The 144,179-nt window shown below is 31.5% G+C and overlaps 2 protein-coding genes across 5 annotated transcripts; both read left to right on the top strand.

Moving 5' to 3' along the window:
• Positions 1-26,841: 26,841 nt before the first annotated feature.
• On the top strand, positions 26,842-115,896 carry LOC139511810 (GTPase-activating Rap/Ran-GAP domain-like protein 3). Of its 4 annotated transcripts, none has more exons than XM_071298895.1 (28): positions 26,842-27,524; positions 69,468-69,537; positions 77,190-77,267; positions 81,998-82,082; positions 83,350-83,468; positions 84,438-84,502; positions 84,801-84,891; positions 85,391-85,466; positions 86,556-86,654; positions 87,470-87,573; positions 91,317-91,428; positions 93,960-94,005; positions 96,968-97,074; positions 97,579-97,694; positions 99,577-99,678; positions 101,496-101,570; positions 102,645-102,708; positions 104,259-104,306; positions 105,575-105,673; positions 106,772-106,885; positions 107,596-107,759; positions 108,360-108,512; positions 108,996-109,062; positions 110,504-110,584; positions 111,404-111,522; positions 112,241-112,337; positions 112,476-112,684; positions 113,604-115,896. In XM_071298895.1, the coding sequence occupies exons 1-28, from the start codon at positions 27,292-27,294 to the stop codon at positions 113,742-113,744; spliced, it is 2,934 nt and encodes a 977-aa protein (XP_071154996.1). In that variant the 5' UTR covers positions 26,842-27,291; the 3' UTR covers positions 113,745-115,896. The 4 variants fall into 4 exon arrangements, with proteins under 4 accessions (XP_071154996.1, XP_071154998.1, XP_071154999.1 ...); XM_071298897.1 differs by lacking the exon at positions 26,842-27,524 and adding an exon at positions 57,713-58,630; XM_071298898.1 differs by lacking the exon at positions 26,842-27,524 and adding an exon at positions 58,161-58,248.
• A 12,299-nt stretch (positions 115,897-128,195) lies between these two features.
• On the top strand, positions 128,196-142,785 carry LOC139510774 (uncharacterized). The gene is made up of 8 exons (XM_071297304.1): positions 128,196-128,547; positions 130,623-131,144; positions 132,529-132,972; positions 135,127-135,299; positions 139,230-139,563; positions 140,520-141,035; positions 141,455-141,895; positions 142,472-142,785. Exons 1-8 carry the CDS (start codon positions 128,211-128,213, stop codon positions 142,648-142,650), a joined length of 2,946 nt encoding a protein of 981 aa, XP_071153405.1. The 5' UTR covers positions 128,196-128,210; the 3' UTR covers positions 142,651-142,785.
• The last annotated feature ends 1,394 nt before the right edge of the window (positions 142,786-144,179 follow it).

Raw genomic sequence — 144,179 nt, 5'->3', positions numbered from 1 at the left:
AATACCGATATAAACTTTTATAAACGACAGTGGCTGTTACAATTATTATAGCCGTAGAGCCGATTTATTCAAACAATTATCCTTTAAAGCTAGGTTCAAATAAAGTGGTAAAGTACACAATATAACAACTTCATAGAAAATACTGCACTTTGAAGATGATTGTGTCACAAATCATCAGGGTTGATTACGAATCATCACATAAAAATGATATTGGATGTAATAAAATCGTGTAGGGATGGTTCTTTATTAAATTAAGCATGAATTTTAAAAACATGCATAAGTAATTTTTATTTAAGTGAGAAAAAAATGGATCGCTATCTTTGTCACATAAGTCATACAAGGACACCATTTCAAATTATAAAGTACATCAGATCTTTTATCAACGTGTATTGATTGGATAAATGAATCTGTTCGGAAGTTAATGCTACTGATCAAAACCAGAAGCTGTAGCAAATAAGTGATACAATAGTCGAGATGTCAGGTTGTCTCTGACAGACAAAAGCATTTATCCTGAATGATTGAATCAGTATATGTAAGAGAATGTTAATCCCTTTCTTCATGATTAAGTACGAGTGTTAGCGAGTAAGGGATTATCATTCTCTTACAAACTTAGAATATTGTAAAGTGCTCAATGATCGAATGATTCCTTGATTGGTTTTATTCAAGAATTAGTTTCATTGAGCATGATCAATGTAAATTAAATGTTTATTATTGATGCATGACTTCATTTCTTAGCATTTCATTTATGAGTTAGTTTAAGTGATGTAATGACTGTTTTTTTTAATTTTGAAAATATTAAAATATGCGTGATAGACATAAGGTGGTACAAGAGTACAAAGAAAAGGTGGGGATTGTAGTTGTTTCCTGATTGTGAGTATGAATGTTAATCATGTAATATTTTAGTGAGGAATTATTCGTTTTCTATTTACAGTTTAAATTTTTTTAAATACATTTGAGTTGCAACTTACTTTGTTTCACATTCCGGCTGTTTAAATCAAATACTATTTCATTAAGTAAAGGAAATGTCTTTCAAAATTTCAATATTCAAATTCCTTTTTTTCTTATTATTTTATCGTAATATTGGAAATTACTCATTCTTCCCAATCATTCAGTAATCAGAGTTTTGAAAACAACCGATTTTAGTGATTTTGTATTTTTTAAACTTTTTTTAAGATTTTCTGGCATTGCTTTGATATTGTCTATTTCATTTAGTAATTTTAAAGTTAATGATACATACATGTATATTAATAAAAACATTCGAGGTGCAAATTTCACTGCACCAGTAAACTTCAACTTATTAAGATTTATTGGTTTGTTTTACAATACAACTTTTAGTCAGGTTCAATCACTGAGAGTAATCCTTTCAATCTGATAAATGTGCTTGGGGCAGTTGTATAAAAACTCTTTGTTTGAAACTGTAAATAGACCCAACTTAGACTGAAGATTCAAATAATTCTAAACATATTGTATATTGAGAAGGCAATTTTGTTCTGCACTCCATTGGAAAATTCCTCAACAGGAAAATGTATTGTCCTGTAAAACAAATTCTAGCGCAAATGTATGTACTGTCCAGTAAATATAGCACTATTCTCATTTCTTCAGGAAGTTCATTATTATTATTTTCTAAAGTAAGTAACAATGTTTCAATTCTCTTAAAATTTTTGAATACATATTTATTGACTGCACATAAAGTACACATGTGTATCAACGCCTTCTAATCATAATGTTATTTTACATTTCTCTGCATATGTGTTATATATGTTTTACCAGCATTATTATTTTTACTCTATAAGTCTTTGTTAAATTTTGACATATTTGACACGAGTGAAAGTGTATTCTGTTCAGTACCAGTTTATGTAAAGTGCAGATCATAAAATATCATTTTCACTGTATATGCTATAAATTTCTGATGTAGGATGATGAATAAACAGACGATTTTTTGGGGGATTTTTGAAGAAAATGAAGAAAATGAGTAAAAATGTATATATTTAGAAATAAATAATATTATTAAGACAACATAAGAGATGCGAACGGGCTTTTATCGCGCCTAAAGCCATCCAGCTGTGAAATATATACCGAAATAGGTGAATATTTAGGACATTTCACGAACAGGTCGTGCAGGTGATTTTAAACTAGCAGGGAAGATGTTGTTGCAGAAAAATATTTATTTGAACACAATTATTAAAGTTGTATAACGTAGAATAGGTTTTGTCATTCAGTTTCTTCATATTGAACTCAATTCCACTATGATGCTTTCTTTATGCGAGTCATGTTTACTGTGGAATAATAATACTATATATATATATATATACCTTCATTTTCACTGTAGAGCGATTCATTAGTATTGTATATGCGGTGAATTTTCACTATGAATTATATGATTTTTTTTTATATCTATTAAAGCCTTAATTAAGCTGACTTGCTCAAACAATAGATAAAGTAAGAGAAGGATTTGATAAAGTTTAGCTTGAGGAGGAAAGTTTGATTTAACACTCAATAAATTCAATAGAAATAACATTTATTTCAAATGTATTCCATTTAATTTCTTATAAATTGTAGGGATCTTTATCCTTGGTTTTATTTATCCATTTCCATGACACTTCATCACTAATTACGTACATCTTGATATAGGTTAAACCGTTGGTTTTCCCGTTTGAGAGATTTTACAATGGGGCCCTTTATAACTTGCTGTTCGGTGTTGTCCAAGACTCCATGTTGAAGACCGTATTTTGACCTATAATGTTTCTACTTTTATAAATTGTGACTCGGATGGAGAGTTGTCTCATCGTCACATATGACATCTTCTTATATCTCAGTATCTATATTTGGCTCAAACCGAAACTGAACGGGATAAAAAAAACACTACTTTTCCAATATATATTTATAATGGGCTTAATATAAGTGTTGTCAAATCGTACAATTTTGCCTAACCGGTTACTCGGATAGTCGTTCGACCGATTATCCGGTTAACCCGTAGTTTTAGTTCATTTTTGAGAGCCTTACCTATAGTACACTACAAATGTTCGTTTCATAATACGATGAATTTAAAAAAAATAGAGAATGGAAATGGGGAATATGTCAAAGAGACAACAACTCAACCAAAGAGCAGATAACAGCCACCCATGAGTCTTCCATGACGTTTGTCCTTTACACATCATACATGTTATAAGGATTGTTTGTGAGGAATACTGGCGAAGTTTGACTTTTGATAATCCAATACCACCGTATATGCTATTGCGTTTGTAATATCATGTCTCAGAAAATAATGTGGGGTGTTTCAATTTCAAATTATTAAGCCAGTTGCATCAAGTATACATAAATTACATTCACCTTGATTTTAGTACATTTTTTTAGTTGACATTTCGTATATAGTATGACAAAACCTTGCACATTCAGATGTAGGTCTACGCAATATTAGACCAAAAATAAAATAATGAAGTAAATCATAAAAAAGTGCACTTAAACTCCGCCATATCAATCTTTAACTGCAAAATTTTTTTTTAAAAAGATGTCTTTTTAATTTTTGTTAAAATCAAGGAAAAACGTAATTTTAAGAATATGATATGACATTTTGAGAAACGTTTTTGTTACAAGTTTGTTTAGCTATATATTTGATGAAGAAAGAATGAGGAGTTTGTATTTCAATTTAAAAATATCTTAAATACTAAAGTCATCAACTAAGTTTTTTTATTTGTTGCAATTCCATTTTTACATAAATCTACAATAAAAATTCCTCGCATCTTCGAATATTCTACATCAGAAATGATTGCACTAATAGTGATAATTCAACGCATCTATAGTTAAAATGGATCGCTTTTAATAATTGATATGCTATAGTATGTTGCTTTTATAACACTTATTTGAACTTTAATGCTATGTCTGTACATTAAAAGACATATCACAATGAAAATATGTTGAAACTTAACTTCAAATCAATTATTTTGGTATTTTCGAAACGTAAACAAATACAGTTTTCCCATGAACCTTTATTCTACAATAGACATACTCGCATATGATAATGAAAAAGAACTAGCTGGATTCGCAATTTATATACACTGATTACTACAGACAAAATTTCGCATATTCACATATAAAATATTCACAGACAATGGAGATTTAACATTCAAAATTTCACCATTTCCTTCCTTGGTCTGTTTATTAGTTTTAGTAATCATGTAATCTCAATTTTTCAACTTATTTATCATATAACAAAACAAAAAAGAGTGGTGCTTTAAAACACCCAAAATATATGTTCATTATTCACCAAATGTTTTACTGCAATAAAATGTAGGATTAATTTCTTACAACTGTCAAATCTAATAATAGAATGTTAATATGCTATTGTGACTTCCTTTTTTCTCCTTTTTTTATAAGAATCATGCTGTGTTTCTATACCCAAAAACGAACTTTGCCTAAGCTTTTTAGGGCAAGCATTCATTGTGTAACTCCTCATAAACCCCGTATTACAATTTATTGACATTTTATTACGTCTTTAACCATAATTCTATTAGGCATCTAAATCGTTTTAACAGAATTTTGGTTCAAATTGTATTTTTATTTATCAACGGTTATATCAGTATCTATTCACCAAAGCAAATCATTGAGTTGTAAATAATCGATTGTGAAATTATAAAAAAATTATAAATTAAAATCGAACTCATTCTTCGGAAAATTTAAGGCGGAAGTCATTTATCAAAGGCAAATTCAAATGCTCAAACACATAAAAAAAAACATACTCTTTAGTACACTATATATGGTTTATAATGATTAAATGTATCTACATGTGTAAAAGGTTATAGTACTCTACAGACGAAAACCCTAAAATCAATCATCATCTTAGATTTGTTTCGAATTTTATCTTTGGAAACTGATAAAACATTACACCTTAATTAGTCAAATAAACTGGCTGTAGTTCGAAATCCTGAAAGATTATAAGGCAACGGAAACCCATTAATCTAACATTGATAAGTCCCGAGACGTGATACATAATTATGTCTCTCTATTTTTATTGGTGTTTTTCTTAGAAGAGATTGACTATTTTGTGCCAAGGATCTGTTTAATGTATCGTATTATGTAATATTGTAGGTACATGAAATAAACGGAAGGCGGACAATTTCAAGCAACGTGCTTTTGAGTTAAGTTTGAAACATTAATCTAAATTGATTTTATATTCATTGACTCTAGATCGGTCGCAGTCTTTGTTTCATAAAAAAAAAAGACACTGCAGATTCTTATATAGTGTTTAAAAAAGTAAAAAATCATTTTTAATCAAAAACCTTTGCTCATTGATTCAAATAAACTCATCATAGATACCAGGACTAAATTGTGTACATACGCCAGACGCGCGTTTCGTCTACAAAAGACTCGTCAGTGACGCTCGAATCCAAAAAAGTTAAAAAGGCCAAATAAATAACGAAGTTGAAAAGCATTGAGGACCACAATTCCTAAAAGTTTTGCCAAATCCAGCTAAGGTATTCTGACTCAAAAATCGCCACATTGCTTAATTTTTATATTGACAACCTTTTTTATGTGCAGGATCTTCGAACTCCTCGGGAGGGCTTTGGACATATCCCTCTTTGATCGGGATCCGAGTGATCAGTTATTAGTTTCGATGTTATGTTTTATAGACTTATATGTATTTGTTATGTCTTGTCAGTATCTCTTGGCTGAAATTATGAGTTTTTAACGTCACCTTGATATCTTCAACACTTTGAGTAATAACGTATTTTCAACAGCATTTTGGTATTTCCATTAGAAGCAACTGGTGTAATCTTCCTCGTCATCTATTCATGAGCTTCTCGGAAAGAATGAAAAGATATTATCCTTTAGTTTTATTGACGATGTCGATTACATCTATCCTATTCAACTTGAAATAGGAAACAGAGATAAGTATGCTACCTATATTGACTTACATAAAGACAGTCAAGATATGACAAAGTTGTATTTTTGTATATGTCTTTATTCGATTATAATACTTTATATTCTCTGAAAAATATTAAATTATGATTAAGTTTCATATTTTACTTCATGTGATTTTTTTATGCTATGTCATTTCTTTGAAGGTATAATAAGTTCTGATATATTGATTTCTCCTTAATTAGTTTGATGATATGTTGTCATAATTAAACGGGTAACAACATTAAAATTATTTGCTTAATAAATCACATCCATCATTACATGCGACTCTTTCTCTATTCATTTGAAAAAGGAGCATTTTTTAAATTGTTATCAATGAAACCATGAAGGTATTTTAAAATGCATAACTATTCCTTTATGGTTATTATATGCATAATCGATGATGACCAAAAGACAGTTATGATGATACTAGCTCGAGTATCTGTCAATGAATCTCATATTTGTGCTGCAAATTAAAAATAAGCGATGGAATACAAGTCGGCTACTACGAACAAATTTGCATAAGCTGTTAAGCTTTGAATGTGACAGGACCATCAATTTTCTTTGAGATGAAGTGTCCTTATAAACTTGTATTAAGGTCATGTCCTGTAATGAGATTGTTGTTTGTTGCATTAATTTATTTTCGTTATATTGTTCATACTTACAGAAAATCGTACGGGGTGTACAAAGGACAAAAGAAAACACAAAACCACAAACAATAGTTCACAAAGCACAACATAGAAAACTCAGGATCGAGCAAGTCCACCCGCCAGACTCAAAATTTCAATACCAGACGCGGATTTTGTTTAAACGAGACTCATTGGAGAAATAAAACAAATCGTCACCAAAACTTTAGATGGAGGCACGTTAAAAATTACATTGGAAACCGAAAGCATATTTTATAATAAAACCCAGGTTGGGGATAATAGACAGCTACTTGTATTCGTCTACGGTTTTGTGACACACTCACCTGATCAAACCGATTTCAAACCAAATCATTATGTCGATCTATTGTACTGATATTATCTTTTAAGACTGAAAATAACCTTAACGAAACTAAGATCTGATGATTGATAATTACTTTACAAGGAAGATACTGTAGCTCATAAATTTTCTTGTGTCAGCAAAATATGTTTTTTTTGTTTTCAATCATTAATTTCGCTAAGATTAAAGATAAAGTCTATTAACAAATACATTACATGAATACATATTTATTGATCAAATAGAAACATATTTTCTGCTTCAAAGAAAGACAAATCATGTTAAAACTGCAATTGTATAATGAGTTAGTATGAGTTAATCGACTTTGGTTAATTCCAATACTTTTATTGCTCCTAACTTTGGTACTTTCTCCTCGCTTCCTTTTGTATATTTGACGCAATGTTCGTTACAAACTGCTTGTTGCCAAGGAAAATTGTTAAGTTCACATCTATTTCCTTTTTCATTAATGTTGCAACGATTGTTATTAGTTTCTCGACTTCTTCTAATTTCAAGTGTAAACTACGCTTTCCAGTTTGACCAAACAAATAATCTGACAACGTCTTATGTTAATTCTGGAATTACTGCTGCACAATTACAAGTTAATATTGTTTTTACTCTCGCTCTCATATATTTAAAATATAAACTTATTATAGATACCAGGCCACACGTTGTCTTATAATAATAATGAAAATAATCATATAATTAAAACCAAAATTAAATCAGTAATTATAGGACAAATTTTGTCAGAAATGTTTTAGCGAAAGTAGTTGACCTATGTTCAAAACTAGTAAAATCGGTAAGTAATAGTGAAATCAAGGTGACATATAAAATCGAGGGAATCTCACAGACTCCAAATTGTTCAAGACCCGTCAAGCAAAGTTACCCTAAACCAAAAAGTACAATCGGTCAAACAATAGATATTAGAGAGTTAAGTGTCAATGCACAAATAAAGACAACTCTAAAATCATGGTGGTAATACTCTGCAGGTTCATTTTCTACACGGAGCTTGTGTTCGATGACAGCAATAGTGATCAATAGTTCATGCATCTTTGATTTTTTCATTAACATACATACCATTTGTATAGGATAAAAAGATAATCACAAATATACTGAACATTTAGATATATTGAAAAACGAAAGTATGAATATACTTCCGGTAAAAATCTTTTAGCGATCACCATTGAAATAATTATTGATTATTGACTACGATAATTTGATTCAAGCGGATAAGTTGTATCTGGACAAAACACGTGTCTATAGTGTCTTTGTGATAGCACTTTTCAAATGAAGTAATAAGAGGAAAAATGATTTAAGGCTTGTCATGAAGTTCACCTGCATGACAACCCTATAAAGTTTTGATTTAACATAAACCGCAGGTTGAGGCTAAATTACCACGTACAATGAATAGTAATTCCCAGCAATCAACTTCACCAGATCATGCAAATATCGAAATACAAATCACTGATAGCTTGACCTTTTATCTATCTACAATGTTTGTCCATTATTAGCTTATTTAATTCAATGGACATGACATAAGGCTACATACGTTAACATATGGTAATAGCCGACCTTTCCTTGTTGTAAATTCTCAATTTAGCATAGATTGCTCAGCAAAGTAGTATATTGTAGTGAACAACATTTTTGCGAGCAATTATTAATTATTAATTATTAATTCAGTGTGTATTCATCTTATGCAGTCATGTAGTCATTGCAAAGATCTGTTTTATCCGATATTTCAGACAAATACCGATATAAACTTTTATAAACAACAGTGGCTGTTACAATTATTGTAGCCGTAAAGCCGATTAATTTAAACATTTATCCTTTAAAGCTTGGTTCAAATAAAGTGGTAAAGTACACAATATAACAACTTCATAGAAAATACTGCGCTTTAAAGATGATTGTGTCACAAATCATCAAGGTTGATTACGAATCATCACATAAAAATGATAGTGGATGTAATAAATCGTGTAGGGATGGTACTTTATTAATTAAATTAAGCATGAATTTTAAAAACATGCATAAGTAATTTTCATTTAAGTAAAAAAAATGGATCGCTATCTTAGACACATAAGTCATACAAGGACACCATTTCTAATTATAAAGTACATCAGATCTTTTATCAACGTATATTGATTGGATAAATAAATCTGTTCGGAAGTTAATGTTGCTTATCAAAACCAGAAGCTGTAGCAAATAAGTGATACAATAGTCGAGATGTCAGGTTGTCTCTGACAGACAAAAACACTTATCCTGAATGATTGAATCAGTATATGTAAGAGAAAGATAATCCCTTTTTTCATGATTAAGTACGAGTGTTAGCGAGTACTTATCATGCAGTAAGGGATTATCATTCTCACTTACAAACTTAGAATATTGTAAAGTGCTCAATGCTCGAATGATTCCTTGATTGGTTTTATTCAAGAATTAGTTTCATTGAGCATGGTCAATGTAAATTAAATGTTTATTATTGATGCATGACTTCTTTTCTTAGCATTTCATTTATGAGTTAGTTTAAGTGATGTAATGACTGGGTTTTTTTTTTTTTTTGAAAATATTAAAATATGCGTTATAGACATAAGGTGGTACAAGAGTACAAAGAAAAGGTGGGGATTGTAGTTGTTTCCTGATTGTGAGTATGAATGTTAATCATGTAATATTTTAGTGAGGAATTATTCGTTTTCTATTTACAGTTTAAATTTTTTTTTAAATACATTTGAGTTGCAACTTACTTTGTGTCACATTCCGGCTGTTTAAATCAAATACTATTTCATTAAGTAAAGGAAATGTCTTTCAAAATTTCAATATTCAAATTCCTTTTTTTCTTATTATTTTATCGTAATATTGGAAATTAACTATTCTTCCCAACCATTCAGTAATCAGAGTTTTGAAAACAACCCATTTTAGTGATTTTGTATTTTTTTGACTTTTTTTAAGATTTTCTGTCATTGCTTTGATATTGTCTATTTCTTTTAGTAATTTTAAAGTTAATGATACATACATGTATATTAATAATAACATTCGAGGTACAAATTTTACTGCACCAGTAAACTTCAACTTATTAAGATTTATTAGTTTGTTTTACAATACAACTTTTAGTCAGGTTCAATCACTGAGATTATTCATTTCAATCTGATAAATGTGCTTGGGGCAGTTGTAACTCATTTATAAAAACTCTTTGTTTGGAACTGTAAATAGACCCAACTAATAGGATAATACCTTACTAAGAACATGATTTACATTCATTCTTCACAATTAAGAGACACCAAATCCTACAATTGCATTAGTCGAGAGCACTTTGCTATATTCTAAGTCAAAATAAATGTTTAATATAACACAAGTGTTCAATAGAACAGGTTTCGTTTTATTTGATTAAGTCGACATTACTATTCAGTTTTTATTGTGTAATAATTTTTTGAGGTAAGATGATATGATTCACTTCTCAAAAAATGATGAGACAGCAGAAAGTCTTAAAAATATACATAACTTTCTAGAATCACTCAAAACTGAAATGATAAAGTAACTTGGTAAATTGAGACAGGTCTGGTCATATAATCAGCAATGAGACTGTGGAGAATAATGCTACAATCTTGGTTTATATAATGGCATACAATTTCTTATAAAATTCTTTGGTATACTCGAGAAAAGCACATATTCATAAAGAATTTTGTAAAAACAAAAACATAAATAGATGCTTCAAATTTCACCATTTCCTTCCATGGTCTGTTTATTAGCTTTAGCAATCATGTAATCTCAATTTTCCAACTTATTTATCATATAACAAAACAAAAAAGAGTGGTGCTTTAAAACACCCAAAATATATGTTCATAATTCACCAAATGTTTTACTGCAATGAAATGTAGGATTAATTTCTTACAACTGTCAAATCTAATAATAGTATGTTAATATGCTATTGTAACTTCCTTTTTTCTCCTTTTTTATAAGAATCGTGCTGTGTTTCTATACCCAAAAACGAACTTTGCCTATTCTTTTTAGGGCGAGCATTCATTGTGTAACTCCTCATAAACCCCGTATTACAATTTATTGACATTTTATCACGTTTTTAACCATAATTCTATTGGGCATCTAAATCGTTTAAACATAATTTTGGTTCAAATTGTATTTTTTATTTATCAACGGTTATATCAGTATCTGTTCACCAAAGCATATCATTGAGTTGTAAATAATCGATTGTGAAATTACAAAAAAATTAAAAAATTAAAATCGAACTCATTCTTCTGAAAATTCAAAGCAGAAGTCATTTATCAAATGACAAATTCAAATGCTCAAACACATAACAAAACATACTCTTTAGTACACTATATATGGTTTATAATGATTAAACGTATCTATAAAAGGTTATAGTACTCTACAGACGAAAACCCTAAAATCAATAATCATCTTAGATTTGTTTCGACTTTTATCTTTGGAAACTGATAAAACATTACACCTTAATTAGTCAAATAAACTGGCTGTAGTTCGAAATCCTGAAAGATTATAAGGCAACGGAAACCCATTAATCTAAAATTGATAAGTCCCGAGACGCGATACATAATTATGTCTTTCTATTTTAATTGGTGTTTTTCTTCTCAGAGATCGACTATTTTGTGCCACGGATCTGGTTAATGTATCTTATTATGTAATATTGTAGGTACATGAAATAAACGGAAGGCGGACAATTTCAAGCGACATGCTTTTGACTTAAGTTTGAAACATTAATCTAAATTGATTTTATATTCATTGACTCTAGATCGGTCGCAGTATTTGTTTCATAAAAAAAGACACTGCAGATTCTTATATAGTGTTTAAGAAAGTAAAAAATCATTTTTAATCAAAACCCTTTGCTCATTGATTCAAACAAAGAGCAATTTGACTCAAAAATCGTCACATTGCTTAATTTTTATATTGACAACCTTTTCTATGTTAAGATGTGCAGGATCTTCGATCTCTTCAGTAGGGCTTTGGACATATCCCTCTTTGGTCAGGGTCCATAGTGATCAGTTATTAGTTTTTGATATTTTGTTTTATAGACTTATATGTATTTGTTATGTCTTGTCAGTATCTCTTGGCTGAAATTATGAGTTTTTAACGTCACCTTGATATCTTCAACACTTTGAGTAATAACGTATTTTCAACAGCATTTTGGTATTTTCATTGAAAGCAACTGGTGTAATCTTCCTGGTCATCTATTCATGAGCTTCTCGGAAAGAATGAAAAGATATTATCCTTTAGTTTTATTGTCGATGTCGATTACATCTATCCTATTCAACTTAAAATAGGAGACAGAGATAAGAAAAATGTATGCTACCTATATTGACTTATATAAAGACAGTCAAGATATGACAAAGTTATATTTTTGTATATGTCTTTATACGATTATAGTATTTTATATTCTCTGAAAAATATTTAATTATGATTAAGTTTCATATTTTACTTCATGTGATTTTTTTATGCTATGTCATTTCTTTGAAGGTATAATAAGTTCTGATATATTGATTACTCCTTAATTAGTTTGATGATATGTTGTCATAATTAAGCGGGTACCAACATTACAATTATTTGCTAAATAAATCACATCTATCATTACATGCGACTCCTTCTCTATTCATTTGAAAAAGGAGCATTTTTTAAATTGTTATCAAGGAAACCATGAAGGTATTTTAAAATGCATAACTATTCCTTTATGGTTATTATATTCATAATCGATGATGTCCAAAAGACAGTTATGGTGATACTAGCTCGAGTATCTGTCAATGAATCTCATATTTTGTGCTGCAAATAAAAAATAGGCGATGGAATATGAGTCGGCTACTACGAACAAATTTGCATAAGCTATTTAAAAGCTTTGATGTGACAGGACAATCAATTTTCGTTGTGATGAAGTGTCCTTATGAACTTGTATTTAGGTCATGTCCTGTAATGAGATTGTTGTTTGTTGCATTATTTACGTTCTGTTGTTCATACTTACGGAAAATCGTACGGGGTGTAAAAAAGGACAAAAGACAACACAAAACCACAAACAATAGTTCACTAAGCACACCATAGAAAACTCAGGATTGAGCAAGTCCACCCGCCAGACTCAAAATTTTAATACCAGACGCGGGTTCCGTTTAAGCGAGACTCATTGGAGAAATAAAACAAATCGTCAGCAAAACTTTAGATGGAGGCACGTTAAAAATTACATTGGAAACCGAAAGCGTATTTTATAATAAAACTCCGGTTGGGGATAATAGACAGCTACTTGTATTCGTCTACGGTTTTGTGACACACTCACCTGATCAAATCGATTTCAAACCAAATCATGATGTCGATCTATTGTACTGATATTATCTTTTAGGACTGAAAATAACCTTAACGGAACTTAGGTCTGATGATTGATAATTACTTTACAAGGAAGATACTGTAGCTGATAAATTTTCTTGTGTCAGCAAAATATATATTTTTTGTTTTCAATCATTAATTTCGGTAAGATTAAAGATAAAGTCTATTAACAAATACATTACATGAATACTTATTTATTGAACATGTTGAACAAATAGAAACATATTTTCTGCTTCAAAGAAAGACAAATCCTGTTAAAACTGCAATTGTATAATGAGTTGGTATGAGTTAATCGACTTTGGTTAACTCCAATACTTTTATTGCTCTTAACTTTAGTACTTATTCCTCGCTTCCTTTTGTAGATTTGATGCAATGTTAGTTACAAACTGCTTGTTGCCAAGGAAAATTGTTAAGTTCACATCTATTTCCTTTTTCATTAATGTCGCAACGATTGTATTAGTTTCTCGACTCCTTCTAATTTCAATTGTAAACTACGCTTTCCAGTTTGACCAAACAAATAATCTGACAACGTCTTATGTTAATTCTGGAAATACTGCTGCACAATTACAAGTTAATATTGTGTTTACTCTCGCTCTCTTATATTTGAAATATAAACTTATTATAGATACCAGGCCACACATTGTCATATAATAATAATGAAAATATTCATATTATTGAAACTAAATCATTAATTTTAGGACATATTTTGTCAGAAATATTTTAGCGAAAGTAGTTGACCTATGTTCAAAACTGGTAAAATCGGTAAGGAATAGTGAAATCAAGGTAACATATAAAATCGAGGGAATCTCACAGACTCCAAATTGTTCAAGACCCGTCAAGCAAAGTTACCCTAAACCAAAAAGTACAATCGGCAAAATTACATATCAAGACACTATACTGATATATAACGATCAATGTCTCTAGTCAGTTGAGATACCGAAAAATCTAATCCAAAATGAGAAAAACTGTAACAACTTTTTCTTGAAAATTAAAAATAAATTTAAAAAATCAAGCTTTTATAATCTCCTTTTACATAATTTTGTAGGTTTCATATAGCGACATTAACAAACATTTGTATAGCAAGTTTGCTGGACAAATAATATAAATATAAATGGAGAGTTTTAGGTGTAATACCACCAAATCATGGTACGTCACATCCGGTTGTATACGAAGGAAGGTCTAAAAAAAATATTCCCTTGAATTTGACAGTTGTAGGTAATTAATCCTACATTTTATTGCAGTAAAAACATTTCTGTGTCATAAACATATGTCTTGGGTATTTCAAAACACCATTATTCTTTATTTGGGATTTCTATAGAAAATTTTGTAATCTTGAGGTTACATGGAGACTAAACCTTGTACACAGATAAAATAAGGGGAGACATTTGATTGGTTAACTTCCGATGATGGTTATTTTCTTATATGCAATGAAATGTTATGTGAATTTTTTTTCTATAGTACTGGACAGGATAAAACTTTACTCATGCCAAGTATTTCTTTATTTGAAACAAAGATAAATTCTGCACATTTTTTTGAAAAGTGCAAATTTAACAAAGACTAATAGGGGAGAATCAATGGTGGTATTACACCTTTAACTATATAGTGTCAAAGCACAAAGAAAGACAACTCTAACTGTATTGCGTGAATACTCTCAACCTGAAGCTTGTGTTAGATCACAGCAACAGTACGTGCATCTTTGATTTTTTCATTAATATACATACCATTTGTAAAAAATAAAAAGATAATCACAAATGTACTGAGCATTGAAGTATTATTGAAAACTAAAGTATGAATATGCTTCCGGAAAAAATCTCTGAGCGATCACCATTGAAATAATTATTGATTATTGACTACCAAAAATTGATTCAAACTGATAAGTTGTATGTGGACAAAACCTATGTCTAGTTTCTTTTGGCTAGAACTTTTAAAATGAAAAAATGGGTTGTTCAATGATTTAAGGCTTATGTTCACTTGCATGACAACCCTTTAAAGTTTTGATTTAACAATGCATCTTAGAAAAATGCAATGACACAGAACGTTATGATCTTTAACTAAAATAAAAAACTTTAAAAGAAACATCCCCTTACATGTAACTAACAAAAACAGAGAAGTGAGGAGGCTAAAAACATGTTAGTTTATCTACATTAACTTTTTTATGATGATTGTTTTAAAAAAACAAATACAAATTAAAAATAAAAGTTACCAAATTGAGTTACCATTGTACTTACTTTTGGGGTTTTTGTTTTTAATAGTGACGTGATGAGTTTATATGGTACCTGTACAGTACGTTCGGAAAACAAAACCCGGATAGAAAAATTCTCACTACAGATTATAGTATGTGTCTATGAAAAAAAACGTAGATGGACGTTTTTATTCAGTGTGAGAAAAACATGTATTCCTGTATCGCCGAGCAGTGCTGACTTCAAGTCTACGATTTACAACATGTGATTGAATACTGTTCTGTTAGCCGAGTTGTAAATAATTAGCAATATATAATCTTCAATATCAGTAATGGCTAATTGATTGTAACACCCATATTCAACATGTCTATATATAGAAGCGCAGACTATCAAAACATTGATAAGGGATTGGAATGATGTATGGAATGCCAAGTTAACAATAAGTTAAGTAAGAATTATTGAACACGCTATGTTTTTTGTCACATGGGGCTTGTCAATCTAAATAAGTTGTGCACAATCCGTAAATTTAGCATAGATATATTTCATTCACTGTCGTACTAGTAGCAGACAAATTACGTTATCAGCACTTACAAAATTTAAAAGTTGGCTTGAATTAGGTGCCAACAACCAAAGATATTCTGATAAATGTGTTATGATCGTTTGGTCTTCCAATATATATATAGAGAGATTTTACAGAATAGAGAATAGTCGATGAAAAAAGGGAAACCAAGATAAAGAATAGTGAAAACTATATGTTAAAAATTAATATAGAATATATAGAAATTGTCAACAACAACAACAAAAATGAGGAAATCATGGACCCCACATCCAGCCTTTGCATTTGACTTTGGAAAAAAATGTAAAATAATATACAGAATGTGATCTCTATTGAATACTATAATATTCAAGTCCCAAAAGTGTCTGAGCAGAAAATTGATGAATCAGGGTTGATATGTCAACTTATCGTCCTTCCCTACGCGTATATCTCCCTGCTCTGTCGCTCAGTAATTCTCGTATCAAGACTTCAAAACGAGACCATGCAGGCATTATCAGCGACGTCACAATGTGAGAGGAGAAGTTATCAGCGACGTCACAATGCGAGAGGAGACGTTATCAAGCTTGCTTTCGTCAAGCGTAAAACTGTCTTAGGGAGAGGAAAAAATACCATTAATAGAACGATAAACAGAATATTGGGGTTTCTACGTATAGATATCGTAAAATATCAGCCGTTCAACACAATGTGAAACTTTTAGCTCGTTCGCTACGCTCACTCGCCAAAAAGGTTCACATTGTGGCTCGCGGCTGATATTTAATGATATCAATGTGCAGAAAACCCGATAATCTATACGAACGTCTTGTCCTTTTCTAAAACGGTTGATCGGAAGATACCAAAACCTTATAGAAAAATATACCGTATCAACTTCACAAATAATTCATTATTGTCTTCAAGTATACATGTAGATGCGAGGTACTGACGTTGATATAGTGTTCTTCTATTATACTGTTTATTCAAATTTTGGTAATATCTTTTTGACGTGTCTCTGTACTCTTACATCCCGACATTGTGCCATTGTGCTACATGTATGGTATTTTTTTTTATTTTTTTATTTCCATTTTTGCAAAAAATTAAAGGATATATTTGTACTTTTCTACTTATTAATGTCAATGATAAAGGGAAATTTTTTATTGGTGGTTATTTATATTAGATAGTATGCAACGGTTGATGCCGTTAAAGGCTGTATAGTTATATAGAAATAATGATATCCTTTATGATTGCAAATGAGACCTTTTTATATTCAATAAAGGAAAAAGATTCAAACTTGGCAGAACTAGACTTCAGTGACGTTCTTCCAAATCTTAGAATGAGTGATATATTTTGTAAATACCTCTAACGTTTAATTACAATCAGACTGCTATTCTAAAATGGTCTGAAGGTGTTTTTTTTTTTATATAGACGTCCTCAGTACGTATGCAGACTTTATGCATTGGATCAATACGTAATTAATATATATATATAATCAATAAAGTGTAGTAAAACTTGTACTTAATTCTGAATAATCTAACTGTAATAGCAGTGAAGGATAAATGTGTCTCATATATAAAACGCGCATCTGGCGTACCTAATTATACGCCTGGTATCCTTGATAAGTCTTATATACAGCCACTGGGTCGATGCCTCTGCTAGTGGACGTCTCGTTCCTGATGGTATCGACAACCAAGTAATCAGCACTGTTGTACTGACGTGAAATATTACCAGTTCGTAGATTTTCTGTAAATTTACTGTTTATGTGATGTTGAATTACTAGGATTCGGAACATGCAAGGATGTTCTTCCCAGGCAAACATTGCCTTGACAATATTTCTCATTTTTAAGGGATTTTCATTTTCTAATACTTTTTAAGGGATTTTCATTTTCTAATACTTTTTAAGGGATTTTCATTTTCTAATACTTTTCATCTTCCTATTGGTTTGGCCTCAAACAATTTTGTTTCGAACGTGACTGGTGAGTTTTATATAGACCAAGTGCGCGTACCAAATTATAAGACTAGTATCTTTGATGACTTTTGTACAATCAATGGATCGATGTTCCTGCTGGCGGGACGTACCACCCCTAGAATATTACCTACCCAGTAACCACCATTTTTAGGTTGACATAATTAATCATTGATACCTTTACGGTAAACACAATTATGTATTATTCGAAACACAAAGGCTTATCTACCCCCATATAGACATTGTTTTAACCGTATTTGGCATAATTGTCCCCAAATTCCCATAGCACTGTAATTTTAAAGCTGCGGTAGTGGAATACTTAGTTAAGGGCATACGAAACAGTTTTGATCCCGTATTTACAGTTTGGTGAAAATTTCCATATAGGCTTTTTTTTGCCTGATCAAACAAATATGTAATAAAAATATACCTTCGTGTGCTACTTTTTGAGTTAAATGAGGTCGAAATTTTGTATATATATTTCCTCAAAATTCGGATTTGTGGCCGTATTTTTATTTTCGAAAGAAAAACAACTTTTTTGTTTTGAAAGATAAACACAAATTGTTTTTTGTTAAATAATTTGTAATTTCTGTATTTTATAAGTATCCTAAAAATTTATGCTATTTTTATTCAGAAATAACTCATATATTTATCAAATGGTCATGAATTGAGAAAAAAAAACGTTATTTTTTGCTGTATATTTATCAAAATTAAAAAAAAAATTGACTATTTACAGTTTTATAAAATTTGGTCCACATAATATCCCTGCAAAATGAAACAAAATGTCGTTTTAAAAAATAGGGGTCCATGCACTCGTTTTTAAATTAAATCAGTTTGAATGATAAAAAACAGTTGAAAAATGCATCTTTTCCCGATATGTCACAGTTTGACGTCGCGAAAATAACATTTTACGTTACCAACGTCATTACCTTCCCTGTAACTGTATCGTATGCCCTTGTTCGGACCCCCACTGGAACAGGGGTAAATTTTGGAAGGCAAAATAAACTGTAAATAATTAATTCCCAGGCATTACAAAATTTTAACATTGATAGGCTTTTGTTCGTAAATATCTTTATACACTGGGATATTTAAGATTTGTTTTCAAAGCGAAAGTAGAACCTCGTAAACGAATTTATCCTGCAAATCATCAAATTATTGTAGAGAATATATACATGTACACAAAGGATCTTTTAGCTTTATTTGTGCATCTATAGATATGTCAGTCTTATGTTACTCTCCTTCCACTTTGAGCGAACGGTAATGAGTTAATTTCTCATTGCGTTACAGGTCATTTTGGGGTCCGCGTTTTAGATTATGTCGAAAATTTAAAGACAACTATTTGAATATAATCAATAATTAAATTGAGAATGGAAATGGGGAATGTGCCAAAGAGACAACAACCCGACCATAGAAAAAAACAACAGCAGAAGGTCACGAACAGGTCTTCAATGTAGCGAGAAATTCCCGCACCCGGAGGCGTCCTTCAACTGGCCTCTAAACAAATATATACTAGTTCAGTGATAATGAACGCCATAATAATTTCAGAATTGTACACAAGAAACTAAAATTAAAATAATACAAGACTAACAAAGGCCAGAGGCTCCTGACTTGGGACAGGCGCAAAAATGCGGCGGGGTTAAACATGTTTGTGAGATCTCAACCCTCCCCCAATAAACATGTTAAGGTGCCGGTTGTAGATAACAGTATCAAACCAATACATGTACGTTGTCGGAAATTAAACAAAAAGATGTGTACTCTCTACGAAACAGGAGGAAAGTTCGGTCAGCCTCATTTTTCGTCCTGTTTCTAACGCTTGTACTTCAAATGAATTTGATATTTGCTGACAATGAACATATATTGTATATTTAAATATATGTTTCTGCAGCAGACATTAAGCTCAGCATTGACATTTGTGACGTACTTAGATTCAGAGAAATGACTGAATATCAATATTGCTGTTTAATTAAAGCTCTATATGAGGGCTCTTCATCCTTAAATCCTTGAAATGCGTAGCTAAAACAGTGATTAATTAATAAATCATTTATCAATTGCAGAATCTGCAGAAATACAATTTCTTAATATGGTCGTATCATATTGATTTTAAATAATATTTAAGGAATGAATGTAATAATTAACTCTATTTATGGAGAAATAACATAACAACTAGGGTGCAAACTGAATAATAGCGCGTAATCTAACAGTGTTTCTCTGTTTATTACACGATTTACAATGTATCCTTTTCCTGAAATGTTGAATATCTTTATTTAATTAACGTGTGGTTTGTTTAATCTCAGTTCTCCAATGGTTAACATTTGATTATGACGCCGAATGTTCTTGCTTTCCTCTGAATTTCCTATTTTGACGGCATGAAAAAAAGGCGACCATGCCTGATGACGTCACAAAGAAAGAACACATCTTTTTTGCAGATAATTTAAAAAGAAGAAATAAGATTGCCTTGTTTATACATCATTGGAGAAACAGATTCCACTACCAAATATCTTCTAATACGATATCTATCCACTCTCGATAGTTGAATTTTAAATATGTAAAACGCTCGGTAATCCTCGAGTCCAGACATGGCTGAATATTCATATAATGATGTTTTTGACATATTTTTGGTTTGTTGTTTACTTTAATTATACATAGTAGTGTAAACTGTAAAACAGTAAAAAAATAGATCACTCTTTCTGTATACTCCTACAGATCATACCTTTTGCAAATTTAGTATCTTGAAAACTGTAAAAAAAATATATTAAGCGGTACATGGTCAGTAGAAAATGATCTACAAATAAGTCACCAAAATAGACATTCCATTCCTTATATATACATAGCAGTTATTGTTACAAAATGCTGAGTTTTATCAACTTCCTTATTTTATGCTATAATATAATAATCTGAAAAACTATTATAATAATAGATTAAAAGAATGAATCAAAAACTATATCGCCAGCTGTTCGGCACGAAGAAATAACAGTTTTCTATTAAGCCTTATAGTTAATAATACATAGTATATAAATAATTACCTATTTTGTGTAATTGAAAATACTGAAATTCAGATACAAACTGTGAAAGTATTACGGTTACACATGTCTAGGTTTATACTGTTATTTCTAATTATCACGTGCACGAATTTGTATTGTTTAATTACGCATTGGTATAGTACATGGATATATCACCGATAAATATTTGAATAGCATTTACCCGAATATTCCAGTCGTTATACATGTAGGGGTTATAATAATTGCCTTGCAATGATTGATTTTCATTTTTTTTTCTCGTTTTGGCTTAAGTAGGCAAAACTCGAATAGATTGATGCATTAATATCGAAAATAAAATCAGAAATCCAAGATATATAAATGATAATCAAAGGTAAAAGTCGATATCTTTAATTCAACTCTAAGGCTTTCAGAAATTATTTCCATTCCATGACGATTTTTATCTATTTTTATTTTTATCTATTTTTATATCTTTTTATCAGACATATATACATATATATGTCTCTGTTTTTATTTATTTTATTTTTTTTGGAGGAGAGGGGGCGGTGCTTATAATGGCAACTTTAGGAAACTATATCGCCAGCTGCTAGACACGAAGAAAAAGCTGTTAGGCATGTGTTGATAATGCATATATATTACATAATGTATTTAATTGTTAGAACAAAACTATGAAACACAATTAATTGAGTAAACAAACTGTGAAAGTATAATACATTTGTTTGTAGTTACAAATTTCTTCTATTTTATTGTTATTTGTAATAAAGACGTGCAGCTATAATTTGTTTTAATTTTTTATTAATCTACCAGAATACTCCAGTCGTCATAGGGGTTGTAGTCATGCAACGATAATATTAATCAGTTTTCTCGGTTTTGGCTATAATCTAGAAAAGTATTATAATAATTGATGAAGTGAAAATTTATGCTTTATCATTATCAGAAAGATCAGATATAGCAATAATACTCAAATCTTTATAGCTAAAATCATCAAATCAACTCCTTTTAGAAATTATTTTCACTCCATGACGATTTTTATCCATTAGTATTTTTACCGCAGTGGAGGGGGCATTAAGTGTAACACTTGTGAGTACTAACATTCCAAAAATAATTTCCGTTATCTTACTTCTGTTTGTCTCACTCAAATGTAATGAAACTTATACACAATGCTTATTACCACAAAACACAGATCAAGTTTGAATTTGGGTGGTGTCACTTTTACTGTTCTCGAGTTATGCCCCTTAATTAATTTTAAAAATGATGAATTTTTCGTTTTCGTTCTCTAACTTTAGTTTGCCCAACCAAATGTAATGAAACTTAATATACTCAATGTGTATTACAATTAAATTATGAGCTGTTTTACTTCTGGTTTGAACATAAACATGATAGATCTCGTTGAAACATTACCGATAAATTATCGAATAATATCTATATTACCCGTATAATCAAGTCGATAGATTCCGTGCACTATATCATAGCTATCGATCATTTCACTTACCGAAAGTCTGTTGGCCGCTGAAGGGCGCAGACTTCTTTGATCTATATCAAATCGTGCGAATCATTTTGCTTTAATCTATCATTTTTTCCTGAAGAAAAAAAAGTATATTGATTTGTGATAACATTTAAGAATAACAAGAAAATTGCATTGTATTTAATCAGTTATCTGCGATTTCTTCAAATCCTTATTTGACTGCTTAATTAAATTTTCATGCCGTTCTTTGTAATTTAATCTTTCTTCGTGAAAAGCATTTAATATTTCATTTAAGAAATCATCTAAGGTACCAGGCTTATATAAATTCATGTGTTATTAGTTTCAAACAATGTTCAAATGAATTAATTAATATTTAACACCCTGCTACCAATATAAAATGCATTTTCACCATTCATGTGATGTGGAAGAGAGTTCTGTTTTGTACTCGACTGAAATTTAAAGCTGTATGTTTTATATGCTAATCCATAAGTAACATTTTTCATGAGGTCATGTCCTCCTTCCCATACATTATACAGCATTCGGGCATTTCAGTCTAGTACAAATTCAAAGCAGGGCTCTGTGCCATTTAGTTCGAGATTACTCTGACGTCCAACGAGTGTTTGACCGTTATGGGCCCCTGCTTGTCTGGAAAACAGCCGTTGGACGTCAGAGTAATCTCGGAAGGACAAGGTGTCGTATGGTCATTGTATCAGGTATTAACAGTACTCTTATTCAGTTAATGGTGCGTGCTAACTGAAAAATCACCAAACATTAATTTCAATATATTTGACAAGAGCCGGACATGCATGGACCAAACCCGCGATCTCCCACACTCTATTGGAACAAAAATACTAACATGGTGATTCTACAATCAGAACTTGCTTATCAATCAATCAATCAATTATTCAAAATCTTTTTTTATTTTCTCGAAAACTATATTTTAAACACTTTTAACGATGCTATAACTTTAGAAACGTAACACTAAAATGCAAAAATAGAAACTGGAACTGAAAATCAGATAAACAAAACTTAACAAACAATATTTAGTCTAAAGTTATATATATAAAAATTATATGAATGTATTAATATCTTTAATTTTCGTGTCGTGATCGACCAAAACACCCTCTACAAAGGATAAATATAGTTTGTATATAAAAGTATATCAAGAAACATACACCACGACACGATATATTATTATTATATGAAAGTTATTTAAACCAGCCCACCAAAATATTATAAACAGAAATGTCTGAATATCAATCAAAACTACACGTATAAGTCAACGTCATCGGTAGGCGATCATATCAGATGAAACTCTAAATATGTATGATGTATAATAATACACCCACAATTTTTCTTGTGGTAAAAGTAATACTATTGAGATTTAAAAATGTTTGGTTGGCGTGGAAACAATTAGAATTTATTTTAGTTTGAACAATATATTTTTTCAGATAAAGCATAACATAACAATACAACGCATTTGAAAGAAATGTGTAGGATTCAGAAACAAAAAAAGTTTTGTAGAAGTCTATCTCCTAAATCTATTTTGATATTTGCGACTTTGCAAATCAATGATAGACGGCGGTAAGTATACAAAAACTCTCGCTTAATCCTAGCCACATAAACGGAGTTTATTTCTATGTAGGATTCTTTTCTGTTTTGATTTCAGAGTTATATTAGGTCTTCAAACAGACACATAAGTACGTCTATTTGTAATCAAGCGGTTTATGCCGATGTAAACAGATGTCCACCCCTCGAGGTCCAGCCTCACAGCAAAAACTACCATAGTTTTGAATATTACTGATTGTTGTACTCATAAGATGTTTGGATGAGTTAAAACCTGCATAAAAACTAGAAGAGGGTCCGGAAAAAAATAAAGGCGTAAATAAATCCTTGCGGTAACCGGGTGATGTCGAACTGACTAGGGAATGGTCAAAAACATTGCTTGAGAGTATAAATATTAAAATAAGAAGATGTTGTATGATGACTGCCAAAAAGACAACTATGTGACACCATATGGTCTTTATTAATGAGCGAAACCCATACAACAAATTAAACTTTAAAACATGATTTCAGTCCTCACGGTGAGGAGAAGTCACACCATCATTAAGAATTCAAACAATAAATGGAAAAAAGTAAAACCACAAACCTACTGAATTCCGAGGAAAATTCAAAACGGAAAGTCCCTAATCAGGGAAACCAGGCTAAAAGATATGAAAAATTTAAAAAAAATAAAATAATACGTAATCAATAGTGAAATTTGTCTTTTAAACTACAATAAATCATCAATATCTTTCTAGAATATCATCGTCCCCAAAGACAAATGGGTAATTCACTGTGGAATGTTTTATTTGATGTGACAGGATTAGTCAACTGAATGTGTCAGAACGAATTGTCCTGTTAATTGTTTTCTTGTTCATTTACGTAAAGATGATCTTGTTAGCTTTCTTAAAGTTCTTTTTCTTGTAATGAAGATATGAGGAGATGTTGCATATTGTCCAATGAAATAACTATCCACTAGTGACTGATTGATTGATTGATTGATTGATTGATTGATTGATTGATTTCCTGGTGTTGAACGCCAATTTTAGCATTGCTGTTCTATTTCACAGAGGCCATTTTTGTTGGTGAAGTAAGTCGAAATGCCCGGAAAGAACCACTAATCTTCAGTAAGAAAACTGACAATGCTAGCCATTGAAGATTGGAATCAAGCGTACCTGTCACGTGTGGGATTCGAACTCACAACCTCAGTGTTGACATGCTAGTGATACTGTAGTCCGACTACTTAAACTACTCGGCCACTGAGGACTATATTATTATTAAAATGAACCGGCATGACAAAATGTGAAACAACTGATTCTTCCCAAAATCATGTATTTCAGTGTATTTAATGTGAGTCGATTCTTAAACAATATGCAAGTCAATAAATTACATACCAAATTCCGCTTTTAGACCCAATTTAAAGTTCTACAATTGCCATAAATATTCAAATCGTCTTATTAGTTTTCTTACATATGGTATAGAATCATTATCTTGGAAAGATAATAGATCGCCTCCGAATGCATTCGTGTTGCTGTTGGTTTAAATTTTTTTTTGTGTTGTTACATGTTTCTGGGTTCTTTGTATTTTGTTTTAGTAATTGTAATAGTTATTAGCTCACCTGGACGGTCGTTCGTAAACTTTTAAAAATATATCCTCCTATGAAATTGCTTGGTAAAAAATTGAGCAAGTTATGACTTAATCATTATTTATGTATCGATCAAGTTAAATAATAAGTCATCTAACCCCACCTGCCGCCAACTATCATGGCGGACGGAGCTAAAGAAAAAAGCATATGGATAAAATGCCAGTTTTGTATATTATCTTGAAATTTAAAACAGCTAAATATAGAGAAAATCTGACAACAGCAACCATTTTCAGAATGTTGGGATCTACGTTCTGTCCATTTATACTCTAACGACTTTTACTGCCCTTAAATATGTTTTCCATTTTGACTTTTACGTGAAAACTAAAATAGATAGATAGATACTTTTAAAAGAAAGAAAAATATTAGCAAGACAAGATTTATAAATAAGTCAAGCATGTTCGAATTCGTCAGTCGACTCGAGCTCCTTATTGGAATAATCACCCTTCATTGGCGAGTTTTAGCAACAATCATGTTTTGCCTATTATGTTGAAAAATATAAATTGGCAAGACAAGATCTACAAATAGGTCGGATTGGTGAATTGCCAGTTGGCTCCTTATACAATGTATGAGTTATTGTATTTGAATGACGATGTTTGTAAAAATATTTTGAGTCATTGCCTGAAATTTTGAAAGAGAAACTTTAAAATACATTATCGATAAATGTATAATAGTTAAGTAATGTATTATAATCATTCTTTTCTTTAATACAGCGTTTTAGAGTGTCCATTGTTGAGATGCGCATAGACTCGGGTCATCGACACAAGACATTCAATGATGTTTGTCATTGTTAAAAGTCTTACGGTGGCCATAATTGCTTATATCCAATTTATTTGATATAATTATTATCATTATTATTTGGTAGATGAGTTAAAATGGCAATAATCTGTGTGCGGAAAGAATAAGTTTCGAGATAAAACGTGACGTCTAAAGAATCATAAATATCACAAAAGATATAATTTAAGTAAATTATTATGCTATTTAATATGAATCGTATACATGTATATTAAGTTGATTTATAAACTATGAAATTGTTTTATTTCTAAGATATAATAAAATATCATGTTCCAATCGATATGTTATGAAGCAACCTCGTCAACGTAAGACTTATAGGTGCCGCTTCAAAATTAAATAACACACTAATATTCACGTCAATAAAACAGATGAATTCTTTCAATCAGCTAGCGATAAGACTTGTACAAATTCTGTAGTCGTAAAGAACAAATTTGCTATTAGAAATCCCACGAATTTACTGTAAATTATGACACTTGTTGAAAGACCCCTAGCAGGTCAAAATGATTTAAATGTCGCGTATTGATTTAAGTAAGTCAGTTTATTTCATGTTTACAACAAATCAAGTTTATTCGCAATAGGTGTCAAGTGTATTCGGCATAATCTACTGAAAAGGCAATCAAAATGTTTTCAGATTATTAGTACTGTTTCCGATTTTGACTGATGTGCGTGCTTTATTGAATTTTCATTGACAGACAAAGTTTTATCTTTTGTTTCTTTCAATTTCTTGATCATTTTTCATGGATTATATAATTACGAATGAATTAGTGACCGATTTTCAATTATACGCTACGTGGATACGCCAATTTGGAAAGTCGTTATTATCTTTGGTTCTTACTTTTGAGGAATAAGTCGGAAATGCTGTTTTTTTCACATCACAAGATCAAACATAAAGTGTAATGGAATATGTTTATGTTTTCAAGTCAGATAAAAATCTGTTGTGATTTATGACTTTAGTGAGTTAAAGAGAGTTTATTTAAAGTTGGAAATGAATTCAAATTTTAAAATCTATTCCAAGACTAAATTGTCAACGTCCATGCAGAATCTAGATGTCTTCGAAGAAGACGAAGAAATAACATTTAAGGATAAATTAAAAAGGACATTTTCTTCAATCAAACGTCGCACAAGAACTCGGAAACAAATTGAACATAAACCGATACCGTCACGTGCGCATAAACCCCTTAGAGCAGTCCAATCTGTACCATGCACGTCAATTTCAAGGTAAGTTTATGTATACTTTTATAAAGTGGCTAAAAATCTTTAATCTGAAAGTTCGCGTTTAACCCGGATATACATTGTCTTGTCTGTAACTGTATAATTATTTTAACAAAAAGATGACTCGGAAGCTTTTAGTAAGTTTAAGTTCTATTTAAAATCCTTACGCTGTAAGACCACCCAATTATATAACTATCAGTATTTGTAGTAGGACTGAAATAACCATGAAGACTAGGAGAACAGGAATTGCTGTTCGGATTTTTTTATCACCTTACCATACCGGCCTGATTTATACTCAAAGGAAAAAAATATGAAAAACAAATATCTTGACATACCGCCACCAACGAAAACAACTGAATTAAAAAATTCTGGTTAGGAACAGACATGCACATATATTATTTGACACCACTGTCTCATGTTAGGGGAGATTGGTCGCTATAAATGTAATGCCACGATGTTCGAACAATATGTTACAATCATTTGAAAATCGCTTGACTCATCAGATTGTCACGAAGTACAAAAAATTATTAGCTTCAAAGAAAAAAAGACAAAAAGCTCCGATCTACGAGTACTCGTAGTCATCAATCACTATCTCTGATAGTTTCAAAGCCTACAATTAATGAATAATCATGTTCTCTAAGACTAAAATATCGTTAATGATGTCAGGGAGAAATAGGTATATATGTCATGTATACGAAATATTTCGTTGATACAAAATTTGTTTCTATTTCATACGAAATATTTTATGTTTATAAAATCAAATAGTTACTACATGTAATATATCCATTATCTTGTCTTTACTAGATATAATATTATACTTCCAAAAATTAAAGTAACAAGTAATACCTATGTTATAAGTTCACAAGAATGACTGTATCATAATATTTAAAAAATGAATTCGAAATCACTGCTTCTTAATGGGACCTGTGTGCATCAGACAAAGAATTCGCAAAACATAAGGTAAAAAATTGTAACTATACAATGTAGGTGGAGGGTTGAGATCTCAAAAAACATGTTTAACCCCGCCGCATTTTTGCGCCTGTCCCAAGTCAGGAGCCTCTGGCCTTTTTTTAGTTTTGTATAATTCTTAACTTTAGTTTCTTGTGTATAATTCGGAGTTTAGTAAGACGTCCATTATCACTGAACTAGTAATATATTTGTTTAGGGGCCAGCTGAAGGACTCCTCCGGGTGCGGGAGTTTCTCGCTGCAATGAAGACCCATTGGTGGCCTTCGGCTCTATGGTCAGGTTGTTGTCTTTGACACATTCCCCATTTCCATTCTCAATTTTATTTTAAACTACAAATATGTAAGAATTTGAAAAACACAGATACTGACCACAAAATATATTCTAAACATTTCTTCAAATTGAGATAACCGACTGTGTTGACATTGGTAAAGACCGACTTTTGTAAATTGTACGGTCAATTCCGATTGAGAGAGTTGTGAATTGTACCAGGTTATCCATTATAAAGCCTGTGACTTATATGGGATTGACATTAGTTTCCTTTATGTAATTAAAAAAGTTCTTTTCAAAATTTACATCGAACAAGGAAAGCAGTGAAAAAAAAACATTTTACGTTACAATAAAATTATTAACAACATGTGAAATAGACAAATATGTCTCCAATAAAGTTTTGAAAATAGAAAGATATTTTATAAAGAGCAATGTGGCGGATCCAGAAGGTTGATTCCAGGGGTTGCACCCCCTTTTTTTTACGATCAATAAAAAAAAGTTGTAGTCGTCTCGACTTGACTCGGATATGAGAAAACAAAATCTTATTCATGCGTATGGCACGCCGTTTTTATATTTATTCAAATTTGAAGATATCTTATTTATTTAACAAGATATCTTATTAAGTATTAAGATATCTTTAATTTTTATAAGATATCTTATTTAATTTGAAAGTAAATAAGATATCTCTATTAGTTTATAAGATATCTCTATTAGTTTATAAGATATCTCTATAAGTTAATAAGATAGCTCTATTAAATCAGATATCTCAATTAATATATAAGATATCTCATTTTGTTATTAAGATATCTCAATTAGTTTATAAGATATCTCGAAATTGAATAAATATAATAACGGCGTGCCATACATGCGAGGATAGTTTACGCTTAACAACAAACATGTGACGAGAGCAAGAGTGATATCGAATGAAAATAACAAGTAAAATATAGAGAATCGAAAGATGACTAATAAAAGGTGATAACATCCACTAAAAGTAATAAATGAGAGTATGGATAGGGGTCTTCAATAATCAGTTCTCACATTTTTTTCTCTGTTCTTGTTTTATTTTGCAAATTTTGTCTATTCATAAAGTTTTGTTTTGCTTAATTGTTTTGTTCTCAACTTTTTTTTGTCCATTATTCTGTACCTTCTGTCCATTATTCTATATTTGTTGCTATGCTTATTTTGTTCTATTCTTTTTTTGTTTTGCACTTTAATCTGTTACTTTTGTCCGTTATTCTATATTCTGTAATTTTGTTGTGCTTATTTTAAACACCCCTTAATTTTCTATTTAATCTGTCCTTTATTCTGTTTTTATTTGTCCTTTATTCTGTTTTTATTTGTCCTTTATTCTGTTTTTATTTGTCCTTTATTCTGTTTTTATTTGTCCATTATTCTCGTTTTTTCAAAAAATCCTTTAAGAACCCCAGACCATTACTGACTATCAACAACAAAACAATTTCCTACAAAATCAAGGAATATTCCTATAATTAAAATAACAAGCTATAAACATTATGCCATAACTTTTGCTTTTATATCGGTAGTGAACATGAGTAAAAAACACGTACAATATTCTAAAAAAAAAAGGTCAAGATACGCAAGCTGTATTTAAAGATATGAAATAAAAATATTAATATGTCTCAATATTATGTAATGAAATGCTTTTTCAACGAAATATCTTTTAGTCTTAGATTAGTAAGTGTTGTATCATTAAACTCTGACTATAACAGATTGTACGTGTTTAACATGCATAGACTGGACTGAAGCAGTCGTAGTCTGAGTAACCCGAATAATTCAGTACCTCACCGTGATAGACCCACTTCTTGCGAAATATAACGGGAAATCAGTCTTACAACCGAATGTTCCAAGGGGATGATAGGGAGGACTCACATTCATACTCCAAATCATGTAAAAAGAAAGTTTTTTATCAATTTTTTTTTATTTACTTCCCTCCTTTTCCCCACTAGAAAAAAAAATGAACACTGAATAACGGTAAGTTTTAGAAAATTAACGAAATTAAGAAAAAAATATATAAGGAAAAAAAATATTCCTGGTAACAGGTGTTCATATTTTCCCATTTTCAATAACGAACCGAGTCGGCGTTTAACCATAACGGTAGCTACCACTCGTTACTACTTTATCATTGTTTTCAATATTATAAAATCTATTTTTCCTGTTCCCGACTATCCCTTACATGCAAATTTTAGTGTAGTCGAGTCAGTGACGTAAAACTATAATCCAATATTCATTAAAGTGGTTATGATGTTCATATTGCATCTGCTCCTCGATCTTTGCATTGTTTATTGAGCTGTGTAAATATTCAAATTACATTTTATATCCGAGAACACAATGGTATTCCAAGATTGTACACGAAACATGGCGCCATGTTGATTTCTCACGTCGTCACGAAGTTAGACATTTATTCATAGACTCAAATTTTATTTTTATTTAATTTATATCATTATTATAATTAATACTATTAATTTGTTGAGCATCTGCATGTTATAATGTGTTACTAGTTTTGGGAATTACTAATTTAGATTAGAATAAAGACTAAAGAGAGATGAAGCAACGAAGGAGCTACCCAAGTTTATAGAATTCACAAATGCTTAGCTCAGATTTTTATCATTATCTAATGCAATGCATCCATCTCAATGTGGGAGAAGGGTGCTGGTTGACAAAGTGGTCTAACTACTACACCACTAGCTGTCCAAAACTAAGTTTGTTAGTTCGCACCCTACACGAGATAGTTGCATTCGACTTCAATCTTTATTAACTAGGAATGATACTGCAATTTTTTCTGCCGAACATAGGTGGTCCTCTCTCGGCACTCCGGCTCCCTCCACAAATGAAAACTAAAATAACTAATAGTGCTTAAAGTGACGTTGAAAAATAAAAAACAATCAATCAATCTAACCCGTGGTTGGCTTGCGATGCATTTGATCATATCAGCTACTAGTAGGTATAATGATAAAATTGCAGAAATATCAACCATGCACTCTTATAAGAGTTGACCTGACAGTTTTCAAAATGTTTACAAATTTCAAATTGTCAATTGTAGACGAAAAACTTAGGATAGGCAATGTCAACTTTGCATGAATGTTGTACATGTCTTAGGATATTTCTAAGGGACCCTAAATATACTTGAAATATTTGTCACTGGACGTTATGCAAATTACAATACTCCTTATTTCCAAGAACACATTAACGTTACGCAAACCTCTCAGATTAATGCAACACTGAAAGTTGAAGTTATCTTGATTTTCTTCTTCTGATTAAATGAGGACTAAAGGTTAGGTTTATTTTTAAATTAGCTTGTATAACCTGGAGGAGATTCAAAAATATTTTAAATATTATTAAGTCTAAATAGTATAGTGAAATGCAAGATCTTTTGTTACAAGGATGTAGTTCCAAGCTTAGATAATAATGACTGTTAGAATAGAGTAAATTCTTCTGCGATTTTCTAAAGACAGTTTTAGTCTTACTTTATACATTCAAAAGGACCAAGCCTATTATACAAATTGCTTTCAATATTCTTCTGACATTAGATTTTCAGTGCCTTCAGATAGCTATTAGTTAGCGAACACACAGTTAGATCTATGACTCCAAGCAGATGAAATAATTACTCTATCGTGCTTTTACTGGTGTAAATATCATATCCGATCTCCATTAAACTCTAGTACTAATTTGATACAAATCTGTGTTTTTGTAGAAAATGGTACTAATTAATGTTACTTTTTGAAAGCTGCGTAGATGTGAAATCTGTGTCTGTCTTACATTTCATTTTACATTGAACCTATTAATTTTCTATGCTTGCACGTGTATGGGAACCACTTTAATTACTTAATCTTAAATTCTCTCAGATAAACTATGATTTTCTCATGTAATCTCGAAATTAAACACATTTATTAGTAATTTTACTTTTTATAGTTCGAAAATTTACACATATAAAATGTTATCGTAATTATTCTTATATTGTCAACTAATTTATTCATACAGTGACATAGGTTGTGGGTATGTATCTTAACGTGGGAATTACTACGAAAAGTACAACACTCCCTAAAGGCCATGATAATCAGATGATACACGTTCAATGGTATTTTTAGACCTAGTGTTGTTTCGAATAACACTCTAAACTCAGAAGTAACTCTAACTTGTAATTAAGAGGGTATCAGAAAACACCAACTGTATCAATATCAAACGTACAATCATATGTATGTTACTTGTATATAGTAATAACCAAAATGAGATTCATTCATTCATTGTCTTTTTATCCCCACTTGAGCAGATAATGGCTTTTTAGATATCGAATTGATATGTCGATGTTTTTATAAAACAATCCTGTCTACGAACGATTTTGTCAACCTTTGCTACACATATACATCCTACAATATCGCATATATGAGTATTCTAAACTGGACAATATAAAAAGAAGATGTGGTACGATTGCCAATGAGACAACTGTTTACAATGACACAGAAATTAAAAACTATAGGTCACCGTACGGCCTTCAACACCGAGAAAAGCCCATACCGCATAGTCAGCTATAAAAGGTCCCTAAATGACAATATAAAACAATTCAAACGAGAAAATTAACGGCCTTATTTATATAAAAACAAATGAACGAAAAACAAATATGTAACACATAAACAAACGACAACCACTGAATTACAGGCTCCTGACTTTCTAACTAAGTTTTTCATCTTTAATCATTTAACTCACTAGAGGTTCGGTATCTTGAAATATGGTACCTATTTTCACTTGTATACCAGAACCTTCGTTTGCTCCTACCCAAAACATATTTTCCCAGTTGTATTCTAAATTCCTTGCCCTACGACCAAATTAAATCATTTCGTAAGAAACTCATCTTCTATTTTTTTTTTAAATAAACAGAAATCAATCCGTAGAGCTCGATTTCTAGCCACTCGACAGATCAGTTTGATATCTAGGGACTCGATAGATCAACTCGATATCTAGTGACCAAAATGACAATGCAGGTCAAATTTAAGTGTCTAGATCTATCTCGATTCCTAGTCATTCGATAGATCAGTTCAATTCTGGTACCTCGATTTCTTGTTTCTTGATTCTTCGTCTCGATTTCTACAGACTCAATAGATAAGGTATGTTTCTAATGTCTCGATAGATCAGCTCGATTTTTAGCGAATCGTAAGATCAGATCGATAAGTATTGACCCGAATAATCAGGTCAATTTGCAAGGTCTCGATAGATCAGATCGATTTCTGGTGACTCGATAGATCATATGTCGTCAACCAAACCAATAGAAACTTGCTTTAAAAGTTTGTACATATTTTATTTGCGACTATTAAGGAAAAAGTATAGGACACAAGTTAATCGACCATATAATTCTCCTTGTATACAGTATGTATTAGATGTAGTTTACATGTTATTTGCATAGAAGTAATATCTTATATTTCCATTATTGTAAAAAGAGCTATTTGTTTTGATAGTAACAGTAATAGTATTTACCAATAGCAGTTATCATTTTCAGAAGATGATTTATATTGATAGATTTCCGGATGAAAGCTTAATTGCTACCATATTTCTGTCATCAAAATTGATGCCTTATGACTGCTTATGTCATATGAATCCTGATTCTGTCTTATCTTTTTCTGGTTTAATTGCTAAAAACCTGGAGTCTCAAATTTCACAAATATACTTACGACTAAGATTTGTCAGTTGAATTGTTCAAGACTACGATCAAGTTTATTTTAGAAACCGACTCCTGAACCTTTTGCTGGTAAATAAAAGCATTTCTATACAAGTAATAGATGCAGGCTTTTGGTATCTGAGGGGCATTAGGCCCGAAAGATATGGCACGTAGAAACATCTGATTAACATAGAAGTAAGACATACTTATAATAAATTGTCTCTTGTTCTTGAAACAGCAATTGTGTTTTTTCAAACAGAATCAGTGTCCTCTAAATGTCCAGATGCAGTAGATGATCAGAAGATGTTTAAGCATGCAAGGTTTCGGAATGAAATCATTATCGTGTTGATATTTCATAGGCAAGGTTCCGGAATAAAATCATTATCGTGTTGATATTTCATAGGCAAGGTTCCGAAATGAAATCATTATCGTGTTGATATTTCATGGGCAAGGTTCCGAAATGAAATCATTATCGTGTTGATATTTCATAGGCAAGGTTTCGGAATGAAATCATTATCATGTGTATTGCTTCAAAGGCAAGGTTTCGGAATGAAATCATTATCATCTTATTGCTTCATAGGCAAGGCTTCGGAATAAAATCATTATTATGTATCTGTTTAATAGGTATAAAATCATTATCATGTTTATTGCTTCCATTTCTCTGTCATCGAATTGATAGTTTATCACTGATTTTGTGGGCAATTTGAATCGCTGGATGTTCTTGTCTTCTGATGGCTTAATTGCCAAAATTTGAATCTGTTAGAATCTAAATTATAATACCTCTTTGTGAATAACTAAATATTTCGAAGCATGCACATACTAACAGTTTATATGGTATCTAATACTAGTTTAAAGCCTTCTAAATTATGGGTTATAAATGAATATGAAAAAGGGAATGTAAAAAAAGGATGAGAAATTGCATGTGTGCTTGTGTTTTGAAAACCATTTTGTATTTCTCATTTGCAGATCAATGCTATCATATAAGACACCTCAAATAATATTTGTACTATGTTCGAAACAGGTTAGATATGTTCTGTGAAACCTCCCACTCAACCAGCTTCTTTACTTTGTACTAGCTATATATATAGTAAACTTAATATTTTGAAATGATGTATAGTTATTTTTTATTTTTTTTATTTTGCAATCAGGTTTCTGTATCAAATCTTCAAGATAAGAATACGTGTCACATTTGTCCATGTTTACATTAAACAAAAAATGAGATCATAAAGAAACAAGTACTAGATTATATAAACTTGAACATTAATTTATAATGTTTACACATCTGTTTAATTCACACTGGAATGTTGTTATATTCACTGTTTTTATGATTTATAATCCACTGTAATACATTTGAATACACATGCATTATTGTATTATACAAGGGCATTTGGATATTTGATATGAATTGAAAGTAGATTTAGGAGTTTATACTACTAAAATAGAAGTCTAGCTATAAAAGATCTGAATGAAATATACTTGAAACAAAATCTTGATTCATCTTTCAAATTTGTGATTTCTTAGACTTCAATCATTTGAATATTCGGAATTGCTACATTATGCAGGTTGGCTAAATTTCAGACAGCTAAAGTGTGCACTGCACTATTTGATTATGAATGGTAGGAGTCAAAATTGAATGTCACAATTTAAACAGTTTGTTTGCACATAATAGTCTAGTTAAAAAAATATACAAAGAACACTTTAGACAAAGTTATGAATTTAATGGCAAAATATTTTACATATGAACTGAAACTAACGATTGATTTGCAACGAAAAATAGAAAACGAATTGAGAGGATCACTTTATTTATCCCACAATTTTCGTCATATTGTTTTAGTTTTCATCTTTCCTAACTCTAAACATACCTTACAACAGGAATGCTGTAAATTACAGATGTTGTTCTCTTCGTTTTAAGCATTGTCTACTAAGATATGAGCCCTTTAAGTTTGACCACCATTAATCTCAATTGAAGTGATGTAAAACTGTCTTTAATTAGTATATATTAAGTTTATAATATGTATGTCTTTATCTTAAAAAAACAACCGTCAGAAATATGATGTGAATGTTATTTTTATGATGAAATCTTATATGTTTGATAACCGAGGGAAGTGAATTCATCATCAATCAATCAATCGTATAAATTTCCTGATGTTTGTATATAATCCAATATTTTACAAGTAAAAACTTGGATAACTTTGTTCTTCAAAACAATGAATGTAATGTGTTTTAAAAACTTTTAAATGTAAACATTTAATCGAGGGAGGGATCAATAAAATATGTACATAGGTTTACAAGAAGATGTATGAGATCTATGAGCGTCAGTGAGACACCTCTTCGTCCCTAAGCTTCATCCGAGTCACAATTTGTAAAAGTAAACCATTATAAGTCAAAGTACGGTCTTCCACACGGATCCTTGGTTCACATTATAAAGGGCTCTCCATATAGAAATAAATGAACATGGATGTGTGATGCTATGTACTACGGGTTTTACCCATTGTTGAAGGCCATACGGGGACCTATAGTTGATAACCTTCTACGTTATTTGGTATCTTGTTGGAGAGTTATCTTATTGGCAATATCCTACCACATCTTCTCATGTTCATACTTTCTTTTTTGTCCAAGCATATTTAACATTTTGTATGAGATGTTCAATGACTGCCAATGAAATAACCTTCAACCAAAGACCAGCGGCCATGAACGTAAACAAACATTTCGAAGCGTTGGTGATTATTTCACGCTGTATAACTTCGCTTTCATATAGAACGTGTCACTATAAGTACTCACACTGAGACGTTTAACGATTTTTCGATGTAGAAAAAAAGTATTGTAGGAATATAAACAAAATGCACGTTTCCCGGATGATCGTACATCAAGGAGATATTTTTGTAAACCCATTAAGTTTAAAGGGTTTGCCCAGGCGTTAAAACTCATGGTTCAAGACATATATATTAATACACTAGACGATTGTTTAGTCTACAGAGTACTCATCAGTGACGCTCGAATAAAAACAGGAGGCCAAAATCAATTAGGAAATCGAAAAATAAATCCTGAAAGTGTTGCTTAATTTGGCTAGGTTAACTCTGTCTGGTGTAAAACAGTTCTTAAGTGTTTTGAGTAATTTGAACCGTTTAATTAACAGTAAATTTACAAGAAATTATTGTATCGAAGAAATGTCAGTCATATCGACACAGGAGCTCTGACTGCAAAATGAAAATGTTTGTAGTTCTGTTGCCAAAACCTGCAATAATATTTTATTACGACGAAACGGTATCTTATACTGTTAAAAACAAACTGTTTCAGTTATTTTTATTATATGTACATGTATCAGGTTTTATCCTTGGATGTGCATGGTGATATTGCACTTTTATGTTTTGTATAAATAACAAAACTTATGTTTTAATTCTGTTGTTTTATAATTGTATATAACAGTCTCTCATAGTTCTTTTAAGAATGGCACATGCATTCTAAATTTTATATTGTGTACTTGATATTATATTGTGTTTATACTTGTATGTATGTGGTGAGACTTTAATAAACTATTGAATCTGCATTGCACACTTTTATAATAATGATGCCAGAACGGCATATGTTTAATCAATGTACTAGTAATATGCTCATGACATTTCCTAATAATCATACTTTTGTCCCAATATTCCACATGTTAACATTTCGTTTAAAAACCGTGTACTATATGTGTATTTAAAAGAATTAACTTTCCTGACATGCATTTTTAACGTCAAAGCACTTGTCTATAAGACTATACAGTTTTAATGGAATATGTTACAATATAAAGTAATGTTATCTAGAGCTAGCCATCAAACTTCCGCAATATCCTGATTTGCTTTCAATAAGCATATATTAAAAGATATAATCACACATTTTAATAGTATCCGATTTTTGCACATATTTACGATCTTGTAAACTAACCGGATGGTTAAGATTGTCACTAAAACACGTAAAATTCTGTGATATTATTGAATTTTCTTACTTTTATTTAAAAAATGACAGTGATCTTTTCCACAATGTACAGTCAATGAATACTAATATCAAAAGTGCAAAAACTATAAATAGAATAATTATTGTAATAATTTCCTTATACTTTAGTGAATACGATTCTTTAGCATCTTTGTAATATGAAGTGACACTGTATGGTAATAGTTATAATTCATTTTGAAATTTTATCGGAAATTTATTCCACTTTCAAATTGAAATGTTGTGTGATAACAAACCATTTGAGATTAATGACGTAAGAAAAGAATACATTTCCTAAATAGGTGTTATATAGTATTCCCAATGTGTATAGTATTTTTATTTGATATTTATTGATAAAAAGAGACGTGAATACGTCTTTGGGACAGCTACCGAACCGCACATTTAATTCGACTGGATTGTCCTGGTCTAATTAGGCTGGCTGAAGGTTGGCGGCTGTTGAAACGTTTAACCCCGCTGCATTGGTTTGCACCTGTCCTAATTCAGGAACTTAGTGGTTGTCTTTTGTTGATGTGGTTCATAACTGCTTTTCTTTTCTCGATTTTATCTATATTAGATCGTTGGGTTTCCTGTTTGAATTGTTTTACACTTGTCATTTTGGGTCGCTTTATAGCTTGCTGTTGGATGTGAGCCAAGGCTCCGTGTTGAAGGCCATGTACTTTAATTCATCTTTGATTGTTTACTTTTTACACATTGTGACTTGGATGAAGACTTGTTGTTACTGGTACCACATCTTCTTATTTCTATGAACTATATGGGTGTTTTATTGTTATTGTTCTAACTAATGTTTGATAAGTCATTATCCTAGAGCGTAACATTTAAAAAGAATAACACCTTTTGTGCTGTGAATGTTAATATGTAAATACCCTCGTTCTAACCAATACTACAAAAATAATTGTAGTAAAACAATTGAGTTATAACTAATAATCAATCCATGTCTAATTGATATACAAATATCAAGATGAAATAAATAAAATAGGTTTCTTGATTTAGTCAGTAGTGCATACATTATAATTTGTTGGTCCAACGGATTGTATATATATATTAGGTAATAATGAGACAACCAAAATGACTATATGATATTAAAAAAGAAAACAGAATTGATGTCAAAAACTATCTTGAAAAATGCTGGCACGTAGGTGGCGCTTTTGCTTTATAAGACTGTAGCATTTTATTACTCAGATAAGATATTTTAAAAACTGTCGTTATATGGTTGCGTGATGCTAACAGTGTTTAATGTTATAAGAATATACAAAAAAAACCATTGTCTTCTGTGGTTGCATTCCTTTTTTTCCCTTCTCAATCTTACATGTAGGCTTCAAAAGTTGCAGCAGAAGATTTAAATTATAAGCAAATAGAATAAAATAAAATAACAATCTTACAAACCATCGATTAGATTGGATAAACCGCTCTTGAGTTGATTTTGTCTCATTTTATTTGCAAAACAAAGATCCTCGTCTGCAATAAATGATTCTAAGAGAGACAACTTAATTTACAATCAATTCCATATGTTGTTTTAATACTAAGTCTTGTTCGATGGTAAAGAAACGGAATTGAATTCGGGCTTTTTTTAAACCACAAAAATAAATCAATAATGTCAATGCTGAAGAAACTTCTGAGTAAAATGTTCAATCATAATTGAATTTATCATCTTGACAATCGTTGAAACTTGTATATTCAAAATAGAAATAAAGAGAAACATAGCTTAATCGAGAAATAAATGCTAGTAATCATTCAACATTAAACTGGTTTTTGTTTCCTTCATATTAACTGATATACAGCAACAAAGTCATGGAATATCACTAAAATTTGCAAAGCCGATCATCTTTAAAAGGTCCATCATCTTTAAAAGGTCCATCATCTTTAAAAGGTTAATCATGACTTACTTACCCAACATGTTAGTAAATATTGTCCCTCGTGAAATAACAACGGTTACCGTAAAAAAAACTATACTATTACATTGCTGATAGTTAGACCTTTTCAACTGAAGTTTCATACTTAAAAGTTTGTTTTATTTTATGCTGTTGGTATTGTGCCTGGTTTATTGAGGAGAGGGTTGATCTGACAAACATGTTTAACCCCGCCCCTTTCTGTTGTGTCTAGCAAAGTCAGGATCAAGATTTCAGTATTTATCTTTGTATACAGTAACTCCTTAACATTTTTGGGGATTTTGATAAAAAAAAAAAAATAAAAAAATAAGGCCGTTGCTTTTGTTTTTTGTTTATGTTTTTTTTTCTCTCTAATTTGAATGGTTTTATATTTTGTCATACCAAATCTTAAATAACTCACTTTACTAGTTTGAATTTTATTCATTATTGAAGGTCATACGATGGCATTTATCTGAAAACGTTCTCGTCCTTTGGTTCCTGGTAAATAGCCTCCTCGTTACCAATTGCATTCATACCGAATTACCTTATCTTGTTTTATCTCAGCATAAAGAGTTGACTCTTCATCTCAAACATTCTTGATTTCAGTCAATTTAAATCCGTATAAGTTGGTACAGGTAATGTGGGCTGCCAAATTGTCGATTTGGGATTTCTATTGATTGTTGGTAGTTTTATAGTTCAAACAACGTGAAACGGTCGTTCCAGTCACCATAGATCTCTCACTTTTTATATAAAAGTGTTTTACTATCAAATCTGTAACTATTCAGTTTATGAAATGTGCAAGCACTCATACTTAAACAAGGTTGTAATTTCCTTTTGCAAAATTGACTTTATAAAGTTATGTATTGCAGTCCTGTTTCAATCCTTTTCGTTAGATGCTTTGAAACATTTTTCAGTATTTTTCTTATGTAATTGGTCAATACAAACCTGTGTTCTTTGATAGATATCATTTTTTTATTTATCGCCTACAGTAAACTATTCAACATCCACATACATGTATTTTCATCCTGATATGGATGTATGGAAAATCATTGATATCAATCTTAGTGACTTTCGTGGTCATTTTTAAGATGTTTGTAGTTATTGAGTTATGCCGCTTTATGCATGAGATTATCGTAACCTTGTATTTCTCAGATGATTATTATATCATTATGAATTAGGATATTATGATGTCCGCTTTGGTTGTTAATCGTTAATGAATCAAGAATGTTTTAAAACATAACATTGTTTCTTGTGTTCATATTGATTACGAATAGTCCAAAAACGCAGAAAATTGCGAAAAGTCTGTTCCATTCTGCACCGTGTAATAGGTACATACCGATTATATATCTACACGTTATAAAATATCCTTCCGTTCCTTCGTACATTTTGTACCTCCATCTACGCCTTTGTCCGTCTGTCCTTCTGTTCATCTATATGTCATACTTTTGTATCAACAACTTGCTAAATAAGACGAAATATTTGTCCTCTATGTATTAATTAAAAATAGTATAATTCATAAAATGATGATTTAGATTGAATATTTATTTAACTTTAAATCGGTGGTGATTTGCTACAATATAGTCTGTGCATCTCTTTAATTGTAGTCTATGTTTCATTAAATTAATTGAATTTTTAGTGCGAAATATACGTGCGTTTCATTAATTATTATGTTACAGATGAAATTTCTGTTATCGGTTTGCTAAAATATTTGACAAAAGTATTTTTGAGTTATGCCGCTTTGTTCTAATATAACACTACTGTAACAGTAACAATTCAGTGTATCAATGGTTTTATACGAAGCTAACATTTAATCTTTTGTAATGCAAAAAATGCTTTACAAATTTTGTGTCGGTAATCCCTATATCACATAAAGAGAAGAAATACACATATATTAATATGCTCATGTTCGGTTTTTTCTTCATGCGAAAATCACAGCGTGTGATTCCGTTTATTTTTAGAATCTATTAACCACATTTTCAAAGAGTTCATCGAAAATTTGACAATTGTGTGTTTGACATTAAATCGTTGTGACAACAGTATTATTTTTGTTTTTTTTTTATCAAAAAAAGTTTAATATCTTTATCAGCATAAATATGTACTGGGGAAATTCAGTTTTTCGGAAATCTGATTTTTTTCTACAATGTAGTTCAAAGAGCTTATGAGACATGACATCGAAATACAAGTGACCGGAGATGTTTATACCGTTGTAGTCTCATTATTGGTCAACAATCAAACTTACAAGAGAGAGTGTCCTTAATACCATTCTTAAGTACATTGCAACCAAAGAAGATTATAAGACTTTATCATGAACTTAACAACAGGTAGAGAATACCAAACAAAATCTTTTAAACATGTAGGAATCGAAAAATAATATTAATTGAACGCAACGAAAATAAAATGCAACGAAAAAAAGAAACAAAAATTGAAGAAAAGCGTTGTCAGCATGTAAAATACATTGTGTTTGAACTGACGAACCTAAATATAAACAAAATGACACAGTACACTATAGAAAGATAAGCGTATCAAATATTTAGCATGCAATACCGGCCATCGGTATTTTCCAGTAACAAAAGTTTAAAATACATGTATAATTGTTCTCTTTAAGCGTGTAAAAGAGTGAGATTATCACGAAAAAATACCTGAAGCATCATAATTAGAATTAAAGGAAACAACAAAATTAAAGATTGAACATTCCTTACAGCAAAAAAAATCCAGGGAGGTAAACTCGAGCGCACAAGAACAGTCAGCAGTTTCTGCTACACTAGCAACACCTGCAGAAAAAAAGATTTCTCTATAATGTTGGAAAAAAGAATGTGAATTGCCGTGGGTAATACGTCTGCTCTTAATTTGTCATGCAATCATTTGATAAAACTAACCATTCATTACTTATTACTTGAATATTAATTGATTTTTTTAATTTTTAGAATATGTATAAACTTGATTACTAGTACCCCAAACACTCTAAACATTTGAATCATTCAACATATTACAAAATAATATTTAAGGGGTGTCATGTTGCTCCAATCATCTTTACGAAACAATTTAGAATACCGTACAAATTTCATTGATAAAACTTTATCAATGACAAATGAACACCAACAACATGAACGTGATGAAGAAAGCAAACACAAATTGCTTAGCCTAGTTTATTTTGTTGTTGTATAGGATGCACTTTGACGTAACTTTCCGCTTGCGTCGTTTGTGGTGAACTATGATAGGTCGCCTACAAGTATTCTTTGAAGGAAGTACGGAAGGAAATAAAACAGCAGTTAAAACTCATTCAAGTACTTTCTATTCACTTTACTTTTCACTTTTCTTTTCAGTTTTCTTGAAACTTAAAACAATAACTCTAAAATTTAAAATAACGTGCTTCAGTTATTAACGATATGAGATGAAACAGTTTGCATCCAGCATTCCCGAATAATCAAAATTGCTTACATACTATATGTATATAATTTAACGACGTTTTTTCTCTCATTTGAAATGTATTTTTATAGTTTATTATAGTGGTATTGGTTTGCTCGTCGTTGAAGGCCGTACATGGACCTGTAATTGATACATATCTTTTTTTTTTGTTGTTGCTCTTTATCTATAGGTGTCATAGTGTAGAACATAGACATTTATATACTTCTTATATAAAAAGTTTGTCTTAGGCAATTCATAATTTTTTTACGAGTATGTGTATGAATTCCCTAAGTAAAGATTTGTTTTAAAATACTATGCTAGTCTTATAAAATCATAAAAATGTTATAAACCCGTTTTGGAAACTATATTTTCTAATTCTCTTATTTAAAAATTATATTTAATGCACTGTGTTGTTGACTGTTGTAGTCACTTCATCCTTTAGAAATTATGGTAAAAACTTAGCACTGGGTACAATATTTGCATATTCGGTTGAAGGTCTTGCAATGACGTGACACGGTTATATAAATTCATCATGAATCTTATCCCATATCCTGATTCAAAGGAATTTGGAAGCAAATACATGTAGATTAGTCAGAAATACTCGGAAATCCTGAGAAATCGTTTAACCATCTATTAATAAAAGAAATAACAGCTGAGTAGGTTTTTTTTCTTTTTTTTCTATAATTTAGCACTTCAAGGTCGTCAGTGAAAACTGTAGGAGACGCCCCTTTTTTTTCTTTCTTTTTTTTGGAATGATAAGCGGGAAAAACTTTATCATATATATATATATATATATAATGTAGTAACATGTAATCTCTTTAGAATCTATCGTCAATAAAAGTACAAAAGAAGAGCATATCATCTACACATAACCCTTCAGTTGAGTTTAATGTAATTGGTTGGAAGTCCAAATCAATTATTAATTTTTTTTAAAATTAACTCTGCGAATAAAAATCCCTTAGTGTTCCGAATTTTAACGTTTCATTATCAGCGAATATGTAGCATACGACTGCATTTATGATATATCATGTCAGACTAAGTTCTAAAATCGTCTAGTAAAATCCTCCTACAGGAATGAAAAAATAAATAAACATACGAAAAATGTATATTACCGTGACCGTCGTTTACAATTACACAAGAACAGGTGAAGTGGCTAATATTTTTCTTCTTTCAAATTCTGAAAAATAAATCCTTCAAGTTTGCATGTTTTCTTTAATAGAAATGTGAAAACATGATTCTGTTTATAGGAATTTCAATATACATAATTGAAAAGTACACACTATGCGTATACATGTACCATAATTATCCAAACAACATGTAATAAAATTGAGAATGGAAATGGGGAATGTGTCAAAGAGACAACAACCCGACCAAATAAAAAACAACAGCAGAAGGTCACCAACAGGTCTTCAATGTAGCGAGAAATTCCCGCACCCGGAGGCGTCCTTCAGCTGGCCCCTAAACAAATATATACTAGTTCAGTGATAATGAACGCCATACTAATTTCCAAATTGTACACAAGAAACTAAAATTAAAATAATACAAGACTAACAAAGGCCAGAAGCTCCTGACTTGGGACAGGCGCAAAAATGCGGCGGGGTTAAACATGTTTGTGAGATCTCAACCCTCCCCCTATACCTCTAACCAATGTAGAAAAGTAAACGCATAACAATACGCACATTAAAATTCAGTTCAAGAGAAGTCCGAGTCTGATGTCAGAAGATGTAACCAAAGAAAATAAACAAAATGACAATAATACATAAATAACAACAGACTACTAGCAGTTTGACAATAATACATAAATAACAACAGACTACTAGCAGTTAACTGACATGCCAGCTCCAGACTTCAATTAAACTGACCTTGGTTTTGCTGCTATATGTACAATGTATTTGGTGATACAGTAATTTCAGTGTACTTTAGATGTTTCTAATTATCCTGAAAATAATAATCGGTCAATAATATTTTTTTGCGTTACCGAAACAGAATTATAATTAAACACTTTTTGAGACAAATAATTAACGTCAGTTGGCTAATCACAACTATTTGCGTGACCAAGAGTGGTAAAACCTAAACGGGTATTCTTATACTTAAGCAGATTGATTTTGCCAAGGGTTTGTTACGCTTTATTTAGTGTTTGTTTCTTCGAATTATTTTTACAAGATTGGAATTCAGTATATGTCTTCATTTTGTATATCATTTTAGAGTCTTGCGTACAAAATCATAAGCCTGGTATCTTTGATTAGGTTTTTCGAAACAAATTCTAAATAGTAAAAAAAAGAACAGGACATTTACTCCCGGCTATTTAAATATTCTTTAAAAAATCAGAGAAAACGCACTTAAGATTATCGAAAACCCACTAAAGATTATCGAAAACCCACTTAAGATTATCGAAAACCCACAAGTTCAAAAAAGAAGAAAACACCATGGTTAATTACTTTTTCCGATAGTATTATATTTCGCCCGTGGAATAAGGTATTGTCACTAAAATGTTATTTAAAGAAAAATACATTAAATTATTGCTGATTTTTTCGATTCAATATTTCTAATTGTACCCTTTGTATTGGTTGCTTTGTGATTTGTTTGAGACTATTTCAAATCAATAACATATACCTAAAAGCATAATTTTCTATTTTATTCTCACATTTGTCTAATATTAATGTTGTGAATTAAACATGTCGTGGTTGACATTTACTACGTTATTTTTCCTCATTTAAAGTGCATTAAATGCAAGAAACTATTGCAGATAATTCCCCGCAGATGTATTTCGATTTCTTAAATAATTTTGTAATTTTGCGTTTCTAATAATTTTAATGGAATATCAATTAAGATGTTCAATAAATTCAAATGTTATTCAATCACTATACATTGCTAGAGATATTAAACTTCCAAATGTTATATGGTTTTGGATTATTCTAGTTTTGTGTTGAAATGATATTTTTTCTGTGTTTTTCTGTAATATTAGGAAATGTGTATTCCGAATACCATAACATCATGTTGAACCAAAGCTTCAAATGACAAACCACTTCTTTACCTTTCATCACAGAACTTTTGGTTTGGAATGTCCTCGTTTAAAGGGGTTTCTGTTGTTGCTTTCGATTTTGTGGTTTGTTTTTCATAACTTTTTTATAGGCCTTTTTAAATTACATAAACGGTCCAATGTAACTACACAAGATGCTCATTTAGACAATGTATGTCTCTTCAGTGATGCTCGATCCCAAATAATTGACAATTGAAAACTTAAACCAAACGTTGAATCTAGACTCTTATGAGATAGGAGAAAGCCATGTTATAGGCCAAATACAAATCAATGTAGAGGGTGAACATTGGAAAATAATGACATATCAGTCATGGCACTAGAGTGAAAAATGTCAACAAGAACTTTGAGAAAATGCAATAAGACAAGCAGAACGAATATGCAAATTAAGTTTTATCTACCATTATTTGGTTTCAGCCTTGTGTTGTCGGTCTTTTTTTGACAAATGTTTTGTTTGCCTCTTAGTTTTGTCTTCCATGATAGTAGTTAATGTAAGGTAGATACAAGTTGTATTTACCTTTAATCAAAGGTCAAGATTCTATACAGTTAACATCGATTTTAAAGTTCACAGACAGGTGAAAGATCAACATCTATAGATTTTTCTGTTGGTCATTCTTTTCCTTCAAGATTAATAAGAGTTAAGCAGTAGTTTATCGATGTTCAAATCTGATGCATTCATCAATAAGTATAAACAAAAATACCGAACTCCAAGGCAATTTCAAAAATGGGGAAGCTCATTAAAAAAGACAAAATCAAACGTTAGACTTTTTCAATAAACAGAACGAATGGTAAACTACTGTCATATTCCTGATTTAGGTCAGGCAATTTCTTAAGACAATAGTGGATAAACCTGGTTTTATAGCTAGCGTGTCTTACAATTGTACGATAGTTAGTTATATATAGTTATCAAAGGTACCAGGATTATAATTTAGTACGCCAGACGCGCGTTTCGTCTACATAAGACTCTTTGTATAGACTAATTGGATGAGCACCCCTAACGGATACAAATCAAAGTAACATAGCAGGAAACTTGGAACCGTATGAACTCCAAAATGCGCGAGACATAGTGCGTGGACAGGGTTATCGTATCCCGCCATGCGAATCAGCATACAGTCAAAACGTCGCATAGTGTTTCAATATTAATTGACTGATGGATTTTTTTTAAAAAGGGACGAAAGATATGAGAGGGAAATTCAAACTCATAGATCAAAAATAAACTTACAATGCCATGGCTAAAACATGAAAAACAAAAACAGAAAAATAATAGTACAAAAAACACAACATAGAAAATTAAAGACTAAGTTTAAACAGGTGGTTTGCATTTATAAGAGAATCTTATTTCGATCATAGAAGTTATTTTATAACGTTGTTGGTTTGGTGGAATATCGGTCAATTATTAACTACATGTAACACTAGAAACTTGTGATATTGCGTATAGGGAACAGTACAGATAAAACAGACAATGAACTCTTAGATGTAAAAATAATTCGTCTATGTCGTGTTGTACGCTCATTTTAACATGGGTAGTTTTTTTATTTGTCAATATTTTTATACTTATCCGTTATCGTTAGCATTGTGTAAAATATTGACAAAATATAATATGGAATCCATATGAAAATATGTTTTCCAAGGGAAAAGCGTTATATTAGAGTTAGTATTTACAAAATGTAACTTCGAGGACAAAATCTATAAAAACGAGAAAAAAATAATAACATCGCCGTTTGAGAGGAAAATCAAGTCAGGTTTATGACAGTGGTTATCAATTCGTTTGATGTGTTTGAGCTTTTAAATTTTCCATTTTGATAAGGGACTTTTCTTTTTCAATTTTCCTCGGAGTTCCGTATTTTTGTGATTTTAATGATTTTACTTCATCTACAATTTTCTTCATTGTTCATCCATCTCATGTTTTTACTGCATTTTCTCAAAGTTTGAGTTTGAAGTTTTCACTTAACTTCGTTTTATTATTTTCCCTTTACACCTGTTTCATTGATTTTTATTTTTGATCTTATGGTTTGCCGTTTGACATAAACGATGCGGTATCATGTTTTCACTTTGAATTCAGCGTGCATTTGTACGTCAGGACAACTTTAAGTCTTCCAAGAAGGAAATAAAATAGATTGATACATGTAAAAGTATGTTAAGTCGGTTATTGTTATTTAAGTACCTACTAAAAATAAGACTTGCTATATAAGATCAGTGCACAGGAAAAAGATTTTTATACAAACGATGTATCTGTGTTCCTGTTGTCGTGCGATATGTTATAGACACACTTACACTTAACTAAAACAATCAAGACAATCATACAGACAGACGCTGCATGTTATATGACTTCCTTGTTTTAAATTGTCATTGTTATATAAAAAAAAACTTTCTCATCAGTTGTTTTTCATTCGTTTTGGTGTGTTTGAGCTTTAGTTTTTATCCGAATTTTCAAAGTAGAAATCGGTTATTGATTTGGGTACGAACAGCGGTCGGGCAGGCGGTCGGGCGGTTTTGTGGGCTGGCGGCTGCAAAGCAATGTCCGGGTTTTTTTGGCCATTTGATTAGGGAATTTTCGATATTTCTGTTATTTTACTTTTTGCATAAAACATATCTAAGGCTGTATGAAATAGTTGTCCTAGACTTCATAAATCTGACAGCTAATCCATTGCAAAAGGGTCTCCGTTTGGTTTACTCGGATATTTAAATACTGTAGTAATGTTCGATAGGAATAAGGTCCTTAATTTAGAAGCCTTATGTAAGGAGCGGGCTACGCCTTTGCGAGTTTAAGACATCTTAATATAAATCTTTGATGGGGTCTGTAGCAAACATATTCTCATTGCGCAGGGGAATGGGAAACTCCCACGGTTCATCCAGGACGACCTTCTTTGCAGAACATACTTATTGTGTTCATTGTATAGTTGTTGACATTCTGAATGTGAAGGATTGTTATTGTTAAATATAGTTTCGTATGCACACAATTGTATAATAGGAAGTAATTATTGTGATAAATGTAAAAGATAGTTGACTTATTTTGGTTGATTATGAAATGTTTGAATAACAGGATTTTTGTTTTGGAACGTACACAGAATGAGTGTGGCAAATAGTTCCTGAAATGTCAATTTCTCTGATTTTAGTATACACCAGGGTCATTTTCAAAACAGTCTTTGATCTTGACTTTAATTCATAGTTTTAAGATAGTTTTAAGATGTGTCTTACAATCTTGTGGATTGTAACTTATGGCCAAAATATGAACTCTACAGAAGTTTAAACACATGAATTTCAAAAATGTATTGTAATTTTCGAGTCTGTTATAATCAAAACCTCATAAAAAGTACATTCTCGGCCAATGTATGTTGGGAGTAAAACTACAATTCCCTAATACTTTACTTCGTACTTTACCCTTTTCAGTCCACTTCGCGGCTAAATAACTAAATAATTTCGCGATTTTCTAATTTACTTGATTTAGTTTGATAAGTAAAGTTCCAACTTTTCCTTATTCTCGACGATTTATATTCGCTCTATTTTTCTCTCTCTTTTTTTCGAATACAAATCAGTACATTTTGGTGAAATAATCCTTCAACATGAAATTTAACGAATTTATTTACAATTTGCAATGTGTCTATCAAAAAACCTTCAACATCAACATGAAGCGTCAAATATTTGTATTGTTTAAATATTCCAATTCCACATATTTTCTTTAAAAAACTTTTAGAAATTTGATACTTTTAATGAAACAAATGCAGGGGGTCCAACCTAAATTTGTTTCTTTAACTAAAGAAAAGGCGAAAGATACCAAAGGGACATTCAAACTTATAAAAGTAGAAAACAAACTGGTGTTGAAGACCTTACTTTGATCTATAATAGTTTACTTTAAAATATTGTGACTTCGATTGAGAGTTGTCTCATTAGCACTCGAACCACGTCGTTCTATATCTATTGACAACGCCAAGGCTTTAAAGGAAAAACACTAACAGACAGAAGTTATTTTTTTATTATTTGTGTTTAAATAAACGTACGGATAATAGTAAGTAAGAGTTGGTAATCCGGTAAAAAATATTGTTGCTGATGACAAGATCGGAACTTGCACACCTACTATATTCAATTTGGTGGTCGGTAAAGTCGGTTAAACATTTTGCTAGAGCTCATATCTCATATTTGCTTTTTAAGTGCGCATATAAATTCCGGCTTGAAGTAATAAACGTTTACTTACATATGTACTTACTTATTTAAGTTAAATGATCCCTTCACTCAACCCACCAACCGCTTTTAGTATTTGAGTCAATTAGTTAAATAATTAACATAGAATATGAGAATTACAAATCTAAGTATTTCTCATTTCGAAAATAATCAAGTGATGCTACATGAATATGCATTTATTCAATAAAATAGTGGACTTCAATGAATTATAGAATACAAATCTACTGCAAAACTATAAAAATAAAAATGTAGATTTCTATAATAGCTGCTAAATAACTTGCTTTTATAAGAGTACTGATGTTCTTTAACAGATAACAGTAAATACACTACAAGTAAAGAAATAAGATTTATTCGATAAAAATCAGTTTATATCAGTGATTACATGCTGGAGCGAAGGCATACTGTTTTTTTTCATATAAAAATTCTTTTTAAAACGGATATAATTTCTAGAAATCGATCTCTACTTTTAAGACAAGTGAACTTTGTCATGAATTCAGCAAATGAAAATTTATGATTGGAAATGATGGCTCCAGGAAATATAAATTGACAAGTGTAAAAGATGTTGGTTCCTGTGTAGAGTTGATAAGGATATAATGATCTGAAGGACGTTGCTGTGTTAGATTTCTTTGCATTAACTAGTAATAGGGTGTCGGGTTAATGTTTACCTGGACTTAACTAAAATGTTTCGTTTGAGATCAAAATCTTTTGTTGAAAGAAAAAGAAAAAGCAGCACCAATTCGGCAAACTCACTTGTACTCAGACTATCATATTGTAATAACCTAAAAGATTTTAGACCTCGATGTGCAAGGTACAGTTATCAATTCTTTTAAACAATTTTATAATATTTTCGTTGCATGTTTACTTTTTTTCTTATTTTTTTAAAACTATTTTAGGATGTTTCTGTTGCATGTTTACATTTTCTCTTTTTTTTCTGTTTGTTTAGCCAATTGTCGTCATAATGCCACTTGTTTAATGTTTGTACGAAATAGTCATACGTAAAAAGTTGTACATTTGTGCAAAACATGCATGTTGACTAGCCACTACTTTTGCGCGAAATAATTTAATTTTGAATTAAACAAACTGATATTTAAAAAAAAAATGTAGAATTGTAGAATTATAATTGTTTTTTTTATGATTGAAATACATGTGTAAAATTTAAACTAAAAACCGACATTTAAGATATGATTACCATCTCCGAAAAAAAAAAATATAACGTCCTTGATTTTCTTTTGTAAACCTTTCGTGCAGAAAAATCAAGTCAATGACATTTTCTTGAAATGAACGAAGAAAATATGCAAATGACAGATCGGAAATGCTTGCTAATGTTTTCCATACGGGAAAAAAATTCTCACGAACATGAAGCAAGCGAGGTATAGAATGTACTGCAAGTTCAAGCGACTATGTACATTAAAAGCATTTCAAATTAGAGGTGGTGACATACCACAACTGTTGTGAAACACTCAGACAATGTGAAAATTTAGTTCACCTCTGCACTTGTTTTCCAATAAAACTGGGGAGAAAGTTTTATCTTCAATAATTGGGTTACAAGTATCAGGAATTAGCTACATGTAGATTGCCCCTGTCGTTATCGTTTTTGGATATATGTTCTAGACTTCACCTGTGCATATAGTTATCAAAGGTACCAAGCTTTTAATTTGATACGCCGGACGCACGTTTGATCTACGTAAGACTTATCAATGACGCTCATTCAAAAATAGTTAGACAGTCAAACAAGTATAAAGTCAAAGAGCATTGAGGACCATAAATTCCAAAAAGTTTTATAAACTGAGATCGTTCCTTGCCAGAAAATGCACTTTGAATCAAATTTAATACTTTGCATTGATTTTAAAACATTTAAGCATTATGACTATCTCCTTTTTGAACATACATTTATAGTAGTAATGAGTTTAAACGGTAGAAACCTTTCAATCTAATGTGTACATCAAATATATATGATATAAAATTTACATACATTGTCGGCAAATAAGTAATTTATTTTTACGAGGTTACAAACAGGAAGAAATTCGAGACTCGGAGATTTTTTTTCTTCGTGTGTTTGAAAGAGTAAAAAATAAATTTGATTTTTCAGTTTGTTAGCAGGACGAATATCGAATAGATGTACAATGTCTCTATGCACCTGTATTTTTATGAATAAAACAAGAAGTAGCTAATTGCTGGGAAAAGGTTCAGCATAACTTGTAGATGTCGTCTTTTTAAATAATGTTGCGGTTGACTTTTGAGTAATCCCTACGAAGTGTGAATTTTCAAGCATCTGCTTGGCTTCAAAACAAATGGAGATTCGATGGCGAATTGTCGATGTCGATATTTGTCTCCATCTTTTTTCCTCAAATAATTCGTTTTCAATTAATAAGAAACGAAATAGGTTTACTTAAAAATAAGCAAATCACAAATAAGGTTCCATCTTTTTTAAGGAAAGCGGTCATCGTTTCTTTCATGGCATGTATAGTTTGCATTGATCTAACCCCAACCAAACACTAACCACTACCCACTGCTGGTAGACGTTTCGTCGTCCCCTCCCAGAGGGTATCACCAGCCCAGTAGTCAGCACTTTGGTGTTGACATAAATATCGATTATGTTATAATTTTATAAATTTCCTGTTTACAAAAGTATAATTTTTTCGAAATACTAAGGATTTTATTTTCCCAGGCATAGATTACCTTAGAAGTATTTGGCATAACTTTTTGGAATTTGGGTCCTCAATGCTCTTCAACTTTGTACTTATTTGGTTTAATAACTATTTTGATCTGAGCGTCACTGATGAGTCTTATGTAGACGAAAAACACGTCTGGCGTATTAGATTAGAATCCTGTACCTTTACTAACTATTTACACCACTGGGTCGATGTCACTGCTGGTGGACGTTACGACCAGCCCAGTAGTCAGCACTTCAGTGTTGATATGAATATGAATTATTTAGTAATTTTATAAATTTCCTGTTTACAAAAGTATGATTTTTTTTTATACTAAGGATTTTCTTATCCCAGGCATAGCTTACTTTAGCCGTATTGGCAAAACGTTTTTTGGAATTTTGGGTCCTCAATGCTCTTGAACTTTGTACTTGTTTTGCTTAAGGTGTAACACCACTAATTCGGGCCCGCCCAGAAAGCACATACCAGAAAGTAGTACATATTTAACGCAAAATAGTTCCTACGCATGAGTGTAACTTTCAAAATATGTAGGATATTTAGGTATTTTTGGCATCAAATGAAAGCTAAAGGACTGGTGATCATTGTAGAACACTTTTGGACTTTTAATTTTAAATATTAAAAAAACTGCACCAAATTTTAAAAAGAGGGTACATTTAGTCTGTTTGTCAGATCTGAAGTACCTGTTTTGGTACATCCGAAGTTCCGGGAACCAGTTCTTTCTTATATGCCATGTAAGGTATGTTGATTTTTTCAGTAGAAGACACCATAAAGTGTTGCTTTGAAATGCAATGATTGCCACTTTATTTGAACATAAAATGAAAGAGGTGTGCCTGGTTGAAATGGAGGAATTTAACATAGAAAGTAATGGGACCATGAATTAGTGGTGTACTTCTTTAATAACTATTTTGATCTGAACGTCACTGGTGAGTCTTATTTAGACGAAACACGCGTCTGGCATATTAATTTACAATCCTTGTACCTTTGATAACTATACTGATAACCTATTACTAGTACTTTACACACTTTGTACTCTAAGTAATATGATACTGTGGTAGAAGTTCAAAAACATTTCATACTGCAGAAACGTCTTAGGTCTGCATATAAATTGCTTATCTTACAATTTTGAGGTTTTTTATAGCATTTACAGATAATCTTTTTTATGCATAAATAAGTTTTTCTTATTTCTTAGAAATGTGTTGATACTGGTTAGTATAATAGTCTCAAGTTTATATATACATGTAAAAATATTTGATATTAGACTTAGAAAAAACATTTTTGCTGTTCGATCGATTTATAGTTTGAAAAAGACATGTCCAATTATTCTTAAATTTGATTTATAATATATGAAAGAAGTATGAACCATTTTTCAACAATTCTTTTTCGCGAGATCAAATTCCGAAGGTTCATAAAACTTTAAGGAATTTGAATAATTAAAAGACTGAATAATATACTTAAAAAGATATTTGCAAGGATTTTCATATAAACACAAAACCAAATTGTTATTCTATGCGATCATCTGGCATAGAGGGTCATTATGTTAATTTGAAATGTTTCTTTAACTTGTGCATCGAAAAATATCGTGACCTGAATTGAATTTAATTATATCTGAACGGAAATAGCGAGTCATCCAGTTAAGAAGTAAGTAGTTTATCATAGTGCCACAATCTAATATACATTATCATATACAATATAAACATCTTTAAACCCATATTAAATACCTGCCTTTAAGACATATACGACACTTTCATTCTTTTCATAATATATCGTCGCTGGGCTTCTAAAATGTCGTAAACTTAAACAAATTCTCACAAACAGGCTTTGAAATTTTTGGCAAAATGCATGCTTCCAAAATGTCGTATGTGAACTTGAACATTTTTGTAAATAGCAGTGAAATAAAAACTTTGGCATTTCTGGATTATCCAAGAACTTAAACTATTTTCACAGAAATAAAGAAATGTACAATTATTTTTTTCCCAAAGCCATTCTACAACGATTTTTAAGTTTTCATACAACATTTTTGAAGCAAACTTTACAAACAACTGACATTGGCAATTTTGTAATATGTCTTATTTCACACATTTTGATTGGTCTAACTATATTCTATTTTGTAATACCAAAGATTTCCTGCCGCCCAGACCATTGGTGTCAAAAAGTATTTTTAGCCAAAAAAGTCATATACGACATTTTAGAAGCCCAGCGACGCTATGCTATTATGAAATATCAAAAATGAATATTGAAATAACAATTTTTAGTTTTCATATGATACTAAAAATTTCAAATACTTTTTTTATACGTAAATAAATATTAAAGATTTAACAAGTTTTACTGTGTCCTCAGAGGAAATATATAGCTTTACTTCAAATGCAGTTTTAGTTTTGTTTTATTGTTTAATCTGCAGACACTGCAAATTTGCAACAATTTCCCAAAATTAAAATGTTAAGCCATTTACACACCTCATTTTAAGCTATATGACATTGTTAAGATATAAAACATAGACTTGAGTCTGTGAAAAGGGTAATCTGCAAGAAATATTACTATAGAGGACAGGGAATCTGATGCTATAATTAAATTTTATCCAATGAAGAAACGATTAATTTAACACATAGAGTACCACGAATAAAACCAGAATAAAACAAGATATATGCATACTTGTATCAAATTAAAATCGAGCCAAATAAACTTAACTTGTGAAATATTTTGTTTTTCATTTATGAAACTCGTTCTTTAATTGATTGCACCCCACCGTGCATCTAATACATTTTAAGAAGAAAGCTCATTGCTCCTTATCCCCATTTCTAAACGGATGCAGGCATTTCAAATGATCTTGATGTTAGCTATAGCAATTGCTCTGCAATAAATTTGTATATCTTGGCTGATGTGAATAAAAGTGTACATTTGAATAGGAGAGAAGCTATATACCCATATTAAATTATAATCCTGGTGCCTTTGATAACTATTTACACTACTTGGTCGATACCACTGCTGCTGGACGTTTTGTCCTCGAGGGTATCAACAGCCCAGTACTCAGCACTTCGGTGTTGACATGCATATCAATTATATGGGCATTTTAATAAATTTCCTGTTGACGAAACTTAAAACTTTTCGAGAAAAAAAATAAGAATTTTCTTATCCCAGGAATAGATTACCTTAGCTGTATTTGGCACAACTTTTTGGAATTTTTGGTCCTCAATGCTCTTCAACTTTGTATTTGTTTAGCTTAATCACTATTTTGATCTGAGCGTCAGTGATTAGTCTTTATGTAGACGAAACGCGCGTCTGGCGTATAAAATTAAAATCCTGGTACCTTTGATAAATATTTTTACAGTTGCCAACAAAAAATAGACTAACCGGGCAAAACTAACACTTTTAATCTGATGGTTCCTCTGAAATAATGTCTTCCACAATATGATCCACTATTAAAACTGCGTTAGCGAAATGACAGGTCACAAACACCGAGACCAATATTTTCCAGTTACAATTGATTTGTAATCATTCAGTACTTAGTCTCAGCTGGGAGGTTATATGAAACCTCCTTGGTCTGAGTACCTAAACTATTCCCAACAGTTATGTGCAGAATGAATTAAGTCGACATTTCACTTTTATTTACATGTAGTGCATTGCTTGCTCAACGTCAATGTGATTAGATTTGAAGTCAGAACCAAACGTAAATTGAAATGAGTGTAATGATTTAAGGATATTCCTGATGTCGTCACATAGAAAGAACACATCTGTTTGCAGATCATTCGAAAAGAAAGGATAGTTTGCCTGCGTATTGTTTGAAAATCATATGAGAAACAGATTCTACCACCAAATCTCGAGTAATAAGATATTTATCCACTCACAGACAGTTATATTTAAATATTTAAAACGCTCGGCGAGCCTCGCATTTAAAATTTGAAAATTTAATTGTCTCGCGTGGATAAATATCGTATCACACGCGATGCAGTTGTAGACTCCATATATGTCCATGAGGGTTGCATTGTGATAAACACATTTACGCGTTTTATCTGCAGCTTGATGTTTTCAATTGATCGAAATATAATAAAGCTTTTTTTTAAAATAGGGAAGGACTGATCTATCAAACAAATAATTGTCTCTTGTTATTGGGCGTTTCACTTTCCATAGACGAGATGCTAATCAAGCTCCTTTCCAGCCGCACCTGTCTGCATTTGCATATACATGTTTTTATTTATACATCCTGCACAACCAAACGTGCGAACTTATGTGCTAGGTACGCCATAATTGGGAGTTATATCATTTGACTAAGTAAAGCTCTGGATATATTAGACACATTTATTCATATTGAAATTTTTTTAATAGAAGTAGTAATAATGCTAAATCGTTCAGCTTCCAGCATGATAGGCCATTAGTTAATTGTAAATAGAGATAACCAACAACTTAAATTATAAGGAAAATGAAAAATCTAATTGTTTCGACGAATTAAATCTAGCGATGCCATTTAATTCGAATTTTAATAAAAAGATTTCCAGCATCAAGTCATAATAAAACCTTTATTATAATGACTTTTAAAGCTGCTAAATAACCAATGCTGTATAAGATTATAGTTCAAGATCTATATACGTATATGTAAATACATGATTAGTAAAAAAAACACTTATTTGATAAAGATCATATAAGATCAGTAAGTGCATGAAGGAGCGGAGGTATAATGACTTTAATATTATGTAAGTTGTGTTTAAAACGGACATGTTGTATAGAAATTGATCTCCACTTTTAAGACAATGGACCGGTGTTATTTAATCAGCAAATGCAAATTATGATTGGAAATTATAGGTTCAGGAAATAGACATTCTCAAGTGTAAAGGATGTTGATTTCTGTGTTTAATTGATAAGAATATTACGAAATAAACGTTATTGCTGAGTTCACTATATTCGTTTAAATTGAAAATGTGACCGAAAGTATTTTTTGGACTAAAGTAAAATGTTTCTAGTAAGATCAAAGTCTTGTATTACAAGAAAGAGGAAAAGTACAATTTCAACAGCAAAAGTTGAAACCAGACGTTCTTATTGGATTTACCAAAATGGTTTTAGACCTCGATGTACAAGGTACAGTTGTTTGTGGTTCTTTTTTTATGTTTTTCATTTGCCTCTTCAAGTTGCATGCTTTATATGAACGCTTAATAATGCTAAAACTATATTATATTTCTTTCACGTGTATTAATGTATATGTTCGGGCAGTCAATAATAGACACTTATGCAGTCTACTTTTCATATAGGTACGCATAGAATGTCAGAAATGTTTTATTTATATACAAACTTGAAATCAACCAGGTTTGCTATTTCTAAAAGTCGTTTTGTTTTTGTTTCGAAACCAGTATAATCCGGCAAGGCTCGTAACTTTGTTAACCCTGAAAATTAAATGCGGATGCTCAATTTGATTTTGAATTAGATATTTGAATTCCCAGTCGTTTTCAAAGAAATCGAAACTGTCTGCATTGATATAGACCTAAAATGTGATGTAAACAGTCATCTTATATTTTCTTCTGTAATCAGGAGGGATAACTGCAAGCATACTATACGAAATCACTTTTTAACCTTTTAATCGTACAAAAATTTTATAGAATGGAAAAATAACAAAATTAAAAGCAGACAAGGTCGGAAGAAGCTGAAGGTTTTTCGGGCTTGGACGACACATACTGAACGTTCTTAGGGCTTGGCTTTTGAGTAAACAAGCATCTCTAGCGAAGAAATGACATGTATCCTGTAGTTCAGAAATTGAGAAAAGCAACTGAAATTACATCGCTTTTGAGAAAACATTACTTGAAGGGTGTTGTATTTTTTGTTTTAAGTCTGCACTGAGTGCATAGCACCCCTCGACACACGTATTATACACTTATGATGTCAAAAATTGATACTGAAAAAATAAGGTGTGATATATCGGACACATTATCTCCTTTTGGAGTGGTTAATTGATTTGTACAAATAAATTTAAAAAAAAAAAGATATGGAGTATTTCAAGCATGTCAATGAGACAATAAGCATACCATCGGTTTAAAAACAGTGAAAGAATTCTAGAGTTCAAGATTCAATCTTAAACAAAAACATGAGTATGATTATATCATGTCACAGTGTTCACAATTTATATGATTTTTTCCAAGAAAAGTTTTGAATGATTTAAACCGAGAATATCAGAGATCTGCCACCAAACTACAACTGACAAGGTTCTGTGTATATATAGGTTTATTCAAATCAATTACTAAATCTGACAATAGAATTTCTATAAAATCGATTTATTATACCATATACAATCGTAAAATTAATTTTGTAGATATATCAAATAGAATTGTACAACAATGGCATAAATAAATTGTGCCATTGTTGTACAATTTTACAGTTAGGCTTGAAGTTTATTTAGTTATAGTTAATAAAAAGTTCTAATATAAATAATGTGTATTCATAAGCAAAACAGTGAAGGTGTGAAATCATGAGGTTATCATATATATCGACGTTTAATATTCTATTTTATAAATGCTGACGATGCGAAATCCAATTATAGTGAAATCGTAGTAAAGATAGATACTTAAAAATAACACGTGACGTGTCCATAAAAATCTGGTCAAAGGGCGACAAATCAAATCGTTTTTAAGTTAGGACACCAATTACAAATGCATTTCATGTTATTACACGTAGACGTATGATAATGCACCACCCCCTTCACACTCATCCCCCTAAAAATGTTATGGAAGTAATGTATGGTCGCAGAATAAGAATTCATCTAGTATTTGCACTTTAGTTGCTAATATGTTATGTACAAATGTACTTACAAAGTCAAAATAATTATCGTTCAAAATACAATATTTTTATTACAGTCGACTTTGATTATCCTGTAATGTTACCCAGTGGACATTGCCACTTCCAAATCCAATTTCGAAAATAATCTTGAATTCATCAAAATTGTACAATATTTACTAGGCAGCTAAATTCATGTGCAACATGTACATGTACATTGAGCTTATGATCTACATCCGATTTCACCTGGATAGATGTACTCTTGATAAAGCTAGGTGGTCTAGCGAAATATTGCGTTCATTTTTATCGCATTGTAAATATCTTTAACATTCTAATATTTACATACTAAATAGTGTCTTAAAATTACATTGTTAGGCAATTTATAATGATAAAGATACATTTGTACATATTTTTTTTATTCAAATTAAAGGGCCAATGATGTGGAAAGCAATTTATCATATATAAATATACATCCAACCAGTTAAATTTTATGATCTTATGCTACAGCCTGACAAGAACCATAAGCTTATGGCTACAAAAGCAGTAATAAAACAGATTATGTATATTAAAAAAAAATATAAGAATATGAAGAGTTAACTTTTTACTCGGTTACATTATAAAGTTTGTTATTTGAAATGAGAAGTTGTTCATTCTTAATAAATTGTGAAGTTTGTGCTTATTTACCTGCTTCCGCATTTATAATAATTTACGTGAACTTGTATTAATATACATGTGAACTAAGAATGACGACTCGCTGAATATGCATGACCCTTTGGTGGCCCTCGGTGGTCCTCGGCTTTTGTCTACACTTTAGTCGGGTTGTTGTCTCTTTGACATATTCCCCATTTCTATTCTCAATGTTATGATGTATTTGCCCCTGAACGTTAAACAAACGCATTAATATGTATATGATTAACTTATTTTAGTAATCCCATCTTACATAATAAGTTTGATGTCAGAGACACCATAAAATTCAAGCGATTAGTTTGAGAAAAAAAACGTAACAATGTATGTTTTCCTCATTACAAATTCCTCATTGAATACTAAAAATATAATTGGAATTCAATTCGTTTTCTTCTAACATGCACAAATTTGCTTGACATTTCGGAAATATTTGCTCTAGGTCATCCTCATAGTTAAAAGTAACTAAAATCAATCTAGAGGTCAAAGTGTGAACATACTTGAAGTATTTCTGCATTAACAATGAAAATAAGATATGATTTACTGCTGAGAAGGTGCATCTGTACAACACGTAGCATTCAACATGTATGTCAATGAAGGACGATGTCTTAATAACACCTGCTATGACTCAGTTTTAAAAGTTACATGTACTGAAAACATACATTTACTGTTAATCCATATTTTTACAATTAAAGTTGCATAGTACCCCTTTAAAAATCGTGGATCTGCGACTAACGTACCGGTATCACATCAAGATTACATAAGATGTCTTAAGCAAACAATATTTATGTAAAACATGCAATAATAATAGTCTGCATGATATACACAATATTATTTATTATGTTAATGTTTAGTGAAAAGGGGGTGGGGGAGACAAGAAAGACAACGTCAAGCCGATGATAGAAAAAAATGGAACAATGTTTTAACAATTGTATATTTTAAACACGTCAGCTTTGTCCTTGGTTCTATTCATTTTATGCTTGTGTAAAGAAGAAGAGTACACATATAAACGTTGTTTAGTGCAAGACTTTTTATTTATTATCATAGAGTGTTAATAAATAATAGTTACCTGAATTGCTGTATCATAAATCATGACGAAATAATAATACATTGATTCCTCGCTGTTAATGATCGCCTTAAATTGTTTTCATGATAAATGCAGGCGGATACTATTGGAAATTGTTTTTGATATCGATTTAATATCGATGTGCTATATATTGAAAATTGTAAATATCTACTTAATTGGGAGGAGATTTCTGGACACTATATGACAAGATAGCATGGTTACAAATCCTTAAGTAGGCGTCTACTTTACTACAGTGTTGTAGGTGTTTGGTAAAGTCACACTTTTTATTCCTATACTGTTCAGTCTGGATAGAAAAAAACTATGGAGGACATTTTTAGACTCCGTTCTAAATCGTTTACAAATTTCAAGAAAAAATCTCCAGTTTTATCTAAAGTTGATGCATTAAGGAGAACAACTTGGACAAAAGAAGACTTTTTTCGTCGAAGATGCGCAAGGTAAATCTTTTGTTGATATTGATTTTTAACTAATTGAAAGATAAATGTTTGCAGTTCCAAATTTTGGGGAAAACTTTGATTTTATATTTTCAATTATTACGGGCTTTTTTTTTTTAAGTTTCAAAAACTAACTGCTATTTAAATATCTAAAACTTATTACTCTCTTTATTGTAATATTATCAAAAATTGTTTGCACAACAAAGATGTGAAAAAAGATATGATATACAAATGTACATTGGTATTTCCAATTAGATCTAAGTTTTAAAAAAAATAACTTGTGTTTTGGGGTCACTTTCCCCACCTTCCTTGTGTATAAGCCTCAAATTAATTACCTATAGCTTTTTGTTGGTATTTCTGGCATTACTCAAGGTAAAACAGTTCAGCAAAATAAATCTCTACCTACCCTATCTGGCCCAATGAGAAATACATAAACACAGCCATTTTTGTTTGGCCTAATGCCTGGTTCTCTGCGGTTTCCTGTCCATCTTCGTTTGTCACTGTCTTTTTGAGAAAAGGAACCTCTTCATCATGACTAAACTGACACATACACAACAATAACTGCGCCAAAATTACGCAATAGAGAAGCAGAAGCTGCTTTTCGTCGTGAAATTATTATTTAGAGAACCCGCCAAAAATTAGGAAAAGCATTCTAGATATTCCTTCATGTTTTCGTAGCTGACACACCAAAATGTTCTCTTATATACAGAAAGAAAAATGTTATAAAAAAAACCTGTTTGCATGTTTATCAAATTGAATCTTTATCATTAAATACTTTTATATGATTTAATCCCTTTCGATAGCAAACCACTTTTCATAAAAGCAAAAAAAGACAATTTTATACTTAAACGCTTTCAATAACCAAATGAAACAACAGTTTTATTTGAACAACATAACAATTACGATAAATTGCCCCGTCAGGTCTATTTCTTACAATATAGCGTTTGTGTTATTTAATGATAGTTATTGTGTTTGGTCGTTACCTAGAAAAAAACAGATCGAACGAGAATAATCATAAAATAACAACTATGCAGGAAATACGCTCTTGGGATTTGAAATATCACGTAAAGTGTGAAATACCACAATGCTTGCTTGGTGAAACTAATTCTCAGTGAACATTTTTTTGCATGACTTTATTTCAAAGGAAAGATTGTTCCATTTTTTTAGGCCAGGGGAGGTGGGAAGGGCGATTTGGGAATTAAATTGTTCCGATAAAAACTGAAAAAAATAATTACACGTCATCAGAACCGATTTTATGTTTTACACGTCATCAGGCTCAAGGCCGAATGTTTGAAAGCCAAGGAAATATAAGAACTGAAAAAAATGAATGTATCATTCTTTTAATCTTATTATGGCCCCGCCGTAATGTAAGAGGTATTAAAAGTTTTACTCTTGTCCGTCTGTACGGTACGTACGTCCGTACGTCCCAAAATTTGTTCCCGTTCTCTAACTTTGGTTTACCTCAACCAAATGTTATGTAACTTATACACAATGCTTATTACCACAAAACAGATCAAGTTTGAATTTTAGGGGTTTCACTTTAACCGTTCTATAGTTATGCCCCTTTACAAATGAAAAAAAATGATGAATTTTTAGTTTTCTTTTAGTTTTCGTTCCCTTACGTTAGTTCGCCTGGACCAAATGTAATGAAACATAAATGCAATGCTAATTACCACAAAATACAGATCTGGTTTGAATATTGGTGGCGTCACTTTTACCGTTCTAGAGTGCTGGAAAAAATGCTGATGTTTTGGTTTCTGTTCCCTAGCTTAAGTTTGCCTCAATCAAATGATATGAATCTTATAATCAATGCTTATTACCACAAAACTCAGACAAAGTACACATTTGGGGAGGGTCACTTTTCCAGTTCTTGAGTTATATTCCTTTATAACGTTATGTGTAAGCGGGGGCATCATCTGTGTCCCATGGACACATTCCCTTATTTATTTATCCTCGAGTATGTCTGTTCATTTGTAATTGCATCATAATTATCTGCTTATATTTTATTATCTATTTATAAGTATTGGTCTCAGTCGATATGTTGTCATTGGAACGTACGAACTGAGAAAATATATTCAACACATGTGGTGTATAGAGGTCAGGAAGGGGATTTTGGACAAGTACTAGTTCAGAAAAGCTAGGTTAAATTTCCTGAGCCGCTAATTTAAAAAAAAACTATTCTCAATATAAAATAAGGAGATGTCGTAGGATTACCAATGAAACAACTATCTACCAGAGACCAAATGACGTAGATGTTAGCACATATAGGTCACAGTACGACCTTCAACAATGAACAAAACTCATACTGGAAATCAAGCTTTAAAAGGATAAATATAACAAAACTTATAAAAAAACAGCGGTCTAACAAATGTAAAAGAATTAATAATAAACGAAAATCAAATATGATATGTAGCAACAAACGATTACCACTTAATTACAGGATCTTCACTTGGGACATGCATATTCAGAGTGTTGCGAGGTTATACAAGTTAGCTCCCTTCCCTTCCCTAACCTCGGACAGTGGTGCAACAATACAATGCAACAAACAAAATCATCATAATAAACAGTAACGAACGATCATCACTTAATTACGGGCTACTAATATGGGACATGCACATACTGAATGTAGCAGGGTTAAAAGACTAATTTTACTAAATACACTAGCCATAATACCAACCAATGTAAATAAACGATATCTAAATATATTTTTTTCAAAACATGTAGAGCGCTCCGGCTGCCACTAAACTATCTATAACTCCTGCTTTTTGTCAATCCATTTTGTCATCTTAGTACCATGTCAAAAAGAAGACCCTTGTTTATCTCAATCACATTCTTACACAAGATGCAACCGTCTTTTCATGCAGGATTCAATGGCCTTTTAAAATCACCAATTTGTATGTTTGGTTGAAATATAACATGTATAAACCGTGAAATTCACAATCCATGATTGCTGCATTATAGAAATAAGATCAGGTAGATCCCTGTCACAATTTGAACAAATATGATAGTAATGATATAAGTGAGTAAACACATTAATATTCATAACATAAAACTTAGTACTAGTATATAAACTGAGTTTTGCAAACAATTGTGAGATCAGACCCTTTCACTGAATTTCATAACATTGAACATATAATGATATATTTCGTAAGTACACACATGTACAAATGTATAGGGAATGGCATTGTGGGCTGTTAAAGTATGTGTATACATGTAAGTGTAAACCAATCATATAGACATATAGACATATAGACTCGCTACACTGAAGACCTGTTGGTGACCCTCTGCTGTTGTTTTTTATTTGGTCGGGTTGTTGTCTCTTTGACACATTCCCCATTTCCATTCTCAATTTTATTTGTAGATTCCAATGAGACACATTCAAACCGTTACATAGCAAAATTAATGCTCAATATTGTCCTTTTCCATTTCCAAAATACACGTTTTTAGTTAGCAAACTTGTAAATGTGTGACAATTCATGCCGGCCTTTTAACATTATAATTTGCACCTCTCGTACAAATGATCATTTGCTGCTAATGTTGCTAGCAAATATTACATACGTAAGGACATAAGGCGTCAGGACAAGAATTGAAAATAAATTTAAATAAATCAGAAAATGCTTGATGAAGACGTCGATATAGTAAGCTCTGCGATTTAAAGTGCAAAATAAGGAAGTAAATGTAATGTCAATCTCACCACAATACTTGAAATATTGTTTCAAAATGTTCATGATGCTAAGGTAAGAAATTATTATGTAACATGCTGTAGTTTCAGACACACAAAAAATGTGTATTTTTGTGTGTTCTTAGGGATTGGTCATTATCTTTCACCAAAACAAGGGGCGCTACAAATTATTTTGAAAGACTAGAAAAAAATGTAATGACCCCCCTTCTACTAACATAAAGAAACCTCACTCCCCCTTTTTGTCCAGGTTCCAAAATGTTTTTTTTATTTTATTTTCCTGCCCCCTGGATATAGATAATGACCGGTCCACTAATACTACACACACACAAACGCACGTATTTCGTCTTTAATCAAACAATATAACTAGGACTGCTTTTTTACTTGAAAATTTGTTTATCCATGTAGCGGACTTTTACTCAAGCTGTGGTAAATAAATAGAATATGGGTGGCGATATTGAATAGCTATACATAGCTATCAGGACTGAGACTAAATTGGGGTTGAATGAGTACATTGGACATCTTGAAATCTTTAAAATGAATGGGGAGCGTTTTCAGATGCAAAACCGACAAAATCACACTTACGGCTTACAGTCGAAAAACAATATGTCTTAGGATAACAGATTCGACCACAAGACAATTCTGGAAAATGGGGCATTTAAAAAAATGTCAAACATATCGTATTAAAATTGTATGCCAATTAGTACATATTGATAATTTAACTGATACTGATCTATAATAACCTCTGCATTGAGATTAGGGGGAGGATGGCAAAGTAACTGATGGGGTGGTTGCTGGTGGGCGGGTGTTTGCGAACCCATCCTGGCTAAAGTGAGAACTGTTTGACTTCGTCATTTAGATATTTCACCTTGTAGTTACAGCAACGTATGATGATCTACGTTGACAATTGAAAGTTCAACAAACAATTTCAGAAGGATATATTATATAATATGACTATGACTTAATAGTGTATTTGGTATAATAATTGATAAACTTTCTAATATTTAGAAATTTATTCTGCACATGGTATTTAATCGATTTAAACATTGTAATACGTGTTCAGTTTAATATCGAAAAATCAATGTAGTATAGCTAAAACCACGCGTTTTATCGACAGGTCATCTTCAAGAATTAACTCGTCAAGATCATAAATTGAACGGTCTTTAGAATGGGGAGATCTAAACACTTAAATAAACTGTCCATTGTAAAATTGTCATACTGTTGCAAGGAGAGGATGTAAAATTGTTTTCATCCGAATTTCACAATCAAGAAATTTGAAGACAATACACAAAAAAGACACCCGTAGATAATAAAATATCAATATGTGTACGTCGTAGTGTTGCTCGTTGATGTATATCGTTTTCGGGCGTTGGTGGTCTGTGACTGACACTGTCATATATTTTTTGGTAATCCCTCTTACCTTTTTTTATGATACATATGTCTGTAGATAACATGTAGTATACACAAAATGTAGTATCTAAAGTGTTGGTACTGACACAAAACACCGTATGTGAATTAAAAAACTTTATAAAAGTACGCAACACCTATCCATGCTATCGGTCGTCTTCTCTACATTGTAAGTTGAAAGCTGTGGTTATGAGTAAGACCCGTGTTGTGTCAGGATCAATTAGAGATATAGAGTCATAGTATAAAACATATCCCGAAAAACTATTTTAGTTTTGATAATGACTGTGTAAACAAATGAGGCATAATAGTATATACTTTCAGGAATCTTCGGAGTCACTTTTTGAAATTGAAGACCGTTACAGTACATTGTATTAATTTAATATATTATGCAGGTTTCTAGATAAGTAACGAATAATGACTGTAAAATAATGTAAAGGTTACATTGAATATCAGTAAATAAGTATAAAAATTTTATATAATCAAAGCACATATATTGAATTCCCATCCCGCTCTTACATGTACTAGCCACCTTCATGTTCGTCCTCCATAGCGATACTGATTGTGATATAAAAAAGAAGATGTGGTATGATTGCCAATGAGACAACTATCCACAAAAGACCAAAATGACACAGACATTAACAACTATAGGTCACCGTACGGCCTTCAACAATGAGCAAAGCCCATACCGCATAGTGAGCTTTAAAAGGCCCCGATAAGACAATGTTAAACAATTCAAACGAGAAAACTAACGGCCGTGTTTATGTAAAAAATGAACGAAAAATAAATATGTAACACATAAACAAACGACAACCACTGAATTACAGACTCTTGACTTGGGACAGGCACATACATAAATAATGTGGCGGGGTTAAACATGTTAGATGTTTACCGTCGCGTTCGATGTAACGCCCGTTTAATTCCAAATTAGAGTTTGTTTACTTTATAAAGGAAATACAATTAAAATCATATGCGTCATGAATTTTAGATGCACACACAATTTTAATCATGCTACCTACATTTTACGAAGCACTTTCAAGAACCACTACATGCTATCAAAGACTAAGAATCCCCTTCCCCGCTCTTACAAACTACCTTCATTTTTTTTCTCGCTCACCATCGAGTTTTTATTCATTTCCATTCCACTTGAAAAATATGACAATAGCAATAAGGGGAGTGATGGACTCGACGGATTAAGTCCAAATAAGATTTGTGCTAAACTTTATTGAAATACATTTGAGTTGAGGAAAAATACAGGAAAACGTAATATCATTTTCACCTCAACATGACAGTTTTATTCAATAAAAATATATTTCTTCATTCAAACCGTTAATGTCTGTCTTATGAATGAAAGTATAAATATGCGAGTTTGAAAAGACATGGCTTTACCGTATTAAAAAAAATCTTCGTCATGTACTGCAATACTTATTTACTAATGTTTTTGTGTTTATTTAATCTAAATTTTCAACCAACACTCAAATTTACGAGTTAACATTGTACATTTTTTTTTACCAAACAACCCTATTTCATTTGATGCTTGCTTTAAATGATAAATGAATTATGATATAAAGTCTAAAACATAATATCAAATGTTCACTATCATCATTATAATCATACTCCATAAATATCGAAATATCCCAATTAATTTGTAATCTCATATATCGTGTAAATGAAATGTATTTTATCTCCTTCGCGATGACATACAGAAAAGTAAATCAAACTGTTGGTTGCATATAGATTTAACCTTGACTATGTTCACAAGAAATATTAATCAATTGTGTAATTTAATTTGCATTAAGAACCAGAAAACCATTTAGAACATTTAGGATGATTGATATTTCATATTTCATTTCTCATGTTTTTCTTTTACAGCTCTCCGGCCTCTGACCTTACCGGAAGACGTGATGTGTTCAGCAGACGACAATACGGTTCTGTAGAACAGGTAAATATCCCCTTTTGGTTATTTGATTGAGTTGGACTGCTTTCTCTGCTTGACGATTTCTCGACATTTTCTTGTATTCATATTCCTGTCCTGTTTTTAAAATATCAAAATTTACCATGGGTACAAATTCAAACTTGTGGCACTCATCGTGTTAAGTATAAATATTTTTTTCCGACGTAGTCGATATAGTTTCGGTTTGTGCCCTTTGAACTTAATGACGCTTAACTATGGCAACAGAATACGCATGCTCGAAATCCTTTCTGTGATTGGACAAAATGCTGTCAAGGTGGGTGATTTGGTTGTGTTTGAAAAAACGTCTCGTTAATTATATCGTGATGGAAAGCAAGGGAAAAACTATAAATATTTGACTAGATCTTACAAAGATTTATATTTTTATTAAAATAATTGTTTCTCCAATAGCTCTTTGCATCCGTGACAGCTGTTAATTCGGGACAATTATATAATTTTTAATGTAAATTTTGTTGTACGAACGTACATGACTTTTAGAACGCACCTACGTATGTGAGATTTCCGCGGGGTTTTGGTGAATGTAAACAGAAAGATACGAGGACCGAGAAAACTGAAAGATACTGAACACAAACAGAGAAAACGTTATTTAAATGGTATCTTTGTGCTTCTGAAGGTTATCGAAATGATAGTTTGAACATATACTCAAATTTAAATACGTCGGATATCTTTTTTTAAAGATAGTTCTTGTTTTAAATGGTCTTAAGATTTAGATAAAATAGTTAACGGCAACCGTCAAAATACCTTCTATAACCGTAAAGCATAATCTAGAATCAAATTTGTGAATTTTGTCACTCGTTAAATCTCAAGAGTCTGATTAAATATGTGAACGAGACCAATCTCCGATACAGATATCAGATCAAAACTACAACTTTGTTTTCCTTCCTCCTTATTTACCCTAAATTTCCATGTCATTCCTATCTTCTTATTTTTTACCAGGAGGCAGGAAACAAGCATATAACTATTTGGTTTTGCCTCATATTAGTTAGTACATGCAAGGTCTGCAATACCACTCCACTAGTACTAAACATATAAACTAGTGTTGCGTAGTATTGAAAGGAACGGATATGAACTCTTCGTTTTGATATGATTAGATTGAAATAAAAACTCGATGCAATTGGGCTCATTTGGAATAATATCATCTCTTCTCAATTTTACATAGGAACTAGGCTGAGCAACACAACCCACCGACAACCAGGAGTCTTCTACAGGGCTTCGGTAGGGGAAACCGATCTTGCTCCCCGTGTGGCATCCGTCCTGGTGCTCATTGTATTCTGTGCGGCGTTTTGCATTTGCGCCGATCTGCATTTCATTTGCGCCGATTTTTTCTTTCATTTGCGCCGATTTTTTTTACAGGTAAATTACAGGTGAATAGATATTAGAAAAAGTGGTATGAGTGTCAATGAATGAACTCTCAATCCAAGTCATGTTCTTTTTCATTTATCATTATAGACCTCCTCAGTTAGCCACTTGTACAAATTTAATGAATTATCAATCATAACTTGTATATAACTGTTGTCCCCTGCTCACCACGGGTAGTGGAAGAAGTCCTAAAAGATACATCTCCAGACTTTACATTGACTGTACCCGCTGTCTTTCGGACATCTACCACATGGCTATGCTCGTTCTGTGTTTTGACAATAGAATCTGTGGTGACTCTGGCTGTACACGATTTTATGGTACATTAGTAAAATGTGTTTCAGGACACTTATCATCCGATATGTATGGCCCTCGATGATTAGAATTGACTCCTCGACTCGTTTCAGTGTGCAATATGTCTATCATGTTACTATGAAGTTTCAGAACAATATGAATCAAAATTAACATAAATGAACAGCATTTATAACCAGACTTTACTAATAGTATAGTACAGTACATAGTACATGTACAAGTATTAACTTACCTGTAAATCTAATTAGGAGCAAAGATAAAATCGGCGCAAATGAAAAATGAAATCGGCGCAAATGAAAAAATGAATATTTTCAAAATCTGCGCAAATGTCATACGCCCATTCTGTGATAACCTTTGTCTTTTCTAATTCATTGCGATTGAATGCATACTGATTCACGACAAATAAAAAAGCTATAATCTGACTTACAGCAGTTCTTGTACTTAAATGTACTGAAATATACTGGACCATACTTAAAAGTTCACTTATACATGATTGCTTATCTGCATTGAACAGTACTAGCATTGTACAGGTATGTTTTTACTGCATCTGATAAATATTAAACAAAATTATGATAAACATTTTTTTGACAAAGACATAAAAAAAAGATATTGTCAAGTGCTGGTAAGCTGAGGTCAAGGACGGTTTAAACTTGACAAAGATCATTTTAAAAACAATTCATACTCGGTTAAGAACTGTTGAGACTTATTCAACTGTGAATCTCCTAGAGTTGGGGTTTAGCTAGAACAGTTCTGAATATTTGTAATTTTATCTACAATTTTAACAAAACAGTTAAGTATCCGTTAAGTCAATCGAATACAACGCGGACGTTCCCAAGCTGGTAGCTAGAAAACAGCTCAGTACATTCAAGTACAAACACTTATTCGAGTTTTCAACAATTGGTTAATGAAATTTTAGTAATTTTGTAAAAAAAACAAACCAAGTCACTTTGCACGTATCTAATCAAGTATGACGTTCCTCTGTTGATTCATATGTTACTTTCATATTCCCTAAAACTTACAGTTTACATACACTTATATTGTACTATTCTCTCGAACACATGCGTAGAAGTAAAGCAATTATTGACAATTTTTCTGATATAAACAAATTAGTCAAGTTGATATGATCTGTTTTATTGATGTAAATGAAGTTAAAGTGGTCCCTAGCAATTAAGGTCTCGACATTCTGTATATTTATATTACTGTAAGTAATTCATTAGACTGGATAACAGCTACGTGCTATCTGGAAATGGTCAGTAATACCACATTGAGAAATGACATTGTGATATATTCGCAAATCAATTTCAGTTGAAACAAACAACCAAATCTACAAAATTATAAGCCTGGTATCTTTGATGAGTTTTTTTACAACCACTGGATCGATGCCACTGTTAATTGATGAAGATTTCGATATCACAAGCCAGTAATATTCAACACTTCTCTTTTGACATACATTATCATTGATATGATAAAATTAATACGTTAACTGTTCAAAAAACTAAAAATAGTTCGACAGAACTTGAGGATTTTCTACCCATTTGCTGGTATACAATGCTCTTCAACCTCATACTTTGTTCTGCCTTTCATTTTTTATTATTCGAGCTCGGAGCGTCACTATTGAGTCTTTGTATACGAAACACGCATTAATGTTAAAATAAATAATAACAACCCAATCTACAAAATTATAAGCCTGGCAGTGGCGGATCCAGAGGGGGGTTCCGGGGTTGGACCCCCCTTGTTTGACCGATCAATGTATTTGAATGGTGTCATATAGTTGGAACCCCTTTTAAAAATGACTGGATCGGCCCCTGCCTGGTATCTTTGATGAGTTTTTTTATGCCCAACCTACGATAGTAGAGGGGCATTATGTTTTCTGGTCTGTGTATCCGTTCGTCCTTCTGTTCGTACGTCCGTTCGTTCGTCCCGCTTCAGGAGAAAGTTTTTGGTCAAAGTAGTTTTTAATGAAGCTGAAGTTCAATCAACTTGAAACTTAGTACACATGTTCCTTTTGGTATGATCTTTCTAATATTGAAGCCAAATTAGACTTTTACCCAAATTTCACGGTCCACTGAACATAGAAATTGAAATGGTGAGTTTCAGGTTAAAGTTTTTGGTCAAGGTAGTTTTGGATCAAGCTAAAGTACAATCAACTTGAAACTTAGTACACATGTTCCCTATTCTATGATCTTTCTACCTTTAATGCCAAATTAGATTTTTTACCCAATTTCACGGTCCACTGAACATGGAAGATGATAGTGCGAGTGGGGCATCCGTGAAGTTTGGACACATTCTTGTTTAAAAAAAATTTGGAAAGCTACTTATCACGTCAAAATATTCCCTTTCCAAAACAGAATTGGAAAAATGAGAAAATAGGGGGCCAAAACAGGCCTTATCGTACCTTGTCCTTTGCATTTATGCCGAAAGAAAACATTATCTATATAGTGCAGCTCGCATTCAAACGACACAGTGAAATTGACATCGGCAGAGTGAAGTTAACATCATCGATCTTAAAGTTGAATTTTCTTCCGGTAATCTTTCAGCTACAACCGGTACATACATTGCAATAATGCAGTTCGGGAAATATCTTATAGTCTTTAGTTAGTATTTTATTGACCTGTTTGTATTTTCGAAGTCTTACGTATTTTGTCATGACCTCGTTAGTTTTTCTTGATGTGATGTCTTCTTATCATCTTTTCCCGTCCCTTATCATCAAATATATAGTTCGTTGAAAATGGCAGTGATCGAGATCTAACTTGCACAATGCTTAATAAATACGATTGTTAGTTAACTGTCATTATCGTGATAAATATGCACTTTTTGTCTGTAGATTTATACAACATTACGTATATAAGAAGCGACCAAATTATCATTATTATACATAGATAAATATAAGGACAAAATCGTATTTAAACTAATATGTATACGTGAGTTTATCAACTGTGTTACATGTATGCGGGTTTTTTCCCCCAGGTAATACTTTATTATGGTTTACTTGTCTGTTTTGCCTCATTCGAACCATTATCTTGTGAATGTGTCACATGATGGCATTGGAACCCTTATTAAATGATTCAGGTGGTACCTAACACTACAGGGACATAACTCTGTACACATCAGCTGAATGTTTTAATATAGTTCTTTAGTTCAGGAAAGAGTAAGCTACTCAATGATAAAAAAAAAATGTTTAACAAACTGCTATATATCCAATGATTTTTTTTCTGATAAATTGTGTGGTTCATTTTTTTTTTTGGAAATTTTCATATTTTTGTCAAAGGGTGAAAGAAAATATTTTTAAAAATTTTATGAAAATTAAACGATTCAAATCAATTTTAGTCAATGTGTTTGATACCTCCTTAAATCAATTTTTATTTTTTTGCTGAGAATATGTTAACACACGTTCTGTACGTAGGTTATTTAGATAAGTCACGACAAGCCCTTCACATAAAATATCGATAGTTCTTTGCTTTCTATATACATGATATAAGTGTTATCAAAATGATTTTCTCCATATATCCTATGGTTTGTCATAAATATACTCAATTTCGCATACTTCAGTAACTCCATTTGTTTTGTAATGAACTTTTCTTGTTTCAATTTCAAAACAGCTACAACGAATCGGAAATGGTTCTTGTGAGGAACAGGAAGTTAATAATGTATCATTTTACTTATTGGTCACAGGAAAGATTATTATCAGGAAGCTATACGATTTTTATTTTAGTTTTAAGTCTTAAATAACTATAGATTGAGTAAATCAAAGCAAAAACTAAAACTAAATGAGATCTAAATATCGATTCATTAACCTGAAATTATACCTAAACGTGAAAGCCATCTTATAATATGCGATTTGAAAAAAAGGTTTTTAGACAGTATTTAGGCAAAAGATAAAAAAAAATCAAAATAATCGGAACTAACATTGATTTTTTTTATTCTAATAAATGAAAGAAAAAAATCTAAATATCTTTAACTTTACAGTTATAATGAACACTTATAGTTCTTCATCGCGCGATACTATTATTGTGCCTTTGCACATGGTCGTGCTTTTCGGAGACTATATTTTACTGGTACTTCAATAAGATATGAATATCATTACTTTGTTTAAAGAATTGCAGAACGTCAATTTGCGGTTTTCCCAGTTAAACTTCTTATATTAATATATATCACCAATTGACCGTGGTAACACAGTTATATTGTTTCTAAAATATTGCCCAATCGTTTGAAGACGATTTAGAATTCTTTTGGTCATCCTTGAATAATATGCTTGTAATACCATCACTGATCAATGCATTAAAGTTGTACATGGAAAGTAGAAGCGGTACCTTGTTCACAATAGATATCAAAGGTACCATGTATAAAATTTATAATGCCAGACGTGCGTTTCGTCTACATAAGTCTTTTCAGTGACGCTCAGATCAAAATAGTGAGAAAGCCAAACAAGTACAAAGTTGAAAAGCATTGATGACTCAAAATTATAAAAAGTTGTGCCAAATACGGTTAAGGTTATCTTTGCATGGTATAAGAAAATCCCTAATATTTCGAATAATTCATACTTTTACAAACAGTAAATTTATAAAAATTATCATTTCAGATATCTGAACATTGTTTATGAGTATATTTCATTTTGGTTTTCAGTTTTTGTTGTTCTCAAGGAAACGTTAAGTGTTTTTGCACCTGTCGCATCAATAATTCAATGTTAGTACTATTGGTGACCTCGTGTATGATTATCAGGTTGCTATAAATTCTAGTATTTATTCTACATAACCTTCATGTTCATCTATAGAGTGTAAATAACTTATAGCTTTAGACAATTTCTGTTGCTGTTTTCGTTCCTTTGAAAAGGTAATTAACAGGTCGTTATTAAATGTATAGTATTGAAGAGTATCATATATTAATTAAAACTTACGTATTTTTTTTTTTTTTTATTAAAGCAATACTTATAGATTATCGGTGATCATCTCAACGAGATTGACTTTCTCGCTTGAGCCGGGACGGCGAAAGCGAGAAAGGCAATCGAGTTGAGATGAACAATGATAATCTTTTTATCGCTATTTTACCTATGACGACGTTGTCAATTTCATGCTAATTTCGTTAGCAACGCCACGTGCATGCTTAGTTTCTAGCGATAATTTTCCATCTCAAGCGAGTAGCATGATATGAAAGTTATCACAAAAAAAGATCAAAAGAAAAATGCACAAAATAGCGATAAATATTGCTATCTGGCATACTTCTGGTTTGATATTTATAGATAATCGTTGATCATCTCAACGAGATTGATTTTCTCGCTTGAGCTGGTACAGCGAAAGTGAGAAAAGCAATCGAGTTGAGATGACCAATGATAATCTGTTTATCGCTATTTTACCTATGACGACGTTGTCAATTTCATGTCAATTTCGTTAGCAACGCTACGTGGCCTCCTTAGTTTCTAGCGATAATTTTTCCATCTCAAGCGAGAAGCATGATATGAAAATTATAACAAAAAAAGATCAAAAGAAAATGCACAAAATAGCGATAATACAATATATATATATATATATATATATTATTGCATATTATTACAGGGGGTAATTAGCAGGTAGATATTTTAAAAATGCATATCGTGGAAAATGTTCATATATAATACAGTTATTATTTTTCAATAAGCGTCACTGGCTTTGCGGAAGTCAAAGTTCGAGGTCTCTGTATGAATAGCGAATTTTATCACTTTCATAGAAGCATTATTTTAGCACCGTCTTATATTTTGTCGAATAGTCCGTTTATAAGTATGTGGGTGTTTGTTTTTATAGCAGTTCAGTGTTTCTGTTTTCCGTTGTTTTTCTCTTATAGTTAGTGTGTTTCCATCGGATTTGGTTTGTGACTGAGATTTGTTTTCGCTTTAATCGATTTATAACTATTTAACAGCGGTATATTACTGTTGTCTTTATTTTGCATACATCGTATGACTAAAGTTCCTTTTATTATTTCAGTTAAACGCTGTAGAAGGTGATGGTACGCAAACTGCTGGCAGATTTCGAGTAGAAACAGGAGATCTAGATGGCGATGACGTAAGGTTTTACAACACACTTAAAATTATACAGCTATTAAAAATCCTAGTCTGATCCTGAAAATAATCAGAATTTTTTTTCGTATACAATTCTTTTCCTTTACTGTTAATTAATAGGCTATGTTTATTCAGTAATATAGCGTTCTATTCGTTTGAACTTTCAGTGCATTATTGGAAGCAAACAAGACTAATCGAATTTGCGACTTTGATAGATCAGAAATGTGGAAAAATCCAGATGTCTAAAATTTATTAATTGAATGTAACGCACTAGATTATCATTGGTAATATCGACACATTCTAGGATTCGTCCTGTCAATGGAAATATGATAGCCAAACGGTTTGACCTTTCAAAGACTAAGAAAAGCAGGCACGATTGACAGTGTTTTAGTTAATATGTTATCATTCCACAATATATACGTGTACTGACCACTAAGAAAATCAAACAGATAAATGACAATACAAGTCAATTATATAACGTAGAAGAACCTTGTCTCTATTTGTTGTACTTTATTCTGCGCTATTTGGCCTTTGTTTTCTATTCTGTTTTACCCAGCTAGGCCCTAACACATTTTAAATTTCTACAGAATTATAGACTTTAAATGAGGCGTTTTATTGGGACATTGCATAAAAAAGACAATTCTAAGACCTTTCTACATCAGGAATAGATTATCCTATCTGTATTTGGCAAAAATTCTAGGGATTTTGGGTCTTCGATGCTCTTCAAATTCATAGAATGAAATTCAAAACAGTGTGGCTGTGGCTATTGATTGACACATTAAATTCATCCATTGGCTGGGACAATTTAGGTGAACGTTTGTATGTAACAACCACTGCTCACTATGTACTTTTTAAAGACACTTAAACTATTGGGTCACCAAAGGTTCTCTACACATTAATAAAAGTAATTCGAAAAATGAATCAGAAATAACACGATGTTTTAATTTATACCAATTATATAAATCAAAACATAAAGGTTATTCCTGATTAATTTTTCGAATTATTTTATACTTAAAGGCGTTAAGAAACCTTTGGTGACCCCACAGTTTAAATGTCTATCGTAGGTACGTCGTGAACAGTGGTCGTTACAGACAAACGTTCACGTAAATTGTCCCAGTCAATGGATGAATTTAATGTGTCAATCAATGGCCACAGCCACACTGTTTTGAATTTCATTCTATTTTATTTGGCATTTCTTACATTTTTAAATTCGAGCGTCACTGACGAGTCTTTTGTAGACGAAACGCGCGGCTGGCGCAATTACTAAATTCCAATCCTGGTATCTATGATGAGTTTATATATATCATTTTACCCTCATGTAATTAGTAATTGATTTGAACCAATTTGAAATCAACGTGAAGTTTCAATTGACTATAACCCTAAATTAAAGTTCACGTGTTTGTTTAGTTTGATTTCCTCTTCAGTGACCAAAAACCAATTATTTAATCAATGATTTTGTTTTTTAATTATGAAATGAAGTTTGATTTCATAAATAATCATGGGTCATTTGGTTCATATAACTTTGTTGGTAGTCATGAACATGAACCCTCTTTAGCAGCCACTTATATTGTGCGTGTCAAAAGACTTATGAAACGGTGAATTTTCAATGTTAACACACATTTGGACATCTCTCATGTGACAATTAATGCTTGTTTTATAACGCATATAATTATATTTCATTATCGCATAGTAAATAAAGAATATCAAGGCCTAACAATTAAACTTTTTCTAATAATATGCATATTTATCGGTAATAATAGCGATAATAAATTATAAATGCTATAATTATTTTCATATTAATGTTACTAAACACAACGTGTGTATATACTTAATAAATCGGAAAATTAAAAGTTTATCACCTATTTGATTATTTCCGAAACAGATTTGAATAACGTTTGCTTAAATTAATTTATATTTATTTTTTTCCTTCTAATTCTATGATAAAATTGAGAATGGAAATGGGAAATGTGTCAAAGAGACAACAACCCGACCATAGCAAAAACAACAGCAGAAGGTCACCAACAGGTCTCAATGTAGCGAGATATCCCCGCACCCGGAGGCGTCCTTCAGCTGGACCCTACACAAATATAGGCTAGTTCAGTGATAATGAACGCCATACTAGTTTCCAAATTGTACACAAAAAACTAAAATTAAAATAATACAAGACTAACAAAGGCCAGAGGCTCCTGACTTGGGACAGGCGCAAAAATGCGGCGGGGTTAAACATGTTTATGAGGTCTCAACCCTCCCCTATACCTATAGCCAATGTAGAATAGTAAACGCATAACAATACGCACATCTGAAATTCAGTTCAAGAGAAGTCTGATGTCATAAGATGTAACCAAAGAAAATAACAAATGACAATAATACATAAATAACAACAGACTACTAGCAGTTAAATGCCAGCTCCAGACTTCGATTAAACTGATTGAAGATTATGATTACATCATATGAATATCTGGCACAATCCTTCCCGTTAGGGGTTTAGTATCATATCATCATAATAATATGAGAAGAACATAACCCGTGTCATGCCAACAACTTGTTTTTGAATAAATGTGTTTAGTTCCCATGCAAAGACCCTATAAGTGAATCAATATTAACGCCAAAATATGCAATCATTAATGACCTGACAACAGTAGCGTAACTATATCCCTTCTTAATAAGTCTATTTAAAGGTTTTATTAGTTTCTGAGGTGAATACTGACATTTTTGTCCTTTATAATGAATATTTCCATAAAAAATTGGATGTGAAATACCTGAACGTATAAGAAGTCTGCATGTTGAGCTATATTTACGAATGATGTCCTTATACCGATGATAAAATTTAGTAAATGTTTTGACTAGTTTGTGATTTCGAAAACCCTGGTGTAATAATTTTTCAGTAATACTTAAATTTCTCTCGTTAAAATCTAAAACATTGTTACATACACGAGCGAATCGTACAAGTTGAGATATATAAACACCGTAAGATGGTGTCAAGGGATTGTCACCATCTAAAAATGGATAATTAACATAGGAAATGAAAAATCATCTCTTTTATCATAAATTTTAGTATTACGCTTTCCGTTAGTGATATAGATATCAAGATCGAGGAACGGGTAGTGGTCATTGTTAGTATTAGCTTTATTTAAAGTAAGTTCAACAGGATAGATTTCTTTAGAATGTATACTGAAGTCATCATTATTGAGAGCCAAAATATCATCCAAATCTAAAAGTATTATTAAATTTGTTTATCAGATGTTGTTTCGATGGGTCTTTGCTGAGTTTTGTCATAAATTGTAACTCGAAGCAATACAAAAATAGGTCCGCAAAAAGTGGTGCACAGTTAGTCCCCATTGGAATTCCGATAACATGACGATATAAGGAATCTCCAAAGCGAACAAAAATGTTATCTAGTAAAAATTCAAGGGCATATATAGTATCAAAGCATGTCCAATTGACATAGTTTTTTTGTTTATTGCTACTAAAAAATGACATAAAAGAGCTTGAACATATATATTCACATTCTGACTTTTTAAATGCCCATTTAATTAGGTGTGTGATTTTTTTCTTAATGAGAATTTAAACAGAGAGAGTACATTTACCTAAATTGGTAAACGCTTTTCTAAAACATATTATTCAATTTATTCAAATTGAATTAGCCTTCGTCAAAAACCTCCACCTCTTGTTGGAGACAACAGAAAACGGAATATTTGCGCCATTAGCGATAACATACCGACTTAGTTTAGTCCAATCTCAAGGTCAACAGTTCACGGTCATCATCGTCGCAGCAACTACAGTAAACAATATTATTTATGATAACGTGATCATGAATGAGTTTGAAGTCTAATCCAATTAACATTGATCTCTGAATTTACTGTAATTCAATGTTGTTTACATGTGTTGTCAATTCAATCCTCAATGCATATAAAAAACTCAGCGGGAATGTTAAATTCAATTTTAATTTGCTCTTTGACATTATTGGAGTAAACAAGAACGGTTATTCTTGGGTTTTCTGGTAACCCTTCTATGTCGTTGCAAAGAATATTATGTAGTAGATGATGTTCATTTTAATCGTGTTTTCAAAATGTGTTTACGACGAAGATTTCTTCATATTTTTAGAGATGTAAAACCAAATACAGATTGAATACGAAGCACAAGCTTTAGTCTACAATTTAGTGTATATTTTATTTCGTTATTCTTGTATCTAATAATGAAAACTCAATTGATAATATGATATACTGCTATTGACTTAATACGCTCTGTTCGATTTACAAGCTGAGACGTAGAGATATGTCTTTGTAAACATTTGTTATGTTTCTATTTCTGGGTCTCTTTTTTATTTCAGTTTTACATCAGATATACGAGTTATTGAAGTATAGTTAGGATAAATAATTAAATGAAAAAGTTTAGTTAGATTTTGTTATAAGTATAAGTCAAAATTAGTTGCCTATGTATACCATTAATTTTGTTTTAAAGGAAACTGTGAATTAAGATTTGATTCGAAATTAGTATAAAGACTTATGACAGAATGAACTAAACAGAACAGAACAGAAATATACAAAGAATCCGTTTTCATTACTTCTACCCTAGCGAGTTGATATATTTCTACCCTAGCGAGTTGATATATGTCAGTACAAAACACATGAACTAGTAAACAGCCGACAGAGAAAGAAGAGGAAATACATATGTGAATTTTAATACCCACACACAAGAATCAACTATTTAATAAGTAAGATGTATATTTTATAGCTATCAAGTACAGTTAACAGTCCAGTTCATTTAGAGAATCCAGAATTCCAAACACGATGGTACTTCAAATACTTTTTAGGAAAACGTAAGTATAGGATCTGTGTGCTTCCTAGATATCTCGTTTAAATGTCAACTTAAAACGTATTGCATATGATGTACACTTATTTAAGAATGTGTAAAAAATAGGAATCTGGCCGATATTGTTCGGTTCACTTTTTATTCAATTGTGATAGGACGAGCGGGATAGGGTGTCCTTATATTGAGGAATAATCTTAATTGATTCGTTCTTTCACAATTTTTCTCAAAATGTATTCAATATTGATGTATCACAAAGGCATTCTACAAATGGAATAGGAATTACCTGTAAGAAGGAAGGAACTATTGAGTTCTAATTAGTTCCTTAATTCAGATCAAGAAAATTAAGATACTGATAACATAACATAGCATACAACGTATCGTACAGAAATTACCTCAATACGAGAATGTATTAGACAATTTTTTACAAATAAAAGTGATGATCATATCTTATTCAAAGGTTAAGAGATTATGCAAATTGAAATCGTTAATGCAGACATGTCTATAGTTTCCTATATCTGACCCGAAGCACGATGATATCTTGGATATTTGTATGATTAAAACTGTGTCTTGGACCTCATTGATTATGAATATGATTGTCACAAAGTAATATTGATACAGTCGATAGTTTCGCGACTGTCAAACAAGTGAGAGGTTTAACGCTAGCTATATAACCAGGACATTGTCTACAAAAGGAAATGCCTGTAGCAAGTCATGAGTATGACAGTTGATATTCGTTTGTTTGATGTACTTTTGATTTTACAATTTGTTTAGGTACTTTTCCGTTTGAATTTTCCTTAGAGTTTGGTGTTTTTGTTATTTTAACTTTTTCATTATGTCTTTTGATATATATTTCAAATTTTTTGGAGAATGAAGTATAAGAATAATTGTTTTCAAAGCTAATTCAAATACATAAACGAACAGCATAACATATGTTAAACAAAAAGAAACACTGGGATTTGAAGAAATTTACTTCCAGCATTGTTTGGCATATAAATTGTTGTATTTTAATTTAAGATGAAAGTGACATGATATATTTTTTAAGGGAAAGAAACTATTGTTTGAGTTCATGTACACGTTTTATTCATTGAGAAAAAGTTAAGAGATGGTGCAATGAATTCCTCATCTCATAAACATAAAACATCATATATAAATCATGATCAGTATTTACAGCAATGAATTCAAACTTAGTTAAACCTCCCACTGCTCTTCCAAAATACCCTTTTAACCTCGTATATCTTGGTACAATTTCAGATAAATCTTACTTTATTTTTCAGTTCACCAGAACTATGTAGGCACAGATATTGATCGAGAGCCATTCCTGCTGTCCGTGGTCGTCACAGATGCAAATAACCATAATGTTCAACAGTACAGGACTATCTTGTGGTGCAAGACTGTAAGTCTTCAATGATCCTGTCAATCACAATATATAGCCTATTTATTAATCGATCTTATGACGTCATGAATTTATTTTACAAAAGTTTTTTTCCAACATGAAGGAATTGGGATAAAATAAAATAATGCTTTTGAGCTTCTTGACTTTTTTTTAAATTATAGATTTTCTGTCATATTGGTTTTTTCTAGTAATCATTCCAAATTTGAACCCAATTAAACAATCTGAAACGACTTCATGCAATTCCTCTTCAAATAATTGGATAAAAAGAACAATAAGTTTAATATTAATTCATAATGTTTTTTGAAAATTTGTCTCAGAAGTGTGAAGTTCCACAATATTTCCACATAGGTCTCTTAACATACTATAGGTTTATAAGTAAGTTAAACGTACCATTCTTGATTATTGAACCGACTATGGATATACTAGTAAGTAAAACTTTCTTATAATGTGTAACGAGTGTAGTATGGCTTCTTTAATTCTAGCGTCAGTGATGAATCTTTTTTAATCCTGTTATTTATGATGATTTATATTGAACAAGTGTTTATTTTGATTCATTGAACCAAACTTTATATGTATAATTGTATTTTACTATTATAACATTAACCGTGTTGTTTTCTTTTTATGCCCCATTAATGGGCATTATGTTTTCTGGTATGTTCGTCTGTCCGTCCGTTCGTTCATTCGTTCATTCGTTCGTCCGTTCGTCCGTCCGTCCGTCTGTTCGTCCGTCTGTCCCGCTTCAGGCTAAAGTTTTTGGTCGAGTTAGTTTTTGATGAAGTTGAAGTCCAATTAATTTGAAACTTGGGAAACTTGATATGATCTTTCTAATTTTAATGACAAATTAGAGATTGTCCCCCATTTTTACGGACCACTGAACATAGAAAATGATAGTGCGGATGGGGCATCCGTGTACTGGGGACACATTCAGGTTTACACGTAACATATGGTTGAATTTTTTTTCTTTTCTAGGGAGCCAAGAAGATAGCATTGCCTTATAACCAAAGTAAACCACAGACCGTTAAAGGCATCTTAAGGTGAGACAATAAAAACGTGTCATAAAAACTGTGGGTCGATTTATCAATGCCATTGAAAGAGCTTCAAGAGATCATAGATGTTGTATGGAAAATCGAAACATCTTTATATAAACAAAAATGTGTGCAAAAGAAAATAAATATTCCGTAGAAAAAGTGATATAAATTATCAAATAAGACCTGTTTTTTCATACCGAAATCTGTACTTTTGACTAGCAACTTCTAAAGCTTAGTAATCTTAAACCAGATAAGATGTGTTTCTTTCTATATATATATATACTGTCCTTTTGTTTAATTTCAGTCATTTTAATATTAATAAAACCGAAAAGGGACCAAAAGAGATATTTGACTCTGAAATACAGAAAGAATTACTTGTTTTGGAAGAACAAGAGGTATGATAAGATATTCTTGAAAAAGTAGTTTTTAGGCATATAGCAATGTCTTTCGAAATAATAATTCTACAGATAAAACAGTATATCTGCTTTGAACTAATTTCAGAAATGAACAATTTAAGTTAAAAAAAATACTTTATCTAAATGACGTTATTTACTTCGATTTTACATTATTGTAACAGTATAAAAAAATGTAATGCAATTTAACATAAACAATAACTCTCTTTCTGTTAGTTCGTTAACACTGCAGCGACCGTGTTATTTCGTCTTGCATGGTTATTAAAGTAATTTTGTATTGCAGTCATAAGTTATTCTCCAATCAAACAGAATGATTACATTTCAAAAGTATATTGATGTAACAGTTGAAAAAAGTCCCTAGTTATTGCCCCATTTAAATATATACATTTTGCATTTATTTTTTATTTTTTTTTAAATAAAAAAATATATAAACCTACATGATGCAGATACGTCAAATACATGATTTCTTCTCATTAAACAGGGATCAGTGAATTTCAAATTCGGAGTTATTTATGCGAAAGAGTCTCAGGTGTCTGATGATGAATTATATAGCAATGGTAAGCAAATCAATTCAAAGTAGATCACTTCTCCTAAAGTATGACAATATATTTGTATGTCTTTAAATTCAGGCGACAATAGTTTACGGATGTTCAAATATCGTCAATCAATTACGAAAACACAAATCAAGGCCGTACGGTGACGTGTTGTTGATTTCTGTGTCATTTGGTTTTTTGTGGAGATTTGTCTTATTGGTAATCATACCACATCTTCCTATTTTTATAGCATACACAAATTGAGGGAATCGCATGAACTATAACAGGAGCAAGATCGAGTGCGTCCAGAGAATAAGAATGTCCTGCTATTTGTGCATTACCCACTGCGAATTAACACTCAGTCAAAATGTTCAAATAAGGAAGAGGACATCATAGAAATAAATTATTCATCCATTTAATTTACCCTCATTTAAGAAATGCATTGCATCTTAATATATATTGTTATGCTTACTGTTATAAATCCACAAAAGGAAGGTATTTATAATTATGGAAGTGTTGATAAAAATTATCAAAAGAAAAAAAAACACAACCACTTCAGTTCTTGGTCCAGATTATTATGATAAAAAAATATATTTCACTAATTTTGCAAAATACAAATTGCTTCACACACATAACAAACAATACCATCCTTAAATATACCATCCTTGAATGGCATATTTTGGAGTGTGACATTAAAATACCAACACTGACCCATCCGAGTTCAATCCATGTGTTTGATGGGTTTTGGCATTGCTCAGTCTTTTGTAGACAGCTGTTCGTGTTCCGTTTAAATTTCATTCCCATTATTTATCAATTATGAAATATAACACAGTGAAGACTATGGGTTTTGCATAATAATACCTACTAAAACTCTGAATGATATGTTAGAAATCGTCAGGTATATACAAGTAAAAAAGTTATATCTTAAGCATCGACACTAGAAATGTCCCTTAATATCTACTTTTGTTTTGTTTCCAAATTTTATGAGTTTAGTGGGTTGTTTTTTATTGGAGTATAACATAATTTGGGTCTCCATAACCAAAATTTGTTTTCCTTAAACTTTCATACTTAGTATTTGTGTAAATGAAGGAGCACCGACTTTATTTTTTTCAGAAGAGACAACAGACAGTTTCAACAGCTTTCTTCACTTACTGGGTTCGTCTGTTTCCTTAAAAGGCTGGGACAAGTTCAAAGGTGGTTTGGACGTAAAATGTAAGTACGATTTGCAGTGATAAGTAAGGGAAAAAACTAACTGATCTCTTTATTCTCTTATACTATATGATCGATGGGTATAATCGTCATTATCATGCGATTAATAAGCATCTATTCTTGTCGTTGTTGATATATCACATTCAAATTAATAGTTGAATTATATGGTTGATTACTCGATTTCAGTAAAAATTATTTCTATATATTAGTATACATATGAGATAACCATGACCCTTGAATAACCTCGTATGAAAATATTGTGTTATGGCAGATACAGTTGTATGTTGTTGGTATCAAAAGGCGTGTCAAAGATAGCACATTAACACATTCTTTCTATGCAATTTTGAGACAAAATATACCCAATTTTAAAATAACAACAAAAGATAACATAAATTATACGTTATTAATTAATAATACCTTTAACCTAATTTGATTATCAAATAAATTGAACAATGATATATTCTAAAGTGATAGTTTGTCATGTGGAGAACTGCTGTTTTGAACTTAAAAAATCGAAACTGGATGATTTCCAGACATCAATTCAATATTTGTACGTGTTGTTATGATCTTACAACGATCCATCAGTCTGTGACGAGAGAAACCGTCATGTTGTACACAAACATGTAGTCGCCTTTCGTTGTTCGAAGTTGACGAACAAAAGCACATTAAGATAACATAAGTTGTAAGAAATCCAGAATAAATATAATTTAATTTGATCAGTTTGGATAGACTTTTTAATTTGAGATAAAAAGAATTAAGAAAAACAGTCCGAGTAAACGATAGTCAGCTTAGTTTTACCATTTGTGGTTATGTTTCAGCAAATGCTACTGGAACTGAGTCAGTTTATACAGTATATGAGGGGCATGAGATAATGTTCCATGTGTCTACACTACTGCCTATCTCTAAAGAAAACATGCAGCAGGTATGTATTTAACATGTTATACAGCGATGTTTAATGTGTATCGTTATGGATCAGTCATACAAGAGGGACGAAAGATACCAGAGGGACAGTCAAACTCAAAGCGAAAATAAACTGACAACGCCATGGCTAAAAATGAAAAAGACAAACAGACAAACAATAGTACACATGACACAATATATAAAACTAAGGAATAAGCAACTGAGTCTACGGGGCATGTGCATCTATGTCCGTCCAAGTCGTACCATTTGTTCAGTAGTTTATTTCGGATTGTTTTCCCAATGGTAACGTATGTTTCCCTGTGCCTGTTGCTCATAGTTTAAAACTTCTCTCGTGACGGTTCAAGGTAAAGAAAACACATCAGACTCGGACTTCTCTTGAACTGAATTTTAATGTGCGTATTGTTATGCGTTTACTTTTCTACATTGGTTAGAGGTATAGGGGGAGGGTTGAGATCTCACAAACATGTTTAACCCCGCCGCATTTTTGCGCCTGTCCTAAGTCAGGAGCCTCGGGCCTTTGTTAGTCTTGTATTATTTTAATTTTAGTTTCTTGTGTACAATTTGGAAATTAGTATGGCGTTCATTATCACTGAACTAGTATATATTTGTTTAGGGGCCAGCTGAAGGACGCCTCCGGGTGCGGGAATTTCTCGCTACATTGATGACCTGTTGGTGACCCTCTGCTGTTGTTTTTTATTTGGTCGGGTTGTTTTCTCTTTGACACATTCCCCATTTCCATTCTCAATTTTATTGAACACCTTATAAATCTCTACGTTATTAGTTTTATCATATTTCATGATTAACTAGCATATAGTTGTTTATGCATATTAAGACATAGCCAATATTGTAATTTATTTGCTATGAATGTACATTAACAAATGTATTAGCAGTACTTTGTTTGATGTTGTTAAAATAGAACTCTACATTAAAGAATGAAATGAAGTAACATTCATATTTTGTTGTTTATTCTTAGCTTTTAAAAGCATAAGTTGCAAACTATGTTAATCTTTAGAATTATCCTCAATAATTCTATTAGATGAATGTCCTTAACCATTGAATCTATTCCCGCAGAGTTAAAAGCTATAATACAAATGATATCCAGAAGACCAACGAAAATCACTTTTTTCTATAATTAATTCTTTGATTACGAATACAAGAAAGTAACTAATCAAAATTAATCCAACAAACACTATAGTTGTCAAATAGAGTCAATATTGATTTTTAAAAAGGAATATGATTGATTAAGATAATTTGCTTTTGCCTAGAATTTAATTTTCAACCACATTCCTCTGCCTGTAAGAAGGATGAGTTTGTTCTTCAAACTGCAAGTTTTGTAACCTGCGATGTGTATCAATACAAATTCAATTACTAAGGATTTATACAGTGAACTTTGTCAATGAAGGCAAACATAATATTGTTAATTTTCATTACATTGGAACACGAATTTAGTTAGAGGTTTTCTATCGAATGAATCATGCACTTTAAGAAATGTTTGCAGCAAAATTCAAATAAGATACAAAATTTGCATAACCGTGATATTGTTTTCAATGCACACGTTTCTTACAAACAATCATGAAATATATTCAGACTATTTCAGAGTTAATTAGGAAACATCATAACTTTTTTATTAACACATGTGCGGCCGTACTTCGTGAATTAAAAAAAGATGTCTGTAAAGTATGTTCCCAACAACTTTGTATAGTGTATTGATGAGGTTTCCCGCATATGTTTTTTTTTCTTGTATTGTTATCTACATGAACTTCATTTCTCTCTGGTGTTTTATCCAGTGTTTAATATAATATGTTATATCACATTACACTTTTGTTTAGCAGGTGATTATTGTCTCCTATAAGTGATGTTGTTTATGACAAAGTTCTATGAAACTAGAATTGCAAATAACTTTTATGTTTGCTCTGATAGGTTTTTAGTTTGAAATTAATTTAGACCAATAAATATATAAGAAAAGCACAATTATTAAACTATGAATTTTGAATGATTTCAATAGTTATCAAAGGTAACATGCTTATAATTTAATACACCAGACGCGTGTTTCGTCTACATAAGACTCACCCATGACGCACAGATCAAAGTAGTTAGAAAGCCAACCAATTACAAAGTTGAATAGCATTTATGATCCAAAATATAAAAAAAATGTTGTATCAAATGTAGTGGTTGTTCATACATGGTATTAAGGATTTCTCAATTATAGTTATCATGCACCGGAGAGTATCATTCGTCAACCACTAACGGCTTTATATATGTACTTCTTAGAACTATGCTGTGAATAAAAACAATTTTATTGCGGTAGTAAATGTAAATGACATCAAATTCTAAACATTAAGATATGATAACAGTCAGCGAGATCGTCTTGACTAATGTTTATTTCTACTTACTGTTAGTAGAATTGAGCGTAATCTAGTGTGAAGTAGAATGCATATTTGCATTGACTATTAAATTAAATCAAAGATATCACCAATCATATAATAGATGTAGAAATCGTTATTAAACATGACATTTTAACCTATAAAATAAACATCATGTTAATTGCTCCATTTCATAGAGGACGTTCTTATCATTGATTGCATGTCATGTTCAATCTATACCATACAAGTAGGATCTTCTACAGTGATATCGTCTTTCGAAGATATTGCTCAAATCTTTATCAAATTAATATGGTATATGAATGATACTTTAATGTACCACAGGAAAACTCAATTTATACTAGAAAACAGCTCTTTAACCGATTAATTCTAAAAAGGTTTGGCTAAATTAAAGCAGTCAAGTTTTATAGATATTCTAAAGTGTCTTCATGTAACATAATAAGGTTTAAACTTCCTTGTTTGTCAGAGTTAATTAGGTTACTTATCAAACTATTCCAAGGACATCGTCAATCTAGATTGTCTTCCAAATAGTACCACTGTACCATCATGTTATGAAAGAGCTTCTGTTCATAAACATCACAATGTTAACATTTGGTGCGTCATACACACATGTGACAATAAGAAAGATACAAACAATTGGAATCAATTGCTGCATTTTCATATAGTTTATAGTAATAATGTTCGGAACTAAAAGGAGAGGGGCGAAATATATCAAAGGGACAGTCAAACTCATAGATCGAAAATAAACTGACAACGCCATGGCTTAAGACGTAAGATATAATGCATTTGTTGTTAGTAACTGAACATCAAAAGACAGTATCCTATTAAAAACGTAGACCGTAAGAAACGGTAAAAATGATACATTCATAAATGGAAAATGTTCCAGGTTAATAATAACGTATTTAACATTTACATCGTCCGTAATATCTCCACGTTCAAAAATGACGGTTCTTTGCTGCATCATCTACTGACCAATCTAATACCGATTCATTCGATAAGACAATTCAATAGATGTATTCAATAGAATGGTCATTGATCACATTACTAGTATGTTCGCCTTTCTTTTATTTTGTCTCGTTAAGACTGTTTCATCCCATATTACTTTTCGACTAACGTAACTATAGCTCAAAATTGCAATGTTTGTGACCAGTCAATTAACATTGTTCTTTTAGCTTTAATTATAGGAGCATTGTAATAGACAAACAATATTTTAATTATGTATATGCTAGATTTGTGGTAAATCTCTTTCAGTTTTTGAGAGAAAAAAAATGTTTTAGATTTTTATGTTTTCCTTCCTAACGGTAAATCTAAATATGCCACCATTAAAGGTATCCATTTCAACTTTTCTTTGTTTTATTTTTAGGTTGAGCGGAAAAGACATATAGGCAACGACATTGTAAATATTGTGTTTTATGAATGTGATAAAGTGGACAGTACAACCTTTAAGCCTTCTATGATGAAAACAAGGTTTACTCGTATCCTTTTTGAAAGAATGTACATATGGTTATACGAAAGTATGAAAACCAAAGTAAACAAGACCAATCGGGTTGGGTGTTGACTTTGTCTCTAGGCAACACTATGGAAATAATACTTTTTTGGTTCATTAGAATTGTTCAATTATCATTATAAATAGATCTAACAACAACAGCTAGAAACCTTAAATTTACATTTTCGTAAAATTCACATATAAATCGCCTTTATATTTATTTATATTTCATTACATTAAAACGATTTAATGTATTACTCCCCCAAACATTGTAGCGGAAATAGAGTTATTAATTTAGTTTGTTGATATATAAACATAATAACCCAAATGAATACCAACTTTAGTTAATGTTAAGTTTTACGTGAAAGGCCGCATTTACAAATCAATTCATTCAGATATTATTCTGATAATATACATCCTTTATTACTTATAATTCATATTAAATGTAAAACGCTTTTATTAATGTTTTAACTCCATGCGTTATTGTTTGCGACAATTCTATTACCAAAAAGTATAATTTGTGAGTTTGGTTTTACATTATTTGTTTTTAAGGTCTTCGATAAAGGTACATGTTAAAAGTACATGAAACCTAATGATATTTGAAAGCAATGCTAGTTGTATTTATTTTATAGCATTGGTTCCTGTGTTGATAATTATCTTATTAAACACAAAACATTTTTTAATTCGCTATGTTATCAAATGATTATTGTAATTTTATATGATAAGGAGATGTGGTCTAATTTCTATTCCTCGTCAATATATCTGTCCTTACATATGTGTTTTTATAAACCATAAATTCTGCTTGTTATGTAGTTTTTAAGTCTTAACTAAAACGAAAACAAATATAAAAATGACTTTTACAAACGAAAACAAATTCATAAATTTTGTCATCTTTGACAGACTCAGTTTTGAGATAATAACTTTTTTATTCTATGTGATTACCAAAAGATCATATCTCATCCATGGTGTTTCATGTAATCATTTTCTTATTTTCATCCGAATATTTGTTAGTTATATTCATCCTAGCAATTGTACTTGAAATAAGAGGTGAAATTAAGTTCTAGTATCTATAATTTAAAAAACAACTGGAAAGATCATAGATTTAAACCATGAAAATGGAAAGTTCGAAAACGGAAATGTCTAATGCTATTAATTGACGATCAAATTACTAAGTTCTTTTAAGTGTAGTGATGTCATTGTTAAATAAAGGCAAAGTATACTTTGGGAGGTAGTTAGGATTTTTATGATATTTTGTAAGCATTACGAACTCCTTAAACTGTATCTTAAAATCTAACAGTTAACGTGATATATTTCGCTTTAAAATTAGCACAGATTTTGTTAAATTAGAATATAAAAATGTGAATTGTATGCGAAAAAGGGAGAAAGTATCCATTTTATTCATTAAATTGCGACTTCTTATAAACCCGTCAATACAGTTTATCCAAAATTCATACTTTTTAATTAATCGGGTTTTAGCGATATGAAAATATGTTGATTCACTGGTCTCTCATTTGGAATTCTTAAGTATGCCTATTGTCTTTATAGGTCTTGAAAAACCTCCTGACCGTTAAACAGTACACAAAATACCCATAGAAGATTTTTCTTCTGTGAATGATTCATTTGTTGATCTTTGCTGGTAGACAACTATTTAAGACCTTATACGAAAGAAGCATAGCATGAGTAACAACAGTTATAATCACAACATTTGTTTTGACTTCCAATTTTAAGAAATGTAAATGTTTTTTGGATTTATTAATCGACATTCTGAAGGTTCATCGAGAGTTCATTGTTTATTGAATGCTTTTCGATTCCTAATGAGTCATAACACAAAATGAAGAAACTGTCAATATCTTGTAATTGTCAAGGATTTATTCGGCAGTCACAATTCTGAAAGACACTGTCAGAAGAAATTGCTCTATATTATTTAAAGTCATTTCTGACTCGTGGTGCTCCTGAATTTCTCAAAAAAACTTAAATATCATTTGCAAAATCAATCAGAAGTTATTTTATGACCCTTTTTTCTTTACAAACCGGAAAGCAACATTGCATATTCAAATTAACGGAATGATAAACATGTAACTCATTCATTGGTTATTCAATTTTGATCCAATACTGTTGTTTTGGTCTAAAGAGCTGTTAAAATACTAAACCATTAATTATTCAGTCATTGTCAGTCTTCTAGTAACTTTTAACTGCGGCTAATTGAGTACTGTTGAGGAAATTCCAGTGCAGTCAATTGAGATATGTTAGTTTATTTTACGCCTTGTAAACCAGTACACATGAACGCTCATCCTGATTTGTCTGAAAACTACTTAACACTACTAAATTGACTGCTAGTTAATTGTCTAAACAGTACTGTATACCGAATTATAGGCTATGCAGTAGAAAAGGGATCCACATAATTTGAAAAAGATTTGCAATTATTTGAGAGAGTTTTAATATAGTACCATTATGCTTATAAGTTAATTTTGCCTAAATAGTAAAGAAATATAGAAATTTTAAATTTCCTTAGCGTTTCAGATATATTTGCAGTTGTTGTATATTGTAAACAGGATAATAGTTACAGGTAACCATTTATGTATAGTTATTATCATCGTACCATGCACCACAATTATGTGTTAACATTTGTTCTGATATGTTGTAAATGGTATTCAATATAACAAGACCGAATTACCAATTGAAATAACTGGATTCAAAACGTCTCCTTAATGTTGTATCAATTAAGAATCAGAATTTCTTTATTTCGTGTCTCTTATGATAATATTAATAAGTAGGGCCACTTCTCAAGAAAACTAAGTAATATAAAAATGATTACCTCTGTAATTTAAAATTACAACACTTGTTTCTAGTATAAAGATCAAAAGTTTATTAACATGCAAAGTTATTATATATATATTGTTATTTAATCATGCCATTACCGATTCATTTAATACTAAATAAATGTTACTCTAAAGAATTGCCAATCCACTTTTCCTAATATTCATAGTATTTTAACAGCACTCTACCATTAGTTATATAATATTGCAGAAGAAATTTTTTATGGGCGCTTCTACAGTCAAAATATAATGAAAGTTTCATAAGCCGATTAACAAACCAGCAATGCTAATGTATATGTATCCAGTAAATCAAGTAAAGCGATGGGGTTCTCATATTTGTGAACTTTTTTGATAAATCAATCATGCTATTGAAATTTCAAGGTAACAAATGAGATCTGTTTTTATTATATCGATTCGCCCTATTCTTACAGTTTTAATGGTATCTTGCCATACAAATATATTCAAAGAAATTCACCCGCAATCGTCAGAAATCTTACAACAAATTTCTGTTGTAATAGCGCTCGATTTATCGGTTAATCGAAATAAAACAAATTTGGGCCTCAAGCTTATAGTACGAAATCCGACAAGAAAATAAAACTATTGATTGATTATGCAAATTATGATATGTCTTCAACTGTTTTGCAATTTAGTGTAGCTGGTTGTTTTGTGTCTATTACCGGTAATCTAATTTTCATTCGGACATCAATAAGAATTTGTCTGATAGAAAAACTACAGATGGGGGCGATAAAATGGAATTTGAAATGAAAAAATGCTACCTATATCTGGCTGCAAAAGTTATGGACTTGTGGCAAAAATCCATCTTTGGTCTTTAGCCTTTGAGTTAAATGTAAAATTAACACGAGAATCGCTAGGCAAATGCACTATATCACCTTGCCTGTACCAAGTCAGGAATATGACAGTTTTTCTCCATTCGTTTTGTTATTTGATTTTGCCATGTGATTATGGACTTTCCCAATTGATCTTCCTCTAAGTTCAGTATTTTTGTGATTTTACTTTCTGCTTCTAAACGAATAAAAAAGAAAGAAAACCTGTATAAATAAGGACACGGAGATGCCTTTATTCAACCTGGCTAGAAAAGTCATAATAGCCCATTCGGTTCAATAGCTGATAACAAGGTTATTGACAGGAACATAAACAACCTGACAATTTCCCAAGGTGATCTGATCTATCTTGTTCAAGATGGAATGGTTACGTAAATTCAATTTCACAATAAGTTTTCAGATACAATATTCATAGAGATGATTTTTTCTAATCCCGTTCAAACATTTTAAACCTATTTATCAACGACGACATTAGAATAATACACCGTGTACAGCTAATAATAACCATATTTTTGTATCTTTTTGTGAATTGATTTGTGTAATGTTTTAGCAATTTTAATTTTCACGTCTTCGGGAATTAAAAATCTAATAATAAAAAAGGATTGTTATAGATTTTATTTTATGATACAAAGGGATTCAACACAAATAGAATTCAGCATTACCCTTTCTGGTTTTGATGACCAAACTTGTATCTTGCTTTTAAGTGTTATAGCCTATTCATCTTAAAAAATACTATCTTCAAAATGTACTCTAAGATAAGTTAACACCTATTGATTTCTACTTGTTTTCAATTGTAAGCATTATAACTATAGCCAAGAGTTTATTCTTTTGTGTTCTGCTGTTATTCCCTGATCGATGAAGAAAAACATTCAGACCCCATTTCATAACGACATAAATTCACACAAACAACTTTATAGCCGAAACAAGACATTTATTGTATTGGTATTATAAGATAACAATCATGCCTCTGTTTTTATACAATCAAATTTCACTGTTTAAATCTTTATGTATATTCGATTGATCCTTGGAATGTTGCAAATCTGTAATTGTCTTTCCTTATCACTTTATTACATGTCAATAATTCTGAAGACATTTTATGATTAAACACACTGATTTGTAGAAGTTATTGATGTGTAAACTGTGCCGTTGCACTATAGCAAACTGTTTTAAAGATTTGTTCATTCTAATAATTTTCAACCCAAATAGTTTCATTTTACATTGCAACAAACCCTTATACATGTGCATCGTCCATGACTCTATCGAAATGAAATCGACACGGTTTTCAAATTAGTTAACGAACGTAGGATTGTCTAAACGTAGTCTATTGAAGTATGAAGCAGGGGGGGAAATTACAACGGACCAATATATTGAAGATAATACAGATTTGAAAATATGATTTATTGTCTGAGATGTGCTTCATTCGTAAAACTGTATGTGTAAAATCAATCAAGACTCTGCTGTCGATTGGAACATGGTGGTTTTTTTTGTCTTTTCGTAATAAACAAACGAAGATATCAATGGTCTATTGGGAATCTTAGATCAAATACAGACAGACAACACATAGGGATAATAAAGTGGACAACAAACGTTATTCATCAAATAACATTACAGAAACAAACGACATTGACAATAACCATACAAACATCCATTTTATGATTTCTACTGCTCCATAAGTAAACAGTTGATATTCCAAAACTGACACCACTGATATTAATGCATACCTTAATAACCCCGATATTAAATCATGTTGTTAATTTTATGAGCATGTAAGCTGGCCACTTCTACAATTATGAAGAATTGAAGAAATAAATGGTATATGAAAAATCGTGTATTGCAGTTAAGATTGAATATATCATTTTATCTTTTGTAGGCTCGTGGTATTTTCAGAAGAATCTGTTCCATTATTTGGTCCACCTCTGCCGTCACCACCAACATTTTACGACCATCAAGAGTTTAGGGATTTTTTACTTGTGAAATGTAAGTAATTATGATGAAAAAATATTGACTTCTCAGTGTCAAAATCATAAAATCGTTTCGCGTCAATAAAAAAACATCAAAACCGAGACGTGTGTGATTATGTGTTTTTACCATGCGCAACTTTTTTTAATCAATTCTTCAATATTTTTATGTTCAAACAACATTTTTGTATGTCTGATTTTCCCCCCTAAAACTGAAACACGGATGCGCTTAATATGACGGACACATTACCATGACGTTTTTGGTTTGTAGGTGTCATGTTTAACGTTTGTATATATTGATGTAAGGTTCTATCTGCATATATTGCTATTTTATTGACAGTTTTGCAAAAATAAATAGCCAGCCTTTCGTCCAAGTTATTCTTGGAAATGAACAATCCATTCTTATGTAAATCGGTTATTAGCTATCAGACAAGAAAGCTGATCCTAATGGCGATCAAAGCCCATTAGTCAAGACTATTTTGAAATAATTGCATTTCCATTTTATGTTTTGTCTTTATTTCAGTAATAAATGGTGAAAAGGCGGCAATAAATAACCCTTTATTTGCACAAAAGAGAGAACGAACGTTGGAAATGTTAATTAAAAATCTATACCAAGTGTACATGTCAGAAATCAACAAGGTAACACTTAATTAAGTATAGTTTTTAGTTTTAATCTATAATCATGTGTCTTCTCTGATATAGGTCACCCATATCTATGATTTGATTATCTGTTTGGTTGAAAGTCCCTTTTTCCTTAAAGTTATAACATTAGTTATATTTATTTGAATCAAATTATTTTATATTTTGCATATTTATTTACAAACATTATTCACTGCTTCGTATGAAAGTAATTGTTATACAACATGTACAATTGGGCAGTTTAGCTAGCTATAAAATCATGTTTGGCCCACCATATTCTTTGAAAAATGTCTGCACCTAGTCAGGAATTTGGTCGTTGTTTTTCGCTCAATCCGTAGGTTGATAAAGTTTTAATTGTCAGCTTCCCATTTTCAAATTTCCCGTTTTAATTCGGAATTTATGTTACATTTTTATACTTTTTACTTCCCCATGCGCAGAAAGAAAATATGTGAGTTGATGAAATAAACCGCCCTTTGCCTTCTATATAATATAAAAAAAAACACTTCTATATATAGTGATCTGATATATTACTTTTTATAAGTAAGATAACAAAGCAAGGAATTTGCTGGTTTGTTCAATTTTATAAACACATAATGAAGAATTAGTCTGACGCAGATGCTTGTTAAATATAAATGATTGATAACATCAATTCAATTATTTAAACAAATGAATATTTTAGTGAGCACGATCTGCTTTCACTTCCGGAGCACATTAGATCACCCCCAGTTTTTGGTGGGGTTCGTGTTACTTTATCTTTAGTTTTCTATGTTGTGTCATGCGTACTATTATTTTTAGCCATGGCGTAGTCAGTTCATTTTCGATTTATGAGTTTGACTGTCCATCTGGTATCTTTCGCCCCTCTTTTAGTAATTAACTCTTTAGGTACGTTTGACCGAAGCTGAATTTAACAACGAGACAATAAAAAGTGATATGAAGCATCAACTTTAAAGAGCTAATCCTATTATTCAATACCTTAAACATGAAATATCTGATAAAATTAACGATGCAGCTAACAATGATAAGATTTGGGATTAATTTTCATTAACAAGGAATAGATAAAGGCAAGATTTCAATTCAATAAATACCTTTTCACTTAATTCGACTAATCACGTACCTAGATTACTCAGATGATATAATACGATGTGAACTACTTAAATATATGTTACTAGTTCGATGTAGTAATTGGGAATATAAATAGGTCATTGTCATTTTTTATACTGGCCCCTACAAACTGTTTCCAAATAATTCTGATCTAATAACACTTAGTTATATATTTTGCCAATTAATACAGAATATCTATTTATACATATATATTAGTCAAAATCAGCGTGAACACATTTTATTCTTTCCCTGTTTATTAGGCCAAATATATACAATAGCATACAGCAATAGCTCACATAAATGTATAAATAAATATTACATTTTTTGAAAGAACAGCTCATTAATCCTAAGTTATGTACCCTTGAAAGATAATAACAGAAATCCTATGGACACTTATATTAATCTGTAAATTGATGATTTTAATCTAATTGTCCTGCAGAGAACGAACGATCAAACTAATGTAAATGATTAACTGAAAATAGTATGTATAATTTTACTTATAGTAATATAAGGGTATGATAAATTACATCTTGTTTTGCTAGGCTGACATTAGTAATCACATTACCGGACTAGTTCTTTCTTTACTTGATTGAACCCCGGATTGTTTCTGACATAACAACGTCAGATATTTATTAAATTCCAATATTGCAAGAAGCTATATATTTACACCAGATGTTGCAGGTCCCTTGTGACAACTTTATATTGTCAAATTAAAACAAGGACCGTGACAAGCATACACATTAAATATTGGTTAATACATATTATGTACTTTTTTTTTTAGAATAATATGTTGTACCGACGAGCTTTTAGTGATGTTATTCAAGATGTCCAAAGTTCGCGGAAAGAAGAAGCAAGACGGGCTGAATTTGTCAGAGTCGGCCAGGTACATATGACAAACTACATATTGTATTATGATGATAAGTTGTTTGTTTATTTACAATTTTAACAGAAATTACTTATTGAATTTTTAGATACGTTTTTCGATATTGCGATAATTTAATAATCAGATGCAAAATGCTGAGTTTCAGGTGTATTTATTTATGTCATTTGAAACAGTAGCAAGACAAGATAACTAAAACGAAACTAACATGAGTCTGAAATATTTGTTTGATTAATAAAAGTTTCATTACGGGTTTGCCAGTATGTAACACCTTATTTCCATTTGCAAATAGAAATTTCAGCCTCTTGCATTGCTATTTTGATACATTAGAACTAAATCATTATCTTTTAGACTTTAATACGGAACCTTACATGCATATAATTTCTTCAGTTAATAATCTACTCCATAAAAAAAATGACAATTAATGAAACATGAGACGTAATTGCTGATATCATACATTTTCTTGCGTTTTATTTTACTTTTGATCATCACAAAGAAATATCATAAACAAACATGTTACCCGGAAAAGTCTTTCATTTATCTTCGTGTCGTTGCAAAGTAGAAGGTCCGGTAAGGCCCCGTTTTGGCCCAAAAATATAACAGTTTTACAAAATTGTTAAAATGTAATTTTTTAGTTATTTATTGGACAGTTGAATGCTTCTGCTACATAAATATGGGCTGTTTTTGACAATACAATGCACATATATCGGGTTGTAGCACCATTAAGTCATGCTAAATTACTGAAATTTTCAAAATTCTATCATTTTAGTTAAATTTAAGACGGTTTCCGTGTAAAACGAAAGTGGCCGCATTCGTGTTCATCCTTAATATTGCAATATAAGTTGTATTTTATGATAATACATAACATATATAAAGGTTGTGGATGAACACGGATGCGGCCACTTTCATTTTTGACAAAAACAATCTGAAAAGTGACGTTTTTTGGCATATTTGAGAAATTTTTCATATTTGAGCTTCAATCGGATCGTTTTTAATGACTTAATCAGTTAAAATCTTTCACATAAACTAATTGAATCAAGTGAAATAGACACTTAAGTGTTTAAAAAGTGGTGAAAATCTTTCTTCAGATGAAACTGAAATTTGAGGCCAAAATGAGTCCTTACCCTACTCCTTTCGCAGCAGTCGTAAATGAACATAATACACCGATTTGTTGATTTATTATAGGTGAATGGTAAGTAAGAGTTAACAATTGACTATCGATGGTCAAACTCTTCAATCGGTTTCAATTTTGTATAACGAGATAAGAACACTAAAAGAATCGCATGAACTATAACTGAAGTGAGACCGGTTGCGTCGTCAGTGTCAACGTATCATGCTATACATTAATCATCCGACAGGAGATTCTTAGCTGCGAATGCAATGTTAGACTTTCAACATTCAGACCATTCACTTTTCACACCAACAATAGTTTGTGAATAACAAGCCTTAGAGGGAACTCAGACACAAAATTGAAGGAAACTAGTAATACGGTGACTAAAGAAACAGTATTGCACCAACAAACGTTTCACAAAAATCACCATTTGTTGACTTAAATAAAATCCATTTTTTAGGAACAAGCTAAGGTGTGTTGGTGATGTAGGCAATCACTGTGGAACATAATACTGTAACCTTATTCTGTCGTATATGAGAAAAATGATAATAGTCCATGTCAGATGTTGAGAGTAATGCACGTAAATATAATGGAAAAAATAATAGCTGTCCATTTTTTTGTTTTCCCTTTTTAATTTCAGGAGAATGGTTGCTGTTAAATTATTGTTTTGTACTTACAATGTAACTATTTTTTTTTTTTTTAATTTTAGACTTTGAAGTTAAAAACTATTTTGAAAGGTGATGCTCCAACCAGCACAGTAACAACTGGAATACTTAAAAGAGAGGTAAGTTTGTAAATTATTCAAATTAAGATGTTTTTTTTATAAGCGTTATAATAGATCACTTGTTATAAAGTGACCAAGTCAACTGTAGCAAATATATATTCATACGTAGTAAAGCTCTTGAAATAGACAGTTTGTATATTAAGGATGTTCGCTCATCTTGTTTTTAATTTTTTGTTAGATATTCGGAATCCTGTGGTTTTATCCATCGAGTAACTATTAAGGCCTACTTTTCTTTTCATAATTTTATTTCATGTAGTCATATTTGAAAATCATATAAAATCCTTGTTATTTTTTCATAGTTTTTGAAAGAAAATGCTGCCAATGTGAATTGTATGGAAAGTCTAGAGAGAATCATTTTCCGCCAAATTTTCAATGGCTTATATCTCAAAAACAAGCACACGGACCCTTAACTTTTTTCTGCCTTTATTGTTCCTTTATTTATATACTATCAATTTATAATATTCTTTTAAAAAGCTTGTTATTTTGAAACAGAGTAGCGAACATCCTTAAATGCAAAGCCGTCAATTTCACAAAATATGTCTCCTACACAACACCCTTCTTCGCTATAACTTAATTGTATGAAAAAACTTTTTTGATATTACATATTTCTGAAAGGATGGCTCCTCTCCAATCTACAGTAAATAGTTGTGTTTGCTTTTTTGCAGATTTTAGTCTCATTAAGCCACTATTCTCGTTAAATGTATGAGTATGAAAGCCCATATTAATCATATGCATGACAAATACAATGGACTATGGATAGTAGCATTATACCTATTATACACATGTAGTTATACTGTTATGCAAATTGCAAATTATTCTAAAATCTGATAAACATTGAATATTGAGAAAAATATTGGTTAATGCAATTAAGTTTTTATATCCTAGAAATGTTGGCAAGTACACTATAATATTAATTATTTTATTGTTTGATTATCATGAAACGCTTTAATACCTAAGGCTGGTATAATTTCAAATGTACTAGGCGTTCATCTATTATGATATTCGATTTGTTGTATTCACTTAAGTAATTACAGTTTGGAAACAATGATGAATTAATTTTCAACTCTTTTACAGCCTTGGGAACCACAAGAGTGTTTTATGGATTTTCCAAATCAAATACATTGTGGTGATTCTTGGGGTAAGATTTACTATTTGATTAATATGCGTTGATTAATACCTTAGCGCTATAAAACAGAACCGATTAATTAACTTTACAGCTAAGCGTTTTTGAGAAAAATAACAAGATAAACTTTTATAAGTGATAACATAAACGATATCAATTTTGCTGCGACATTCATGATATTAATTGTTTAAATCAAAATAAGATTTGTTTTAACACTTTACTTATTTAGGTCAGCGTCGGCGTGAATATATATATCCCCATTTCGTACCTTTATGTGTAATTGAATCCATATCGTTTTGATGAAGAATTTTAAATGGGAAATCTCGATTAAGATTCTTAAAGGAGTAGGTCCGGTAAGGACCGATTTTGGCCTCAAATTTCAGGTTCATCTGACGAAAGATTTTGACCACTTTTTAAACACTTAAGTGTCTATTTCATATGATTCAAATAATTTATGTGAAAGATTTTGGCTAATTTAGTCCTTAAAAACGATCCGATTCAAGCTCAAATATGGAATATCTACCAAATATGCCGAAAAATGTCACTTTTCATATGGTTATTGTCACAAATGAAAGTGGCCGCATCCGTGTTCATCCTAAACCTTTATATATATTATATATTATCATCAAATACAACTTACATCTCAATATTTAGCATGAACACGAATGCGGCCACTTTCGTTTTACACGGACATTATACTGTCCAATAAATAACCAACAGTTTACATTTAAACAATTTTGTAAAACTGCTATATTTTGGGGCCAAAAAGGGTCTTACTGGACCTACTCCTTTAGTCCGAAGTTTTGCATAGGAATTACCTATCATTTCTTATTTTTTTAAATGGTTACTCACATATAATAACACAATGATGCAAACTTTGATGTTTCGGTTTCATGTTTATAGTTAAAGTATCGCTATTGATAACCATTTTCAATTAATTTCAATTTTCCCGTTTGCCCATTTTCCTTATTCAATGAGTGCTTAATATAGTTCTGAACTGCATTAAAAATATCTAGAATTATTTCAAGCGTCAAATATCGTTCATTCAATAAATGCATCTGTTATGTAGATAGATGATTATAAACAGTGTATACAATCATCATGCCATGGTTTTGTATATACGATACACCCTTCGTTCGAGTTGGTGTATCTCGACTTGTTTTTATGACAATTGCAAAATGTTAGATTTCGATTATTCAGGAGGGGAATCTTTCTGCAATTTGATCATATTGTATAGTAAGGTATGACAAATGCAGGATTTCCAATTACAGTTAATGGGATCTTGGTGTAAATTTGAATGCTTCATACTTGAATTGAGTATTCGTTCTATTATTAATTCAACAAGTTAGCGAAACACAGATGTAATTTAGAATTGAAAAAAAATATAACTTTTCATTGGTTCAAAAAATATGATTTGAGTCAATCTACTCGATACCTCGTGTCGTAGTGACGAAGTTAAACATTTATGGATGTTCAACATACCAACCCTTTCAAACACCCTTGAGAAAATAATATCACAAATCACAATGTAATACATATATCTAAAATGTTTCTCGATATTGCAGGTGATAAGCTTGTCCTGTCAACAGACGCCGGAATGCTTCTTTTGGAAGGTATGTATGAATAATGCTTAATTCATTATGGGCGTCAAGTTGGTTACCTATTCCCTATTCCCTATTCGTTACCTATTCCCTATTCGTTGCCTATTCGTTACCTATTCCCTATTCCCTATTCGTTACCTATTCCCTATTCCCTATTCGTTACCTATTCGTTACTTATTTCCTCTAAACCTTATTTCAGCAAGGTAAAATTGAAGAAAAAAAATATCTTTAGCACAAGCAAACAACAGCTTACCAGAAATGTTTTTTTATAATTTCATCATTCAACACTAGAACAAATTGTACGTGTATATGTACATCAGTTATTGTTTTTTCGTGTTATGAACAAATAACTATTTTTTATGTTTGCAATTTGCATTTTAAATTTAAAAACAAACAAAAAATCGTGTTTTCTTATTTTATCAATACTGATTTACAAGTCAGATTGATCGCTTGATTGTTGTTTTTCTAACGTTCAGGGGCTGATATTTCGTATAAACGACAAGAGTGAATTTACATACATACATGTTGCTGTTTTTTGTTTATTCTACATTGGCCATAGGTATAGAGGAGGGTTGATATATCACGAAACATGTTAACGACGCCGAATTCATGCGCCTGTTCCAAGTTAGAAATCTCAAATCTTTGTTAGTCTTGTGTGCTTTTTAATTGTGTTTCATTTTGTGTTTTGGAGTAAAGTGTGGCGACCATTTCGCTGAACTAGTATAGATAATTGTTTAGGGACAAGCTGAAGCTGGCATCTGGATTTTATCGCTGCGTTGAAGGCAATTGGTGACCACAGGCTGTTTTCTTCTTTTAGGACAGTTGGGTGTCTCTTTGACACATTCCCTGTTTCCAGTCTCAATTCTATAATTCCTAATCCAAGTCTTCATGCTCTTGGTAGCAAATTACTCGTACTTGTTTTGCAACAACCCTGATTGACTCAACTGTGAATGGACCTTTTTTCTACTGTGCAGTAGTTTTTTTTATCAATTTTTTCGGGATTATGTGTGGTAGAGGGAGTGTGGTGGCTGAGTACGTTCAATATTCCTACCACTGCGCTGGTTCTCTCCGCAAAATTCCGGCTTCCTTCACCGATAATGATGACCGCTAAGAAAAAGACAAAATGCTGAAAGTAGCACCAACAATTAGTATCATTCATTATAATTATTTGGGTAAATATCTATCATGAACATGAATTGTTTAGAATTAGTCTTTACATATTGATTTCATTTGTTTTGTGCTAAAATATCAGTTCCTTATTTCACTTTTTACCATTTTAGAAGGTGCACCGTCAAGAATGTTGTTTGATAAGACAATTCCAGTGAGACAACTAGATGTAATAGAGGACTATGGTATTTTAATATGTAGGATGGATAAAGGTAAATAGACTCGTAGGAAACTGTTCTTATGTTATTCAAATATCAATAGGTTTTGATAAACTTAATTGATTAAATTAGTAATGAGCAGCGTTAATAAATGATCAAGAGCTTCCTAATTGTTTAATCCTCATTAAGAAATATCCTCGAGATTAACACATTAAACTGTAGTATACACTCTAATCGCTCCATTTATTCATATTGCTTTAGTTAATGTTCAATAAAGAATCTTGTCTTGACTTATCATTGTTAATATTTAAAGGCTTTCGACCAATTTTAAATTTTCTTTTGATGCCAGATCTAAAATAAACCTTGTTAAAATTCATTCTAAACTGAAATGAGCTTATCAATGTGTAATATATGCATTCATGCTTTTTATATAAGAAATAAATGCTTCATTATGCAACTTTATTGGGGTGTAAAAGTGTTGACCGAACACTTTTACGCCCCAATTGAATTACAAAAAGAAGCACTCATTTCTTATAATTATATTTTTATGCTATTAAGATCCGGAAAAGAAATCATCAAGACATTTTTTTTATTAAGCTGGGCACATATCATTGCGAATGTAACATTCATTTTTATAAGAAGGCTAACTTGCGAATGATGATTGCAAACAAGCAAATCAGACTAACGGAGTCTCGTAATGTAATTATTTTTGACAATTAATAAAAAAAAATCCTTAATTAGGTTTATTGACTGACGCAAAATAAAGTCTTTTTTTTCCATGTTGATTAAAACTTTAATACACGAATATGAACATTAACAACCATTTACACTGTATAATTCCTTTATTTCATTTTCTCACAAATCATTATATATCCAATTTATAGCACTGTAAACGAGAAGTACATTGAATACATAGGAATATTGCCTAGCATAGCATATAACTTGATTGATCAGGTTTTTGTTCCCATCAGGTCAGTATTATAAAAAAATTACTGATGTAAAGGAAATTATACCGGAGATAATAGGCTTCATAAAATAATTATATAGAAAATAGGAGATGATATGAGCAGGTGCTTTTTGTCTAAAACATTATTTCCAGCGGTGAAGATACATCTGCTGTGTTTGATTTTCTTTTAAATTTTCAATCAACAGGAAAGGATGGGAAAATAGCTATTTTCAGACTTGTTGACTTTGAAGGAGAGAGCAATGAAGAAGTAATACGAGGTCGGACAGAGTTTAAAGATCACACACTCGAAAAGACCAAAGGTTATTTTTTTTCATATTTCATTTTTAAAAGCTTTTATGTTCTCAAATAATTATAATATCATAATTTATGAAAAAGACTTTTAAAAAATAATGAATTCGTTTCTCAGGGGTCTCTTCCAACATGAAGATACACTAAGACGTTTCCATGGAATATGTCCCTTTTTGATAAATGAGTTTTATCATTGTATGTACTTTCATTACGTTAATTGGCAAAGAGTAGGTCATTATCTTTCGATTATATCTCCTTATATATGCTTGTTGTATTGACTCAATTCCCTCAGTTATTGTTACCATGAGTTGTCTCTTCGTTGTCTATGTACAAGACTTGAACATCAGTAAACTACTGTGGCCCAAACTTATCATTTAAATATTTCATTAGTCATTGCGCCATTTCCTCTGATTGAGGATTCACATGGTGGGTTATGCATACCCAAGAAGACGCTTTCATTATTGACGCTCGTAATCTTGCTCCTTTTGGTGTAACTGCAATTCCCTAAGTTTTACGTAATTACTATGATGGGCACCACATTAGTATCGGATAAAATATTTGAACATCGGTTATCCATTGTTGACTAAATCTGCCACCTTTGATAAAATTTAAGGACCAAGTTAAATTATTAAATTAAACCGTAACTAAAACACTGACATAGCAAATGGTTAAATTATCTGTCATTATGCCAAATTACCATTGTTTAAACATTTCGTTCCAGGCTGCCATTTGTATGCCCTAAGTCGACCAGAATCAAGATACCTAAGGATGATAGTTGCTATTCAAAGACGGCTATTGCTGTTCACATGGAAACATTCTTCTGCATGGACATCATGGTGTCCAACTGTCGATATTGAGCCTGCCAATGAATTTACATTGGTTAGGGTAAGCATCAATTCTATAACACTCTTATTTTTCTGTATAGATACATGTAATCCTGTTTGAAGGGTAAATTGGTGCTTTTTCAATTAAAAATTGCAAATGACATTGCTATGGATCTAGTTTGCTTATAAAACGCGTAAACGGCGTTAAAAGAAGTGTATTTTGTAAAACTCTTTTTGGTGATGGCAAATATATGAATCTAGCGTATTGTGAAAGTTGTAACTTTCGAATAGTTATCAAAAGTACCAGGATTATAATTTTATACGCCAGACGCGCGTTTCGTCGAAGACATTCCTTATTGAATGTTTTGTTGATTGCTGTGTAAAATTGATATTTATCGCGATATTAAAAGAGTTAAATTCTGAATAAAAATATAAGAATCGGTCCTAATTATAATCTTTTCTCAATGAAAAAGGAAATAAAAGACAGAACCCTTGGGGTTTATATAGGTTAAAGTACCTGATCGTTACGTGATAATGTATGTTATCTATATATCTGTGTGAAATAAAACATAAAACGTCCGTTACGTAAAAACCGAAATTATATGCAAGTATGTATATTTCTAATATCCGTTGATAACCTAATATATCTTTCATGTAACAGGAACTGCAGTCTTTCGAAGTGCCTCAACTTATAACGTTGATTGACGGTAGTAAAGATGATAACCAAATATGTGTTGGGTACAAAAATCAGTTTGATCTAATAAACGAGAAAAATGGGGATACGTTACAGATGTACAGTATTGATGCAAACAAGGTATGATACATTTTTATTTTTCCTTTTGTTTATTCATGAACAATAATAGAGGATTATAGTAACTGTTATGTATTTTTAATAACTTTAACCTTTTCTCCACTAAAATATACAACTAATCCTATGTATGTTCTTAATTCGCACGTTTTTTGAAAGTCTCCAAATGTACCAGGCTCAATTGATTTAAAAACTATTTAAATTGAAAGGGTGAAAATCAATGTTTAATAAGTGTTTGTTCGTTTGAATGTTAAGTGGACAATTTTTACTTCTTGGCACCAGATAGGATATTCAAAAAGAGTTGAGGAAACTTTATCTAAAATGAACACAAAAACGTTATTTTTCTGATAAAAATAACATCCTTTTATTGTTTACCATGCAATTTAATGTTTCACTAGAACGATAATGTAAAAACTTTCATGACAAATGAATAAAATATAAAAGAAAAATACTAACATATATGTTAATAACTTATTTATATTTATTCAGGTAAATCTTGTGTCATCGCTAGATATTTATGAAGATGAAGAAGTGGAGTTACTATTAAGCTATAATTGTAAGATCTGTTTAATTTAGAAAAAAAAGTAAATGTAACTACTAAGTAAACTAAATAACACAAAAGAGAGGCGAAAGATACCAAAGGGAACTTCACCTGGAACACTATGAAAGCTACATATGCATAGTAAATCGGAAGAAATCACCTATATATAGATACAGATACAGTTAAGCCGGTCTCATATCTTGACTTACATCTAGAAATTGACAATGAGGGTCGATTGAAAACAAAAGTTTACGACAAAAGATATGATTTTAGCTTTCCAATTGTGAACTTTCCATTTCTAAGTAACAACATTCCAGCAGCACCTGCATACGGTGTGTATATCTCCCTATTGATACGATATTCCCGTGCTTGCATTTCCTATCATGATTTTCTTGATAGAGGGTTGTTGCTCACAAGGAAGCTATCAAATCAAGAGTTCCAAATGGTGAAGTTGAAATCATCTCTTCGTAAATTTTACGGACGACATCACGATTTGGTTGACCGTTATGGAATTACCGTTTCACAAATGATATCGGATATGTTCTTTACGTCACAACTACAATCCCCTTCCCTTTCATAAATGTGACCTACCGAATTAGACTATTTACCGGATTTGTTATCTCATAAGCAACACGACGGGTGCCACATGTGGAGCAGGATCTGCTTACCCTTCCGGAGCACGTGAAATCAACCCTAGTTTTTGGTGGGGTTCGTGTTGTTTATACTTTAGTTTTTTTATGTTGTGTCATGTGAACTATTGTTTGTCTGTTTGTCTTTTTCATTTTTAACCATGGCGTTGTCAGTTTATTTTCAATTAATGAGTTTGACTGTCCCTCTGGTATCTTTCGTCTCTCTTCTATATATAGCCAGTGTTGTAGCAAAAAAACAATCGTAAAGTGACACTGGCTAGTGAATTATGAGCATTTACCTACTTTAGAAAGAGAAAATAATAGAACTTGCGATTTTGTCTTTTATATACCACTCTTCTATAAAAATAAGAAAATAACAGTATTTGAGGTTTTGTTTTTGATACATCGCACCAGTATTGAAGCTTTTACTGCTAAATTGTTAGTGAAATGTGATTAGCAGTCCATTTTTGTTATATTTATTGTAGTAATTGAAGAAAACATCTGCTTTGTCTTTGTTGGAGAAAATTCAGAGAAACAAAAAACATCCGTCACTTATGGTCACACAATAAAACCTTATTAATTACGCCTTTCATTTCATTTCATTGAATTGAATTGATGAAATGGAATAATTCTATAAGATCGATGAAATGGACGTTTAAAAAAATAATATAGTCTTCATAATAATTGCTAAATAAAAATATTGCTTACTAATTAAAAATATACAGGGATTGAAGATTATGTATAATGCTGTCAAGTACATATGCAATGAACCATATTCCAGGTATGACTTTTCGTATACAATATGAATATTTGATCTTCTTTTCCAGATGAAAGTCATTTTCAAAAGCTGTCGGAAGACATCACCTTTGACTTTGATTTCCATTGGAATTCTGAGCCGAAATCAATTGGTAAGCTTATTTAATCGAAAAACTACCTACAATATAAATTTGGTTTCATTGTTGGTTAGAAATATATTTATTAAGTTGCAATATATTGAAAGGCATGTATCAGATTAGTTTGATTACAATCCTCTCCAGATGAGGGGGTTAAACTGTTGTCGTATATTTGAATAACAGCGTAAAGACATTTCATATTTAAAAAAAATTGCAATTGTAAGAAATTAAGAAATATGATCAAATTGTTAAAGATAAAAACGTTAGTAAAGTATCTCTTCACTCGATCATCATAAAACCAACGGCTGCAGGACTGAAATTGTTTCGACTTGGTTGATGCATATTTGAATGCTGATAGTGGTTTGAATCTGGTACTTGTCAAACTTTTAACTAGTACGACCGAGTTCCTACTAATCAGTATATGAATATTAACCATTCATAGCTGTGAGTGTTAACAATCTATGCGTCATCTTAAGTAAAAAAAAAATTAAAATGTTATACGGTGCAAATGTTGTGAAAATTTCCTAATATTTCAATTAGAAAAAAATCTATTAAATTTAAGCAATATAAAGATGACATGCATATCTTTTCGTCTTAATTGCACAACTATACTTTCCAATTTATAACAACGTTATGTTTATCTGAGGCTGAATTTGTTTCATTTATCCTGTGAATAGTTTCTAGCCTATGTATCAAACTCATGACAAGTAATTGTTTATATTGTAATTTTTCTACTTTTTACGGGGAGGGGGGGGGGGGGGGGTACTAGTATTTCGCAATCAAATACAGTATTGAATCAAACTAATGTTAAATACTTTTTTTAACTATTTTCAGTTTGTGCCTTTCCATATATTCTTGCATTTACCCAAGACACGATTGAGATACGACTAATTATTAATGGTAACCTGGTTCATACAATGACCATGCCAGATCTATGTCTCATTACATCGAAGGTATGTTGATATTTCAAATGAACAAGTGTTGTTATTCTCCAAACACAAATAGTGAAAACGTTATTTGTTGATAAACGCTAAAGTTATGAACTACGAAAAGACCCTCTGAATAGCAAAAGTGATCCTAAAGTATCAATCTACAAATCTGTCTCAAGTTGCAAACTTACTTTTTGACTATTTTGACAAATGTACATTTTTTTTTAATTTGTATTCTCCAGTTGTAATACAAAAAAAATATTCCTATTTTGTGTAAATTATTTCATGTAGCATGCTGACTGGTAAGGAATTAAACCCATTATAGATCCAATTCTAACGATGAGTTAATATACAACCACTTGTTTGATGCCACTTCTGTTGTAGGATAACTACCCGTTGGTATCACCAGACCAGTAGCCAGGACTTCTGTCAAAAATCACATGTTTACGAAATACTATGGATTTTCTACCCCAGGAATACATCGGTTTAGCCTTATTTTGCAAACCCTCACTGAATTTTGAGTCCTAAATGCTCCCCAACTTCGTTCTTTGTTTTGCCATTTTGCCATTTTTTATTCAAGCGTTACTTTTAAGTCTTTTGGAGACAATACGAATGTACGGCGTACAAATATCATCCTAGCATTTTTGACGAGTATATAAATAATATTGAATAATGGGTTCTTGTAATGTTTTTAACAATTTGTCTAGCGAATCATAATAACAGGATTACCATTATATTTTAGGACGACATATTCTTTTCAACCTCGGCTGGACCAAATTCACCAATAGACAAAAGCAAAGAGAAAGATTTTTCTTACACACCACCATCATCACCATCATGTAAGTATTTAAAATTTCATACGGAAAATCAATATATAAGTAATTCTGCATCAGGTAATGCTAAAATAGCATTTAGGCATCTTTCTGTCTTAACTAAATGCTATATTTACTAAAGAAAACTTATTTTCTTTATTTCAGACAAAATGACACGCCCACCATGTTACATCTACAAAATCCCCTTATCGTGCCTTACTGGATACATAGCTACAGATCGATGTCCTGTGAGAAAACAATCAGTTACCCCATTGCTGGCCCCTGTCAGTGGTGGAATTGATAAATGTGTTTTACCCAAACGAAGCCCATTGGTACGGAGTAAGGCAGTGCATCCACAGTTATCAGATGATCAGGTGCGTATTGTAACTTATCAATTACTAGTAAGATCGATACTAGTAAAACGTATCGTCGCTAGATCGCATCAATGAAATATATTCTTCGTTCCCAAAACATCCTCCCTTAAAGAAGTACATTACTAATGAGATGACAGTTATTTTTTGTACAATGTTCTCAATACTTTTGTCTAATACATATTTCTTTTTTATCTTTCCTTGTGGTTTATTTAAATTTATCATATATTATTGATAATTTCCTAACCTACAGATGACTTATGATCTACGTCATTTTTGGTCTCTAATGAACAATTGTCTCCTTAGCAATCATACCACATCTCCTTAATTTATCCAGAAAAGATGTCAATTTTACCACATCTGATTTTTGAGCATACTATGTAATTATATGGAAGGTTATAACGTTATATGTTGTGTTTCTAGACGTAGGAATGGGTCGTATCGGGAATAGAAGTTTTTACCACTGATTTTAATCGTGAGCTTGCAAACGGCCATATTTAGCCTTACCTTTATTATGATATGTGGCTTAATATATGCAAGTTACACATTGTACAATCAGAAACAATATGCAAATGTTGGTCAAAAGTTTTTTTTATGATCCACCTAGCGTTTACGAGATAGTAACTGATATCGAAATCCATTATTGAAAATAAAAAAAATCACAAATACATGGACAGGGTATGTGTTTTCCGGATATGCAAATCCACACTTTAAAAGAATGTAACAATACTAGAGGAGATAAATTAATTTTCAAAACAGACAACTCTTCTGGTATCTATTCCTGATATAAACAAGAACTGAATTGTTCCCCCTTATCATAGTTCAAATGGATTTTATAAATGTCTTTTCATAATTAAGCATTTTGTCTATAATATATATTCCTGTGTATCATGTATATCATATGTATATTTATTCTTAACAGGCTAAAGATAGGCATGATTCGTCTGGCTCGGATTCCGGTATAACAATACTAAAACCATCGGAAATAAGTCCACCAGCAAGTCCTTACCAAAATTACATTGGACATGTCGTGTTTTCAGACGTTGAATCAGATATTGTGTGACAAAAGTCAAAGGATATAATACAGTTTACGATAGCACTGTCAAAGACGACTTATTCCTTGTGCCTAAATGAGACAGCGTTAACAAACATATTTGATCTAGACGGTGACACAATCAATGAATACAGGACTTAATGGAGACCAATTTATGAAAAATGGGGAATAAACTCAAATGGACAAAATTGACTTTATTTAAAGTAACTGTAATTCATACTCAATTTAGCTCATTCGTCATTTGAAAAACGTTCTAGCTTGCAGACGTTAAAAATGTAATTTAAAATATTTATTGAATACAATGTTGAGACAATGAGATTTGAGCCAATGTATCTGTAGCTTTTTTTGTACATCACTGATTTTTTTTTATTATTAAGGTGCTAGTTCCACATTTTGTATACATGAATTGTTCTCTTCGGAAAGTTAACTGGTGTGTTTTAAAAAGAAGAGTTCCAAAATAGTTGTATTATACCGAAATATATTTGCTAAAGAAATTATGTAAGACCCCAAAAAATATGACTGTGCGCATGTTTTGGATGTGTAAGCATTTACAAGTTTGCAGTAATATTTTTAATTTTGCATAATAATATTCTGTATAGAAATGTTTTCCTTTCAAAATCATTGAAGGAATAACTAGATTTTATAGGAATTTTGTGGTAAAAATAATTTGTTGGCTATTGAAGAAAAATAATATCTATTATATAATTGAAGTAGGACTAAGTTTACAAATAACCAGGATAAACAACATTAAAAGTGAACATGTGTATGTTTTTAACAAAAAAAATGACAAGTGGTGACATTCAATTAAAATAAATTATAATAATATTATGTGTGTCTGTCCATAAAACTGTTTGAAGCCTTTAAGGGTAATACTTGAACAGTATAAATATCTGCAATATGTTCCAAAGGTTCATTGGTATATCATAAAAGTATGAGTTACTTGCTTGTTTGACAAGAAATGTATTTTGATTTCCTAATAATGCATATGAACGCACGTTACATGTTTAGCAAGGCTAAAAAAAGTTCCTATGACGGGTTTGTATGTTGTTTGTCTAGTTCATCAAATGGTGCAATTTGCTTTTGACTTTCTAAATAATGCTGCCGTAAACTATTCTGGTAATGTTATTTTGTTATAAATTTTCTGTTTAACTGCTCCGCATAATTTTTGTTTCATATTCTGGACGAGTTATAAACTAGTTTCTGAATATACTATGCCGCATAACTAATCAATTGAGATTTCATTATCTAATTAGAGAACGCCGAGTTTGAAACTAGAATGAAATTTTCGCCACATGTTTTTATTTCCCGTAGCGATCTTTTTTCAAAATAAACGGATTCGCTTCTGATTTTAGAAATTTTTACAAGGACATAAAAATTATCCCTGTCTTTAAAAGCAAGTGGTACGACTATGCTATATTTTCTGGACCTGATTAAATTTTGACTTAGTATATCCCTGACAAATTTAAAGTGAAACGGGTTTGCAAAATATACCGTACGGAATTACTAATCTCAACAGATTACAAACATCAATCATGCTCATCCAATAAGGCTTCATTGACAGAAGCAGCCTTTCTCAATCAAGCGTTGTCGACCTTTGATTGAAAATTAAATATTGAAAACAGATTCGATCAAATGAAAACGGATTCATGTTTCAAATATTTGTTATAAAGTCATGACTCGTTAGTTTAATTTTAGTGATGATAAGTTACCCATCACCCAATCTACTAATGAACATGAAAATTCATTCAATAATAATGTTGAACCGAGTGACGACAAAGATTATCGCATACCCTACTCTATAACTAGATAATGAAGGTTAAGTGATATTTTAAAACGATATGAATAGGGATTCATAAAGAGAAAAGTATCTAATCGGTTTATGCTTATGGTACGATTCTGTAAAACTTTATACATCTCCGATGCTGTAAGGAAGATGCAGATTTGGGGAAACATTTATATTATTGTGATATTAGCTATTGCTGACAGCAGCAATAAGTTTACAATTTCTGACGGTTATTCGTCAATATGTCATTTTAATGCTTTATATTGAGTACTTGTAATTATGTCAGAAGTTACTATGTTTCTTGATGTTATTTGTTTATGTTAATGTGTTTACAAATTGTTTTATTTTGTTATAAAATAAATGAAAATGAAATTTTAATTGTGTTTAATAACATAAACGTTGCCAATTTTTACTGCAACAAATGCCAAACAACAGATGCACTTTCCAACAGTTAAAGTTTCGTCGGAAGTGCTCGAGAATAAAAATAGTATGTACAAACTTTGAAAGGCTGATAAAACAACAAAAACATCAGAATGGCATGCTTCTTTCAAATGGCATATTTTTAAAATATTCAAAACTATGAAATATCTTCTACTGACCTAGCAACATTTTGAATGGTTTAACACTAGTCATTTTAGGGTCCTTTATAGCTTGTTGTTCGATGTGAGTCAAGGCTTCGTGTTGAAGACCCAACTTTGACCTATAATAGTTTACTTTTACAAATTATGACTTGGATAGCGAGTTGTCTCATTGGCACTTGTACCACATTATCTTCTTTTATTAACCAACTAAGTGCATTATTGCTAAAAGTGACTGTTTATTAAAAATTACATATTTTCTGTAATGGCCCTGTTTTTCTATGATGGCCCTGTTTTTTTCTGTAATGGCCCTGTTTTTCTGTAATGGCCCTGTTTTTTTCTGTAATGGCCCTGTTTTCTGTAATGGCCCTGTATTAATGTCCAGTTTGTCTGTATTAAGCCCTGTTAGGGTTTTTAATAAAGTTAATAAAACTTAAGTTATAAAGAGTATAATACCTTTGTATTTTATTTAATTTAGTAACCAGCAACCAACATTAAAGAACCATATAAAGGGATCACTGTTCATCCTGTTTTTTTAACATATATCTCTTTCAACTTAATATCTTGGATATTTGGTATATTTAAAGCTTTATACTGCTGAAGTACAAATTATTTTGTTCAAACTAAACTGTCATTAAAAGAGTAAGACAGTACATCAAGTTAGCAGCAACACATACACTTTTGTTCAGTTGGTTAATAAATGTATTAAGAAACGGGTGTTTGTATAATGGCCCTGTTATATGTCCTCTGTCAGTAATAATGGCCTCGGATGTCTGTAATAGCCCTCGCCGTTGCCTCGGGTCATTACAGACTTCCTCGACCATTATTACAGACCTTGGACATATAACAGGGCCATTATAAAAACACCCATTCATTAATACTATAATATATACAAACAGCCAAATATAAGACTTATATAAAGTCACGAAAATAACAGGTAAAGGAAGTCCATGTTTTAAACATGTATTACTTCCAAAACACTCATTTGTTACCTAGTGTGAATTATTCGAAAATCAAAAATTTCTCTTCAACAATATCAAAACTTAGTACAGTAGTGGCAAACAGGTGAAATAGCCTCTAATATTGGACAGATTGAGTTATTTTGTGTCTGGGGAAATATAAAAAATACCGAAATCCAACTTAAAGGTAAATTGAAAATGTTACAACTGACATTTTACGTAAATAAATTGCTGGTAAATTTTCAACTTGTATAATGTTGTTTATAGTTACGAAAACGTACTCGGTCTCGGTTCTTTTGGATTTCATGCTGCTATTCCTTAAGTTTGTTTAATACCTTGATTCGTGTATACTTAATCGTTTTATTAGATTTGAACATCGGTAAACTACTGTTGTCTAAAATAAAATGTGTCAATCGCGGCACTGACTTCTTATCTTATTGCACCCTCGGGAAATGGCAGTCCCAGCAGCAGAGGTATCAACACAGTGCTAGAAAATAATATTTACAGTTATAAATGTGTTTTGTCTAAGGCACTGTTTTGGCTATACTTTCTTCAGGAACGCTCAAACACAAACATCTGAATGCAAAAAGCGATACTGTTTTAGATATATAAGAAGCTGTATGTCCAAAGATTACTAAATAAACTCATCATAGATAACAGGATTTTGTATTTAAGCCAGACGCGCGTTTTGTCTAAACAAAGACTCATCAGTGACGATCGAATCCAAAAAAGTTAAAAAAAGCCAAATACAATAAGAAGTTGAGGACCAAAATTACTAAAAGTGTTGCCACAAACAGCTACGGTAATCTATTCACCCTGAGGTAGAAAAGCCATAGTATTTCAAAAATTCAAAGTTTTTTAAACAGTTGATTTATAAAGATATAACAATATCACTGATGAAGGAACAGCCAAATCTATCTATAATGGTTTCCTTGAGAACTAAGAAAATTCTCTAATTATTACTAAGTTCTTCAGTTTTACGACCTATACGTTAAACATCATGTCAATATTGAAGCATTGACTTTTGAGCTGACAATATTCTCGAATAATATCAATCAAATAATAGCGGTATCAACTCCGTTCTAAAATAAAATGATAATATCACTTATGAATTCGATGCGTCTGAAGTACTTTTATGGTTTTACCTTATCATGAACGCTCAGAACTAAGCATATGAAAATCAATGATGAGAAGCACTTGAATATGTAAGGAGCTGTATGATTAAATGTTACTAACTAAAGGCAACAGTAGTATACCGCTGTTCAAAATCATAATATTTTGATTGAAAAAAACAGTCAATTTCATCAAAGTTCGACTTTTCCTGTGGAAATTTGAACCTTAGTTGTTTTAAATGAATAAAACTACCAACGGAGTACTCAAAGCAAAGTGCAGTGAGTTGATTTATGTGTAATGTTACGATAGTGCTGATGACGACCAGCGACCAGCGACCAAAGGATGAGGATGTAAACATTTTCAGGCAGTGTATTATGTATGCTTAGTTGTCAAATTAACAAAGGGAATGCGATTAACAATCGAAGCTGATATCATCAAAATGCTTGACTTATTCACTTTGGTGGATTGTTATTTCAGCTGATAGTCGGAGTTCAAATCAGTACTAATTGTGCACCACTGATTAGCCGACTTGTTCCTTAATTTCATTTTAAGATAAAGTGACGATGTAATGCCACTTAAAAACGCATAATTAAATGAAGGATTACACCTAATACCGTTTACTTAGTATCCCAGCGAAATTGAAATTAGGGATACTACAGAGAGTAGAAGATATTCTTCATTCTTTTATTGACGCAGAATGACAACTTCAAATCTATGACAAACGGTATTATTTCATCTATCACACTCTACTCCGTCGTATGTCGTTTTTCAGTTACGCTCGTGCTTTTTTGTTCTATATGGACTTCCTTAACAAGGACTTCTCCTTATATGTCGGAGGAAAACATCCATATAAGTGGACGCTTTTTACGCACCCAGTTTTGCTCTTTTTTGAATTCATGCGATTCTCCTAGTTTAATTGACTTACGATATTTGAACATCGATAACCTATACATTTGCTATAGTTGCACTCGTTTTCAACCATCCTTTTTAACCATACATTTCAGAGGAAACTTTATTTTATAACAATAAGAATGAAATTCAAAACAGTGTGGCTGTGACCATTGATTGACACATTAAATTCATCCATTGACTGGGACAATTTAGGTGAACGTTTGTATGTAACGACCATTGCTCACTGTGTACTTTTTAAAGACACTTAAACTATGGGGTCACCAAAGGTTCTCAACACCTTAATAAAGTAATTCGAAAAAATTAATCAGAAATAACACGATGTTTTGATTTATATCAATTATATAAATCAAAACATAAAGGTTATTCCAGATTAATTTTTCGAATTATTTTATAATTAAAGGCGTTAAGAAACCTTTGGTGGCCCCACAGTTTAAATGTCTATCGTAGGTATGTCGTGAACAGTGGTCGTTACAGACAAACGTTCGCGTAAATTGTCCCAGTCAATGGATGAATTTAATGTGTCAATCAATGGCCACAGCCACACTGTTTTGAATTTCATTCTATACAAATTACGGAAAATAGTACATTATGTATGGATATATATATAGAGATATAAGAAGATGCTGTATGAGTGCCAATGAAACAACTCTCCATCCAAGTCACAATTTGTAAATTAAAACACTATAGATCAAAACACGGTCTTTAACACGGAGCCTTGGCTCCCACCGAACATAAATACATATATAATACATGTATTCTACATGGGGTTTTATGGACAACAGGAAATACTCAAATTCACAGTATTATATCAAAATAAGACTTTACCGAATTCAAAACACTGTTTAATTGTAAGTTTACAAGATTAACATCCGTCCTTGAGGTAACGTTTTTTAAAATCCTTAAAAGTTTTAAAAAAAAAAGTGAAATAGCAAAAAATATTGAACTCCAAGGAAAATTCCAAACGGGAAGTTCATTATCAATTGGCAAAATCAAAAGCTCAAACATATTAACAAACAAATGGAAATCAATTGTCATATTCTGCTTGGTACAAGCATTTCCACATGTAGAAAAACGTGGATAAAACCTGGTCATAAATAACTTACCTTAAAAGTAATACATGATGTCAATATGTTTTTAAAACAACGTATACAGTAGTAATAAAAATCATTTGAATGCGAAATATTACAGAAAAGGCGAGTTATAGCACCGTAGTACGAATAAACAAGGAATGATCCATACGAATGACGAACAGTTTAAAAAAAAAAGCGGTGCAATTGTTAATGCATACAAATTATAAGCATGAGTGATATATAAGCTCAGACGGGTTAAGCAAGAAGTGCTTGTGAATACTTTGGCATATGCTTATTATCATTTGTTACACAGTTAACTGATAATGATTAACTATGTCCTTATTGTAATAACCGGTTGAGTGGTAATCATATCATGTTGGATATTAATTACACTGGTTGAGCAAGTCATGGTATGCAATCTTTTCAAAAGTGAAACAGCTTTAAGAATGATGAGGCTACCAAGAAAAATGTCACCCGGTCGCGAAATTCCGTTATATTTCGATTTCTCGGTTGTCAATCCCACTTAAACATTTTATGTCGTAAAGCTAAATTGATGTATCTACACAATGGTGCATAACACGCCTACCTTTGTTGACGAAATAATGACGGTTGACAAACTTGGGTAGACCCGCTACGAATGATATCGACAAAAAAGGTTAGCGTGTTAAGTACCTTCTTTTCTTTGCCTTATATTTAGGTGTTTAGGAAATTTGTTTTCTGAGCCAAGTGTCTGTGCAAGAAATTCGGATTTGCGACAATAAAAGGTGTTTCTTCATCGTCCGTTCAAAAACAGTTAATTCAATTTTGTATTGCAGACCACATTTGTTTTCGTCCTGAACATGAATAAAACATTTGCCACTGGACGTTAAGCAAACAATTACCAATCAGTAAATATGTCATAAATATGTTTATCCACACATATGGTAATTTTGAAGAAAGTTTCAGGGGTTAAAATATTTCATTTTGTTAACATAAGCTATCCTATAATCATTGTTTCTAACCTGACATGGACATATTCTTCACAATTTTATTCATAACATGGTGATATAAACTGATTGCAATTCCCTTGGGCAATACTGACATATATGTTCTTTTTCATGTCTCTTTATGTTGTAAAGCATATCAATTACTACACCTTTGCTTTCCTTTTTTCACTCGGAATATCGATAATCCAGATATGTGCATCTCCTTAATGATAATTCATTCATTTAAATTTCAAGATTTGATATACGCTGTCAACTCGTGGCTAACGTTCGATACACATAAGCATGCAAAGATTTGACAGAGGGAACCCAGATGGCAAATGTTAACATTTTGATTTTCATTTACCATTTTCATATATATATGAGTCTAAAAGATTGTGTAACAATACCGATAAATAGATAGAAAACAAAACACTAAAAAGTGTTCAATATCATGATCGCACAAAGATGTTAAAATTGAACAGATGATATAGATTATACAATAATTGCAAATATTTTCCCCAGTGTTACTATGAGAATTTACCATTTTCGTGCGCGTGCAGGAAAAGTGGTTCTAGCTAGAATAACCTACATTTTGTGATAGGTGAATGTTCGGTGACACAGGTAAAAAGTTTAATGCGAATGTTAGTTCACCTGTTCGTATATCATAATCACATCAATGTAGATAAAAATATGGAACGCAATGACTGCCTTATGTTAATGATCAGCATTATATTCAGTGCTCACAAGATTATATGCAGTGCTCACAACATTATATAAAGTGCTCACAACATTATATTAAGTGCTCACAACATTATATGCAGTGCTCACATCATTATATGCAGTGCTCACATCATTATATGCAGTGCTCACAATATTATATGCAGTGCTCACAACATTATATAAAGTGTTCACAACATTATATTAAGTGCTCACAACATTATATGCAGTGCTCACAACATTATATGCAGTGCTCACAACATTATATTAAGTGTTCACAACATTATACGCAGTGGTCCAAACATTACATGCAGTGGTCACAACATTATATTAAGTGCTCACAACATTATATTAAGTGTTCACAACATTATACGCAGTGGTCCAAACATTACATGCAGTGGTCACAACATTATATGAAGTGGTCACAACATTATATGAAGTGCTCACAACATTATATGAAGTGCTCACAACATTATACGTTTTTGTTGTATGATGAGATTGATGTATGATGAGATTGATGTATGATGAGATCATTCGGTAAACTTTGTTTTCTGACACAGAATAACTGTAGTCAAAGAACTAAAAATTGGTTATATAATTTGAATCTATACTTAATTTTTTGCTTTTGCACTACGCTGTTACGAATAGCCCCCTCCCCCTCCAAAAATTAAAAAAATACCCTCCTTTTTTTGTTGTTTTGTGCAATATACTATGCTGTTGCATACTGACCCCAAACTCAAGAAAAGAAAAATGTATCCCCCACTTTTTTTCTTTTTAATTTCTGAGATCAGATATGGGAAAAAAAAATCTTACACATAATTTTAAAGCAGTGTAAGGGAGGTAATCAAACATGTCTGGATTATCTTACTATATTTGGATTACCTTCCTTACACTGGTTTCAAATTGTCTTAATTGACCATTAACCAAGAAACCCTTGTTTTTCCCTTTTTTCCCTCTAATTCCTAAACGGTTTGAGCCAGAACACCTCCCCCACCTACCCCTCCGAGCAAAACATAACCATCCCTTTTGTAGTTTGGAAACTTGTGGTATAACTTCAGAGAGATTCATACAGTTAATGACTGAAAACTACAAAAATGTTTATTTCGACCCCCTTTTTGGCTCCTAATTCCTAAACAGTTAAGACCATACCCCCCCCCCCCCCCCCCCCCAAAAAAAAAAAAATCCATCCCAACCTTTCTTTAGTGGTTATAAACCTTGTGTTAAAATTTGATTGATTTCTATTTACTTAAACAACAGTTATTATCCGGAAAACATCTGTCTTCGGCGACGCTGACGACGACGACGTGATAGCAATATACGACCATTTTTTTTTTCATTTTTTCTTGCAGTCGTATTAAAACATGTAGATTTATACACATATATTGTGCATTTCTGAATAAATATATTCAGATTACTCGGGATTGTAATTAAGATATGTTATTACCCATTATATACCTATATGGAGTTATTTTCTTTCAGAACGACAGGTCATTCTTTTTCAGAATCAACCCGGACGATACCATGTTTCAATGATATATGCTCCAAGGCATAAAATAATGACCTGTGTGAGGTCATTATTTTCCTTGATAAACATGCAATCTATGATTTACTTCAAAACTTTATTCGTCTAATAGGTTTTTGTTGTCGATTTGGAAATTTATTTTTTAAAGTTCAATCGATGATAGGTGTAAAAGAAACTGTCATTGTAGTCCCGTATTTTAATTTTAGAAACAAATAACGTGAAGTTTTGTTAATTTATCGCTACAATAAAGAAACATTATCATATATGTCAGATGAATTTTAATGTAGACTTTCATAAAATAAATCCAGATTTAACATATTCGTGTGTAAGATTTTGAAAATCATATTGAGTCAAACTGAAAAGGTTGACTGATTTTGGTTGCTTGCTTAACGTCCAGTGGCAAATATTTCATGCATGTTCAGAACGATACACACTGAATAGGAAATCATACTGTGACCTACATGTATTTATATTCGTCTTCGTGTCAGTTCTTAACTTTTTTAAATTTACGTATACCTTTTACTCTATCAAATTATCAACTAATAAGATAATCTTATATTCTATTGAATGACATTAACGTAACTCACGAAAGGGTCAGGTGCGGAGGGTATATAATTATATCCAGATTATCTTTTAAAACAATGTATTGCTATTCAAAAAACAATCTCATTCGATTCAAATAAAATTGTTAAAAAAAATAACCACTTTTCCGCGATAGAAATAACATAACAAATAGACAAAAAAACATACCCCTCCCCCTTTTCCATAAGCTACATTTGTTTGTGGTACAATAAATTACAGCAACTTACAATTACAATGTGTCTTGTATTTGTCATACACCGTTATCGGATGGTAACAATACATTTGTGTCTTTATACTTCATGCAGTTACAGTAATATTTTTATTGTGTATGGATAATAATTTTTAAAAGGTTTATATCTAAATTATTTAGTGAGTTTTATTTCACATTCTAAATGAGCTGCAGGGCGTATTTAAAACCTGAACGCATTAGAAAGGAATATCCCACTTTAGTGTTGTCGGTAAAATAGGATACTAAATTTTACAAAACTTTATAAAATTAATATTTTTTGACGGTATATAAGTCAGATAATGCATATTTTAAGGTTTCTCTTGTCGTAGAACACAGCTCGGGATGTCAGGATTGTTCAAAGAAAGACCTCCCTCCGGTCGGTCTTTCATTTGATCAATCCTGACACCCCTCGGTGTGTTCTTCGACAAGAAAAACCTTAAAATATGCATTATCTATAACGTATTTTTCAAGGAGAACCAAATATCTGTCAGAAGTATCCTGTTCATTGCATTTTTTTTTATCAAAGCTGGTCGGCAATTGCAAATAGAATTTTACTTAAACATTTACGATTTTCAATCATATTTTTAAAAAGGCATGTCACAGCAATGTTTGGTGCAAAATAACAAGTTTGTGAATTTAAATTCTTTTAAGAATATAATTCGGACTATGCTATACATAAAAGTCAAATAAGTTTCGACAATTTTCAATTTTTTTTTCCGTGAGTGATCCATATCCATGAGAAAGAAGCCCCACAGAAACAATCAAGATCCGTCGTCAAAAGTAACTTTCCAGATAACGAAAAAAATATTCAGATATGAAATTTTCAACCTTTTACATTGATCCTTACATGGGATATGGAAAAAAATTAGTAGCAAAAATAACAGAAATCCCCAGACTATAGACAAGCTTGTATGTGAGAAGAATTAGAACGCCAATAAAAACAACGAGAAGAATTCACAGTAAAACAATACTAGAAGTTTTCCATTAATATAATTATATTACAATTATATATTGACATAATAACGAGTATCGTTTTTTTTTTTTTTTTTGTGCTTCTGTTACAAAATAAATTGTGTGGACTTAAAATAAAATCAAAGAAGTGCTCAGCAACAAATAGCATTCCTCTTTTATGTGTTGTTGCTATCATCTGGACCTAAACACAAATTTGAATCTTTTTTCGAGGTCCATTGTTATCAAAGAAGTGCGATCTAAAAGATATTATTCTTCTATGACTTGTAGTTGATTATATTTTGTATCTTAATGTACCTTAACCAGAATTAATTTAGGTCAAGTAGTTATCAAAGGTACCAGGATTATAATTTAGTACGCCAGATGCTCGTTTCGTCTACATAAGACTCATCAGTGACGCTCATATTAAAATATTTATAAATCCAAACAAGTACAAAGTTGAAGAGCATTGAAAATGACTCTTTTTTCATGGACAATCGTTACTATCCAATAATAGTAAATCATTCTTTTTTACTCACAGTTTGTTTCAATCTTTACCTAAATGCAAAACTTAGATGCATGTTTTTTTTATTAGTTGTTAGTGGCTTTGAACTAGCTGTCAGTAACTGCGAGTTTTCTCAGATCAGTACTTATAGTGTCTTTTTGTTGTTGGGATATACAAGTACCCGCCCACGTCCACTCTATTTTCTTGTTAGATGTATTTATATTTGTACCCATCTGATGAGTTAAGCCTTTTACAACTGGTTTTCATAGTTCGTTCTTAAGTTGTTCTGTTACGCCACTGTCCCAGCTTAGAGGGAGGGTTGGTATCCCGCTAACATGTTAAAACCCGCCGCACATTCTGTATATATATGTGGCTGTCCCAAGTCAGGAGGAGCCTTTATTTCAGTGGTTTTCGTTTGTTAATGTGTTATATACATGTTAGTTTTTCGATCGTTTGTTTGTACATAAATTAGGAATGTTTTACGTTTATCATTTCGGGGCCTTCTATAGCTGACTATGTGGTATGGGCTTTGCTCATTGTTAAAGGCCGTACTGTGGCCGTTTAGTTGTTAATTTCTGTGATGTCATTTTGTCTCTTATGGAAAGTTGTTTCATTGGCAAGCATACCACTTTTTTTATATATATTAACCGTGCAAACTGACGAACAAACGTAGTAAACGTTTTATTCATCCCCACAAACTCTGTTTTCATAAGAGATGATAACTTTAAATGTAGATGTTAAACTGGGTCTTGAAAGCGTAAATTTTTCTCATGAAAGTTTATATTTCTATATAAGACTGCTGATCATACTTAGAAGACAAACTACTTAGCGTGCTAAAAAGCTTGTAAAAAAATGGAATAATTGGTGTAAAGTTATGTTAAACACCTACAATGAAATGCTTTAAACTGCATTTTCCATATCTGTTAGATACTTATTCATGTAAAAATGCCAAATTCTGAAAATCGATGCCAAAAATGACTCTATCATGACATATATAAGCTAGCGTAATATGGCACTTATGCGTTATAGAAAGCTGACTGTTTTATTTAAAAGGTAATTAAGCTTTTTAAAACTGAGTACGGACTATAAAGTGGCACCTTGCTAAAGTTCTTCAGTAGGAATGAACTCGAGGAATATATCATATATATATATATGTTCCAGACCATACGAGTATTTGGACCGTACGCGTACGGTCCGGACCGTATACGTATACTCGTACGGTCCGACCATACGCGTACGGTCGGACCGTATGAGTATACTCGTACGGTCCAGCTGACCATACATGTTTTGGTATCATATGGGTTAAATTAAAAAAATAAACAATAACCAAAAATTTGTAACTTTAGTTCTCCAAGATGCTATTTTTACATCAGATGGGTAAGTGAATAAGCGTACAATTGAAATTAAATGTTTGTTTAATTCTATATCTGAATCCCATTTTTGTACTCTCGTTCCAGTTGACACTAACTGCAATGTACCACAAGGAATGTTATGTTTTTTTTTATTAATTTACATTTACATGTTTGAGGTCCATTCATGTTCCTTTGCATATGCATTTTTTTTTTAAAGTTCACAAATATTATAAAACAATTGTCCTTGTACGTTTTGTTTACATCCGTTAACCTCAATTTCAATGAGCATACTGGCCTTTAATTAATTACTGACATGCTAATTACAGGAGATTAACAGATTAAACTAGCGTGACCTTTTTAAAAAGTTAGAATATTAAGTTTTCATTTCAATATCAATTGAACTTTTTATATCAATTTGAGATATAAGATTTTTTTATCTGTTATTTACATTTGTATCTGATAAACTTGACCATCTTCTTATTATTAGTTGGACCGTACGCGTACGGTCCGACCGTATGCGTATTTTGAAGAAGTACGCATACGGTCCAGACCGTACGCGTACGGTCCAAATACTCATACGGTCTGGAACATATATACAAATTTTCCTTCGATATTTCATTAAATAAACATTTTATTATTTAACTTACATTTTGCCATTCGTATTTCTTACGACGAACAGAACTACTTCAATCATTCACCTCTTAGTTTCATCTTTTCCTTACTTATTTCAATCAGTTTTAAATATTGTATACTGCCTTATGATAACATGACTTTAATAACTGTTTAAATTTGTTTGCTGGGCATTACCGTAATTTACCAATTATGGATTCGGTGATTTCCGCTAAAAAACGAAGTTTACCGAATGACTCATCATTCATCAATCTCAGCATACATCAATCTCATGATACAACAAAAAACGTATAATGTTGTGACCACTTCATATAATGTTGTGAGCACTTCATATAATGTTTTGACCACTTCATATAATGTTGTGACCACTGCATATAATGTTTGGACCACTGCGTATAATGTTGTTAGCATTTAATATAATGTTGTGAGCACTTAATATAATGTTGTGAGCACTGCATATAATGGTGTGAGCACAGCCACTCCATATAATGTTGTGAGCACTGCATATAATGGTGTGAGCACTCCATATAATGTTGTGAGCACTGCATATAATGCTTATCATTAACATAAGGCAGTCATGGCGTTCCATATAAAAATATTCAAGGTTAATATGGATGACATTGCTGTTTGGATTCTTTTGGTTTTTATTTTTATATTGTCATACATATTTTTATGGAAACAGTCTCGTCGTCCGTCGGACTTACCACCGGGGCCAACACCGCTGCCCGTGATCGGGAATTTGTTGAGTTTATTTGGAGTGGACATATTAACAAAAACTAGACAACTATCACAAAAGTATGGACGAATGTACAGTCTGTCTTTAGGGCCATATTGGGTTGTTTTTATTAATGATACAAGTACACTCCATGAAGCCTTTGTCAAACATGCGGATATATTTTCTGACCGGCCGGATGTGTTTTTCTTCACGAAAGTTCAAGACGGCAAAGGTCAGTTTTAATTTATCTTGAATGTATAACCTGACGTACCTTCGATTGAAAGTTTTACAGTACAGTCAAAACAGTCTTGATGCACTTGTCTCATCACAGCATATCCAGAAATCAACGCCACTTTGCTCATTTGATATTATACTAAAGAAATCGGATACGGGTCACGGAAATTACATTAAAATGATAGGGAATTTTGAAAAAATGTCTGTTTTAATTTTAATTTAAGTGATAGACAGGTTGGCGGGGCAGAAAATGAATATACACAACAATATACACCATTTAAACGAAACATAATGACTGTTGTTGCAAAAATACAGGTTCCTGAGCTATTTTAAAAATCGAAGCGTGAGGCTTTTAACATTGCAGTGTAAAATACAGGCTAAAATGGCTGAAACGTCAAATTTGCAAACTTCGTGTTGAAAATTGGCTTACAAGGTTATTACAAAAACGGGCGACTATTAATCAGTGGTAGTAGACTAGTCTATCAGTCACATTTGTTTACGTTTATTGTTTTGTCATAAATCTGGTTGATGGTGAAAACGTTTATTTTTCTTCGTTTATCGATCATCGGAGCTAGAGACTGAAAGCTACTTCAAAATCAAAAAGCAATATCCTGACTAAAGTATCAGTCATGGATCATCACATGGATTTAGTGTCTAAGAGACAAATAAAAAAATGTCTAACTTCCCGGCTCTATCGTTCACAGGCAATTATTATTTAATCCAATTATCATTTTGGAAAATTTTAAGTTTAATCCAATTATCATTTTGGAAAATTTTAAGTTTATTTTTAAAACTTAAAATTTTCCAAAATGATAATTGGATTAAATAATAATTGCCTGTGAACGATAGAACCAGGAAGTTAGACATGTTTTTATTAGGGCGTCCTGTCAACATTGAAACTTCTTTTTAGAGAAGCTGTTTCAAATATTATTAAAGGTGGCTCATGGGTACAAAAATTTCAGCAAAAAATTAAACCTTTATTTTTTCATTACAAATTTTATTTATTACACTATTAGTTATTACTTTATGATATGGTACAAAAATCAAGCCAAAAAATCGCTCCAGATGACTTTTAAAATGTTTATATCATTGAAAAAGCTCCAAATTATCTCCCTTTGATACAAAAATGCCATTTTTTGGCATTAAATTTGAAATATCTTTTTTAACTCATCGGTGACCTATATTTTTTATTATTGTTTTCAAATAAGCTGTACATAAACTAAATAATTGTAAAATTTAATCGATTTCTGTAATTGGGTTATTTTTTTATTTCGATATTACCTCTATTTCTCCCATTAGTTCAACAGAAAAAAAAGGACATTAACAAAAATGTATGCTTCTTCCGGAGGCAGACTGTGAGCTTAAATGAACGGTGATCCCATTTTTTTTTTATTTCATTTTTCTTTTAAGTATATGATAAAGTTCATTTATAAAAAAATATAGCGAAATCCTATATTAGAACAAAAAAAAAGATTTATACCCAGGAGCCCCCTTAGTTAACTAGAGTATATGACGCACCAATTATTGTCAATTTAACGATCTTTCTTGTATGTCTTTCAATAACAATTTGATAAATAATTCTATTAAGGTATATAGGGGGGATTCAGAAACAAATTCCAGTGTATACATTTTCAATAAATCAACATTCAAACGAATATGTGCCATTACTAACAGTTTTAATGCTGTCAAGAAAAAGCCACAACCAGACCATTTGAGTGAATTTATTATATGAGCTTATAGCATGGATCTTATGGTAGTTTTGATTGTATGTATACATTTTTAGTTGGTGCTTGTTATATTTTGCATTTGTCACTAACTAGTATTGCTTATACAATATGAAGAACCTATTTCAACTATTTCATGGAATGAGTTGATTTAAAATCATAAGAATCGTTGATCTAATCTTTTGCACATAACCAGTATGACATCTGTATGACATCTGTCCCGATGTCAAACATTTTAAAACATTTTAAAAAGTGTTTCGTATATTATTAAACAGGTTGAAACCCAGTCGAAATTAAACAAGATACATGTATATACTAAAATGCAAGCAATTAAATCTCTTTAATGTAGGGATTGCTGCTCCAAGTGGTGCTTTATGGAAAGCACAAAGAACTTTTACGATAAACGCTTTACGACATTTTGGATTTGGTAAACGTAATATGGAATCAAAAATTCTGGAAGAGATTGAATTTTTCATGGAAGTTTTGGAAAGCAAGAAAGGGCGTCCTGTCAACATTGAAACTTCTGTTAGAGAAGCTGTCTCAAATATAATTTGTTCCATCGTATTTGGTAAAAGATTTAACTACGATGACAAAATATTTCAGAAACTTATCAAAGACTTGGAAGAACTTTTGTCTAATCCTTATCTACCCATGGTAAATTGGATTCCATACCTACATTATGTAAGCTATATTTCCGATGTTCTTGGGACACAAAAATGTATCGATCTTGTCAAAGACCTAAAAGCTCAGATGGCCAACATTATCGAGGAACATAAACGTACTTTTGACGAAGATGACTTGCGAGATTTCATAGACGCATATCTATTGGAGTGGAAAAATCACACGCGTGAAAACGAAATACAATTCTCAGGTACAAATAAATAATGATACAAATACCTGTGTATCTGTACATTTTCTATACATTTAAAAAAAAAAGAACATTTTCGTCTTTCAAAAATTAAAAAAAATAATTAAACTTAAAAATGGATTTTAAAACTATATGTTATCGAATTATGAAAAGAAATGTAGGGTTAGCGTGCAAAATTTTTGTCAAGCTCTACATGTTAAAAAAATCATTCAATTTGGTTCCGAAATTTTACAAAAAGAAAAAATCGACCATCCTTAAAAGTAAATTTTTTTATTTTTTTTTTATTTTATTTTTTTAAGAGTTTATTATTGGTATCAATGTATCAATAATTATCATTTACTAGGAACATACATGAAAAAAGATAAAACAAAATGACAAAAATTGAAGCATAAATCTTTAATGTGTATAACTTATTCGTTTCAAATCTCTGAAACTGTATCGGATTCCCTAGGCCTGTTTGGTACTTATTTTTCAAAGATCAATTTCTTGAGTTAAATTTACGTTCAACACAAACATTTTTTTCAAAAGAATCCAGATTTCATTTAAACGTGCAAACTATTTGATGGGCCTCGACGGACAAGTGATCTTAGAATTTTAACTACAGAGATTGTGAGTTGTATTTTAATACATTTTGACTAGGATTGTCAGATTTCTAACTCAAGTTCGGTGGTTCTCTACATGCCCTTCGGAATCCTCCAGCAATAAAAGTGACCTCATCGATATAACCAATAGTCCTGAAAGTGTTGTTAAACACCATTCAATCCATCAATATATAGTGAGCATATAAACAGTCTTATCTGGCAAATGAATCAAGTATTTACGAAACTTTCTGAAAACATTTTTCGTTAGAAATTCGATGTTTCATTTTGCAATAGTCAAAACAATTTTGACATTCAAGTCAGGACTTCAAACAGTTTTGTTTGTTTTATATATATTTAGTCTTTATTGCTTTTATTCTCAGATATATGTAAGTCCTTCGGGTACCTTTTGTTGGTAATGCTATATATTTTTTGCTGTCATCATAAAAAGAGGACTAAATTGAAATGTTACAGTAATTTCATGTAATAGTGCAATTCATATCATATTCTGACTACATGCATGGAGTTCAGTGTTTAGTTGTAATTATTGTTAGATTTAAATTTAAATGAAATAAAATTGTAAAACCATAGTCATTACATCTTCTTTACACGCAATTATAATAAAATAATATCTTCGCCAAAAAATAAATATAGAGATACGTTTTATGAAACATTAGAATGATTAATTCCATAGCGAAAAACAAATCGATGTCCAGTTTAAGAGTTAAACACAAATATAAATGTGGGAATGGTGTTTTCATTTAAAAATACAATCAAAATAATTAATATGTTTTATGTATATTATACAGAGGACAACCTAGAGGGTGTTGTGCTAGATCTGTTTGGAGCTGGAACTGACACTACAGCGAGTAGCATCCTATGGGCAATTATTTATCTAGTTAATAACCCGGATGTTCAAGAGAAGTTACGAAATGAATTGACGGAAGTTGTTGGTCCCAATCGTCAGCCGTTGCTAAACGATAGAAACAACCTACCGTACTGCGAAAGTGTTATAACCGAGACATTGCGTCTTGGTAATATCATACCATTTTCTCTTCCTCATACGGTCACTGAAGATTTTGTGCTTAATAATTATAGAATACCAAAAGGGTCGATCGTGATTCCCAACATAAACGCAACCTTGCATGAGGAGAATAAATTTCCAGATTCCAATAATTTTGATCCAAGCAGATATTTAGATGATAATGGCAAGCTCAACAAAAGTAGAGAGAATGTTCTGTCATTTTCACTTGGTATGTTCCTTTATAGTATATAATTTTATAATCATTCAAAACTCTTTTTTTTTTTTGCTTTAATACTAAATATGATAGTGCACAATGAGTTGCTTTACGAGTCCATAGATTAAATTCCTAAATAACGTACTATGTCAATGTCAAAATCGTTGAATATTGTTATAAGTAAAAGGTATAAGGGTATGTTCCTAAACAAAAAACAAGTGTCTAAATGTCATTTTCAAACAAAAAACGATTCGTACAAGTTACAAGTAATAACAAATATCTACCGTCATTAACAAATCCCTAAGCGGGAAAAAAAACCCGGCAAGTTGGCTGCTAATGAAGTTGCTGCTAGCGAGTGATTGCAAGCTTCAGCCTGTTGGGCAAAACAGCCCGTCATGATGTAACTTAAATCAATTACTGAAGGTTTCTATAAAACCTGAGATTTTTTTATAGATAATTTGATATATCGAAGTATGTGGCATGGTTTAACTCAAATGTGTCAAAGTAACAACAGCCCGACAAAGAGCAGCAGAAAACATCCAAATGCCTCCAACTAATTTATTAAGTACCCCTTTGCTTCTAATTTTCCTAACTGTTAGCCTTCAGCACGTCGAGGGTCTCTCGAAAGCGTGCTATCCTCGAGTGCGGGAAGTCGTAGGTTCGGTATCTTTGGTTAGCTCAAATGAAAGAACAGATAACATGTGTTACTTCTCTGCTGACACCGCGGCATTTAGAGCAAAGATTGGTAGACTCTTATTCAGAATATGCGTTGTTATGGTTACATGTGTTCCAGCAGATTGTTACTCTGTGAACTAGCACGTTATAAATCCTGCTCAGTAGAAATCAGGGTTAACATACTTATCAGATTAACATGTTCTTTACATTAATTTATCAATCGTCATCCACATTTTTCCAAATAAAACCTATTTATTTTTTCATCTACATTTAAAACAAGTCAATTCACTAAACGTTCTACTGGTTATATATTTTTTTTCGACAACAACCAATTTTTTGGAAACAGGGTGTGACGTGAATGTTTAGAATTTATATCAATTTCCTACTGGTCGAGATACACTCCTAAATAGTTATATAATTTGAGTATAACATTTATTTTTGTTGTTCTGTAGAAACATTAAAGTTTTCGATCTCCAGTGTCAATCAATATTTATTTGCAAATATTCTTGAATATCACATAAACAAATTATACAAAAGGGATTGATACTGCCTTTTACTACTATTGTCATTCGTAGATAGAAAATACAATAGTATGAAATTCAAAACAGTGTAGCTGTGGCCATTGATTGACACATTAAAATCATTCATTGACTGGGACAATTTAGGTGAACGTTTGTATGTAACGACCAATGCTCACTATGTACTTTTTAAAGACACTTAAACTATGGGGTCACCAAAGGTTCTCAACACCTAAATAAAGTAATTCGAAAAATTAATCAGAAATAACACGATATTTTGATTTATATCAATTATATAAATCAAAACACAAAGGTTATTCCTGATTAATTTTTCAAATTATTTTATAATTAAAGGCGTTAAGAAACCTTTGTTGACCCCACAGTTTAAATGTCTATCGTAGGTACGTCATGAACAGTGGTTGTTACAGACAAACGTTCACGTAAATTGTCCCAGTCAATGGATGATTTTGATGGGTCAATCAATGGCCACAGCTACACTGTTTTGAATTTCATACTAATATAAATAGCAATAAACAGTACTAGATCCGTCTCGAGAAACAAACTAACTTTGTTAGGTACTTGACAAACGAACAAACCTTCGTTTTTGACTTTTAACCATTGAGTGATCTTTCTTTGATAATGAAATTAATCAAATTGTAGGCGAGGTTATCCATGATGGAACTCTTGGTTTTTAATTAAAGCATTATAACTCGGTGTAAAAGTGTACCTAATATAAACAAGAACTAATCAGTTGTACGCATGTTTGTTGACGGTACCAAGCTACCATTGTTTTCGAAGTCTAAGGTATAAAAGAGATGAGAGTTCGTAATTATTCCCCCCAAAAAATGTTGTTTGGTCAAACTTGTGTAAGACTAGAATCAAATAGTACAAATCAAAATTCATAAAGGCCAAAGTAAAATAATTTAATTATCTATGTTTTTTTCTTTTATATTGATCATGTGACGTGTATCTGCAGGAAGACGGGTTTGTCCAGGCGAATCTCTAGCGAGGATGGAGTTGTTTTTATTTCTGACAGCAATAGTAACTCGGTACAAAATTTTACCAGAAGGACAGTTACCTCCTAACATAGAAGGAAAATTAGGAATTACGTATTCGCCAACACCCTATTCTGTACGATTTGTTGACTGGTAATAAAAGAAGGCATATTGGTGACAATTTTCTGTATACATTTATTCACTGCGGATAGGCACATATTTGTTCTCGGTTTATCCGCAGACGACATGTTTTGTATGTTTAGTTTTGATTTAGAGCATATTCTTCACTTTGATCATGACGACATTAATCAAAAAGTATTGTATGTTTTGTTTTGTTTCAGAGCATATCCATCACTAAATAATTTTTAATATCAAAAAGTGGTGTTTATCTCCATTATAATTTTTATTTGTTTTATCTTTAAAGGACAAAAAGTATGCGTATGTATATATATATATACCGTTTCGATCCCTAACATCACTGAAGAGACATATATTGTCGAAATGCGGATCTGGTGTACAAAAAAATATTAACACCTTATGTTTGTGGCATAACATCGTGGCCACAAGTTAATTGTTTTCTGTTTAGTATTAAATTTATATTAAGATCCATTTTGTTTCATCTTGTGATCAATTTTATTTGGCAATTGCCAATGGCAGTCAGCAGGGTTAAAGAAAATCAGTTGTTCGACCTGTTAGTCAAATGCGTTTTGTTTAAATATACTTCTTCACTTTTTTGGTCTTTTGGAAAATGTTGTTTGTGCTCACGGTATTTAAACCCTTCTACAATGAAATTTGTTTTACATGCACACGTATAAAAATTGCGGTTTTTATCCAACGCAGTCATAGGTTTGAACGTAGTTTTCAATTTAGACTTGTATATTATATACACATGGAAAAAAGTATTGCAACAACAAATTGAAATTGAAATAAAAAAAACACTTTTTATTTTTTTGTGATATAATTTAGTAAAATGGAACAACTTAATCATTATTTAAGTATCACCTGAGCTTAATCAATAAATATCGAATCGATAAGTTTGTATCTGCACATGCAGCTACTGTATCCGTAAACAGCAAAACAGATGTTTTCATCCTCATTGTTTTCAACACTTTAAATAACCAAGTTTTTAAAGTTATGTGAATGACACCTTGTAATGGGTCCTCGACAACTCTAAACTGCAGCAAGATGGCACATTATCAGCATGAGAGAAACAGGGATGTCGCTGTAACAACTGCACGTATTCTTGGTCATCACCATTCCACTATAAGTCGTTTTGAGTTAAAAATAAGGCACTAAACGATGTTCAAGACCTTCCGAGATAAAGAAGACCCCCTATACCATTTGCTAGAGAAAATCAAGCATAATGAAGGTTGGTCAGAAGGAAACCCATTGCATACAATACAATTCTAAAAAGAGAGTGGTGGACATACAGGAGTCTTTTAACAAGAACTGTTCGTGATCGACTCATCGCTACTGGTTATCGTGCGATAAGACCATTTCAGAGACCTTTGCTTACAAACAGACACACAGTTTTACGTATCCAATGTAGTGCAGAGCTCGCTAAAGTTGAAAATTAGCATCGTGGAGGAAGATCCATTGTTCCAATGGAACTCGGTCCATCTTCCTTGGACGGATCGTAGCCCGGATTTGAACCATATCGAGCATATATGGAACACTATTGGGCGGAACGTGCGCGAAAGGACACACCAGTTCAAACACATCATGAAATAAACAATGCTCTTCGTCAGAAATGGTTGCTGCTACCTTAGCAACAAATTAGTCGATTTTTGGCAGGAATCAGAAGACGTTTAGATGCGGTTATCCGTTTGAATGGAGGCTGCGCACAAAGTACTAATTCTTTGGCGTATAACGATCAACCATGATGTGAACAGTCATCTGAAGAATAATTTTGAAATGTCTGACATTGTAAGGTTCGACTACAGTAAAAGTTGTAAAATGCATTTTTTTGTACAAAAAACACTTCATTTTGTTATTAAAATTGCGGTTATATCAATCATTTTTTTTTCAAACATTTTTTGTTCGTTTCAATGCCAATGTTATCATAAACTATGTTTCAATAATATTATACAAATATTTTATTATATTCCATCCAAAAAAAGAGGCTGATTTTTCAAATTTTAAAAAATCAAGGTGTTGCAATACTTTTTTCCATGTGTATATATATAGAGAGAGAGAGAGAGCTGCTTTCCAACATAGCCGATTGTGCATAGCTTTCGTTTAGAGTAAGACATCGCTACGACATTAAAACGTGAAAACGTCGGTTACTACTAGACTAAGTATTCTCAATGGTTTGGAATGTCCTACTTTTTTTTTCACGGGATCGTATATGTTCTTAACGGGAAGGTCATTCCTGACAGTTATGTCCCGTAACATTCGGGAAACTCGGCCGTTTAAGTCTAGTCAGGATACACTCGTATTGGATATATGAAAAAATGTCCTGTGTGGTCTGGGTTGTGTCCTGTGGAACAGGCATGATCTGGAGACATTTTACATTGCCTTCCTAGCTGACTGTGTCTATAGATCTTTACATCGCATTAGGTAGAATCTGGACGAAGTCAGAACATTTACTGTCCTGTATTACCAGTCCAAAGATGCAAATCGAATTGAGAACGGGGGTGATTGGGACGCTTCCTGAACATTATCGTGATAAAATTTAAATGTTTTACATTTTTTTTTTAATTTCTAGCCTCGAATGAAAGGATCTTTATCAGACTTTTTGTCAAATTTTAATCGGGAATGGTCCTTTTTTTAGAACGGAAGTCAAATCCTGAATGTGTGACTGAGGATACAGAATATCTGTTGAAGGCCGTATATGGTGTTTTATAATAGTTGTTTTAACCTCTATGTTATTGAATGGAAAGTTGTCTTATTGGCAATTATACCACACTTCTTATTGTTATAGATATTAATTATATATATATCATTTTACCTTGGACGAGGGAGACTTTTAACTCAAACTTTAAAACCATTTTTAAAATGAAATTCATTAATTTGAATCTTTTATAATTTCTATGAAATATTTATGTATTAAGCTACATGTACCACCGATAAGTTTTTATTAATAACAGTAGCTTTACATTACATTGAAGACCTGTTGGTGACCTTCTGCTGTTGTCTGCTCTATGGTCGGGTTGTTGTCTCTTTGACACATTCCCCATTTCCATTCTCAATTTTATCTTTTTACCGTTTTGTTTGTTTTGATTTTTTTGTAAGTTTGTGTAATGAGTATTTTTTTTTTAAACGTTTAAAAATGAAACATATATAATTCAAGAATTAAATATGGATATTGTTAACCTATACTTACTACACCCGGAATTGCCGTCATACATTGAATATACCCTTTAAAACTTAGATCTCGAAATATTTATTTGCACAGATAAAAATACTAGCTATAAATTGGGAGGAATACACGTGTATACATATTCATTTGTAACAGTCGATTTGAAAAGCTCATTTTAGTGCGTGATTATATAGTTCATTTAATATCGAATTGAAATCAATCTTTGAACTTGACCTTAAACTTCAACTTTCAACCTTGACAACACAACAGGACAAGCATGATAAGAAATTGATAATATTTTCTCTTGTAATGATAAGATCGATAATTATTAAAACTCGATCCTTTTGTTTGGAGATTTAATTTTAATTTTTCTAGATAACTCATTAATCGGTTTTGATTTAATTTTATCAAAATATATTTATCTTTTTGTGCTTTAGTAACAAACAATGAAAGAAAAGCTTATTTTAAAGATGTGTTTCGCTTGACCGATGCGATATAGGTAAGTCCAGATGTATGTCCATTTATACCATGACTGGCATTACATAATGACATAAATACTTGACCTTGATTTTATTATATCCAGCTGACCGTATTAAATGACCACTACATGCTAACACCGAGTGGTCAGTGTTCATTGACCTACAAGTTTGTTTACAAAATAGCTTGCAAACAAAGGAAAATTCGCGAGCATCAATATTTAGCTGAAACCTGAAAAAGAATATTGAATATTTTCTGACTGAATATTGCACTGTCAGAATTTATTATTGCAAGAAAGCTAGCTGACAAAAAATGGATGGAGTTAGTTTGACATTGGTGATTTTAATAGTTCTATTAACTTTCTTATGGGTTCGATCAAAGAGACCCGGAGATTTACCACCGGGACCTACACCTCTTCCACTGATTGGAAACATTCCTGCTTTATTCGGGGGAGATCTATTGCAAGTTTCGAGAAATTTGAGAAAACAATATGGTGATTTGTACAGCTTGTCTCTTGGACCTTACTGGATTGTGTTTGTTAATGGTTATGACCTCCTGAAGGAGGCATTTGTGAAGAATGCTGACGTGTTGTCAGACAGACCAGATACGTTCAGCATTAAGGTGTTGTCAGAACGGCGAGGTAGGTTGAATATTCAATAATTGAATAATTATTGCTATAGGTCATTTTACTATGCAAATAAACATCGGCTATGTCCGTGATGTCCGTATAATCATTTGAGTATCATTTGAATCGTAATACATGTAGATAAATCACTATGACCATGATGACCTAAACATTAAAACTTGTTATTCGTAAACGTTATACAAAAATTATGGAAACAGTTTATTAAGTGAAAAAAAGCGTTTATCTAATAAAAAAAAAACAAGAACGAGATTTACGGTTTGTTTGTCATACATGCCTTAAAGGTATGATAAAGTTTAAGAATTTAAATTTCTTTCTGACAATTTTATTTAGTTTATCATCAATTTTACCATGTTTACAACGTGTACTTGTTGTATATTCGGGACGATTAAGAGCGTGTAAGACCGCTTTAAACAGTGGTATCGGGTATGTTCGCCCTAATGACATGTTCGCCCTGTGTCCGTTCGCCCTGAGTTCGTTTGTCCATAGAGTCCGTTCGCCCTACTTTAAAATATCAATATTCAGGGCATTGAAGTTGAATAAATTCAGATATTTCTATGGTATATTCTTATATTTTAAAGTTTATTGCTTGTTTAGGATCATTAATTGTTCAATGACTAAATGAATAATAATAAAAACAAACGTTTTGTTTTGATAAAATATTCCGCTTGAAATTAATAAAAACAATGATGTACGATCAACGGTCTTGTTTATATACATGTATTTAACATGTTTAAGCGACATTCAATCTTAACATTAAATTGCGTATGTTAAATTTAAGTTGATACATTTTATGATATATTTGTATTGTGTCTCTATAAAATTTATTGATTAATTTAAAGTTAACTAGCTGATATAGCATGTCAAAGAAAAGAAAACAATCTTAAAGTGTGTACGCGTATGGGGATTTTGTCATGTAAATTTCCCTATGAAGCTGTCCATTATATTTTCAGGAATCGTATCCTCCAATGGTCACCGATGGAAGGGTCAAAGGACTTTCGCCCTGGCAGCTCTCAGAGTTTTTGGTTTTGGCAAGAGGAGTATGGAGACCAAGATATTAGAAGAAAATAAAAATTTTATTGAAATTTTAGAAAAGGAAAATGGAAAACCTATGGGACTTGCTGGACTAATAAACAGAAGTGTGTCCAATGTTATATGTTCTATAACTGTAGGCAAGACCTTCAGTTACGACGACGAAGGTTTTACTCAGGCGGTGAACCTAGTTGGAGAGGAAATTTCAAATCCGTATGGACCACTTGTTGATATGCTTCCATTTCTACAGTACGTTCCTGGTGATATGTTCCTCATCAAGCGTTCGTTTAAAAACAAAGCCATACTGGAGCAAGCTGTTAAAGAAGAAATAGAAGAACATAGGCAGACATTGGATGAAAACGACGCAAGAGATTTTATTGACGCTTTCTTGTTGGAAGAGATGAAGCACAAAGAGGAGGAGGGAACCGATTTTGAAGGTTTGTAGTCGTGGTGATTATTCATTGTCAGTAACGCACCGTTTATAGCGTAATGATTGCACAAAGTGCAATCAAATCTTTTCAACCAATCGCATGCAATAACAATATCTCATTCTCTATTCTGTCTGTGTATTATCATAAAAAAATATGATTATGAGTGCCAGTAAATACAAAATAGTGCATTCCTTAGATCCTATATCATCATGCATGTGAAGCAATATATAAATCAAACAAATATTCTTTTGACAAAGTATTAACTAAACAAATATGTCAAAAGGGGTAAGCGCTATCTTATATTTCAGTTTACAGCTCCACGTATATACACGATTTTCGTTCGAATGTATAATTCAGTGTTAATCCACACAAATTGATATAATTTTTTTTCTTCAAATTTTAGAAGACATTATTTTCTTTTGTAGATGACCAGCTACAGTTTACCATACTAGATTTGTTTGCCGCAGGAACAGAAACAACTTCCACGACAATTACATGGGCAGTACTATTCTTGATGCAAAATATGAATATACAAGAAAAAATGCATGAAGAAATCGAAAACGTTGTCGGATCAAATCGACAGGCAACTCTTACCGACAAAACTGATTTACCATACTGTAATGCTGTGATTACTGAAACCCAGAGATTGGGAAATATAGTTCCTTTGTCTTTGTTCCACATGGCCACAGAGGACCTCGTTCTGGAGAATCGAAGAATACCGAAGGGAGCGATTGTTATTCCTGTACTTGATTCTGTACAGAATGACGAGAAAAACTTTCCTAATCCAGAAAAGTTTGACCCTACAAGATTTATTAACAACGAGGGAAAGTACTGCAATCAGGATAAGATCATGCCATTTTCTTTAGGTATGTACTGGTCACAAAGTATCGTATATTAAACTCAAAGTTGCTTTTAGGTAACCCTGTTTTTACCCCCCCCCCCCCCCCCCCCTCCCACACCCACCCACCCCGAAGCCCTTCTCCCTGCAATATTATTAATCTGAGATTTTTCAATATATTTATATATCACCTTATTTGTATGTATATCGATAGCACTCAATATTTGAGTGGCACGTTGATGTTAACTTGTATATTAAGGTTTAAAAAAAGGTTATAGTGGTATACTCCTGTTTACATTTGGAATTCAGTATAAACATTATTATTATGGTACTAGATTCCTCCCCTGAAATTAATAGTATAGTACGGTCACTCGGAGCAGAAGAATCTACTTATGATATTACAAAGAAGGCAATGCGCTCTTGTGGATATTTAGTTTTTAGACAAAAGACAATATGAAATAATAAATATATCGCTCTCTCTTGTGTGTTTATCAATGGTCGAATTTCTTTAAAAAATCTAATACAATGGTACTATTTATATATGTCTCGTATAATGGAGAAATGATGCTGAAAAGTTATAAAACAAACACTTTTTATTTTACAGGAAGACGTGTATGCTTGGGCGAATCTTTGGCCAGAATGGAATTGTTTCTATTCTTAACATCAATGGTTCAAAAATTTAAGTTCCTACCACCAGTGGGAGAACAGCCACCCCCAACAGTCGGAAGTCTCGGCATTACACATGGACCGCTTCCATTTAATGTGCGATGTGTTCCTTGGTGATGTCTGTTTGTCTACTTGAGTTTGAAATTCGTGACTGGTGATACAAGCTCGTAAATAACAAATAGCAAGAAAGGGTCTGACTTGAATGTCGAACTAGCGGGTTTTTTTTGTAACGCTCAAGTACGGAGTCAATAAAAAAAAATGTCCCAATTATCGCTCTATTGATAATTATGTCTATGCTTACATATATATATCAATACTTTTGTGTTAATGTGTTTATAATTACTTTTCATTTTTTTTTACATGTTTAAAGACTTGAAACATGACCATGTTGACAGAAAAACTAAGTCTTGGAAGTTAATAGACGACGAATTATTAATTATGTATAATATTCATATTCTAGAAGTGGTTTACATATATTATAGTAAAAGTAATAAATCTTGTGTTCTTTTAAACAGTTTGTAATTTTTTTGTGTTCAGTTTCACCAGTTTGTACAAAACGATTTATTTGCGTAATCATAGTTTCATTCTCATTTCAAAGCATAAACACATAATCCTTTTGCGTACTACTACACGTAATAACTCTAAATGAGAAATATCCAATTATGCATGTACACTGAAAATTTACCAAAAATGCAATAAAGAAAACCGCATGTTAAGTCGAAGTAATTTAGTCATACAACCCAATGGTAAAATACAGGACAGCCTACAAAACATGATACAGAGAAAACAAAAGATGTCGCAACACGAACCCAAACAAAACTCAGACAGAATGTGCTCTGGTAGGGCAAGCAAACTTTTAATTTAAATCCACATCAACAGTACACAAGCACAAACGCAGTAATAAATCGTATTCGGTGACCAGTGAAAAAAGGGAATTTGGGAGGGCACGTTACGTTACGATAAAAGGAACATGCAATTAGTAGTCGTATCTATACATGCAAATACAGTGAGAAGACTTGTACAAAACAAATATAGGATCGATTCAAAATAATAAAGATAAATCGGGGACTATTTTACAAGTACAATTGTAAATAACGTATTGATAGGCAAATGCACCGGCTCATACATGGGGGGGGGGGGGGGGGGGGGGATGTACACTGTTGCTCCATTATTACCACCAAATACAAACTTCAGAAGAAAAAAACATCTTTTCATCTGTTTTAATTATAAACGTAGAAATCATATTTTATCCCAATCTAGTTAAATATAGATCTCTGATTTCGTAATCGTTCGGTTCGATAAAAAGTCGACGAGCAAGCGAGATATGATATATTTTAATCGCATAGATTTTATTCTGTAAAGTTAAAATGTAAAAAAGGAAAACAAGATTTAAATAAAAGTTGGCTAGAATTGATTAAATCAACTTATGTCAATTTCAACTTTAGATAACATTTAAAGTCCATTATGTCATTTTTGTTAGGTCATGTACCGAATCCAGACACAAAAAATATTAATCCGGATCCATTATCAGAAAATATCGCTGAAACAACAGAATTATTGACCAGTATGGTCACGTATTGGATTACCTTGAACTTGGACCAATAGATTACTACCAACTTTGAACAAAATAATAAACTAAACCTCTA

The sequence above is a fragment of the Mytilus edulis genome, chromosome 2 (genome assembly GCF_963676685.1).
Source record: "Mytilus edulis chromosome 2, xbMytEdul2.2, whole genome shotgun sequence".
In the NCBI taxonomy this organism is placed as follows: domain Eukaryota; kingdom Metazoa; phylum Mollusca; class Bivalvia; order Mytilida; family Mytilidae; genus Mytilus; species Mytilus edulis.
Note: the sequence above shows the minus strand (reverse complement) of the source record. Positions and strands in the feature narration are given on the sequence as shown.

What these genes read in the sequence shown, in the direction of transcription:
- LOC139511810 (XM_071298895.1), top strand. Translation starts at nt 27,292, where the DNA reads ATGAATTCAAATTTTAAAATCTATTCCAAGACTAAATTGTCAACGTCC. An exon ending in ACATTGTGGTGATTCTTGGG is followed by an intron (nt 102,709 to 104,258) that starts GTAAGATTTACT and finishes TCGATATTGCAG; the next exon opens with GTGATAAGCTTGTCCTGTCA. An exon ending in GTTACTATTAAGCTATAATT is followed by an intron (nt 109,063 to 110,503) that starts GTAAGATCTGTT and finishes CTTCTTTTCCAG; the next exon opens with ATGAAAGTCATTTTCAAAAG.
- LOC139510774 (XM_071297304.1), top strand. Translation starts at nt 128,211, where the DNA reads ATGGATGACATTGCTGTTTGGATTCTTTTGGTTTTTATTTTTATATTG. An exon ending in GGTGTTGTCAGAACGGCGAG is followed by an intron (nt 139,564 to 140,519) that starts GTAGGTTGAATA and finishes TTATATTTTCAG; the next exon opens with GAATCGTATCCTCCAATGGT. An exon ending in GATCATGCCATTTTCTTTAG is followed by an intron (nt 141,896 to 142,471) that starts GTATGTACTGGT and finishes TTTATTTTACAG; the next exon opens with GAAGACGTGTATGCTTGGGC.